Source organism: Hyla sarda, chromosome 3, assembly GCF_029499605.1.
Source record: "Hyla sarda isolate aHylSar1 chromosome 3, aHylSar1.hap1, whole genome shotgun sequence".
Lineage (NCBI taxonomy): Eukaryota > Metazoa > Chordata > Amphibia > Anura > Hylidae > Hyla > Hyla sarda.
In genome coordinates, this window is record NC_079191.1 from 88,856,331 (window position 1) to 89,000,509 (window position 144,179).

Sequence of the window (144,179 nt, forward strand, 5' to 3'; positions counted from 1 at the left end):
TTAAAGAAGTTTTCATCATTTAAATATACTGCTCCCAGAATTACTTAAAGGGGTACTCCACTGGAAAACATTTACTTTTATATCAACTGGTGCCAGAAAGTTAAACAGATTTTTAAATTACTTCTATTTAAAATCTTAATACTTACAGTATTTATAAGCTGGTGTATGCTCCACAGGAAGTTGTGTAGTTATTTCCAGTCTGACCACAGTGCTATTTGCTGACACCTCTGTCTATGTCAGGAACTGTCCAGAGCAGGAGAGGTTTGCTATGGGGATTTGCTCCTACTATGGACAGTTCTTGACATGGACAGAGGTGTCAGCACAGAGCACTGTGGTCAGACAGAAAATAAATTAAAAAAGAAAATAACTTCCTGTGAATCGCTTATACAGCAGCTAATAAGTACTGGAAGGATTACGTTTTTTAAATAGAAGTAATTTACAAATCTGTTTAACTTTGTAGCACCAGTTGATTAAAAAAAATGTTTTCCAGTAGAGTACCCCTTTAAGCAGTGGTGAGGTTATGCTGGGAGTTGTAGTTTCACTGACCTAACTGTAGAACTGACAAGGGACTACAGGTCTGATAGGACATAGAGAGGAGAATGAACAATGATATCAGTGACTACAGGTGACGTCTTCTCTATAGTCTTCCCTTATCTAATTCAGATGGTAGCCTGGTCCAGCTAAAACTTCTGTCTGTAGAATGTGACGCCCAGACGTCTCCTCAGTATGTCAGCACATTCTCATCCTCTATATGAAAACAATTATTATTATAAACCTGCCAGACACTGTATCCTCTAAATATAATACTACTATACCCTATACTCTTTGATTATAAACCTTCCATACACCATACCCACTGAATATAATACTACCACACACTGTACATTCTGAATATAATGCCAACAGATACTGTACCCTCTGAATATAAATCTGCCACATACTGTACCCCTGAATATAATACAGCCACACACTGTACCCACTGAATATAATACTACCACATACTGTACCCTCTGAATATAATACCAACACATACTGTACACTCTGAATATAATACTACCACCCCCTGCGCCCTCTGAATATAATACTTAGAGATGAGCGAACTACAGTAAATTCAACTCGTCACAAACTTCTCGGCTCGGCAGTTGATGCAGTTCCTGCATACATTAGTTCAGCTTTCAGGTGCTACGGTGGGCTGGAAAAGGTGGATACAGTCCTAGGAGACTCTTTCCTAGGACTGTATCCACCTTTTCCAGCCCACTGGAGCACCTGAAGGCTGAACTAATTTATGCAGGATAAACCATCAACTGCCGAGCCGAGAAGTTTGTGACGAATCGAATTTACTGTAAGTTCGCTCATCTCTAATAATACTACTACAAACTGCGCCCTCTGAATATAATACTACCACAAACTGTGCCCTCTGAATATAATACTACCACCCACTGCGCCCTCTGAATATAATACTACCACAAACTGCGCCCTCTGAATATAACGTTGCCATACAGTGCACCCCCTGAATATAATACCACAACCGCAGTAACACCCCTCAACATCCGTTAGCTGATGCTATTACCACGGGAGGGGGGTATTGGTGGTGTTGCTAGTGGATGATGGGGGTGCTACTACTGGAGGGGTGTTGTCTTTTATCAATTTTGTGCAGAAATTTAGGATAGAGGTTAACCATGTTGCGGTGGGAATTGCTAAACTAAAAATAAATAACAGAAATACAATTTGCCCCCGAGATTCCAAAGCACAGAATCCACTTCAGATCAACAGCCGAAGCATCGTAGGGGGACCCATTCTAATGGAGACAATGTCCTCCACCCGTTTCCAGAACATTGAGGGGCCACTCAAAGAAATGGGCAGTCGAGCTTGAGCCACAGACGGTTGTCTCCATTCTGTATTTCTGTTTTATAATCAACATAATGTATTTTTCATAGTTTTAAATGGCAATAATCAGTTATAGTATGTGATTTATTACATTAACTTATAGATTTTTCTTTACAGTACAGTTATGTCTTAAATCTGCGGTCTGTCTATTGAAAAAGGGATTACTACAAATAAAAAACAGATATTAGAAATCATAAATGTTCCCAATCTCTGTACCTGAGACACAGTTGTGTTATATAAGAAGCTGTCTATAGACGATATACTTATTAAAAACACATATATCTTCATGTATAAGGTAGAGACTATGACATCTCTGCAGGTCTAGATGTTATATCTAGCCTGATTGTTTTCAGTAATTAATATAAATATTAATTACCTGTCTCTTGGTTCCTTTCCTGCAGCTGACGGGGGTATAGGTCACTTTCACCTTCTCACCGGGCATCAATCACCTATAAAAAGACACAGGTATGATAACATGTCCCTTATACATGCTACAGACGCTAATATATAACACTCTAGGGCCAGAACTACTTGTCTCAGGGATTATAAAACCGCATTACAAAAAAGAACAAAAGAAAAGATGGAACCCATTGAGATATAGATGATAGGGATTTTTATTTCTATTGTCGTGCAGTGTATTATTCCTCCCAGGATGATGTTGACAGACACTATTGTTAGGATTTGGGGCTTTTGTGTTTGCAATGTTTGGGGTATGTGTTATTTTTTGTTTCTTTATTCATAAATTTTAAGGGTAATATATGTTTTTTTATTTTTGGGGAAGGGGGCAGGAGCAAAATATTTTATTAATTATTATTGTTTATTTGTTTTTTAATCAAAAACTGTTATTTTTCTTGTTATTATTATTCATCAACATCATCAATATTTTATATATTTTTATTTGGCAAAATGTTTCTTGGAATGTCTTTTATCAATTTTGTGCAGAAATTTAGGATAGAGGTTAACCATGTTGCGGTGGGAATTGCTAAACTAAAAATTAATAACAGAAATACAGTTTGCCCCCGAGATTCCAAAGCACAGAATGCACTTCAGATCAGCAGCCGAAGCATCGTAGGGGGACCCATTCTAATGGAGACAATGTCCTCCACCCGTTTCCAGAACATTGAGGGGCCACTCAAAGAAATGGGCAGTCGAGCTTGAGCCACAGACGGTTGTCTCCATTCTGTATTTCTGTTTTATAATCAACATAATGTATTTTTCATAGTTTTAAATGGCAATAATCAGTTATAGTATGTGATTTATTACATTAACTTACAGATTTTTCTTTACAGTACAGTTATGTCTTAAATCTGCGGTCAGTCTATTGAAAAAGGGATTACTACAAATAAAAAACAGATATTAGAAATCATAAGTGTTCCTAATCTCTGTACCTGAGACATGGTTGTGTTATATAAGAAGCTGTCTGTAGACGATGTACTTATTAAAAACACATATATCTTCATGTATAAGGTAGAGACTATGACATCTTTGCAGGTTTAGATGTTGTATCTAGCCTGATTGTTATCAGTAATTAATATAAATATTAATTACCTGTCTCTTTGTTCCTTTCCTGCAGCTGACGGGGGTATAGGTCCCTTTCACCCTCTCACCGGGCATTATTCACCTATAAAAAGACACAGGTATGATAACATGTCCCTTATACATGCTACAGACGCTAATATATAACACTCTAGGGCCAGAACTACTTGTCTCAGGGATTATAAAACCGCATTAGAAAAAAGAACAAAAGAAAAGATGGAACCCATTGAGATATAGATGATAGGGATTTTTATTTCTATTGTAGTGCAGTGTATTATCCCTCCCAGGATGATGTTGACACAGGGGCGGACATATCACTTGTTCAGCCGGTTCAGCTGCACAGGGGCCCAGCGTGATAGGGTGCCCACCTAGTGGCCCATGTCAGAGTCTGGGCCCCTGCAGGGCCCCCTGCCAGTACTTCATACTAAATGCTGCAGCAACAGGTCCCGGACCTGCCGCTGACAGCAGTAATTTACCTTTAAACCGGCCGGGCGAGACGGACAGGCCAGGGGCCGTCATCAGGGGGGTGCAACCAGTACCCCAGTAAGGGGTCCGGACCCTCAGGGAGGCCCGACTGGCCCCAACACTCTTTCTTGCGAGTCAGTGAGTGACTGTCACTCACTGACGGCTGGGGGGGGGGGAGTCATACTGTACACTGACTGACTACATCATATTCTTTTTTCTTATGTTCCAGCCCTGCCCTGTCTGTTGCCCAGACTGGCCAGCGAGGCTGGAGCGAGAGGGAGCGCCGTCCGGAGGGCAGCACTCTGTCACTTTATAATGTCAGGGGCTGCAGTTGGTATGAGACATGCCTGTGCGCGGCTCTCAGTTACCAGCAGGGCCTGTAGTAGCAGCTGGCCAGTGACGTCAGATCACATGTTCCTCCTCTTCCTGTCCACTGCCTGCAATAGAGGAGCGGAGCAGCAGACTACACTGCACACAGGTACTTACTTGTATGGGGGCAGTGTATGATGGCTGTGTGTGTGTGTGTGTGTGTGTGTGTGTGTATGGGGACAAAGTGTGTGTGTATGATGGCTGTCTATGTGTATATAGAAGCTGTGTATGTTTATAAAGAAGCTGTGTATGTGTATATAGAAGCTGTCTATGTGTATATAGAAGCTGTGTATGTGTATGATGTCCATGTGTGTGTATAATTGGGTAGTGTGTGTATATAGAAGCTGTATATGTGTATATAGAAGCTGTGTATGTTTATATAGAAGCTGTGTATGTGTATATAGAAGCTGTGTATGTGTATGATGGCCATGTGTGTATACAGGGGCAGTGTGTGTATATAGAGGCAGTGTATTTATTTATGGCCATGTGTGTATGATGGCAGTGTGTGTCTATATAGTGGCAGTGTATATGCATATAGAAGCTGTGTTTGTGTATGATGGCCATGTATGTATAAAGGGGCAGTGTGTGTCTATATAGTGGCAGTGTATGTGTATATAGTGGCTGTATATGTGTGTATGATGGCAGTGTGTGTCTATATAGTGGCAGTGTATGTGTATAGTGGCTGTATATGTGTGTATGATGGCAGTGTGTGTATATATAGTGGCAGTGTATGTGTATATAGTGGCTGTATATGTGTGTATGATGGCCGTGTGTGTCTATATAGTGGCAGTGTTTGTGTATAGTGGCTGATATGTGTGTATGATGGCAGTGTGTGTCTATATAGTGGCAGTGTATATGCATATAGAAGCTGTGTATGTGTATGATGGCCATGTGTGTATAAAGGGGCAGTGTGTGCATATAGCAGCTGTGTTTGTGTGTATGATGGCTGTGTGTGTATATAGAGGCAGTGTATATATTTATGATGCATGTGTTTATATAGAGGCAGTGTATGTGCATATAGAAGCTGTGTATGATGGCCATGTGTGTGTGTATATAGGGGTAGTGTGTGTGTATGTGTTATGGCCGCCATCAGAACAGTTATGTTGTATGCACTGTATGGGTTAAATGCCATTCATTTGATAGCATGCAGTAAGAGACTGAGAATGTAGTCTGCCAGAGAGAGGATTTATGCATTGATGTTTTGGAGTGTGCTAAAACTCTCAATAATATACTAATAATGAGTGTGACTACAAAACTAACACTACTAATTCTGAATACATGCAAATACATAAAATAACTGACAAGGATTCCTGCGATGGACATGGAACACATGATTGTATATAAGACTAACACATTGATGTTGAAAATTGGAAGTTCACTCAGGCAAGTGTGCATATATGGTCGGTGTGAACAGGCGGCAAGTATTAAAATGGCTACTAAGATGGTGGCCGGAAATAGATGCAGATATGTATAAATACAGTTCTATTCACTTTCTTTTTTGATATATGGTTTTTAGAAGAAGTATTAAAAGTGAGGTTTTAAAGTCTCAGATTATGTATTCAGTGCCATATACAGTCATAATGGTAAATGTTGGCACCCCTGAAATTTTTCAAGAAAAATAAGTATTTCTCACAGAAAAGGATTGCAGTAACACATGTTTTGCTATACACATGTTTATTCCCTTTGTGTGTATTAGAACTAAACCAAAAAAGGGAGGAAAAAAAGCAAATTGGACATAATGTCACACCAAACTCCAAAAATGGTCTGGACAAAATTATTGGCACCCTTAACTTAATATTTGGTCGCACACCCTTTGGAAAAAATAACTGAAATCAGTGTCTTCCTATAACCATCAATAAGCTTCTTACACCTCACAGCCGGAGTGTTGGACCACTCTTCCTTTGCAAACTGCTCCAGGTCTCTTATTGGAAGAGGCGCCTTTTCCCAACATTAATTTAAGGATCTCTCCACAGGTGTTCAATGATATTTAGATCTGGACTCATTGCTGGCCACTTCAGAACTCTCCAGCGCTGTGTTGCCTTCAATTTCTGGGGGCTTTTTGACGTATGTTTGGGGTCATTGTCCTGCTGGAAGACCCAAGATCTCGGACGCAAACCCAGCTTTCTGACACTGGGCTGTACAGTGCGACCCAAAATCCGTTGGTAATCCTCAGATTTCATGATGTCTTGTACACATTCAAGGCCCCCAGTGCCAGAGGCAGCAAAACAACCCCAAAACATCATTGACCTCCACCATATGTCACTGTAGGTACTGTGCTCTTTTCTTTGTAGGCCTCATTCCGTTTTTGGTAAACAGTAAAATGATGTGCTTTACCAAAAAGCTCTATCTTGGTCTCATCTGTCCACAAGACGTTTTCCCAGAAGGATTTTGGTTAATCAAGTTCATTTTGGCAAAATGTAGTCTTGCTTTTTTATGTCTCAGTGTCAGCAGTGGGGTCCTCCTGGGTCCCCTCCATAGCGTTTAATTTCATTTAAATGTCGACTGATAGTTCGCGCTGACTCTGATGCTCCCTGAGCCTGCAGGAGAGCTTGAATATCTTTGGAACTTGTTTGGGGCTGCTTATCCACCATCCGGACTATCCTGCGTTTACACCTTTAATAAATTTTTCTCTTCCATCCATGCCCAGGGAGATTATCTACAGTGCCATGGGTTGTAAACTTCTTGATAATGTTGCGCACTGTGGACAAAGGAAAATCTAGATCTCTGGAGATGGACTTGTAACCTTGAGATTGTTGATATTTTTCCACGATTTTGGTTCTCAAGTCCTCAGACAGTTCTCTTCTCCTCTTTCTGTTGTCCATGCTTAGTGTGGCACACACAGACACACAATGCCAAGACTAAGTGAACTTCTCTCCTTTTTATCTGCTTTCAGGTGTGATTTTGATATTGCCCACACCTGTTACTTGCCCCAGGTGAGTTTAAAGGAACATCACATGCTTGAAACAATCTTATTTATCCACAATTTTGAAAGGGTTCCAATAATTTGTGACATTAAAGTGTGACATTATTTCCAATTTGCTTTTTTCCTCCCTTTTTTGGGGGTTAGTTCCAATACACACAAAGGGAATAAACATGTGTATAGCAAAACATGTGTTACTGCAATCCTTTTCTGTGAGAATTTTATAGAAAAATTTCAGGGGTGCCAACATTTACGGCCATGACTATATGTGTGTATTGGCGCTATGTATGAGTATATAGAGGCTGTGTACGCATATGAGGCTGTATATGTGTATTTCTTTAAGGTTGCAGGGTGTAAATGTACGTCCTGCCCCCCTCCAGTTCTATGCTTCATAACCGGTTGGTTAGAGCTGGGACATGTGGCTAATGCCAGAGTTCACCAATCAGGGTGATGTCCAGCATTAACCACTTTAGATGCCACAATCAAAGTTCATTGCAGCATCTAAAAGTATGAAAATAGGTTGCCAGATAGCCCAGAGGAGCTGATCAGGACCACAGCAAAATTGTGGTGTCCCGATCAACTCAGCGGAGGGTACCTATCTGCCTCCGGCTCGTCTGATCTGTGCACCTTTTAGTGCAGAAAGCTTCAACAGCCTGTAGTAAGGTAGCGCCAATAACACTGATCAATTCTGTGCTATGGCACAGCATTGGTAAGTATATGCAATCTAAAAATTACTTGGGGGCGGGGAGGGGTTGAAGGGCGCCTTGACCTGTGTAAGGGGCCCCAAAATTTCTGACGGCAGCCCTGATGTGGGTGTGTCAGCTGTGTAATAATGATGAGGTGCTTAAGGTATATGGGGTGATGAGGAGACTGAGGATCGAGTGCGTGGGGTGTATGGGGGTGATGAGGAGACTGAGGATGGAGTGCATGGGGTGATGAGGAGACTGAGGATGGAGTGCATGGGGTGTATGGGGTGATGAGGAGACTGAGGATGGAGTGCATGGGGTGATGAGGAGACTGAGGATGGAGTGCATGGGGTGATGAGGAGACTGAGGATGGAGTGCATGGGGTGATGAGGAGACTGAGGATGGAATGCATGGGGTGTATGGGGTGATGAGGAAACTGAGGATGGAGTGCATGTGGTGATGATGAGACTGAGGATGGGGTGCGTGGGGTGATGAGGAGACTGAGGATGGAGTGCATGGGGTGATGAGGAGACTGAGGATGGGGTGCGTGGGGTGTATGGGGTGATGAGGAGACTGAGGATGTGGTGTGTGGGGTATATGGGGTGATGAGGAGACTGAGGATGGAGTGCGTGGGGTGTATGGGATGATTCAGTGGTTGGTACAGTATTTGGCAGTATTATATTCATGGAGTACAGTGGTTGGCAGTATTATATTAATGGAGTACAGTGGTTGGCAGTATTATATTAATGGAGTACAGTGGTTGGCAGTATTATATTCAGGGGTACAGTATTTGGCAGTATTATATTCAGGGGTACAGTGGTTAGCAGTATTATATTCAGGGGTACAGTGGTTGGCATTATTCAGGGGGTACAGTGGTTGGCAGTATTATATTCAGGGGGTACAGTATTTGGCAAGGTTATAATGATTATTGTCATCATACAGAGGATGAGGATCTACTGACAAATTAAGGAACCAATGATGTCCAGGTGTCAGACTCTGCAGAGAAGATGGAAGAAATCCTGGTGTCTGGACCAGATGAAGAAGAAAAATAAAGACAACAGAAAAGACGTCACTCAGGTCAGTGATATCATTGTGTATTTTCCTAACTGTCCCATCAGAGCTGTAGTCACTGATATCATTGTGTAGTCTCCTGACTGTTCCATCAGCTGTAGTCACTTCAGACATGATGGGAATTGCAGCTTTCCAACATCTGGGCAGCCACTTGAACCAAGGTGATTGGTGGGGGTCCCATGAGTCAGACCCCCACTATAAAAATGGGCTGTTTATTTTAAAATGCCTGGGCCTATTTTTGGTCCCAGTCTGGCCCTGCCTGTAAGTCACTTCTATTACTAAGGAGCCAAGGAACCAGGGGGTGCCAAGGGGTGTCGAGCTAAGTCAAGGGGTGCGAGTGTAAAGGGAGCACTGCCCTCTAACTCCCAGCTAGATAAGGGTCAGGCTGACTCAGGGTAGTACTCATGGGGCCTGGTCAGCACACTGAGAGGGACAGGGGCCACCCGGAGCCCACCTCAGGAGCCGTTCCATCCACCTGTGGTGGACAAGGCAAGTGGCGACACTACACGGGCGGGGTAAGTGGAGGCACTCCGGTGGGGTCTAGGTACATGAGGGGGCACAGTGCTGGTGGTGGTGGGGGGGGGGGGCAGGCACATTCTTTGCACAGGGGCCCTCTGCTGTCTGTGTCCGCCCCTGTGTTGACAAATACTATTGTTAGGTTTTTGGGGGTTTTGTGTTTGCAATGTTTGGGGTATGTGTTATTTTTTGTTAGAGACTATGACATCTTTGCAGGTTTAGATGTTGTATCTAGCCTGATTGTTATCAGTAATTAATATAAATATTAATTACCTGTCTCTTTGTTCCTTTCCTGCAGCTGACGGGGGTATAGGTCCCTTTCACCCTCTCACCGGGCATCAATCACCTATAAAAAGACACAGGTATGATAACATGTCCCTTATACATGCTACAGACGCTAATATATATAACACTCTAGGGCCAGAACTACATGTCTCAGGGATTATAAAACCGCATTAGAAAAAAGAACAAAAGAAAAGATGGAACCCATTGAGATATAGATGATAGGGATTTTTATTTCTATTGCAGTGCAGTGTATTATCCCTCCCAGGATGATGTTGACAGAGACTATTGTTAGGTTTTTGGGGTTTTTGTGTTTGTAATGTTTGGGGTATGTGTTATTTTTTGTTTCTTTATTCATAAATTTTAAGGGTAATATATGTTTTTTTATTTTTGGGGGAAGGGGGCAGGAGCAAAATATTTTATAAATTATTTTAGTTTTTTAGTTTTTTAATCAAAAACTGTTATTTTTGTTGTTATTATTATTCATCAATTTCATCAATATTTTATATATTTTTATTTGGTAAAATATTTCTTGGAATGTCTGTTATCAATTTTGTGCAGAAATTTCGGATAGAGGTTAACCATGTTGCGGTGGGAATTGCTAAACTAAAAATTAATAACAGAAATACAGTTTGCCCCCGAGGTTCCAAAGCACAGAATGCACTTCAGATCAACAGCCGAAGCATCGTAGGGGGACCCATTCTAATGGAGACAATGTCCTCCACCCGTTTCCACAACATTGAGGGGCCACTCAAAGAAAGGGGCAGTCGAGCTTGAGCCACAGACGGTTGTTTCCATTCTGTATTTCTGTTTTATAATCAACATAATGTATTTTTCATAGTTTTAAATGGCAATAATCAGTTATAGTATGTGATTTATTACATTAACTTATAGATTTTTCTTTACAGTACAGTTATGTCTTAAATCTGCAGTCAGTCTATTGAAAAAGGGATTACTACAAATAAAAAACAGATATTAGAAATCATAAATGTTCCCAATCTCTGTACCTGAGAAACAGTTGTGTTATATAAGAAGCTGTCTATAGACGATATACTTATTAAAAACACATATATCTTCATGTATAAGGTAGAGACTATGACATCTCTGCAGGTCTAGATGTTATATCTAGCCTGATTGTTATCAGTAATTAATATAAATATTAATTACCTGTCTCTTTGTTCCTTTCCTGCAGCTGACGGGGGTATAGGTCCCTTTCACCCTCTCACCGGGCATTAATCACCTATAAAAAGACACAGGTATGATAAAATGTTCCTTATACATGCTACAGACGCTAAAATATATATAACACTCTAGGGCCAGAACTACTTGTCTCAGGGATTATAAAACCGCATTAGAAAAAAGAACAAAAGAAAAGATGGAACCCATTGAGATATAGATGATAGGGATTTTTATTTCTATTGTAGTGCAGTGTATTATCCCTCCCAGGATGATGTTGACAGACACTATTGTTAGGTTTTTGGGGGTTTTGTGTTTGCAATGTTTGGGGTATGTGTTATTTTTTGTTTCTTTATTTATACATTTTAAGGGTAATATATGTTTTTTTTATTTTTGGGGAAGGGGGCAGGAGCAAAATATTTGATAAATTATTATTGTTTATTTGTTTTTTAATCAAAAACTGTTATTTTTGTTGTTATTATTATTCATCAACTTCATCAATATTTTATATATTTTTATTTGGCAAAATATTTCTTGGAATGTCTTTTATCAATTTTGTGCAGAAATTTAGGATAGAGGTTAACCATGTTGCGGTGGGAATTGCTAAACTAAAAATTAATAACAGAAATACAGTTTGCCCCCGAGATTCCAAAGCACAGAATGCACTTCAGATCAACAGCCGAAGCATCTTAGGGGGACCCATTCTAATGGAGACAATGTCCTCCACCCGTTTCCAGAACATTGAGGGGCCACTCAAAGAAATGGGCAGTCGAGCTTGAGCCACAGACGGTTGTCTCCATTCTGTATTTCTGTTTTATAATCAACATAATGTATTTTTCATAGTTTTAAATGGCAATAATCAGTTATAGTATGTGATTTATTACATTAACTTATAGATTTTTCTTTACAGTACAGTTATGTCTTAAATCTGCGGTCGGTCTATTGAAAAAGGGATTACTACAAATAAAAAACAGATATTAGAAATCATAAATGTTCCTAATCTCTGTACCTGAGACATGGTTGTGTTATATAAGAAGCTGTCTATAGATGATATACTTATTAAAAACACATATATCTTCATGTATAAGGTAGAGACTATGACATCTTTGCAGGTTTAGATGTTGTATCTAGCCTGATTGTTATCAGTAATTAATATAAATATTAATTACCTGTCTCTTTGTTCCTTTCCTGCAGCTGACGGGGGTATAGGTCCCTTTCACCCTCTCACCGGGCATCAATCACCTATAAAAAGACACAGGTATGATAACATGTCCCTTATACATGCTACAGACGCTAATATATCTAACACTCTAGGGCCAGAACTACTTGTCTCAGGGATTATAAAACCGCATTAGAAAAAAGAACAAAAGAAAAGATGGAACCCATTGAGATATAGATGATAGGGATTTATATTTCTATTGCAGTGCAGTGTATTATCCCTCCCAGGATGATGTTGACAGAGACTATTGTTAGGTTTTTGGGGGTTTTGTGTTTGTAATGTTTGGGGTATGTGTTATTTTTTGTTTCTTTATTCATAAATTTTAAGGGTAATATATGTTTTTTTATTTTTGGGGGAAGGGGGCAGGAGCAAAATATTTTATAAATTATTTAATTTTTTTTGTTTTTTAATCAAAAACTGTTATTTTTGTTGTTATTATTATTCATCAATTTCATCAATATTTTATATATTTTTATTTGGCAAAATATTTCTTGGAATGTCTGTTATCAATTTTGTGCAGAAATTTAGGATAGAGGTTAACCATGTTGCGGTGGGAATTGCTAAACTAAAAATTAATAACAGAAATACAGTTTTCCCCCGAGGTTCCAAAGCACAGAATGCACTTCAGATCAACAGCCGAAGCATCGTAGGGGGACCCATTCTAATGGAGACAATGTCCTCCACCCGTTTCCACAACATTGAGGGGCCACTCAAAGAAAGGGGCAGTCGAGCTTGAGCCACAGACGGTTGTTTCCATTCTGTATTTCTGTTTTATAATCAACATAATGTATTTTTCATAGTTTTAAATGGCAATAATCAGTTATAGTATGTGATTTATTACATTAACTTATAGATTTTTCTTTACAGTACAGTTATGTCTTAAATCTGCAGTCAGTCTATTGAAAAAGGGATTACTACAAATAAAAAACAGATATTAGAAATCATAAATGTTCCCAATCTCTGTACCTGAGAAACAGTTGTGTTATATAAGAAGCTGTCTATAGACGATATACTTATTAAAAACACATATATCTTCATGTATAAGGTAGAGACTATGACATCTCTGCAGGTCTAGATGTTATATCTAGCCTGATTGTTATCAGTAATTAATATAAATATTAATTACCTGTCTCTTTGTTCCTTTCCTGCAGCTGACGGGGGTATAGGTCCCTTTCACCCTCTCACCGGGCATTAATCACCTATAAAAAGACACAGGTATGATAAAATGTTCCTTATACATGCTACAGACGCTAAAATATATATAACACTCTAGGGCCAGAACTACTTGTCTCAGGGATTATAAAACCGCATTAGAAAAAAGAACAAAAGAAAAGATGGAACCCATTGAGATATAGATGATAGGGATTTTTATTTCTATTGTAGTGCAGTGTATTATCCCTCCCAGGATGATGTTGACAGACACTATTGTTAGGTTTTTGGGGGTTTTGTGTTTGCAATGTTTGCGGTATGTGTTATTTTTTGTTTCTTTATTTATAAATTTTAAGGGTAATATATGTTTTTTTTATTTTTGGGGAAGGGGGCAGGAGCAAAATATTTGATAAATTATTATTGTTTATTTGTTTTTTAATCAAAAACTGTTATTTTTGTTGTTATTATTATTCATCAACTTCATCAATATTTTATATATTTTTATTTGGCAAAATATTTCTTGGAATGTCTTTTATCAATTTTGTGCAGAAATTTAGGATAGAGGTTAACCATGTTGCGGTGGGAATTGCTAAACTAAAAATTAATAACAGAAATACAGTTTGCCCCCGAGATTCCAAAGCACAGAATGCACTTCAGATCAACAGCCGAAGCATCTTAGGGGGACCCATTCTAATAGAGACAATGTCCTCCACCCGTTTCCAGAACATTGAGGGGCCACTCAAAGAAATGGGCAGTCGAGCTTGAGCCACAGACGGTTGTCTCCATTCTGTATTTCTGTTTTATAATCAACATAATGTATTTTTCATAGTTTTAAATGGCAATAATCAGTTATAGTATGTGATTTATTACATTAACTTATAGATTTTTCTTTACAGTACAGTTATGTCTTAAATCTGCGGTCGGTCTATTGAAAAAGGGATTACTACAAATAAAAAACAGATATTAGAAATCATAAATGTTCCTAATCTCTGTACCTGAGACATGGTTGTGTTATATAAGAAGCTGTCTATAGATGATATACTTATTAAAAACACATATATCTTCATGTATAAGGTAGAGACTATGACATCTTTGCAGGTTTAGATGTTGTATCTAGCCTGATTGTTATCAGTAATTAATATAAATATTAATTACCTGTCTCTTTGTTCCTTTCCTGCAGCTGACGGGGGTATAGGTCCCTTTCACCCTCTCACCGGGCATCAATCACCTATAAAAAGACACAGGTATGATAACATGTCCCTTATACATGCTACAGACGCTAATATATCTAACACTCTAGGGCCAGAACTACTTGTCTCAGGGATTATAAAACCGCATTAGAAAAAAGAACAAAAGAAAAGATGGAACCCATTGAGATATAGATGATAGGGATTTATATTTCTATTGCAGTGCAGTGTATTATCCCTCCCAGGATGATGTTGACAGAGACTATTGTTAGGTTTTTGGGGGTTTTGTGTTTGTAATGTTTGGGGTATGTGTTATTTTTTGTTTCTTTATTCATAAATTTTAAGGGTAATATATGTTTTTTTATTTTTGGGGGAAGGGGGCAGGAGCAAAATATTTTATAAATTATTTAATTTTTTTTGTTTTTTAATCAAAAACTGTTATTTTTGTTGTTATTATTATTCATCAATTTCATCAATATTTTATATATTTTTATTTGGCAAAATATTTCTTGGAATGTCTGTTATCAATTTTGTGCAGAAATTTAGGATAGAGGTTAACCATGTTGCGGTGGGAATTGCTAAACTAAAAATTAATAACAGAAATACAGTTTTCCCCCGAGGTTCCAAAGCACAGAATGCACTTCAGATCAACAGTCGAAGCATCGTAGGGGGACCCATTCTAATGGAGACAATGTCCTCCACCCGTTTCCACAACATTGAGGGGCCACTCAAAGAAAGGGGCAGTCGAGCTTGAGCCACAAACGGTTGTTTCCATTCTGTATTTCTGTTTTATAATCAACATAATGTATTTTTCATAGTTTTAAATGGCAATAATCAGTTATAGTATGTGATTTATTACATTAACTTATAGATTTTTCTTTATAGTACAGTTATGTCTTAAATCTGCAGTCAGTCTATTGAAAAAGGGATTACTACAAATAAAAAACAGATATTAGAAATCATAAATGTTCCCAATCTCTGTACCTGAGAAACAGTTGTGTTATATAAGAAGCTGTCTATAGACGATATACTTATTAAAAACACATATATCTTCATGTATAAGGTAGAGACTATGACATCTCTGCAGGTCTAGATGTTATATCTAGCCTGATTGTTATCAGTAATTAATATAAATATTAATTACCTGTCTCTTTGTTCCTTTCCTGCAGCTGACGGGGGTATAGGTCCCTTTCACCCTCTCACCGGGCATTAATCACCTATAAAAAGACACAGGTATGATAAAATGTTCCTTATACATGCTACAGACGCTAAAATATATATAACACTCTAGGGCCAGAACTACTTGTCTCAGGGATTATAAAACCGCATTAGAAAAAAGAACAAAAGAAAAGATGGAACCCATTGAGATATAGTTGATAGGGATTTTTATTTCTATTGTAGTGCAGTGTATTATCCCTCCCAGGATGATGTTGACAGACACTATTGTTAGGTTTTTGGGGGTTTTGTGTTTGCAATGTTTGGGGTATGTGTTATTTTTTGTTTCTTTATTTATAAATTTTAAGGGTAATATATGTTTTTTTTATTTTTGGGGAAGGGGGCAGGAGCAAAATATTTGGTAAATTATTATTGTTTATTTGTTTTTAAATCAAAAACTGTTATTTTTGTTGTTATTATTATTCATCAACTTCATCAATATTTTATATATTTTTATTTGGCAAAATATTTCTTGGAATGTCTTTTATCAATTTTGTGCAGAAATTTAGGATAGAGGTTAACCATGTTGCGGTGGGAATTGCTAAACTAAAAATTAATAACAGAAATACAGTTTGCCCCCGAGATTCCAAAGCACAGAATGCACTTCAGATCAACAGCCGAAGCATCTTAGGGGGACCCATTCTAATGGAGACAATGTCCTCCACCCGTTTCCAGAACATTGAGGGGCCACTCAAAGAAATGGGCAGTCGAGCTTGAGCCACAGACGGTTGTCTCCATTCTGTATTTCTGTTTTATAATCAACATAATGTATTTTTCATAGTTTTAAATGGCAATAATCAGTTATAGTATGTGATTTATTACATTAACTTATAGATTTTTCTTTACAGTACAGTTATGTCTTAAATCTGCGGTCGGTCTATTGAAAAAGGGATTACTACAAATAAAAAACAGATATTAGAAATCATAAATGTTCCTAATCTCTGTACCTGAGACATGGTTGTGTTATATAAGAAGCTGTCTATAGATGATATACTTATTAAAAACACATATATCTTCATGTATAAGGTAGAGACTATGACATCTTTGCAGGTTTAGATGTTGTATCTAGCCTGATTGTTATCAGTAATTAATATAAATATTAATTACCTGTCTCTTTGTTCCTTTCCTGCAGCTGACGGGGGTATAGGTCCCTTTCACCCTCTCACCGGGCATCAATCACCTATAAAAAGACACAGGTATGATAACATGTCCCTTATACATGCTACAGACGCTAATATATCTAACACTCTAGGGCCAGAACTACTTGTCTCAGGGATTATAAAACCGCATTAGAAAAAAGAACAAAAGAAAAGATGGAACCCATTGAGATATAGATGATAGGGATTTATATTTCTATTGCAGTGCAGTGTATTATCCCTCCCAGGATGATGTTGACAGAGACTATTGTTAGGTTTTTGGGGGTTTTGTGTTTGTAATGTTTGGGGTATGTGTTATTTTTTGTTTCTTTATTCATAAATTTTAAGGGTAATATATGTTTTTTTATTTTTGGGGGAAGGGGGCAGGAGCAAAATATTTTATAAATTATTTAATTTTTTTTGTTTTTTAATCAAAAACTGTTATTTTTGTTGTTATTATTATTCATCAATTTCATCAATATTTTATATATTTTTATTTGGCAAAATATTTCTTGGAATGTCTGTTATCAATTTTGTGCAGAAATTTAGGATAGAGGTTAACCATGTTGCGGTGGGAATTGCTAAACTAAAAATTAATAACAGAAATACAGTTTTCCCCCGAGGTTCCAAAGCACAGAATGCACTTCAGATCAACAGCCGAAGCATCGTAGGGGGACCCATTCTAATGGAGACAATGTCCTCCACCCGTTTCCACAACATTGAGGGGCCACTCAAAGAAAGGGGCAGTCGAGCTTGAGCCACAGACGGTTGTTTCCATTCTGTATTTCTGTTTTATAATCAACATAATTGTCACGATGCCGGCTGGCAGGTGGTGGATCCTCTGTGCCAGAGAGGGATTGGCGTGGACCGTGCTAGAGGATCGGTTCTAAGTCACTACTGGTTTTCACCAGAGCCCGCCGCAAAGCGGGATGGTCTTGCTGCGGCGGTAGTGACCAGGTCGTATCCCCTAGCAACGGCTCAACCTCTCTGGCTGCTGAAGATAGGCGCGGTACAAGGGAGTAGACAGAAGCAAGGTCGGACGTAGCAGAAGGTCGGGGCAGGCAGCAAGGATCGTAGTCAGGGGCAACGGCAGAAGGTCTGGAATCACAGGCAAGGAACACACAAGGAACGCTTTCACTGGCACTAGGGCAACAAGATCCGGCGAGGGAGTGAAGGGGAAGTGAGGTGATATAGGGAAGTGCACAGGTGTAAACACTAATTGGAACCACTGCACCAATCAGCGGTGCAGTGGCCCTTTAAATCGCAAAGACCCGGCGCGCGCGCGCCCTAGGGAGCGGGGCCGCGCGCGCCGGGACAGAACTGACGGGGAGCGAGTCAGGTACGGGAGCCGGGGTGCGCATCGCGAGCGGGCGCTACCCGCATCGCGAATCGCATCCCGGCCGGAGGTGGTAACGCAGCGCCCCGGGTCCGTGGAACCGACCGGGGCGCTGCAGTGAGGGAAGTGTAGCGAGCGCTCCGGGGAGGAGCGGGGACCCGGAGCGCTCGGCGTAACAGTACCCCCCCCCTTGGGTCTCCCCCTCTTCTTGGGGCCTGAGAACCTGAGGATCAGACTTTTGTCCAGGATATTGTCCTCAGGTTCCCAGGACCTCTCTTCTGGACCACAACCCTCCCAATCCACTAAAAAAAAAGTTTTTCCTCTGACCTTTTTAGAGGCCAAGATCTCTTTGACAGAGAAGATGTCCGAGGAGCCGGAAACAGGAGTGGGAGGAACAGATTTAGGAGAAAAACGGTTGAGGATGAGAGGTTTAAGAAGAGAGACGTGAAAGGCATTAGGGATACGAAGAGAAGGAGGAAGAAGAAGTTTGTAAGAGACAGGATTAATTTGACACAAAACTTTAAAAGGACCAAGATAGCGTGGTCCCAACTTATAGCTCGGGACACGGAAACGGACATATTTAGCGGAGAGCCATACCTTGTCTCCAGGGGAAAAAATGGGAGGAGCTCTTCTTTTCTTATCTGCGAATCTCTTCATGCGAGAAGAAGCCTGTAAGAGAGAATTTTGGGTCTCTTTCCATATGGTGGAAAGATCACGAGAAATTTCATCCACAGCGGGCAGACCAGAGGGCAAGGGGGTAGGGAGGGGGGGAAGAGGGTGACGGCCGTACACCACGAAAAACGGAGATTTGGAGGAAGATTCAGAGATTCTGAAATTATACGAGAATTCGGCCCAAGGTAGAAGATCTGCCCAGTCATCCTGGCGGGAGGAAACAAAATGTCGTAAATAGTCACCCAAGATCTGGTTAATTCTCTCTACTTGTCCATTGGATTGAGGATGGTATGCAGAAGAAAAATTTAATTTAATCTTGAGTTGTTTACAGAGAGCCCTCCAGAATTTAGACACAAATTGGACGCCTCTATCCGAGACGATCTGTGTAGGCAACCCGTGAAGACGAAAAATGTGTACAAAAAATTGTTTAGCCAACTGAGGCGCTGAAGGAAGACCAGGAAGAGGGATGAAATGTGCCATTTTGGAGAATCGATCAACGACCACCCAAATAACAGTGTTGCCATGGGATGGGGGTAAGTCAGTAATAAAATCCATACCAATCAGAGACCAAGGTTGTTCGGGGACAGGTAGAGGATGAAGAAAACCAGCGGGCTTCTGGCGAGGAGTCTTATCCCGGGCACAGATAGTGCAGGCTCGCACAAAGTCCACCACATCAGTCTCTAGAGTCGGCCACCAATAGAAGCGAGAGATGAGTTGCACAGATTTCTTAATGCCCGCATGACCTGCGAGATGGGAGGAGTGACCCCATTTGAGGATCCCAAGGCGTTGGCGTGGAGAAACAAAGGTCTTTCCTGGAGGAGTTTGCCTGATGGAGGCTGGAGAAGTGGAAATCAGGCAGTCAGGAGGAATGATGTGTTGAGGAGAGAGTTCAATTTCAGAGGCATCTGAGGAACGAGAGAGAGCATCGGCCCTAATGTTCTTATCAGCAGGCCGAAAGTGAATTTCAAAATTAAATCGGGCAAAGAACAGAGACCACCTGGCCTGACGAGGATTCAGCCGTTGGGCAGACTGGAGGTAGGAGAGGTTCTTGTGATCGGTGTAAATAATAACTGGAAATCTTGATCCCTCCAGCAGATGCCTCCATTCCTCAAGTGCTAATTTAATGGCTAGAAGCTCTCGATCCCCGATGGAGTAGTTCCTCTCCGCCGGAGAGAAGGTCCTGGAAAAAAAACCACAAGTAACAGCATGCCCGGAAGAGTTTTTTTGTAGAAGGACAGCTCCAGCTCCCACTGAGGAGGCATCAACCTCCAATAGGAAGGGTTTAGATGGGTCAGGTCTGGAGAGCACGGGAGCCGAAGAAAAGGCAGACTTGAGTCGTTTAAAGGCGTCTTCCGCTTGAGGAGGCCAAGACTTGGGATCGGCATTTTTTTTTGTTAAAGCCACAATAGGAGCCACAATGGTAGAAAAATGTGGAATAAATTGCCTGTAATAATTGGCGAACCCCAAAAAACGTTGGATGGCACGGAGTCCGGAGGGGCGTGGCCAATCTAAGACGGCAGAGAGTTTATCTGGGTCCATTTGTAGTCCCTGGCCAGAGACCAAGTATCCTAGAAAAGGAAGAGATTGGCATTCAAACAGACATTTCTCTATTTTGGCATAGAGTTGATTATCACGAAGTCTCTGAAGAACCATACGGACATGCTGGCGGTGTTCTTCAAGATTGGCAGAAAAAATCAGGATATCATCCAGATATACAACAACACAGGAGTATAGGAGATCACGAAAAATTTCATTAACAAAGTCTTGGAAGACGGCAGGGGCGTTGCATAGACCAAAGGGCATGACCAGATACTCAAAGTGTCCATCTCTGGTGTTAAATGCCGTTTTCCATTCATCCCCCTCTCTGATGCGGATGAGATTATAAGCACCTCTTAAGTCCAGTTTGGTAAAAATATGGGCACCTTGGAGACGATCAAAGAGTTCAGAGATGAGGGGTAGGGGGTAGCGGTTCTTAACCGTGATTTTATTAAGACCGCGGTAGTCAATGCAAGGACGTAGAGAGCCATCTTTTTTGGACACAAAGAAAAATCCGGCTCCGGCAGGAGAGGAGGATTTACGGATAAAGCCCTTTTTTAAATTTTCTTGGACGTATTCAGACATGGCAAGAGTCTCTGGGACGGACAGAGGATAGATTCTGCCCCGGGGTGGAGTAGTGCCCGGGAGGAGGTCAATGGGACAATCATAAGGCCTGTGAGGAGGTAGAGTCTCAGCTTGTTTTTTGCAAAAAACGTCCGCAAAGTCCATATAGGCCTTAGGGAGACCGGTTACATGAGGAAGCACAGGGACACGGCAAGGTTTACTGGGAACCGGTTTTAAGCAGTCCTTGGAACAAGAGGGCCCCCAACTCTTGATCTCCCCAGTGGACCAATCCAGGATTGGGGAATGGAGTTGAAGCCAGGGAAGTCCAAGAAGGATTTCAGAAGTGCAATTGGGGAGGACCAACAGTTCAATCCTCTCGTGATGAGATCCGATGCGCATTAGAAGGGGCTCCGTGCGGAAACGTATAGTACAGTCCAATCTTTCATTGTTTACACAATTGATGTAGAGGGGTCTGGCGAGACTGGTCACCGGGATGTTGAACCTGTTGACGAGAGAGGCCAAGATAAAATTTCCTGCAGATCCAGAGTCCAAGAAGGCCACAGCAGAGAAGGAGAAGGCAGAGGCAGACATCCGCACAGGCACCGTAAGACGTGGAGAAGCAGAGTAGACATCAAGGACTGTCTCACCTTTGTGCGGAGTCAGCGAACGTCTTTCCAGGCGGGGAGGACGGATAGGACAATCCTTCAGGAAGTGTTCGGTACTAGCACAGTACAGGCAGAGATTCTCCATGCGGCGTCGTGTCCTCTCTTGGGGTGTCAGGCGAGACCGGTCGACCTGCATAGCCTCCACGGCGGGAGGCACAGGAACAGGTTGCAGGGGACCAGAGGAGAGAGGAGCCGGGGAGAAGAAACGCCTCATGCGAACAGAGTCCATATCCTGGCGGAGCTCCTGACGCCGTTCGGAAAAAACGCATGTCAATGCGAGTGGCAAGATGGATGAGTTCATGTAGGTTAGCAGGGATTTCTCGTGCGGCCAGAACATCTTTAATGTTGCTGGATAGGCCTTTTTTAAAGGTCGCGCAGAGTGCCTCATTATTCCAGGATAATTCTGAAGCAAGGGTACGGAACTGTACGGCATACTCGCCAACGGAAGAATTACCCTGGACCAGGTTCAACAGGACAGTCTCAGCAGAAGAGGCTCGGGCAGGTTCCTCAAAGACACTTCGAATTTCCGAGAAGAAGGAGTGTACAGAGGCAGTGACGGGGTCATTGCGGTCCCAGAGCGGTGTGGCCCAAGCCAGGGCTTTTCCAGACAGCAGGCTGACTACGAAAGCCACCTTAGACCTTTCAGTGGGGAACTGGTCCGACATCATCTCCAAGTGTAATGAACATTGGGAAAGAAAGCCACGGCAAAACTTAGAGTCCCCATCAAATTTATCCGGCAAGGATAGTCGTATTCCAGAAGCGGCCACTCGCTGCGGAGGAGGTACAGGAGCTGGCGGAGGAGATGATTGCTGGAGCTGTGGTAGTAACTGTTGTAGCATAACAGTCAGTTGAGACAGCTGTTGGCCTTGTTGCGCAATCTGTTGTGACTGCTGGGCGACCACCGTGGTGAGGTCAGCGACAACTGGCAGAGGAACTTCAGCGGGATCCATGGCCGGATCTACTGTCACGATGCCGGCTGGCAGGTGGTGGATCCTCTGTGCCAGAGAGGGATTGGCGTGGACCGTGCTAGAGGATCGGTTCTAAGTCACTACTGGTTTTCACCAGAGCCCGCCGCAAAGCGGGATGGTCTTGCTGCGGCGGTAGTGACCAGGTCGTATCCCCTAGCAACGGCTCAACCTCTCTGGCTGCTGAAGATAGGCGCGGTACAAGGGAGTAGACAGAAGCAAGGTCGGACGTAGCAGAAGGTCGGGGCAGGCAGCAAGGATCGTAGTCAGGGGCAACGGCAGAAGGTCTGGAATCACAGGCAAGGAACACACAAGGAACGCTTTCACTGGCACTAGGGCAACAAGATCCGGCGAGGGAGTGAAGGGGAAGTGAGGTGATATAGGGAAGTGCACAGGTGTAAACACTAATTGGAACCACTGCACCAATCAGCGGTGCAGTGGCCCTTTAAATCGCAAAGACCCGGCGCGCGCGCGCCCTAGGGAGCGGGGCCGCGCGCGCCGGGACAGAACTGACGGGGAGCGAGTCAGGTACGGGAGCCGGGGTGCGCATCGCGAGCGGGCGCTACCCGCATCGCGAATCGCATCCCGGCCGGAGGTGGTAACGCAGCGCCCCGGGTCCGTGGAACCGACCGGGGCGCTGCAGTGAGGGAAGTGTAGCGAGCGCTCCGGGGAGGAGCGGGGACCCGGAGCGCTCGGCGTAACAATAATGTATTTTTCATAGTTTTAAATGGCAATAATCAGTTATAGTATGTGATTTATTACATTAACTTATAGATTTTTCTTTACAGTACAGTTATGTCTTAAATCTGCAGTCAGTCTATTGAAAAAGGGATTACTACAAATAAAAAACAGATATTAGAAATCATAAATGTTCCCAATCTCTGTACCTGAGAAACAGTTGTGTTATATAAGAAGCTGTCTATAGACGATATACTTATTAAAAACACATATATCTTCATGTATAAGGTAGAGACTATGACATCTCTGCAGGTCTAGATGTTATATCTAGCCTGATTGTTATCAGTAATTAATATAAATATTAATTACCTGTCTCTTTGTTCCTTTCCTGCAGCTGACGGGGGTATAGGTCCCTTTCACCCTCTCACCGGGCATTAATCACCTATAAAAAGACACAGGTATGATAACATGTCCCTTATACATGCTACAGACGCTAAAATATATATAACACTCTAGGGCCAGAACTACTTGTCTCAGGGATTATAAAACCGCATTAGAAAAAAGAACAAAAGAAAAGATGGAACCCATTGAGATATAGATGATAGGGATTTTTATTTCTATTGTAGTGCAGTGTATTATCCCTCCCAGGATGATGTTGACAGACACTATTGTTAGGTTTTTGGTGGTTTTGTGTTTGCAATGTTTGGGGTATGTGTTATTTTTTGTTTCTTTATTTATAAATTTTAAGGGTAATATATGTTTTTTTTATTTTTGGGGAAGGGGGCAGGAGCAAAATATTTGATAAATTATTATTGTTTATTTGTTTTTTAATCAAAAACTGTTATTTTTGTTGTTATTATTATTCATCAACTTCATCAATATTTTATATATTTTTATTTGGCAAAATATTTCTTGGAATGTCTTTTATCAATTTTGTGCAGAAATTTCGGATAGAGGTTAACCATGTTGCGGTGGGAATTGCTAAACTAAAAATTAATAACAGAAATACAGTTTGCCCCCGAGATTCCAAAGCACAGAATGCACTTCAGATCAACAGCCGAAGCATCTTAGGGGGACCCATTCTAATGGAGACAATGTCCTCCACCCGTTTCCAGAACATTGAGGGGCCACTCAAAGAAATGGGCAGTCGAGCTTGAGCCACAGACGGTTGTCTCCATTCTGTATTTCTGTTTTATAATCAACATAATGTATTTTTCATAGTTTTAAATGGCAATAATCAGTTATAGTATGTGATTTATTACATTAACTTATAGATTTTTCTTTACAGTACAGTTATGTCTTAAATCTGCGGTCGGTCTATTGAAAAAGGGATTACTACAAATAAAAAACAGATATTAGAAATCATAAATGTTCCTAATCTCTGTACCTGAGTGTTACGCCGAGCGCTCCGGGTCCCCGCTCCTCCCCGGAGCGCTCGCTTCACTCTCCCCGCTGCAGCGCTCCGGTCTCATCCTCTGAGCCGGGGCGCTGCGATTCCGCTGCCTGCCGGGATGCGATTCGCGATGCGGGTAGCGCCCGCTCGCGATGCGCACCCCGGCTCCCGTACCTGACTCGCTCTCCGTCTGTCCTGTCCCGGCGCGCGCGGCCCCGCTCCCTAGGGCGCGCGCGCGCCGGGTCTCTGCGATTTAAAGGGCCACTGCGCCGCTGATTGGCGCAGTGGTTCCAATTAGTGTGTTCACCTGTGCACTTCCCTATATCACCTCACTTCCCCTGCACTCCCTTGCCGGATCTTGTTGCCATTGTGCCAGTGAAAGCGTTCCTTGTGTGTTCCTAGCCTGTGTTTCCAGACCTTCTGCCGTTGCCCCTGACTACGATCCTTGCTGCCTGCCCCGACCTTCTGCTACGTCCGACCTTGCTTCTGCCTACTCCCTTGTACCGCGCCTATCTTCAGCAGCCAGAGAGGTGAGCCGTTGCTAGTGGATACGACCTGGTCACTACCGCCGCAGCAAGACCATCCCGCTTTGCGGCGGGCTCTGGTGAAAACCAGTAGTGGCTTAGAACCGGTCCACTAGCACGGTCCACGCCAATCCCTCTCTGGCACAGAGGATCCACTACCTGCCAGCCGGCATCGTGACAGTAGATCCGGCCATGGATCCCGCTGAAGTTCCTCTGCCAGTTGTCGCTGACCTCACCACGGTGGTCGCCCAGCAGTCACAACAGATAGCGCAACAAGGCCAACAGCTGTCTCAACTGACCGTTATGCTACAACAGTTACTACCACAGCTACAGCAGTCATCTCCTCCGCCAGCTCCTGCACCTCCTCCGCAGCGAGTGGCCGCTCCTGGGCTACGCCTATCCTTGCCGGATAAATTTGATGGGGACTCTAAGTTTTGCCGTGGCTTTCTTTCCCAATGTTCCCTGCATCTGGAGATGATGTCGGACCTGTTTCCCACTGAAAGGTCTAAGGTGGCTTTCGTAGTCAGCCTTCTGTCCGGAAAAGCCCTGTCTTGGGCCACACGGCTCTGGGACCGCAATGACCCTGTCACTGCCTCTGTACACTCCTTCTTCTCGGAAATCCGAAGTGTCTTTGAGGAACCTGCCCGAGCCTCTTCTGCTGAGACTGCCCTGTTGAACCTGGTCCAGGGTAATTCTTCCGTTGGCGAGTATGCCGTACAATTCCGTACTCTTGCTTCAGAATTGTCCTGGAATAATGAGGCCCTCTGCGCGACCTTCAAAAAAGGCCTATCCAGCAACATTAAAGATGTTCTGGCCGCACGAGAAATTCCTGCTAATCTACATGAACTTATTCACCTCGCCACTCGCATTGACATGCGTTTTTCCGAAAGGCGTCAGGAACTCCGCCAAGATATGGACTCTGTTCGCACGAGGCGTTTCTTCTCCTCGGCTCCTCTCTCCTCTGGTCCCCTGCAATCTGTTCCTGTGCCTCCCGCCGTGGAGGCTATGCAGGTCGACCGGTCTCGCCTGACACCTCAAGAGAGGACACGACGCCGTATGGAGAACCTCTGCCTGTACTGTGCTAGTACCGAACACTTCCTGAGGGATTGTCCTATCCGTCCTCCCCGCCTGGAAAGACGTACGCTGACTCCGCACAAAGGTGAGACAGTCCTTGATGTCTACTCTGCTTCTCCACGTCTTACTGTGCCTGTGCGGATGTCTGCCTCGGCCTTCTCCTTCTCTACTGTGGCCTTCTTGGACTCTGGATCTGCAGGAAATTTTATTTTGGCCTCTCTCGTCAACAGGTTCAACATCCCGGTGACCAGTCTCGCCAGACCCCTCTACATCAATTGTGTAAATAATGAAAGATTGGACTGTACCATACGTTTCCGCACGGAGCCCCTTCTTATGAGCATCGGATCTCATCACGAGAGGATTGAACTTTTGGTCCTCCCCAATTGCACCTCGGAAATTCTCCTTGGACTTCCCTGGCTTCAACTTCATTCCCCAACCCTGGATTGGTCCACTGGGGAGATCAAGAGTTGGGGGTCCTCTTGTTCCAAGAACTGTCTAAAACCGGTTCCCAGTAACCCTTGCCGTAACTCTGTGGTTCCTCCAGTAACCGGTCTCCCTAAGGCCTATATGGACTTCGCGGATGTTTTCTGCAAAAAACAAGCTGAGACTCTACCTCCTCACAGGCCTTATGATTGTCCTATCGACCTCCTCCCGGGTACTACTCCACCCCGGGGCAGAATTTATCCTCTCTCTGCCCCAGAGACTCTTGCCATGTCTGAATACGTCCAGGAGAATCTAAAAAAGGGCTTTATCCGTAAATCCTCCTCTCCTGCCGGAGCCGGATTTTTCTTTGTGTCCAAAAAAGATGGCTCCCTACGTCCTTGCATTGACTACCGCGGTCTTAATAAAATCACGGTTAAGAACCGCTACCCCTTACCCCTCATCTCTGAACTCTTTGATCGCCTCCAAGGTGCCCACATCTTTACTAAATTGGACTTAAGAGGCGCCTATAACCTCATCCGCATCAGAGAGGGGGATGAGTGGAAAACGGCATTTAACACCAGGGATGGACACTTTGAGTATCTGGTCATGCCCTTTGGCCTGTGCAACGCCCCTGCCGTCTTCCAAGACTTTGTCAATGAAATTTTTCGTGATCTGTTATACTCCTGTGTTGTTGTATATCTAGACGATATCCTAATTTTTTCTGCCAATCTAGAAGAACACCGCCAGCATGTCCGTATGGTTCTTCAGAGACTTCGTGACAATCAACTCTATGCCAAAATTGAGAAATGTCTGTTTGAATGCCAATCTCTTCCTTTTCTAGGATATTTGGTCTCTGGCCAGGGACTACAGATGGATCCAGACAAACTCTCTGCCGTCTTAGATTGGCCACGCCCCTCCGGACTCCGTGCTATCCAACGCTTTTTGGGGTTCGCCAATTATTACAGGCAATTTATTCCACATTTTTCTACCATTGTGGCTCCTATCGTGGCTTTAACCAAAAAAAATGCTGATCCCAAGTCCTGGCCTCCTCAAGCAGAAGACGCCTTTAAACGACTCAAGTCTGCCTTTTCTTCGGCTCCCGTCCTCTCCAGACCTGACCCTTCCAAACCCTTCCTATTGGAGGTTGATGCCTCCTCCGTGGGAGCTGGAGCTGTTCTTCTACAAAAAAATTCTTCCGGGCATGCTGTCACTTGTGGTTTTTTCTCTAGGACCTTCTCTCCAGCGGAGAGGAACTACTCCATCGGGGATCGAGAGCTTCTAGCCATTAAATTAGCACTTGAGGAATGGAGGCATCTGCTGGAGGGATCAAGTTCTCCTGTTATTATCTACACCGACCACAAGAACCTCTCCTACCTCCAGTCTGCCCAACGGCTGAATCCTCGCCAGGCCCGGTGGTCTCTGTTCTTTGCCCGATTTAATTTTGAGATTCACTTTCGTCCTGCCGATAAGAACATTAGGGCCGATGCTCTCTCTCGTTCCTCGGATTCCTCAGAAGTTGAACTCTCTCCGCAACACATCATTCCACCTGACTGCCTGATCTCCACTTCTCCTGCCTCCATCAGGCAGACTCCTCCAGGAAAGACTTTTGTTTCTCCTCGCCAACGCCTCGGAATCCTCAAATGGGGTCACTCCTCCCATCTCGCAGGTCATGCGGGCATCAAGAAATCTGTGCAACTCATCTCCCGCTTCTATTGGTGGCCGACACTGGAGACGGATGTTGTGGACTTTGTGCGAGCCTGCACTATCTGTGCCCGGGATAAGACTCCTCGTCAGAAGCCCGCTGGTTTTCTTCATCCTCTGCCTGTCCCCGAACAGCCTTGGTCTCTGATTGGTATGGATTTTATTACTGATTTACCCCCTTCCCGTGGCAACACTGTTATTTGGGTGGTCGTTGATCGATTCTCCAAAATGGCACATTTCATCCCTCTTCCTGGTCTTCCTTCTGCGCCTCAGTTGGCTAAACAATTTTTTGTACACATTTTTCGTCTTCACGGGTTGCCTACGCAGATTGTCTCGGATAGAGGCGTCCAATTCGTGTCTAAATTCTGGAGGGCTCTCTGTAAACAACTCAAGATTAAATTAAATTTTTCTTCTGCATATCATCCCCAGTCCAATGGACAAGTAGAAAGAATTAACCAGATCTTGGGTGATTATTTGCGACATTTTGTTTCCTCCCGCCAGGATGACTGGGCAGATCTCCTCCCATGGGCCGAATTCTCGTATAACTTCAGGGTCTCTGAATCTTCCTCCAAATCCCCATTTTTTGTGGTGTACGGCCGTCACCCTCTTCCCCCCCTCCCTACTCCCTTGCCCTCTGGTCTGCCCGCTGTGGATGAAATTTCTCGTGACCTTTCCATCATATGGAGAGAGACCCAAAATTCTCTCTTACAGGCTTCATCACGCATGAAGAAGTTCGCGGATAAGAAAAGAAGAGCTCCTCCCGTTTTTTCCCCTGGAGACAAGGTATGGCTCTCCGCTAAATATGTCCGCTTCCGTGTCCCTAGCTACAAGTTGGGACCACGCTATCTTGGTCCTTTCAAAATTTTGTGTCAAATTAATCCTGTCTCTTATAAACTTCTTCTTCCTCCTTCTCTTCGTATCCCTAATGCCTTTCACGTCTCTCTTCTCAAACCACTCATCCTCAACCGTTTTTCTCCAGAATCTGTTCCTCCCACTCCTGTTTCCGGCTCCTCGGACATCTTCTCTGTCAAAGAAATCTTAGCTTCCAAGAAGGTCAGAGGGAAAACTTTTTTTTTAGTGGACTGGGAGGGTTGTGGTCCTGAAGAGAGATCCTGGGAACCTGAGGACAACATCCTAGACAAAAGTCTGCTCCTCAGGTTCTCAGGCTCTAAGAAGAGGGGGAGACCCAAGGGGGGGGGGTACTGTTACGCCGAGCGCTCCGGGTCCCCGCTCCTCCCCGGAGCGCTCGCTTCACTCTCCCCGCTGCAGCGCTCCGGTCTCATCCTCTGAGCCGGGGCGCTGCGATTCCGCTGCCTGCCGGGATGCGATTCGCGATGCGGGTAGCGCCCGCTCGCGATGCGCACCCCGGCTCCCGTACCTGACTCGCTCTCCGTCTGTCCTGTCCCGGCGCGCGCGGCCCCGCTCCCTAGGGCGCGCGCGCGCCGGGTCTCTGCGATTTAAAGGGCCACTGCGCCGCTGATTGGCGCAGTGGTTCCAATTAGTGTGTTCACCTGTGCACTTCCCTATATCACCTCACTTCCCCTGCACTCCCTTGCCGGATCTTGTTGCCATTGTGCCAGTGAAAGCGTTCCTTGTGTGTTCCTAGCCTGTGTTTCCAGACCTTCTGCCGTTGCCCCTGACTACGATCCTTGCTGCCTGCCCCGACCTTCTGCTACGTCCGACCTTGCTTCTGCCTACTCCCTTGTACCGCGCCTATCTTCAGCAGCCAGAGAGGTGAGCCGTTGCTAGTGGATACGACCTGGTCACTACCGCCGCAGCAAGACCATCCCGCTTTGCGGCGGGCTCTGGTGAAAACCAGTAGTGGCTTAGAACCGGTCCACTAGCACGGTCCACGCCAATCCCTCTCTGGCACAGAGGATCCTCTACCTGCCAGCCGGCATCGTGACACTGAGACATGGTTGTGTTATATAAGAAGCTGTCTATAGATGATATACTTATTAAAAACACATATATCTTCATGTATAAGGTAGAGACTATGACATCTTTGCAGGTTTAGATGTTGTATCTAGCCTGATTGTTATCAGTAATTAATATAAATATTAATTACCTGTCTCTTTGTTCCTTTCCTGCAGCTGACGGGGGTATAGGTCCCTTTCACCCTCTCACCGGGCATCAATCACCTATAAAAAGACACAGGTATGATAACATGTCCCTTATACATGCTACAGACGCTAATATATCTAACACTCAAGGGCCAGAACTACTTGTCTCAGGGATTATAAAACCGCATTAGAAAAAAGAATAAAAGAAAAGATGGAACCCATTGAGATATAGATGATAGGGATTTTTATTTCTATTGCAGTGCAGTGTATTATCCCTCCCAGGATGATGTTGACAGAGACTATTGTTAGGTTTTTGGGGGTTTTGTGTTTGTAATGTTTGGGGTATGTGTTATTTTTTGTTTCTTTATTCATAAATTTTAAGGGTAATATATGTTTTTTTATTTTTGGGGGAAGGGGGCAGGAGCAAAATATTTTATAAATTATTTTAGTTTTTTTGTTTTTTAATCAAAAACTGTTATTTTTGTTGTTATTATTATTCATCAATTTCATCAATATTTTATATATTTTTATTTGGCAAAATATTTCTTGGAATGTCTGTTATCAATTTTGTGCAGAAATTTAGGATAGAGGTTAACCATGTTGGGGTGGGAATTGCTAAACTAAAAATTAATAACAGAAATACAGTTTTCCCCCGAGGTTCCAAAGCACAGAATGCACTTCAGATCAACAGCCGAAGCATCGTAGGGGGACCCATTCTAATGGAGACAATGTCCTCCACCCGTTTCCACAACATTGAAGGGCCACTCAAAGAAAGGGGCAGTCGAGCTTGAGCCACAGACGGTTGTTTCCATTCTGTATTTCTGTTTTATAATCAACACAATGTATTTTTCATAGTTTTAAATGGCAATAATCAGTTATAGTATGTGATTTATTACATTAACTTATAGATTTTTCTTTACAGTACAGTTATGTCTTAAATCTGCGGTCAGTCTATTGAAAAAGGGATTACTACAAATAAAAAACAGATATTAGAAATCATAAATGTTCCCAATCTCTGTACCTGAGAAACAGTTGTGTTATATAAGAAGCTGTCTATAGATGATATACTTATTAAAAACACATATATCTTCATGTATAAGGTAGAGACTATGACATCTTTGCAGGTTTAGATGTTGTATCTAGCCTGATTTTTATCAGTAATTAATATAAATATTAATTACCTGTCTCTTTGTTTCTTCCCTGCAGCTGACGGGGGTATAGGTCCCTTTCACCCTCTCACCGGGCATCAATCACCTATAAAAAGACACAGGTATGATAACATGTCCCTTATACATGCTACAGACGCTAATATATCTAACACTCTAGGGCCAGAACTACTTGTCTCAGGGATTATAAAACCGCATTAGAAAAAAGAACAAAAGAAAAGATGGAACCCATTGAGATATAGATGATAGGGATTTTTATTTCTATTGTAGTGCAGTGTATTATCCCTCCCAGGATGATGTTGACAGACACTATTGTTAGGTTTTTGGGGGTTTTGTGTTTGCAATGTTTGGGGTATGTGTTATTTTTTGTTTCTTTATTTATAAATTTTAAGGGTAATATATGTTTTTTTATTTTTGGGGAAGGGGACAGGAGCAAAATATTTGATAAATTATTATTGTTTATTTGTTTTTTAATCAAAAACTGTTTTTTTTGTTGTTATTATTATTCATCAACTTCATCAATATTTTATATATTTTTATTTGGCAAAATATTTCTTGGAATGTCTTTTATCAATTTTGTGCAGAAATTTAGGATAGAGGTTAACCATGTTGCGGTGGGAATTGCTAAACTAAAAATTAATAACAGAAATACAGTTTGCCCCCGAGATTCCAAAGCACAGAATGCACTTCAGATCAACAGCCGAAGCATCTTAGGGGGACCCATTCTAATGGAGACAATGTCCTCCACCCGTTTCCAGAACATTGAGGGGCCACTCAAAGAAATGGGCAGTCGAGCTTGAGCCACAGACGGTTGTCTCCATTCTGTATTTCTGTTTTATAATCAACATAATGTATTTTTCATAGTTTTAAATGGCAATAATCAGTTATAGTATGTGATTTATTACATTAACTTCTAGATTTTTCTTTACAGTACAGTTATGTCTTAAATCTGCGGTCAGTCTATTTAAAAAGGGATTACTACAAATAAAAAACAGATATTAGAAATCATAAATGTTCCTAATCTCTGTACCTGAGACATGGTTGTGTTATATAAGAAGCTGTCTATAGACGATATACTTATTAAAAACACATATATCTTCATGTATAAGGTAGAGACTATGACATCTTTGCAGGTTTAGATGTTATATCTAGCCTGATTGTTATCAGTAATTAATATAAATATTAATTACCTGTCTCTTTGTTCCTTTCCTGCAGCTGACGGGGGTATAGGTCCCTTTCACCCTTTCACCGGGCATCAATCACCTATAAAAAGACACAGGTATGATAACATGTCCCTTATACATGCTACAGACGCTAATATATCTAACACTCTAGGGCCAGAACTACTTGTCTCAGGGATTATAAAACCGCATTAGAAAAAAGAACAAAAGAAAAGATGGAACCCATTGAGATATAGATGATAGGGATTTTTATTTCTATTGCAGTGCAGTGTATTATCCCTCCCAGGATGATGTTGACAGAGACTATTGTTAGGTTTTTGGGGGTTTTGTGTTTGTAATGTTTGGGGTATGTGTTATTTTTTGTTTCTTTATTCATAAATTTTAAGGGTAATATATGTTTTTTTATTTTTGGGGGAAGGGGGCAGGAGCAAAATATTTTATAAATTATTTTAGTTTTTTTGTTTTTTAATCAAAAACTGTTATTTTTGTTGTTATTATTATTCATCAATTTCATCAATATTTTATATATTTTTATTTGGTAAAATATTTCTTGGAATGTCTGTTATCAATTTTGTGCAGAAATTTAGGATAGAGGTTAACCATGTTGCGGTGGGAATTGCTAAACTTAAAATTAATAACAGAAATACAGTTTGCCCCCGAGGTTCCAAAGCACAGAATGCACTTCAGATCAACAGCCGAAGCATTGTAGAGGGACCCATTCTAATGGAGACAATGTCCTCCACCCGTTTCCACAACATTGAGGGGCCACTCAAAGAAAGGGGCAGTCGAGCTTGAGCCACAGACGGTTGTCTCCATTCTGTATTTCTGTTTTATAATCAACATAATGTATTTTTCATAGTTTTAAATGGCAATAATCAGTTATAGTATGTGATTTATTACATTAACTTATAGATTTTTCTTTACAGTACAGTTATGTCTTAAATCTGCGGTCTGTCTATTGAAAAAGGGATTACTACAAATAAAAAACAGATATTAGAAATCATAAATGTTCCCAATCTCTGTACCTGAGACACAGTTGTGTTATATAAGAAGCTGTCTATAGACGATATACTTATTAAAATCACATATATCTTCATGTATAAGGTAGAGACTATGACATCTCTGCAGGTCTAGATGTTATATCTAGCCTGATTGTTATCAGTAATTAATATAAATATTAATTACCTGTCTCTTGGTTCCTTTCCTGCAGCTGACGGGGGTATAGGTCACTTTCACCTTCTCACCGGGCATCAATCACCTATAAAAAGACACAGGTATGATAACATGTCCCTTATACATGCTACAGACGCTAATATATATAACACTCTAGGGCCAGAACTACTTGTCTCAGGGATTATAAAACCGCATTAGAAAAAAGAACAAAAGAAAAGATGGAACCCATTGAGATATAGATGATAGGGATTTTTATTTCTATTGTAGTGCAGTGTATTTTCCCTCCCAGGATCATGTTGACAGAGACTATTGACAGGTTTTTGGGGGTTTTGTGTTTGCAATGTTTGGGGTATGTGTTATTTTTTGTTTCTTTTAGCATGGCATTGATCAGTGTTATTGCCACTCAACTGCTCCTGCCTGGATCTCAGGCATGGAGCAGTCATTTGGCGATTGGACAGCGAGGAGGCAGGTAGGGATCCTCCTCGCGTCCTGCAAGCTGTTCGGGACGCCACGATTTTTTCGCGGAGGTCCCGATCAGCACCATTGAGCTAACCAGCAATGTTTACTTTCCTTCTATGGTCAGTGAATTAAACAAAAAAGGATCCCTGAAGGTTCCAGGGTAATAGTGCAATATCAACCTTTAAGGGGCTACCCCTTCTGGGGAAAACCCTTACTAGAAGCCCCCCTAAAACTTTTAAACTTTATTCAATTCACAAACTAAAAAGCTACCTTTATGAAACACACGGTTTAAAATTATCGGCGGTGTCACAGAATTTTTTATGGGAATGGAAAACCTCTCCTAGCTACTAAGTTTCTGTTAGTGCTCAACAATTAATATATATTGTGCACTATGATCTGTGCACTAGTAGGTGAGTATGCATGCTGCATTAACATTACTAACAGTGAACACACGCTGTATTAAAACATGGCTAGCCTCCTCGACGTTTCGCTGAATAAACCAGCTTGGTCAAGGGCTTTGAGGCTAATGGTGCCCCGGACGCAAGGTAGGCTTTATATAATCTCACATTGCGTTCATTTCCTGTGCCGTGCTATCGCCAATCAGATGGCCGCACATCACAATCTTGTGTCCCGCTATAGTTGTGTACCAATCCTGCGAAAAGTCGCAACCAATCATACAGTTTGTTATGGTCTGGCATGTGTTTATTTTCTGCACCTATCACCACCTTTGTTTACATGTGATGTCACAGTAGGTACGCATGTCCGCACATTGGTAATCAATGCGCAAGCCTCATGATGGATGATTCACTTCTCACAATATCTACATATTGCTGGACCTGTGCGCATGACTTCGGACTTTGTCTGTATTTCACTTCTAGAGTACTACTGCGCATGTTATGGGACTAAGACTGTGTAGGGTATGTTCCAAATTATCCATAGTGCAGACCATGGAGTGTGTAAAAGTGTGGTATTAACATGAGTAATTATATTCTCATGTAAATGATCTTGTAACTCATGCAATTTTATAGGAGAAAAAAATATTTTATTTATTTATATTCTGTGAATCGGTATAGACTGCTATTTATTCTGTTTGTTATGTAATAAGCTATGGTAGTCTGGGATATATGATGTCCTAAGATATGGATTTCTTGAGTAGCATGTAAGTTGCAAGGGAGGGGTGGGGGGAATAAGGAAGGGAGAAGGGAAGCAGAGGGAATTATATATATATATATATATATATATATATATACATATATATACATATATATACAGTAGATGGAAGTGAAAAAACGTTATCTTATTCAGAAAGTACTTGCTTGTATAATCTTAATCTATTTATTATTAGTGATTGGTGCTATATTTTATTTTTGTTATATTTATGTTATTATTTGTATTTTTTATGTATTTTGTGTATTTTATTTTTTAGTTAGTGACTTTAGATTTTTCTATACATATTTTTTATATATATTTTTTACATTTTATTAATTTTTATTGTTTTTATTTTTATTTTATATTGAGTTAAAGTATTTAACAGTAAGTATATTTTATGATGAATTTATTGCTAATATTTCTAATTTCTAATGTTATCCCAAATTTTTCATTTTCACAAGGGGTAATTGAGAAAAAGCCCCCCATAATTTGTATCACCATTTCTTCTGAATATATAAATAACCCCATGTGTGGACATAAAGTGCTCTGCTGGCTCACTACAGGGCTCAGAAGAGAAGGAGCGCCATTGGACTTTTGGAGAGAGAATTTGGCTGGAATTGAAGGCCATGTGCGTTTACAAAGCCCCCATGGTGCCAGAACAGCGGAACCCCCCCCAACATGTGACCGCATTTTGGAAACTACACCCCTCATGGAATGTAATAAGGGGTGCAGTGAGCATTTATGCCCTACTGGTGTCTGACAGATTTTTGGAACAGGGGTCCATGAAAATGAAAAATTTAAGTTTTCATTTGCACAGCCCACTGTTCCAAAAGTCTGTCAAACGTCAGTGGGGTGTAAATGCTCACTGCACCCATTGTTACATTCTGTGAGGGGTGTTGTTTCCAAAATAGAGTCACATGTGGGGGGGTCCACTGTTCTGGCACCATGGGGGCTTTGTAAACGCACATGTCCCCTGACTTGAATTCCAGACGAATTCTCTCTCCAAAAGCCCAATGGCGCTTCTTCTCTTCTGATCATTGTAGTTTGCTCGCAGAGCACTTTACATCCATACATGGGATACTTCCAAACCCAGAAGAAATGGGGTTACAAATTTTGAGGGGCATTTTCTCGTATTTCCTCCTATTTTTTTTTATTTACTCATCCAAATTTTACAAAAAGTCATCAAACACCTGTGGTGTGTTAAGGCTCACTGTACCCCTTGTTATGTTCCTTGAGGGGTGTGTTTCCTCTTTTTAATAACTATGAACATGTATTCCTTAGTTTAGTTGGGTCTGTTAGGGTTTATTTTAGGGTTCTGACAATTTTAATGGTAACAATAGCCCTACAACCTAAGGAAGGCAAAAAGCACCCATGATTGTCATAGACATGGTACAGAAAAATTTCTACATGACCCGCTAACTTTGAAGGGGGAAGTGCCTAAAGGCACTTCCCCTTCAAAGTTAGATTATATTCGCTGGGAACTACAATATAATACCTGGTCGGCACATAACCTTATCTTATATGTAATCTTGTGTCCATGGCCTGCTAGCAATTGGATAGATCCCTAAATCAACATTCCACATAGTTTAATCCAGTATTGTCTAATATTCAGGTGTAATACACAAATGTAGGGTGCAAGGAGGCTGATCTAAGCTGCTCAAGTGTCTCATCCCGGCACATCCACTTACTTGCTCTCCCCTCCAGCTCCTTCTTGATTGAAAAACCGGGCTCAGAACATCAATCAAGGAGGGCCTGGGAGGTGGGAGCAAGCGAGGAGGTGTGCCAAGCTTCGGCACTTCAGCAGATTAACCCCACCTCTTTGGAACTTGGCTGAAAAATTGAACACTGATTTTACAAATTAGGCAACTATTATCAGCTAAAAAAAAAAAAAAGGTACAATAGGGTCTGAAGTTCTTTGGAGCAAATAGAGTTGATAAATTCCCTTTAAAGTGGTACTCTGCCCCTGAACATCTTATCCGCTATAGAAAGGATAGGGAATAAGATGTCTGATGGCAGGTGTCTTGCCACTGGGAACCCCCGCGATCTCTGTGCCGTCACGCCCCCTCCCATAGACATGAATAGAGGGGGTGTGGTTTGGCGATATGGATTGCCACAGATTCCGCAGAGTCGGCCCAGATATCGTGGGGGGTCCCAGTGGCCAGACCCACTCCAGGATCAGACATCTCATCCACAATGTTTTGGATAGGGGATAAGATGTCTATGGGCGGAGTACACCTTTAGCCCCTTAAGGACCCAGGATGTACGGGGACGTCCCAGCACCCTGGGCTTTAAGGACCCAGGACGTCCCCGTACGTCCTGGCGTTTTCCGGGCCCTGCCGCGCGCCGGGCTGAGATCAGAAGCGGATGCCTGCTGAAATGCTTCAGCAGGCATCCAGGGCAAATGCCCTGGGCATGCTGGGAGTTGCAGTTTTGCAACATCTGGAGGTCCACAGTTTGGAGACCACTGTGCCCTTCCAGATGTTGCAAAACTACACATCCTCAGCATGCCATTACTGTCCAGGCATGCTGGGAGTTGTAGTTCTGTAACATCTGGCCCTTCAGATGTTGCAGAACTACAACTCCCAGCATGCCTGGACAGTTTTGGCATACTGGGAGTTGTAGTTTTGCAACATCTGGAAGGGCACAGATTGGGAACCACTGTATTAGTGGTCTACAAACTGTAGTCCTCCAGATGTTGCAAAACTACAACTCCAAGCATTCTGGGAGTTGTAGTTCGGCAACATCTGGCTCTCAAGATGTTGCAGAACATCTACTTCCAGCATGCCTGAGAATGTTTGGGAGTAGTGGTTTTGCAACAACTGGAGGCACACTGGTTGGAAAACATTGTCTGTTTCCTAACTCAGTGTTTCCCAACCCGTGTGCCTCCAGCTGTTGCAAAACTACACCTATCAGCATGCACTGATAGACAGTGCATGCTGGGAGTTGTAGTTTTGCAACAGCTGGAGGCCCCCCTGTGAATGTACAGGGTACATTCACATGGGCAGGGGGCTTACAGTGAGTATCAGGCTGCAAGTTTGCGATGCAGCAAATTTTGCGCGGCAGCTCAAACTCGCAGCGGGAAACTCGCTGTAATCCCTCGCCCATGTGACTGTACCCTAAAAACACTACACTACACTAAACTATCACAAAATAAAATAAAAAGTAAAAAACACTACATATACACATACCCCTACACAGCCCCCCTCCCCTCCCCAATAAAAATGAAAAACGTCTGGTGCGTCACTGTTTCCAAAATGGAGCCTCCAGCTGTTGCAAAACAACAACTCCCAGTATTGCCAGACAGCCGTTGACTGTCCAAGCATGCTGGGAGTTTTTCAACAGCTGGAGGCACCCTGTTTGGGAATCACTGGCGTAGAATACCCCTATGTCCACCCCTATGCGAATCCCTAATTCAGGCCTCAAATGCACATGGCGCTCTCTCACTTCGGAGCCCTGTCGTATTTCAAGGCAACAGTTTAGGGCCACATATGGGGTATCACCGTACTCGGGAGAAATTGCCTAACAAATTTTGGGGGGCTTTTTCTCCTTTCACCCCTTATGAAAAGGTGAAGCTGGGGTCTACACCAGCATGTTAGTGTAAAAAAATAAATTTTTTACACTAACATGCTGATGTTGCCCTATACTTTTCATTTTGACAAGAGGTAAAAGGGAAAAAAGCCCCCCAAAATTTGTAAAGCAATTTCTCCCGACTACGGAGATACCCCATATGTGGGCGCAAAGTGCTCTGGGGGCGCACAACAAGGCCCAGAAGGGAGAGTGCACCATGTACATTTGATGTGATTTGCACAGAGGTGGCTGATTGTTACAGCGGTTTTGACAAACGCAAAAACAATAAAACCCCACATGTGACCCCATTTCGGAAACTACACCCCTCACAGAATGTAATGAGGGGTGCAGTGAGAATTTACACCCCACTGGTGTCTGACAGATCTTTGGAACAGTGGGCTGTGCAAATAAAACATTTTGTACAGCCCACTGTTCCAAAGATCTGACACACACAGCAGTGTGGGGGGGGGGGGGGTAAATGCTCACTGTACCACTTGTTATGTTCCTCAAGGGGTCTAGTTTCCAAAATGGTATGCTATGTGGGGGTTATTTTGCTGTCCTTGCACCATAGGGGCTTCCCCTGTTAACCCTTGCAAAAATTTGAAATTTTGGGGGGGAAACACACACTTTAGTGAATTTTTTTTTTTTACGTATGCAAAAGTCGTGAAACCCCTGTGGGGTATTAAGGCTCACTTGATTCCTTGTTACATTCCTCAAGGGGTCTAGTTTCCAAAATGGTATGCCATGTGTTTTTTCTTTTGCTGTCCTGGCACCATAGGGGCTTCCTAAATGCGACATGCCCCCCGAGCTAAATTTGCTCTCAAAAAGCCAAATATGACTCCTTCTCTTCTCACCCGTAGTGCACTTCAGGTCAACTTATGGGGTACCTCCATACTCAGAAGAGATGGGATTACAAATTTTGGGGGTATTTTCTGCTATTAACCCTTGCAAAAATGTGAAATTTGGGGGGGAAACACACATTTTAGTGATTTTTTTATTTATTTTTTTACATATGCAAAAGTGGTGAAACACCTGTGGGGTATTAAGGCTCACTTAATTCCTTGTTACGCTCCTCAAGGGGTCTAGTTTCCAAAATGGTATGGTATGTGTTTTTTTTTTTTTTGCTGTTCTGGCACCATATGGGCTTCCTAAATGGACCCCTAGTGGGTAAATCAAAGTATCACACCCAGTACTCACAATAAAGTAACTAAGTGTTACAGAATTAAACCAAGATAAGATAAAGAGGTGTAGCATAATTGGGATGGTAATTAATATAAAGGGGCAGCATAATAAATATGAAGCAATATATGTGTATATATATGGACAGTCCTTCACATAAAATATGGAAAATGTAGAAAAAAAACATTATTTAAACATATATACTGTACCCATACAATATATATATACATATACATAAAAAAAGTATATAAAATATAAAATAAAATAAAATAAATGGATGTAGGGTGTAATGATGTGAGGAGAATAATAACATATATTGTGATGTGGATAGTAATTAATAAATACATTTTATAAGTGATGATAATATAAGTGGATAAAAAATTCATATATGTAAAAAAAAAAAAAATATATATATATATATATATATATATATATATATATATATATATAAAAAATATATTTGTGGTCAGGACTTATCAGTGTGCGTGGTCTTACTTGTTACCTGCTGCCAGGGAAACCTGAAAGAGACATGATTAATACAACACGAAGCTTAACAACTACCTGCCCCTTGAACAGTGGTTGAAGTGTGCCTGAAAACCGCGTCGAGGGTGTGCCTTTAGAGGGCATCCCTTTATGTATTTTATGTACATGATAAATGAAAGAAAGGGTGAGGCGGGTGGGTTTCGCCAACCCAGCATACGCCCCTAGGGAGGGGTTGCCGGGGATTAAATATCCTAAGCCCCTCCCACAAATGCAGCCTGATAGGCTTTCTACTTGTGGTCAGGACTTATCAGTGTGCGTGGTCTTACCTGTTACCTGCTGCCAGGGAAACCTGAAAGAGACATGATTAATACAACAAGAAGCTTAACAACTACCTGCCCCTTGAACAGCGGTTGAAGTGTGCCTGAAAACCGCGTCGAGGGTCTGCCTTTAGAGGGCAAAAAGACAACACTATTAGGGTAATTTGAAAGTGAACTTTATTATAAAGCTAAATGATGAAACGCATCAGCCATCTCCCTTGAGGGATCTGGGACATACGTGGCGTACGCATCAGAGCGCCACCTGCCCAACTTCTGAATCACATGTACTGGCACCTTATGCCTGGAGGCCGCTGATGCCGCTCCAATCCGAAAGGAGTGCCCTGAGTATTCCCTGGGGTTGTGGCCTAACGTACGAAGTAACGTGCGAATATGTGACATGAACGTGGAAGTAGTGAGCGCCCCTGCACCGAAGGGCAACAGAGGTGACTCCGGAGGTTTGTCGTGTAGCATGTTGGCCAGTTGTGACAACACCGCCACCGGGCACCATTTATTACCTGAAGGGAAATACCTCACCACTGCACCCCACCTGCATGTCTTAGTGACAGAAAGTGCAACCTCAAACCAAGAACCCTGCCACCTCAAGTGAGCTTTCTGTAAGTGTGTGGTGCCCCGCCTAGCACACGAGATTTCTCCCGGACGGAGGAAACCATAAAAAGCCAGATACACGGCAGACTTTAGAATCAAGCTGCGCTCGAAACCGAACGGGTTACTGTCCAAAGCATCGGACAACGCCCTGAACAGGTCACCGCTGATAGGTCTCCGGAGAGCCGGAACTCTGGAGCTACGGGCCAAGACCCCTCTGAGCAGTGGCGTTGCGACCGGGGTGCGGGTGGTGCGGACCGCACCGGGTGACACCATGCTGATGGGGTGACACCACACTCTGCCAGCACCCTTCCCCGGTCCTCAGCCGCTCACAGCACCTAGCCCCCCCCGCCGGTCCTCAGCCACTGACAGCAACCCCCCCCGGTCCTCAGCCATGCTGACAGCAACCCCCCCCCCCGGTCCACAGCCGCTGATAGCACAACCCCCCCCCCCCCCCCCGACCTCAGCCGCTGACAGCACCCCCGTCTGACAGGACCAAACTCCACCCCCACCCTAGCTCCGGCACACGTCCCGGCTTTTGTGACGGGACGTCAGCGGGCGGAGCTAGATGGACGGCGCTAACATGACGCGCCGCCGCCCACACTAGTGAGCCCGGGGACAGCTGGAGCAGCCGAGCCAGCAACCAGTCTGCACCAGTCAGCCAGGTAGAGAGAAAAAGGGGTGCTGTGGGAGTTCTGGGGGGTTGTTGCTAGTGGATTATGAGGCTGCACCCCATCATACACCAGCACCCCCTCCAGCAGTAGCACCACCATCAACCAGAAAGGGGGGGGGGTGCTGGTGGATGATTGGGGTGCTATTTCTGGGGGGAGGTGTTGCTGGTGGATGATGAGGCTGCACCCCATCATCCACTAGCACCCCCCAGTAGTAGCACCACCATCGTGCACCAGCAGTAGCACTCCTATCATCAACCAGCACCCCCCAGCAGTAGCACCCCCCAGAAGTAACACCCCCATCATCCACCAGCACCCTCCCCCAGCAGTAGCACCCCCATAATCCGGCAGCTGATTCTATTACCATAGGGGGAATGGGAGGGGGGGGGTTGCTGGTGGATGATGGGCGTGCTATTTCTGGGGGGGGGGAGTGTTGCTGGTGGATGATGAGGCTGCACCCCATCATACACCAGCACCCCCCCCCCCCAGCAGTAGCACCACCATCAACCAGAAGGGGGGGGGGGGTGCTGGTGGATGATGGGGGTGCTATTTCTGGGGGGGGGGGGTGTTGCTGGTGGATGATGAGGCTGCACCCCATCATCCACCAGCACCCCCCAGCAGTAGCACCACCATCATCCAGCAGGGGGGGTGCTGGTGGATGATGGGGGTGCTATTTCTGGGGGGAGGTGTTGCTGATCATGGTGGATGATGGGGGTGCTATTTCTGGGGGAGGAGGTGTTGCTGGTGGATGATGAGGCTGCACCCCATCATCAACCAGCACCCCCCCCCCATCAGTAGCACCACCATCATGCACCAGCACCCGCCCCCCCAGCAGTAACACCCCCATCATCCACCAGCACCCTCCCCCAGCAGTAGCACCCCCATAATCCAGCAGCTGATTCTATTACCATAGGGGGAATGGGGGGGTGTTGGTGGATGATGGGGTGCTACTGCTGGGGGGTGTTGCCAGGGCACCCCCCGCCCCCCATTCCCCATACCCCCCTGTTCTGTGGTAATAGCATCAGCTGGTGGATGATGGGGGTGCTACTGCTGGGGGCACGGTGTGTGAGGTTTATATTCATAGAGTGTAGTGTATACTAGGGCTGCATGATATGGGAAAAATGTGCGATTGCGATTATGGCGTAAATATTGTGATTTCGATATGTGATGCAATGTAATAAATAAATAGTGAAATCCCCTTATGTCATGTCCAATCTCCTCAATTTTACAACTATTCACCCATTTTATGCCCACCGCCCATTTCACATCTCCCCCCCCCTTGTCACATTCTGCTCCCCCTTGTTACATATTCCCCCTCCCCCCCCTTATCGCATATTCCCCCCCCTTGTCACATATTCCCCCTGCCCCCCTTGTCACATATTCACCCACCCCCCCTTGTCACATATTCCCCCCCCTTGTCACATTCTGCCCCCCTTGTTACATATCACCCCCCTTGTTACATATTCCCCCCCCTTGTCACATTCTGCTCCCCCTGTCACATATTCCCCCCCCCCTTGTCACATTCTGCTCCCCCCATCACAATCTGCCCCCGTCACATTCCCCCTTTCCCCCCCTTTAACATTCTGCCCCCTCCACCCCTTGTCACATATTCCCGTCACATTCCTCCTCCCCGGCAGCACACACGCTAGTTTTGTGTGTGTTTGCAGACCTTTGAGGACTTTTACCTTTCAGCCAATCACTGGCTTGACATGTGACACCACTGCGGCCAGTGATTGGCTGAAGGTAAAGGTCCTACAGCTTGTATAGAGACACCGAAACCGCACGGAGGTGTACAGATGCAGGGATCGGGAAGAGGTGAGCATAATGTTTTAAATATTTTTTATCCCTGCGCCCTTTACTTAGATCGGTGTTTCTCTACCAGGGTGCCTCCAGCTGTTGTGAAACTACAACTCCCAGCATGCCCGGATAGCTTTTGGCTGTCCGGGCATGCTGGGAGTTGTAGTTTCATAACAGCTGGAGGCACCCTGGTTGGGAAACACAGACTTTTAATATTTAAATTTGTTTTTATCTGCCCTGGCCGGCCCGCGCTGCAGCCACACACGGGATCCGCCCGGGCAGATAATCGCAAATTTTCCCGGGGGCCATATCGATATATGGCAAAAAAGCAAAAATTGCGATTCGATTGTTTTTGCGATATATCGTGCAGCCCTAGTGTATACTAGTTTATTATATTTAGAGGATACAGTGTCTGGCAGGTTTATAATAATAATAATAATTTTCATATAGAGGATCAGAATGCGCTGACATAGTGAGGAGACGTCTGGGCGTCACGTTCTGCAGAGAGAACATTTAGCTGAACCTGGTGGTATGTTACATCTGAATTAGATAAGGAAAGACTATAGAGAAGACGTCACCTGTAATCACTGATATCATTCTGTATTCTCCTCACTATAGAGAAGACATCACCTGTAGTCACTGATATCATTGTGTATTGTCCTCACTATAGAGAAGACGTCACCTGTAGTCACTGATATCATTGTGTATTCTCCTCACTATAGAGAAGACGTCACCTGTAGTCACTGATATCATTGTGTATTCTCCTCACTATAGAGAAGACGTCACCTGTAGTCACTGATATCATTCTGTATTCTCCTCACTATAGAGAAGACGTCACCTGTAGTCACTGATATCATTGTGTATTCTCCTCACTATAGAGAAGATGTCACCTGTAGTCACTGATATTATTGTGTATTCTCCTCACTATAGAGAAGACGTCACCTGTAGTCACTGATATCAGTGTATTCTCCTCACTATAGAGAAGACGTCACCTGTAGTCACTGATATCATTGTGTATTCTCCTCACTATAGAGAAGACGTCACCTGTAGTCACTGATATCATTGTGTATTCTCCTCACTATAGAGAAGATGTCACCTGTAGTCACTGATATCATTGTGTATTCTCCTCACTATAGAGAAGACGTCACCTGTAGTCACTGATATCAGTGTATTCTCCTCACTATAGAGAAGACGTCACCTGTAGTCACTGATATCATTGTGTATTCTCCTCACTATAGAGAAGACGTCACCTGTAATCACTGATATCATTGTGTATTCTCCTTACTATGTCCTATCAGAGCTGTAGTCACTTGTAAGTTCTGCAGTTAAGATGAGTGAAATTTAACTCCCAGCATAACCTCACCACTGCTTAAAGGGGTACTCAGCTGCAAAACATTTTCTTTTGAATCAACTGGTGCCAGAAAGTTAAACAGGTTTGTAAATTACTTACTTGAAGGATTCAGATTTTAACTTCCTGGCACCAGTTGATTCAAAAGAAAATCATTTCCAGTGGAGTACCCATTTAAGTAATTCTGGGAGTTGAAGTTTTAAATGGTGAAAACCTCTTTAGCGCTTTTCCATTCTGTGGCAATTGGTATATTTAATTATTATACTGGAATTTTTCACAATGCGCTACACTAGTGGTATCCGTCACAACAGGCTAAAAACTTTATTATGTGGAGGGGGGGGGGGGGGGGGGTAGGTATGGGGTGACACCATTTTCTACCGCATCGGGTGACACCAACCCTAGCAACGCCACTGCCTCTGAGCACAGCCTTGACCGCCTGAGATGAAAGAATAGAGAGGCTGTCCGGGTGAGCTAAAGAAATGAAGTGCTGGATGCCTGACAGATAAGATTTGATGGTGCTATGAGATAAGTGCAGAGAAGAGTGGCAAAAACCGATGAAAGATAGAATGACCTTAGTGTCGAAAGAGAAAGGAATATTGTGATGCGATAGATAAGACCTAAAAGTGTTGTAAGCCGCGTGGTATGCCTTCTTAGTGTTGGGTGCCATGGCGTCAGACATTAAGTCCCGGGCCACTTTCGTGTAATAGGCTAATCCATGACTAGCTGGGCCAAACCTGGGGCCTGAGCTCCGACCAGCTCTGCCTGTGGGACCACCTGTGAAAAAAGACGGAAAACTTGAACTGCAGGGACACCCAGACTAACTTACAAACGAACCTCATGACTGTGGTGTGATTGGAACTGCCTTTGTTTACTATGGCTACTGTCGCCTGATTGTCGCATAGGAATTGCACCGTCTGCCCTGCCCATTTGTCACCCCACAATACTGCCGCTGCTACAATAGGCAATATCTCAAATAGAGCAGAAGTGCTGCCAAAACCCCCCAGCGTCAACATCTGTTCGGACCATTGCCCCGCCATCCACCTGTTGCCCCACACTGCACCATATCCGGTGGAAGATGACGCATCAGTGCAGACTTTGGGGGACCACTCGGAGGCTGGTGGAACAAACATTGCTGTGCCATTCCAATGCTCCATGTAGCTGTCCCACATCCCAAGATCAGCCAGGGCTTGCCGATCCAGGGATACCCTACTGTGCTGGTGTGGGACATCGTGTAGGAGGGACAAGATCCTGGACACAAATGCCCTACCCTGCGGAATGACCCTCATGGCAAAAGCGAGCATACCTAGCAAGCTTTGTAATTCAACCTTGGTCGTGATGCGAGAGATCGTGAACTTGTGGATGGTCTGTCTGATTCTATTGAGTTTGTCGGTAGGCAGGCTAACTTGCATGGTAACTGAGTCTAGGACTACTCCCAGAAAGGTGAGGCATCTGGCTGGACCAACTGTCTTCTTGGGAGATACCGGCACCCCAATGTCAGCAAACAGCCCGAGTAATCTGGCCAACTGGTCTGGCTCTTCCCTCGGACCACTGAGCAGAAGAAAGTCATCCAGGTAATGGATGACTTGGCTGCATCCAGAGACATTGACCAGCAGCCAGTGCAATGCCTGGGCCAGTTGGTCAAACAACCACGGGCTGCTTTTACAACCGAAGGTCAGCTTGGTAGCGAAATAATAAGAACCCTGCCACTTAAGACCGAACCATTGCCACTGATCCCTGCGTAACGGAAGCAACTTAAACGCATCTCTGATGTCTGCTTTAGCCATCCAGGCCCCTGGACCAAGTTTCAGGATGAGCTGAGAGGCCTCGTCTATCGATGAGTACTGCATGCTAAATTCGTCTGATGGTATGAGTGAATTGATGCTGGGAATTACTGAACCGTGGGGAGCCGACAAGTCAAAAATCATCCTTTTCTTCCCACTGAACTTCCCCGTCACCACCCCTACCGGGCTGACTCTCCATGAAGTGAAGGGAGAAACTGCAAAGGGCCCAATCATGTAACCTTTCAATAACTCAGTGTTTATTAAATCGGTGATGACTACGGGATCATGCAGAGCCGTCAACAAATTATCACATTCATGAGTGGATTGTGGAATCGTGACCATGCCAACGTGGAAACCCTCTGTCAACCCGGTGACCAACCACTGCACCCAGGCCGGGTCTGGGTGATCTACGAGTAAGGCAGCTAGGACTGCGGTGCGAGCCCCGCCTAGTCATGCTGGCCCCTTTTGCCTGCAAGCCGAGCCTGGGTGTGCCCTAAAACAGTAAAAACAGACATGCAACAACCTGCAGTTGCTGTAGTTGCAGGAAGAGATGTTGTAATTGTTGCATATCTGCGAGCCACCGAGGTAATGCACTGGACGGCCCAACTTATCCACTGATGGAGCGGGCCTTCGAGAAGGTATCTGAGGATGTGGATGGTCTGGCCGCCCCATGCTCCCCATGCTGCCCAAGCCCTGCACACCATGCGGTGGCGTGAGTGATGGCCTGACAGTGAGCGCACGCTGGGAACTTCAGATTCGTAAAATGACTGCAAAACATCTGCGAATCCTCTAGGCTCCAGTCAGTCACGTAACCATCCTGGCTGAAAGCGGCCGCTGCCATAGCCGAGAAACTTCTATGATAGTCGTAGAAGTGGGTACCACCATACTTGTACGCATACTCAGTGACCCTCAGCAAGTACAGGTCGAGCTCCTCCCTTCTCTCCGGCCTGACAGAGCATATCACTTCCCTGTACTTGCTGAAGGCAATAACATACTCATGAATGTTCAATTTCCTTTTCAACCTAGCGTCCTTACTTTTGAGGACCACTGATAACTGCACAAGCTACCGTCTTAGTGTCCTCCACATCAAAAGCAGATATCAGAAGTGAAGCCAAGTTAATGTCCTTCCCTTCCAGTATGTCCTTCCTCAGGGCTGCCGGGACAAAATGCATCGGTAACACCCTTGGTGGCCCTGGACGCCTACCTGGGTTGACCTCCACTACTGGGGCAGTCGCTACCGCAGGGGCAGGCCCCTGTGGGGCTACTGGGGCTGCCGCCTCCTGAGTACCCCTCTTCTCAAGAGACTCCAGTCTGCCCATCATGGATATCATCATGGCATGTAGTTCATTTAGTGTAGCCTGGCTCGAGGTACCTGATCCACCAAGAGGAGCTTATATAAGTCCGCTTTACGAGCGGTGGCCGGGAAAGGAATTGCCCTCTTGCGCAATTCCTCCATTAGCTTGGGAATCGTCCACGCTCTGTATGCCGCAGAGGAGGACGTCCCTCGCATTGAGCTCCTGCCTGGAGTTTCGGGGATGGACATTGGGTCCTCGATGTCTGAAACGTGAGACATGACCTGTCCGGGCCGAAACGGGTGCCGGGGAAAAAGCGATAATAGTGAGTATCTTGACAAAACTGAAAAACGTGTCCCCCTCAATGACAGCTACTGACCTGACCCCTAACGAAACCACAACAAATCGAAATATCCGATGGACACCTGTAACGCCTGTGGATAACCAAATGAGAACACTTATTACCTCGTACCCCTGACCGTGCCTGAAGTGTGCAAAGGTGTGGACCCTGAAACGAGTGATGACCGTAAGTCGAGTGTACCCCTTGGTACCCCTGATGCCACGTGCAAGGTGACTGACAGTATGTAGGAGAGCGCTATGAAATGCATGACGCGTGAAGCCATGATGTGTATTATGACAGTGAATACCTCCTGACGGCGGGCCAAGATTACAGTACGCACCATCCCTGACTAACTAGCAACGGTCCTGAAGACGTGTCAGCAACCATAGCAGGTAAACGGTCACCCTTGAAGAAGAGTCAAGATAACAGCAACCGTTACCCATGTACCTGGAAATGCTCTGAACGCGTGCCAGACCAACGAATGCACTGTAACCCCTCTGACGGATTGGAGTCAGACTACTCTTGATAACAGCGTCTATGTGAGACTGCTACTGTATGTACTATTTAAGTTGGTGTAGACCAATGTTATGTGAACTGAAAACGGAAGGTGCGAACTGGCCCCACTATCAGGAAAGTGACAACCACAGTGTGACATAAGAACAGAAAAAAAAAAAAAAACGAAATTGCCGTGCGGCTAGTACTAACCGAAGCCCCTAGGCGTAGATGCAATGTACAACACAGGAACGTAGCGACCACCTAACCGAAATACACCCAATCTGAAACAAAATAATAACCAGTGTTTCTGAGCTGAAACTAACCACAGAATTACCTAGCTAACAAACCTGAAAATGACCCAACTAAACCCCCGCTAGCCCCCCTACTGCCCCACTCCCTGTTGATGTGAACCATAAACGTGTGTGTGAGTTACTGGGTATCTATATGTATGAGTACATATGCGGGGGGAGGGGCATCAACCTTATCTTTTTCTTTAATGTATATATGCACATATATATATATATACACTTTTATTTTTATTTTTTCACTGGTGCATGTATCCGAGGCCTGTGCCCCCCGAACACCGGTGCACCTGCCAGGAACTATACTTCTTATACCAACACTGCATGTACCCCACTACAAATGCTCTCTCTTTTTTTTTCTCTTTTTTTTTAATATGTGCATTTGTTTGAGGCCTAAGCCCCCCCAAACACCGGTGCACCTGCCAGAATAACACCACCTCCAATACCAACACAGTGTATGCATGAATATACCACTATACATGTCCCCCCCTCTTTTTTTTCCGTACCGCAGCACCACCTGCGGTCCGCAGGCGGAACTGCAGCCCGAACCAGCTACTCCCCTGGCCTGCTGACTCCCCTCAACCAGAGACCCAGCGCGTCACGTGAGACGCTGAAGCTGTGCGCCCACGTGGGACGCTTCTCCCGTCGCCGGCTGCGTGAGAGCGACCGTGCCCAGCCGGTGAGGCCTGCCCCAGCACCCGCTGACCTACGTGAGGTTATACCGTCCCCCTCGAGTGCAACGGCACTCCAACCACGTGTGGATGAGGAGGCGCAGGGAGACTCCGGGTGTCGCGTCTCCCCGTCCACCCCCGCTGCAGCCACGCACCACATAATATCTCTGCATGACCGGCCAGCCTGGCTAAGCTGTCGGTGCCCCCTGAAGGATACTGCCGCCTTGCGGACCTTGGGTGCCGGAGACCGCCCGCCAGAGGTGAGAAAAGCTGCGGCCCAGGGCACCCAAGTGAGTGAACAACCCGCCGGTACTCCGGCACTTACCTGTATTACCAGTCCCACCTGCCTAGCGTACGCAACGAAAATCCCAGCCGATTTCGCCAACACAGCATACGCCCCTAGGGAGGGGTTGCCGGGGATTAAATATCCTAAGCCCCTCCCACAAATGCAGCCTGATAGGCTTTCTACATATATGTATGTGTGTGAGGAAGTGAGAAAAAAATGTATTTGAGAGTGGAGATATGTGGTATAAAATATAAAATTTAACCATGCATAAATAAAAATAATGAATAAATATCAAATGAAAAGGTGTATATAATTAGAATCATATTGACACATTGATGTACAATAATTGTTGGGCGACCTCCGCTTATCGCATGGATGTAGTGCACATACAAAACATGCGTGGAGGCTAACCAACAACGTAATAAAGTGACATAAAAACCATGCAGAAAACGTGAAAAAACTTGAAAGTGCAGCACACGTGAAGTGAAGTGACAAATTGTGAAAGAAATTTATATATTGGCATGCTCCAATGAACATTTAGAGAGCCCCTATGCCGCTCCATCCCAAAAAGAATGAACAAAGTCAATATATCAAATGGTTGGCTAAACGTATGTCTAGAGATCCAAGGAGTACGATTCCATATTCATAAACACTCTCATGAGGAGAAAACAAAGCTCTGTGACATAATCTGGAAAGACATAAAAAAGAAAAAGACAATTATTAATACCAAATAAAATTGGACAGAACCTGTCCATACAATAGGGATTAAAACCACTAGTTACAAGGAAACCATCTAAGAAGGGGGTCAGTCAGAGAAAGACTACTAATCACAAGAAGGGAGCAAAGCTTAGAACTTCATTTAGACCACATGGTTGAGTCGTGTTGAGGCGTCAGATCCACCGGCTCTCACATTGGGCCAGTCTTTTCCCAATATCCCCACCACGCATACCTAGGTCTATGTGGTCGATTCCACGGATCTTCAATAGAGAAGGGTCACAGTTGTGCATTTGCTTGAAATGTTTCGCTATCGGTTTCAAATCTTCTAAAGCCTCTGTTGCCCGGGCCAGATTAATGTCCCGCACATGCTCCCTTACACGAACTTTCATGGCCCGAGTGGTAAGTCCCACATATATCTTGGTACAGGGGCAAGTTGCATAATAGATGACTGTTTTTGTTGAGCAGGTAATGAAGTGTCGGATAGAGAATTGTCTTGAGCCTGAAGAATCTAAAAAAACAGAGGTTCGCTCAATGTTTGGACAGGCCACACACCGTCCACATGGTACGCACCCCAACCGCTGATTGACTATCCCAAATGGATGTGATGGTATAGGGGTACTTCCTGAAGTTCCAAGAGGTGGTCAACAAGGCCGTACTATTTGGGAACCAGTAAGGAGAAGTGTGGTAGCCCTTGGGGGGTGTACGGTAGGGATGGTATGGTGTTGGTATATGAGGGGTTAATATTAACCCAGTCACTCGTGACGCCAGGGTGAGGGCTGGTATGCTGAATCTATGTTCCGGCCTATCGCCGCCCTTCCCAGAAGCGATAGGTGCAATGAAATGACTGAAGGTCCACAAGTAGATTTAACCTAAACTTGAATAACTTTACTGCAGTGCTTGCAATATCCAATGCGTAGTAACAGTCTCATATAACAGTTCTTAGGTTGCTTAGCGACTGGCAGAAGTTGCGGACCTTGCATGAAACTTATAGTCTCTGAATTTAGGGAATGATGTGCAGATCCGTCCGGATTTAGGGGAAATATTGAGTCCGGTGATACTGCAGAGTGCTTAGGGGATGCACACTCTATAATTTTGATCATTCAGCCGTTGCTGCAAGGCTCAGGCCAATCTCACTGCGATTACTGCAATATAGGTCTTCTCTCATCAAGAGCCAGGAGAAAGAGTGCGAGAAGATGGCCGCCGCTCCCTTACATGGGCAGGGGGCGTGGTGATTTTGATTGGTCCGAACGTCTGCCCCTCACTCTACATGGTATCATGGGATTGCCTACATCACAGGATCTTTATACATTGTAAAACCCAAAATGAGGCTAGAGATACCAAAGTGAGACCTGGAACGCATCCAGAATGAGGCTTGGAACGCATCACATGACCCGAAGGCCCTGGGACACCATGGAAACAAGTAATCAACCATTTATATACTGAAATAATACTATATACGTTATTCTATGGACAAATTAGAAATCCATACACTATAATAGAGGCGACTAGGGGCGGACTGACTAACAGAGATTTCTAAGTCCTAGGGACTCTGGCTACGGGGACCCATAGATAAATATGTGTGAAATGCGGTACTGGGACACCACAAACCCCCTTACTAAACATATGTCAGCCTCGACGTCTGTCCCCTGAGACAGAGGGACTAGGATGAGAATTAGAACAGGATGCTATAGAACAGAATGATTTACATTTAAGCTAGACATCCTACCTAGACATTTGAATACTATCTAGACATTTGAATGCTATCTAGACATTTGAATGCTATCTAGGCACTTGAATGCTATCTAGACATTTAAAGGAGCTATCTATACTTTAGTTTCTGGCTTCCTATATAACTTTATAAAACTTATAAAAAAAAATTAAGCTTACTAGACATTAGTTCAGCTCTCTATACTTTTAGCTTCAAGCTGACTAGACATTTTGTTATCTCACACATTTTATGCCAACAATAAGTTACCTGTTAGTTAATACACGAAAGGTATACTTGCTAGCCCTAAGCTAGGTCACAGTAAGGGTGGCTGCTAGGGTCTATCGACTACACGCTACTTACCCCTAGAGCACTTTCTAAACAACCTATACAGGTTAATCTGAAAATTACATGTTTACTTTTGTACTAGCAAGAGCATCTATTGGCCAGGCAGAGCATCTCCCACACGCAATGAATAAAGAAAGGAAGTGTACCTACCAGTGGCAGGAATTGGGTATCAGTATGCTACAATTCCTTAAGTGTTACTTAAGTGAGATGTTTATTTATTTTTGTGTATGTACTAGAGAAATTTTGAGATAGTTTATTAAGTGAGTAATGTAGGGTGCTGATATGTAATTGGCAGAGCATTGAAGTGTGTTATCAGAGGTACCATGTGTGCAGGTACTAAATGTGGAGTACTGGTACCTGATGGGTAGTTTGCCCTGTGTAGTCCTTTGAGACCGCCGCAACACCACCTCCAAGTCATCAGGAGTTCCTTCACTTGAGGATTCTTGAGGAGCTTCAGTCCCCGAGGGACCAGCTGGAGGGCTGGAAACGGGAGCAACTTCTTCGGTAGAACTGAGGGGCTCTCTCAAGACAGATGGACTGGTGGCTTCAATGTCCAGAGCAGTCACTGGAACAGGACTGAGATTGGGTGTAGCAATCAATGGTGGTTGACATGGGGCAACAGCTACTGGCAACTGATTGGTTGGTGCGACCAGGGTCGGCTGACTGGAAGGAGCTGGGAACGGTATGCCCCAATACATGGTAGGCTGCTGAGATGGGAACAAAGGAATGTCCATAGTGGGATGAATTCCTTCTCCCGGCACATACTCTCTCACAGGCCTTGTCGGAGGTGGAGTAGAAATAGCAGGTGGATCAGGAGGATTAGGAGGCGATGGGATAAGTGTATCTTCTTTCCGGCACACTTTTATCCTATTCCGGTGAACCACCTGTGGCTCGAACCCATCTGTATCTCATATACCTCCGTTTCGGGGTAAGGAACTGCAGTGATGGTATATGGCTCAGTTTCCCACAAAGAGTCCAATTTATGGGTTCTAGGAAATTTTCTGAGCCACACTTTATCTCCAAGCTGCAAGGGCTGAGCCGAAGCATGTCGATTATAGTCTTTCTGCTGGCGCTCATGAACTTCACCCATTTTCTTCTCAACGATATCCTTGGCTTCCTCAATTCTTCGTCGATGCTCTGACACCCAACCTTGGGAAGCCTGAGGAGAATTGTTGAAAGGTGCCTGTAGCCCAAAGGTTCGATCCTTTGGCAATTGGCCGTGTCGGCCCATCATCAAGAAGAAGGGCGTATACCCCGCAGAGCAGTGAACAGTGTTGTTGTAGATTTCCAGGAGTTCTGGCAGCAGCTGAGGCCACTCTTTGTGTTTCAAGACAGAGGCTGCTCTGAGCATCTGGATGAACACTTGATTGATCCTCTCACAGAGTCCGTTCCATTGGAGATGGTAGGCTGTTGTCCAGAGCTCCTTACAATCATGCAGCCGGCAAAGTTCCTGGAACAACTGAGCTTCAAAGGCGGTTCCCCGATCCGTCAGGACCGATTCAGGACACCCCAAAGGTTGGATCCTATGCCGATAGAAGAGTTGAGCAGCAGTCTTGGCGGTAAGATCCTTGACGGGAACCACAACCACCCACTTGGAGTAATGATCCACCATTGTTAGGGCATGACAATAGCCAGATCGAGTGGGGGCTAGCTTCACATGGTCCAAGGCAACAATTTGATTCGGTCTTTCTGTACAGATGGGATGCAAAGGGGTTCTTGCGTCCCTCCGGGGGTTCTTTATCACGTTGCACACGGAGCACTCAGCACACCATTTCTCCCCGCATCCCGATCCAATAGAATCTCCTTCTGACTGTGAGCTCTGTCTTATGGACCCCGAAGTGTCCGGATTGGTCATGATAAGCATTCAGAACCATGGCTGCATCCCTCCTGGGAACCACAATCTGGTGTATGTGGTCTCCAGAGACTGGGTCCAGGGAATTTCGGTAGACCAACCCCTTGTGCCGGAACAGGGGGTTTCTCTGCCGCCACAGCCGCTTCAATTCGAAATCTCCATGGGCCTTACGCACCCGAGTAGGCACTTTCTTGTGGAGGCAATAGTCAAGGAGGTCCCTGATAACTCTGCTCTCATCCTGAAGTGTCTTCCAGGTAGACAGATCTTCAGAGACCTTGGGAGATTCAGGTCCGTCACCCGCCTGGGTAGTTAGAGCATTCTGGCTCACGAACCTTCGGTAGAAGGGAGGCATTTCTACATCTTCCCACACATCTTCAGCAGGAGGTGCTTCTCCCGGGGCCATGCGAGAAAGTACATCCGCATTGACATTGGTTTGTCCGCTGCGTTACTTGATTTTAAAGTCATAGTTGGCCAACCGAGAGGCCCAACGCTGTTAAAGAGCTCCCAACTTAGCAGTGTTCAAATGGGCCAAGGGGTTGTTATCAGTGTAGACCGTGAAGGGGGTAGCAGCCAGATAGTATTTAAACTTCTCAGTAATAGCCCAAACTAGGGCCAGGAGTTCCAGCTTGACGAAGCTGTAGTTAGCATCATTCTTCTCAGCACCTTGAAGATGCCGGCTGGCATAGGCAATCACCCTCTCCTTGCCATCTTGCACTTGAGATAAGACCGCCTGCAGACCTTCAAAGCTAGTGTCTGTGTATAAACGGAACGGCAGGCTGTAGTCAGGGTACGCCAATATGGGGGGTTCCGTGAGGAGATACTTCAAAAGGCATCCTCTTGTTCTTCGGCCCACTGGATGGGAAGCCTCCCATTGTAATTATCCCGGGCAGTCTCTCTCAGTAATTCGGTCAAGGGTCCGGCAATTTGAGCAAAATGAGGGATGAAACGCCGGTAATATCCAGCAAACCCCAGGAAACTTCGGACGTCTCGCACCGTCCTGGGTGTAGGCCACTCTTTCACAGCACTCACTTTGTCTGGATCAGGCTGGACTCCTTGAGCACTGACGACATGTCCTAAGTAGTGCACTTGAGGCTTTAGCAAGTGCATTTAGAAGGCTTAACCTTGAGTCCATGTCGGATAAGTACTTGGAAAACTTCTTTCAGATGATCCAGGTGTTCCTGATATGTTGGAGAGTAGACTATGACGTCATCTAGATACAATAGAACAATCTGAAAGTCAAGGTGCCCTAAGCATCGCTACATGAGGCGCTGGAAAGTAGCTGGTGCATTGCACAGTCCAAAGGGCATACTTTTGAACTCGAAGAGGCCCATAGGGGTCACAAATGCGGTCTTCTCTCTGTCCTCTTCTGCCATTGGCACTTGCCAGTAGCCGTTTGTCAGATCCAGTGTGGAAAAGTAGGCGGCAGACCCCAACGCCGTCAAGGATTCTTCAATGCGTGAGAGAGGATGGGCATCCTTATTAGTTATGTTGTTTAGCTTCCGGTAGTCTACGCAGAAGCGGATGGTGCCATCTTTCTTTTTCACCAAGACCAAAGGTGCAGCCTACGGACTCTGGTTTCTTGGATGACATCAGCCTCTTTCATCTCTACCAACATTTTCTTTATGGTCTGATACATCCCAGGAGCCACAGGGCGATGCCTCTCTTTAATGGGTGGATTGTCTCCGGTGAGGATCCTATGTTTGATCATAGCGGTCCTGCCAAAGTCTGTGGGAAATTTCCTGAAAGCCTCTTGATGTTTCTTAGCCACCTGGATGACTCCTTCCACCTGTTCCTTGGGGGTGTCTTCGTCCCCTATCTGCAGCTGGTTTCACCAAGGTTCTGCAGGGCTCTGGTCAGGTCCAGATTGGACCACCTGTGACTTCGAGACTACATCTCTGACGTCTAGATGGTGTAACATAGCCACCGGGGTGTATTTGGGTAGCTGGACAGCAACTTGAGAGAGGTTGATAAGTCTCACTGGGACCTATCCATTCCGTACGGTCACAAGGCTTCGAGCAGCTCGCACAAAAGGACAGTCTTCCAGCAGAAGGGGCTCCAAGAGCGCTTGGTAATCTTGATTTTTCACCCCGGGTCGGGCACGGAACCAAATAACTGTCTCTGTCTGTGGATGTAGGCTAATGGCTCGGATATCTTGAGTCCTTACTCGTCAGATTTCTCCATGATGATTCACTAACTTCTGTTCTACTTGAAGGGTTTTGAGGTGGTGCTGGGCAGCTCGCCAGCCTGGGGGTGACAAGTGAGGGAGAGATGCATGCAGTGCACAGACAATATCATCAAAACAGTGCCTCATAATATTCATGCCTAAAATGAAATCGGCTGCTCCCTCATCTCTTACATTTGTGACAATCACCCCTTGCGTTCCTAACATATGTCTTCCCACCTGCACCGTGGGCTCCCAGTAGCCATGTCTGGGTACTGGTTTCCCGTTCCCTGCAATCACTCTGAAGTCCGCTTCCTGAGGGTCACACAACCTTTCTGGGCCCCAGTATTTATAGAAAACCCCCTGTGGGATAGTGGATACCTGAGACCCCGTATCTATCAGAGCTTGTAACGGGACACCTTCAATCATCACCTGTACATAGGGACAAGCAGCTACATACATAGATAGTCCTTTCTTGTCGCTGGTTGATTCTGGACCTTCAGTCTCTACTCCCGGGGTGCAGTCCTCGACCCCAGGGGACGCCCGTTTAAAGCCCAGCATGGGCTCTTCCAGTGTCCATTCTTTTTACAATAACTGCAAATGGGTCTTTGGCTTCCAGGTGGTCTCACAGGAGGAACACTAGGTGGAGTGACAGGACGAGGGTCAGCCTTCTTAGGTGGTGGTGTTGCAGATCTGGAAGGGTTTGGCCGTACTGCCTTTTCTTTGAAAGCCTTGGCTAACTGTTCAATGTCCTGTTTAATGTCTTGTAAGTCAGCTGTCCAAGGGTTAGGATTAGATGTTGGTGGGGCAGATTGAGAAGGGACAGTCGGTTGGGGCGAAGGACCCTGAGAGTCTGTAGTAGGGACACTAATTTCTTCTGTCGGAGGCCCCGATTCTATTACTTTAACTGCTAGTCTCTTAAAGGCTGGAAAGGCCATGTCGGGATTCTGTACAGCCAGCATCCTAAGTTGGGCCTTGTCCCATTTATTTAGTGCCCCCTCTATAAAACGGTCCATCAGTACTCGATTGCCCTGATCAGGCGTGATGCCGTCCAACTTCTGTATCGCCTCTAATGCGCTCTGCAAAGCCACTGCATATGCTCGGAGGGTCTCACCTAGCTTCTGACGTCGTTCATAGAGTCGGAGGCGTACCTCCGAGGGGGAGTTAGATTCAAACACTTGAGAATGTCCTTCAAAAATCTGTCCTACTGTGGCCTTATCGGCCACTGGCCAGGTACGAAGTTCTTCCAAGGCGGGTCCCTGGAGTTGTCCCAGAAGCAGTTATACCTGTTGATGAGGGGGAAGTGCATAAAATGCAAAGAGGTTGAAGAATTCTTTAAAGTCTCTTAGTGTCAAAGGGTCCCCATTATAGGTGGGAAGTACAGGATTCCCCAAAAAGACAGGTGCAGCAACTGGAGCTCCCAACACATAGGGAGAGACTGAGTGTGGACTGATTGGATCCTGTTCTGTCGGTGTTGGAGGTCTTGCCGGCATCACAGGCAGGGCACGCCCTTGGGAGGTCGAGAGTGCTGGTGAGGGCGGCAATATTCTTCTAGCTGAGGGTGGAGACCCTGTTGGCTGGGCCACTGGAGCATCGCCCCCTTGCTGTTCAGGTGGGGACTGTGGGACTGCAGGATCCGACATTTTCGTATTTGTTGTACTGGTCCTTTAAATAGACCTCGGATTCCTAGGTCCCAGGGAAATACGCAATTGTTCTTTAATCCGGAACATGAGAGCGTAGATTTCAAACTTGAGAGCGGTGACCTGAAACTCAACAGCTTTTTTTATTGGAATTTGAGTGCGTTGATCGGCAGCTGGAGCGATTCCATGCAGGACTTCAATTCGGTAATCTGATATCTCAGAGTCCCGTTCTGCTCCGGTTCTTCGCAGCTTCTAGCCTGTTGGCACACTCTGCACCTTTTCCCGCGCTGAATTGTCCCCCTTTGCTGGTTTCTGGCCTTAGGCTCCGACAAAATGGCCACCGCGGCACTGAGGGCTTCGGTGGGCAGGGTCTCTGGATCACGTGCGCTGGTATGTCCCGCGCTGACTTGTAACTCTGCAGCACTGTTCGCCTCCCCTCTTAATTTACATGCGCACTTCCTCCACACAGCACCGTGCGCGCAACCCCTTACTCCGGAGTATAAGTCACAGTACATTAATAAAGTTCACTTCTTAGCGGGGAGTACACTTTCACTAGTGGCAATGGTAGACACACACCCGAATCCTGTTTGTGCAATGCCAAAATGGCTTTGTGGTAGCCCTTGGGGGGTGTATGGTAGGGATGGTATGGTGTTGGTATATGAGGGGTTAATATTAACCCAGTCACTCGTGACGCAAGGGTGAGGGCTGGTATGCTGAATCTATGTTCCGGCCTATCGTCGCTCTTCCCAGAAGCGATAGGTGCAATGAAATGACTAAAGGTCCACAAGTAGATTTAACTTGAACTTGAATAACTTTACTGCAGTGCTTGCAATATCCAATACGTAGTGACAGTCTCATATAACAGTTCTTAGGTTGCTTAGCGACTGGCAGAAGTTGCGGACCTTTCATGAAACTTATAGTCTCTGAATTTAGGGAATGATGTGCAGATCCGTCCAGATTTAGGGGAAATATTGAGTCCTGTGATACTGCAGAGTGCTGAAGAGATGACACACTCTATAATTTAGATCATTCAGCCGTTGCCGCAAGGCTCAGGCCTAACTCACTGCGATTACTGCAATATAGGTCTTCTCTCATCAAGAACCAGGAGAAAGAGAGCGAGAAGATGGCTGCCGCTCCCTTACTGTCTTCCCCTCACTTTACATGGTATCATGGGATTGCCTACATCACAGGATCTATATACATTGTAAAACCCAAAATGAGGCTAGAGATACCGAAGTGAGGCCTGGAACTCATCCAGAATGAGGCTTGGAACGCATCACATGACCCGAAGGTCCTGCGACACCATGGAAACAAGTAATTAACCCTTTATATACTGAAATAATACTATATACATTATTCTATGGACAAATTAGAAATCCATACACTATAATAGAGGCGACTGGGGGGCGGACTGACTAACAGAGATTATTAAGTCCTAGGGACTCTGGCTACGGGGACCCATAGATAAATAAGTATCGTATGAAATGCGGTACTGGGACACCACAGAAGGCTACAGTACTTCTGCAAGCAAGCCTTCCGCACGCATCGTACCAGGGCAGCATTTCCCCAGTGAAATCCTCCATACTGGAAAGAAGAGAAGGACTCCAAATATGGCAGTCAGAATATATCCCTGGATAAACTTTCTGTTCCTATAGATCTAGTATACATAACCAGCGATGTTATCATTCTCCAAAAATGCATCCAGACCCCATTTGAACTCTTTTACAGAGTTCACCATGACCACCTCCTCTGGCAGAGAATTCCATAGTCTCACTGCTCTTACAGTAAATAACCTCTGTCTGTGTTGCTGTAGAAACCTTCTTTCCTCTAAACATAGAGAATACCCCCTTGTTATAGATACAGTCCTGGGTATGAATAGATCATGGGAGAGATCTCTGTACGGTCCCCTGATATATTTATGCATAGTTATTAGGTCTCCCCTAAGCCTTCCTTTTTCTAAACTAAATAACCTCAATTCTGATAATTTTTTTGGGGTACTGTAGTCCTCCCATTCTTACTGTGAGAAATTAAAATATTCTTAAAAGTCTCCCATTTAGTGTCAGTATTCTTGTTTTTGAGGACATTATCCCATTTTATATTGTTAACGGCTTCTCTGAGTTGATCAAACTTTGCCTTCCTAAAGTTCATTGTTTTTGTGGCCCCTCACGAGGGTCCCTTATTGCAGAACAAGTTATAATGTATTATATTATGATCACTATTCCCTAGGTGTCCTTCTACTTGCACATTAGTTACCCTGTCAGGTCTGTTGGTTAATATTAAATCTAGGAGGGCACACCTCTGGTCGGGCCCTGCAACATTTGGGACAGATAATTGTCTAGCTATAGTCAGAAACCTGTTTCATTTATGAGGTTCACATGTCTGTCTCCCAGTTTATATCAGGACAGTTAAAGTCCCCCATTATTATCATGTCATTTTGATTTGCTGCCTTGTTTATTTGCCTCAGTAATTCATCTTCTGCTTCTTCCATTATGTTTGGTGGCTTACAGCAAACCCCTGTCAGAATATTTTTTTTTTTATCTCCATATAATTCTACCCATAATGACTCCATATTTTTGTTTCCCTCCCGTACATATCCCCCCGCAGTGCGGCCTTCAGACTGGACTTTACATACAGACAAACTCTTACCTCTTTCCATTATGTCTGATCCTTCCTGAATAGACTATAACCTTGTATGTTGACTGCCCAATCATAGCTATCGTCCAACCAAGTCTCTGTTATACCCACTATGTCACTGTCATTTCTTTTAACTCTCTGTAAGCAGATATAGTACAAACAGTATTGTAGAAGCACTGAAATCTGACTGCCAAAACTGTATATTTCTGAAAAAGCAGGATTCACATTGCAGGGAACTACAAGTAGTTTGGTATAACAAAAGTTGTAATGTGTCCCAATTTGGGAGATGAAAGAAGAGTTTGCAAGCTAAAATTGTAACTCTATTTTACTGTATAGAATGTAGAACAGTACTACTCTGTTATTCTAATGACCTCCTACCAGGTATTCATTTTTCTTTAAAGGGGTACTCTACTGGCCAGAATTTGGAACTAAATGTTCTGAATGCTGTTTTTGCGCTGCAGAAGTCGCTCCTCATGACATCATGACCACGCCCTTTCATTGCAAGTCAATGGGAGGGGGTGTAGCGGCTATCACGCCCCTCTTATAGACTTGCTTGAAGGGGGCGTGGGCGTGATGTAACGAGTGGCATGGCAGACCCCGCAGCACAAAAACAACGTTCGTAACATTTCGTTCCGAACGCTGGCCAGTGGAGTACCCCTTTAAGAGGTACAGTTGTGTTCTCTTTCATATTTAATGCATTTTTTACTATCAAACATCTAGGCATATTGTGTAGCTGGTTCAGTACGAATTGGTTCAAAAAGTTGGTTCAGTACAAATTTATCTGCGGTGAATCGCTATTAAAAACGGCTATTTCTGGGCTACAGAGAGCCTCAATAAGGGTGTAGACCACTTTGCCTTGTTGTAACACACATAGGGAGTGTGCTGTGCTATTGAAATAATACTGTTATTCAGCATGACATGCAGATTGTTTTGGAAATGTCCTTCATGCCATGAGAATGTGGTTACAAGAGTTACCTTGCATTCAGTACTTGTTATCTGGCTTTTATGTATCAAAATGATTTATTTAAATTCTATTAAATTTTATTTAAAATTTGACAAGTCACTTTTTATCAATTATAAAACGAAAATGTCTTTTAACCCTTAAGGACTCAGCCCATTTTGGTCTAAGGACTTAGCAAATTTTATTTTTACATTTTCTTTTTTTATCTCGTCGCCTTCTAAAAATCCTAATATTTTCAACTGGACAACTGGCTTGTTTTTTGCGCGGCCAGTTGTCCATTGTAATGAAATCCCTAATTTTACCATAAAATGTATGGCACAACTCAAAAAATAGTTTTTGTCATGGGAAATTGAGAAGACCATACAGTGGCTGAATGACACAGTGTGGAGGTGGCAACAGCATGAGGAGACCATATAGTGGCTAAATGACACAGCCTGGAGGTGGCAGAAATATGAGGAGACCATAAAGTGTCGGAATGAGACAGCCTGGAAGTGGCAGCAGCATGAGGAGACCATACAGTGGCGGAATGACACAGCCTGGAGGTGGCGGCAGCATGAGACCATATAGTGGCTGAATGACAGCCTGGAGGTGGCAGAAATATGAAGAGACCATATAGTGTCTGAATGACACAGCCTGGAGATGGCGACAGCATGAGGAGACCATATAGTGGCTGAATGACACAGCCCGGAGGTGGTGGAAGCATGAAGAGACCATATAGTGGCTGAATGACACAGCGTGGAGGTGGTGGCAGCATGAGGAGACCATATTGTTGCTGAATGACACAGCGTCGAAGTGGTGAAAGCATGAGGAGACCATGTAGTGGCAGAATGACACAGCCTGGAGATGGCGGATACATGAGGAGACCATAGAGTGGCTGAATGACACAGCGTGGAGGTGATGAAAGTATGAGGAGACCATATAGTGGCAGAATGACACAGCCTGGAGGTGGTGGCAGCATGAGGAGACCATATAGTAGTTGAATGACACAGCCTGGAGGTGGAGGAAGCATGAGGAGACCATATAGTGGCTGAATGACACAGCGTGGAGGTGATGAAAGTATGAGGAGACCATAGAGTGGCTGAATGACACAGCGTGGAGGTGATGAAAGTATGAGGAGACCATATAGTGGCAGAATGACACAGCCTGGAGGTGGTGGAAGCATGAGGAGACCATATAGTGGCTGAATAACACAGCCTGGAGGTGGTGAAAGCATGAGGAGACCCTATAGTGGCTGAATGACACAGCCTGGAAGTTCTGGCAGCATGAGGAGGCCATATAGTGGCTGAATGGCAGCGTCAAAAGTTTGGGCACCCCTGGTAAAAATTTGTATTAATGTGCATAAAGAAGCCAAGGGAGGATGGAAAAATCTCCAAAAGGCATCAGATTACAGATTAGACATTCATATAATACGTCAACAAAAGTTAGATTTTATTTCCATCATTTACACTTTCAAAATAACAGGAAACAAAAAAAAATGGCGTTTGCAAAAGTATTGGCACCCTGCAAAGGAAATATCTTGTACTGCCCCCTTTGGCAAGTATCACAGCTTGTAAACGCTTTTTGTAGCCAGCCAAGAGTCTTTCAATTCTTGTTTGAGATATCTTTGCCCATTCTTCCTTACCAAAGACTTCCAGTTCTTTGAGATTTCTGGGCTGTCTGTCACACACTGCTCTTTTAAGGTCTATCCATAGATTTTCAGTTATGTTGAGGTCAGGAGATTGTGAAGGCCATGGCAAAACCTTCAGTTTATGCCTCTTGATGTAATCCCCCTTGGATTTTGAGGTGTGTTTAGGATCATTATCCATTTGTAGAAGCCATCCTCTCTTTAACTTCCGCTTTTTCACAGATGGCATCAAGTTAGCATCCAAAATGTGCTGACATTTTATTGAATCCATTTTTCCTTCTACTTGTGAGATGTTCCCTGTGCAACTGGCTGTAATACAACCCCAAAGCTGATCCACCCCCATGCTTAACAGTTGGACAGAGATTCTTTACATTAAATTCTGTTCCCCTTCTTCTCCAAACGTACCTTTGCTCATTCCGGCCAAAAAGTTACTTTTTAACCTCATCGGTCCACAGAAATAGTTTCCTAAATGCATCAGGCTTGTCTATTTGTTCATTTGCAAAGTTCAAATGCTGATTTTTGTGGTGAGGACGTAGAAGAGGTTTTCTTCTGATGACTCTTCCATGAAGACCATATTTGTACAAGTATCTCTTTATAGTGGAATAGTGTACCACAGAGTTGTGTCAGTGTCTGCCATATCTTTCTGGAGGGATTGTGCAGTCAAACGTGGGGTGAATTGTTTTTCTCATAATCCTGCAAGCTGTTCTGTCTGATATTTTTCTTGGTCTTCCAGATCTTGCTTTAACTTCCACTGTTCCCGATGACTGCCATTTCTTAATTACATTCCGAACAGAGGATATTGACATCTGAAAACGTTTTTCTATCTTCTTATAGCCTTCTCCAGCTTTGTGAGCGTCTACTATTTTCAGTTTCAAATTTCTAGACAACTGCTTAGAAGAACCCATGGTGCTGATTGTTCGGACAAGGTCAAATGAGTCTGGGCATTTAAAACCTTTGAGATTGACATCACCTGGTCTTCCCAGATGATGAATGAGAACAATCCATGAAAAGGGGGCAGTGCATGCTATAAATTCTGCAGGGTGCCCAAACTTTTGCAGATGCCATTTTTTTTGTTTTCTGTTATTTTGAAAGTGTAAATGATGGAAATAAAATCTAACTTTTGTTGACATATTATAAGAATGTCTAATCTGTAATTTGATGCCCTTTGGAGATTTTGCCATCTTTCCTTGGCTTCTTTATGCACATTAATACAAATTTTACCTGGGGTGCCCAAACTTTTGATCCCCACTGTTGTGTCTGAATGACACAGCCTGGAGGTGGCATCAGCATGAGGAGAACATATGGTGGCAGAATTAAACAGCCTGGAGGTGGCATCAGCATGAGGAGAACATATGGTGGTAGAATGAGACAGCCTGGAGGTGGCAACAGCATGATTAGAACATATTGTGGCAGAATGAGATAGCCTGGAGGTGGCAGCAGCCTTTTGAGACCATAGGGCCTCACAATTGTAAAGAATAAATATATTTTTTTTAAATTTTAAATGAAAGATTTTAAATAGATTAACATTTTAAAAGTTTAATTTAATGTGCCAACAGCATGAGGAGACCATATGGTGGCAGAATAACACAGCCTGGAGGTGGCAGCAGCATGAGGAGACCCTAGAGTGGCAGAAGGACCCAGTCTGGAGGTGGCCGCAGCCTGACAAGACCATAGAGCCTCACAATTTTAAAGATTAAAGATATTTTTTTAAATAAAAAATTTAAGATTTTAAAGGGGTATTCCAGGAAAAAAAACTTTTTTTTATATGTCAACTGGCTCCAGAAAGTTAAACATATTTTTAAATTACTTCTATTAAAAAATCTTAATCCCTTCAATAATTATGAGCTGCTGAAGTTGAGTTGTTGTTTTGTGTCTGGCAACAGTGCTCTCTGCTGACATCTCTTCTTGTCTCGGGAAGTGCACAGAGTAGAAGAGGTTTTCTATGGGGATTTGCTTCTACTCTGGACAGCTCCCGAGACAGGTGTCATCAGTGAGCACTTAGAGAGAAAAGAACAACTCAAATTCAGAAGCTCATAAGTACTGAAAGGATTAAGATTTTTTTTAATAGAAGTAATTTACAAATGTGTTCAACTTTCTGGAGCCAGTTGATATATAAAAAAAAAGTTTTTCCCTGGATAACCCCTTTAAATAGATTAACATTTTAACCCCTTAAGGACTCAGGGTTTTTCAGTTTTTGCACTTTCGTTTTTTTCTCCTTACCTTTTAAAAATCATAACCCTTTAAATTTTCCACCTAAAAATCCATATTATGGCTTATTTTTTGCGTCACTAATTCTAATTTGCAGTGACATTAGTAATTTTACCCAAAAATTCACGACGAAACAGAAAAAAAAATCATTGTGCGACAAAATCGAAGAAAAAAAGCAATTTTGTAACTTTTGGGGGATTCCGTTTCTACGCAGTGCATATTTCGGTAAAAATGACACCTTATCATTATTCTGTGGGTCCATACGGTTAAAATGATACCCTACTTATATAGGTTTGATTTTGTCGTACTTCTGGAATAAATCATAACTACATGCAGGAAAATTTATATGTTTAAAAAAGATAATCTTCTGACCCCTATAACTTTTTAATTTTTACACGTACAGGCTGGTATGAGGACTCATTTTTTTGCACCGTGATCTGAAGTTTATATCGGTATGAATTTTGTTTTTATCGGACTTTTTGATCACTTTTTATTAATTTTTTAATGGTATAAAAAGTGACCAAAAATACGCTTTTTTGGACTTTGGAATTTTTTTGCGCATACGCCATTGACTGTGCGGTTTAATTAATGATATATATTTTTATACTTTGGACATTTATTCACGCGGCGATACCACATATGTTTATTTTTTATTTACACTGTTTTATTTTTTTTTATGGGAAAAGGGGGGTGATTCAAACTTTTATTAGGGAAGGGGTTAAATGACCTTTATTAACACTTTTTTTTACTTTTTTTGCAGTGTTATAGGTCCCATAGGGACCTACAACAATGCACACACTGATCTCTCATGCTGATCACTGGCGTGTATTAACATGCCTGTGATCAGTGTTATCGGCACTTGACTGCTCCTGCCTGGATCTCAGGCACGGAGCAGTCATTCATCGATCGGACACGAGGAGGCAGGTAAGGGCCCTCCCGGTGTCCTGTAAGCTGTTCGGGATGCCGTGGCAGTCCCGAACAGCCCGACTGATTAGCTGGGATAGTTTCACTTTGACTTTAGAAGCGGCGGTCAGCTTTGACCACCGCTTCTGAAGGGTTAACACCGCACATTGCCGTGATTGGCGATGTGTGGTATTAGCCGCGGGTCCCCGCCATTGATTAGCGCCGGGACCGACGCGGTGTGATGCGGGATCGCGCCGCGACCCCGCTTCATATCGCAGGAGCCGGCGCAGGACGTAAATATACGTACAGCGTTGTTAAGGGGTTAAAATTTTAATATAATGTGCCAACAGCATGAGGAGACCACATGGTGGCAGAATGACACAGCCTTGAGGTGGCAGCAGCATGAGGAGACCATATAGTGACAGAATGACCCAGCCTGGAGATGGCAGCAGCCTGACAAGACCATAGGGCCTCACAATTGAAAAGATTAAATATATATTTTAAAATTTTAAATTGAAGATTTTAAATAGATTACATAGTTACATAGTTACATAGTTAGTACGGTCGAAAAAAGACATATGTCCATCAAGTTCAACCAGGGAATTAAGGGGTAGGGGTGTGAATTAACATTTTAAAAGTTTAATTTAATATGCCAACAGCATGATGAGACCATATAGTGGCTGAATTACACAGTCTGGAGGTGGCATCAGCATGAGGAGAACATATGGTGGCAGAATTAGACAGCCTGGAGGTAGCATCAGCAGGATGAGAACACATAGTGGCAGAATAAGACAAACTGGAGGTGGCATTAGCATGAGGAGAACATATGGAGGCAGAATTAGACAGCCTGGAGGTGGCATCAGCAGGAGGAGAACATATGGTGGCAGAATGAGACTGCCTGGAGGTGGCATCAGCATGAGTAGAACATATGGTGGAAGAATGAAACAACCTGGAGGTGGCATCAGCATGAGGGGAACATATGTTGGCAAAATGAGACAGCCTGGAGGTGGCATCAGCATGAGGAGAACATATGGAGCCAGAATGACACAGCCTGGAGGTGGCATAAGCATGAAGAGAACATATGGTGGCAGAATGAGACAGCCTGGAGGTGGCATCAGCATGAGGAGAACAAATGGTGGCAGAATGAGACAGCCTGGAGGTGGCATCAGCATGAGGAGAAGATATAGTGGCTGAATGACACAGCCTGGAGGTGGCATCAGCATGAGGAGAACATATGGTAACAGAATGAGACAGCAAGGAGGTGGCATCAGCAGCATCAGGAGTCCTGAAAGTTACCCGGTGACAGAGTGGGTCAATGGGTGGCAAAACCAGTACCTGATGATGAAGGTGGGTAAAAGAAGGAGAACTTGGCATCAGATGTGTGGCATCAGGTGGATGGCAGGATCAGAATAGTAGCAGAGGCTGGTACGTAAAATTTTACTTTTAATATTATTCTTACGATAAAATATATGGACTCCAAATTTTTTCTTAATCTAACAAAAAGAAAGGTGTGCAAAAAAGCACCATGTGCCACTTACACCACCAAGTATTGATGCGATGCAAAGACCTCTAAAAGGTAGAAGGGAACAACGTATGGTTCATTGTAACCGGTGGGGGTATAAACTTCCCCTGTAAGGCCCTACTCTCACACTATTAATTCCTTTCTTGGCAAATGTTACTCGCCCTAAAAAGGGTGGATCAACACAAGAACCTCTCCTTATTTCCACCTATAAACACTGCCATTTCCCAGGGTTTTTAGTTGGAAATAAGGAGAGGTTCCTGTGTGGGGCCGCCCTTTTTAGGACTAGTAACACTTGCCTCCAAAAGGTGGAAGGGAACAACGTATTATCCATTGTAGCAGGTGGGGGTAAAAACTTCTCCTGTAAGGCCCTACTCTCGCCCTATTAATTCCCTTCTTGGCAAGTGTTACTTGCCCTAAAAAAGAGCGGCCCCACACAGGAACCTCTCCCTATTTCCAACTAAAAACCCTGGGAAATGGCGGTGTTTTTAGGTTGAAATAGGGAGAGGTTCCTGTGTGGGGCCGTCCTTTTTAGGGCGAGTAACACTTGCCAAGAAGGGAATTAATAGTGCAAGGGTAGGGCCTTACAGGGAAGGTTTCCCCCCCCCACCACCACCTGTTACAATGGACCATACATTGTTCCATTCCACCTTTTAGATGTCTTTGCATCACATCAATACTTGGTGTAGGTGGCACATGGTGTTTTTTGCATACCTTTCCTTTTCTTAGATAAAAAAAAAATGTTTGGGTCCATACATTTTATCCTGAGAAAAGTTAAGTTTTAGCTAATGCATATCCTCAATACTTACTTGTGGTCTGATGCAGAGGAATTTCTGTAACTCGGGAGCAGCACCTTAAATATGTTTTGCACTATCCATATTTGTGAACTGTTGGTGTGGCACCATGCTTAAAGGGGTACTCCGCCCCTAGACATCTTATCCCCTATTCAAAGGATAGGGGATAAGATGTCAGATCACTGCGGTGCCGCTGCTGGGGAGCCCCAGGATCCCCGCTGCGGCACTGCGCTATCATTACAGCACAGAGCTAGTTCGCTCTGCACGTAATGACACGCAATACAGGGGCCGGAGCATCGCTACGTCATGGCTCCGCCTCTCGTGACGTCATGGCCAGCCCCTTTCAATAAAAGTCTATGGGAGGGGGCGCGGCGGTCATCACGCCCCCTGCCATAGACTTGCATTAAGGGGACGGGCCGTGATGTCACGAGGGGCGGAGCCATGACGTCACACGGCTTCGTCCCCTATATCGCCCGTCATTATGCACAGAGCGAAATCGCTCTGTGCTGTAATGATAGCGCAGTGCATCAGCGGGGATCCCGGGGATCCCCAGCAGCGGCACCGCGGTGATCTGACATCTTATCCCCTATCCTTTGGATTGGGGATAAGATGTCTAGGGGCGGAGTACCCCTTTAATCTACTCTGATGCATCAGTCATTGCCAGATCCATGCCTGATTCATATTGACAAAGGTCAGTCTCTCCACATTTTTAGTGGATAGACGAGTTCTCCTTGGGGTTACTATGGCCCCCTCTGCATTAAACACCCGCTCTGATGGCACACTACTTTGCGGCAAGAACAGCTTTTCCAGGGCAAACTCTGCTAGTTGCGGCCACAAATCAAGTTTGGCTGCCCAGAAGTCCAGCGGATCTTCAAAGTGTGTTGGCAGGGTCATGTCAAGGTATGCCACCACCTGCTGGTTCAGGTCCTTCTCCAGGTCTACCTGCTGCTGATGAGTTGCTTCACTATGCAGGTGAAGAAAGCTACTCATCAGCGACTGTAGACTCAGGCTGCTGCTGATGGAGCTGGTACTGTTCCTGCCACCCCACCCCTCCCCAGCAGCCATGGCAGTGGGAGGTGAGTGAAGAGAGCCCCCCGAGTCAGACCTGCAAGAGGATGGACGGTGGTGCAGATAGGCATTGGCCAACTGACTATGTAGGATGTCTCTGTAGTAGGTTAGTTTGTCCTCCCTCTCAGTGGGTGTAAAAAAGGCCCCCATTTTGTGCTGGTAGCAGGGGTCCAACAAGGTGGAGACCCAGAAGTAATTTCACTGCCAAATGGTGACAATTCGGCGGTCACTACGCAAGCATTTGTGCCATTTGTGCAAGTGACTCGGTGGGACTACCTGCCTCCATCTCCACTGCATACTGCCACAGTTTGTCTGGGTCCTCTGTCTCTTCCTCCTCATCACCCAGTAGCTCCACAGCCTGCTCCTGCTCCTCCTCTACTGTTCTCTCCTGTACGAGGGGCTGAAGTGCATGCAAAGTTTCCTTCCCATTGTTAGGATGTCTTGCAGATGGGGGGAACACTTCAGGAACCACTTGACAAACAGATGGAACATGTGTGCCATGCAGGGTGTGTGGCTCAGGCATCCTTGTCGCAGCGCATACAAGATGTTCTTCCTGTGTCGGTCACCATGGTTACCATTTCCAGTTTTCGTGGAGTAAGCCATGATTCGATTACTTGATGAATGACTTATCAGTTCCTCCCCTGTTTGACTATGTTCGCCAAGGCAAACCATGTGAAGAACAGCATGACACCGCCGTGCCCTGCACACATGGTATGCTGCAGGGGCACTGAGGCTTGTCCATGCAGTGGAGGCTGAGGACACAGTGGAGGATGAGGAGGAGAAGTCACACACTGTCACAAGACCAACCGCCTGAGAGCATGGAGGCGGAAGCGGGGTGACCTGTCCTAGTTGCTGTTGTGGAGTACATTCAGCTTCTGCGCTGTTGGATGAGTGGGCGCATACTGTTGTCTCTTGGACATGACTCGAAGTAGGAGAAGCAGGAGCATCTGGACCGGCAGAAGATGGGTATGACAGACAGCTCCCTTCGGCTGAAGTGGTGGAGCCTTGGCTGGCTGAAACAGGGAGCGGCGTGCCTCTGGATGATGCAGCAGGCTGGACCACCGCATCGGAGCCACAGTTCTCCCAGGCTGCTTTATGGTGATGCTGCATATGTTGACGCAGGGCTGTCGTGCCAACATTGGGACCCTGCCCACGCTTCAACTTCTGCCTACACATCTTACATATGGCCAGGTTAACATCTTCCGGATGCTTATGAAAAACTGCCACACTGCCGAGTAGCTGATTTTCCCCCCAACAGTCCGCACTGATTGACTGCTACTGCTGCCGACTCCAGGAACCCCTGTTCTACTACTTGCCGGGAAGGTAGGCTGCCGGAAAAGCAGGTATTCTACCCCGGGCACGTTTGGCTCCATACTTCCCACTTCTGCCATCATGCTGACTGCCAACCATGCTACCACCTTCTCCTGATGATGAAGAAGCCCCTTCTGCACCTGGCTCCCAAGTGGCGGATGTCTCCTCCACCTCTTGGCTGGGCAGTAGCTGCTGACTGTCCTCTAGTAGATCACCCTTACTAAATAGTGGAGCTGAACCCACAGCATACGATACTTCTGTGGGGGAGGGAACAGGACAGAGGCAATGGGAGGACAGACACTGCTCCCGGGCCATGCCAACTGAGGGTTGTGTCTGCAACTCCTCTGTGCATGTCCTGGCACTTCTCCGCCTGACATACTTATTAGAACAGCTGAGTGTGTATATGTTACACTTATGAGAGGAGGACAAAACGTTCCACTACAATTAAAACTGTTTTTGGCTACAAAAGAGGTGTGTAGTTTTAGCTGGCCTTTTAGAGTAACTAGGCCCTTATGACTTAAACAGGAACAAAATCGTACACCACGTAGGTGTACGTACAGTATACACTTATGAGAGGAGGACAATACGCTCCACTACCTTTAAAACCGTATTAGACTAAAGAAACAATTGTGTATCTTTGGATGGCCTTTCACAGTAACTAGGCCCAAATTAGTTTAACAGGAAAAATATAAAGGACACCACGTGGGTGTATGTACAGTTTACAATTATGAGAGGAGGACTATGCGCTTCACTACGCTTAAAACTGTATTACACTACAGAAACAAGTGTGTAGCTTTGCCTGGCCTTACACAGTAACTAGGCCCAAATTAGTTTAACAGGAAAAATATAAAGGACACCACGTAGGTATACATACAGTTTACACTTATGAGAGGATGACTATACGCTTTGCTACAAACTGTATAAGGCTACAAAAATAAGTGTGTAGCTTTGGCTGGCCTTTCACAGCAAATAGGCCCAAATTAGTTTAACAGGAAAAATATAAAGGACACAACATAGGTGTACGCACAGTTTACACTTATGAGAGGATGACTATACGCTCTGCTACAAACTGTATTAGGCTACAAAAACAAGTGTGTAGTTTTGGCTGGCATTTCACAGTAAGTAGGTCCAAATTAGTTTGAGAGGAAAAAAAAAACATTCACCACCTATGTACGCACAGGTTACACTTATGAGAGGACAACATGCTCCGCTACGCAACCTGTATTAGGCACTGAAATCAGGTGACTATGGCTTTTCGTGCTCACCCTCCTGTTAGCTTTAGAGTTGTAGTACACACTAGTGCAGCAGCACAGTGTCGCTGTGTAGTACAGCCTAGTACAGTATTATTATGCACTAATATCAAGTATTTGCTTAAGGGTGGGTTTACACTACGTTTTTACCATACAGGAACTGGATACGGCGCCCGTATCTAATTCATCTGAATGAGCCTACCAGAATCAAACGGTGACTCCGGTCAGCTCACTTTTGCTCCATATTCGGTTTTCTGACCGAACCTAAAACCGTGGTATGCCCCGGTTTTAGGTCCAGTCAGAAAAACGGATATGGGGCAAAAATGAGCCGACCGGAGTTACCGTTTGATTCTGGTAGGCTCAATCAGATGAATTAGATATGGGCGCCGTTATTGAAATTAATTAGATATGGACTGGATCCGGCTGAGATACGGGAGTGCCCGGTTTTCACTTCCCCCAGCTGGAACCGGTTCCCGTCCAGTAAATACATAGTGTGAACCCAGCCTTAGAGTTGTTGTACACCCCCTGCCCAGTACAAAATTATTGTGCACTAATAGCAGGTGACAATGGCTTTTAGTGCTCAGCCTAACTGGCCCTTATAAGCTTTAGAGTTGCTGTACACCCCACTGCAGCAGTACAGAGTTGCTGTGTAGTACAGCCCAGTACAGTATTATTATGCACTAATAGCAGGTGACAATGGCTTTTAGTGCTCAGCCTAACTGGCTCCTATAAGCTTTAGAGTTGCTGTACACCACACTGCAGCAGTACAGAGTCTCTGTGTAGTAAACCCAAGAGTGTACTTTCTCTCTCTCTGTCTCCCTCCTTGTCAGTGCTTTTCTGCAGTGATTTGGGCTTGTGGTGAATCGCTGCTGTGAAGCAATTTTTCTGTGCAACACACACACTGCTCTATCTGTCTCTGCAATAAAACACTCTCTCTGACGTAAAATGCTGGAATGTCTGGCCGCCAGATGGCTGCCGATTATTTAGGGCTGTGACATCATAGGCGTGGCTGGTTGCTGATAGGCTACATGCTGCATGTGATTCAGGGTCATCACACCTACCCGCCTTCCCAGAGTTCCTTGCCCCATGTCTTCACATGTGGATCTGCCATTTTAGATGCCCTGGAGCCTGGACCGCACTAAATGGAGTTTAATGAAGCGATTTGTTCAATCGAATAGCGATATTCAGATTCGTTGCGAATCAAATTTTTCCTGAAATTTGTAACGAATTCGGATTCGTCAGATTCGATTCCCTCATGTCTCATTATCAACAATGTTTATATTAGTTTTCAACATTTATAACGAACAATAACAATTGAGTAAGTGAGAGGTATCACAGATGAGCATGAGGTACAAAATAACAGAGTCCTGACAAAAGCAGGGATCCAAATACAAGTAATTACAGAATAGGTCATAAAAGGACACAAATAAGGCTCTAAATGTGGTGTAGCATTATGTATTATGTACTGTTATGTATATCTGTGTGTATATGTATTTTGAAGAAAGAAAACATGTTTTTCTAACCCTGGACAATCTCTTTAAGCTGAGTGTATTATCTGATATAAATTGACAGAACACAGATGCATTTCTACTGTGGTTTTAATGGTCACAACACTCAGTCACAACACTCAGACTCCCACTGGTTCTACTGAAACAAACTATAATCAATGGTATTTTATAATTATTATCCTAGTTTGGTTCAGTAGAAGTGTATGGAACCCTTGAGTTGTGACACTAAAATTCAATGTAATAAAAGTGACAGAAAACCGACCTTAGGCTACATTGCTTTGGCTCTATACATGGTCTGTCTGATGGCCTTCATTGGCTTTGTGCCATTAGATACAGGTAGATGGTGTGGCACACCTTGACAACAACTGTCCATAGGGTATATTAAACCATAAGAACCTCATGTTGGGGTCCTCTACTTTGTTCTAGGACAGAACAGATTCCACTCTGTAGTGAATTGGCTATTCACTACAAGAAAGTCCATTTAATTGAACAGATGGCTGAGGAGACTAATATATAGTGTTATGGGAAAATATCTGGTATAAGTTGTATTTTATTCATTTAAACCTCTGGTCAATCTAGGCTTAGGAGTCCAGTGGGTGGAGTCATTTAATGAATGACAGCCTATATGAGCATGCATGCAGAGACAATTGTCAGTCCTTGATAAGGCCCGCTCACTGGAGTTTGAATCTAGAATAAGCAGAGGTTTAAATGAATAAAATACAAGTTATATTGAATCTTTTCCCACAAAGCTATATATTAATCTGCTCTGCTCTTAGAGCTTTTTGCTCTACAACATGCTGCAGGCAGATCAGATCGCTCATTTAAATTGACACACTCCCTGTATGGAAAGTAGAAGGACCTTTCCTTTTGGAAAATGTTTCATTCTTTCCTTTAATAATATTCAGACTTATTTCTAAAATACACAAAACACACTGCAAATATTACCATATGACTGCAGCATAATTTACATTCATTACTTTTCATTAGTGATATAAACTGTCATGGAATAATAACTGGAAAGTCCACTGCCATTTCATATTTAAGCAGATGCCCACTATTCCTAGTCAACATACCATGCTATGCAGTCAAGTAGGGCATACAGATCTTATTGGACTCCTTAGCATGGTGTTTTAACTCTGTCCTTTCCAAAGCTTACAGCTATAGGCCTCATACATGCAGTAAAATATAGGTACAGGAGATCGCTATAGAATCCTAAGGGAGTCTTTTTAGTTTGTGCTTAATAAGCTGTAATGTACTGTAGCTGTGTGCAGGAGGCTAAACATAACACTTCTCGTGCCAATTATAAACTGGCGTCTTTGAAGCAAAAATGCATTGCTCATAAAATAATGTATATCTTCATATTTGTATTCACACAATGTCTTATTTACTTTTTCTTTATTTATACAATGCTTATTTACTTTTCAGAACAAGAATACATCTGGTAAAGGGTTACGGCATTGGATTGAAAAATTAGATAGTTGCTGTCTTATGACTGAATGGTTCAAGAAATCAAGAGAAAAAGTTTCCAACCACTGCTCTTCTTTCACTGTTAGACTAATACCTAAAAGCTGGTGATATCTATCTAATCGAATGGCATTCGAGGAAAATAATTGCTCCTTTACAAAGCAAAAGATTCCATTTCAGACTTTCAGCCTAGTTACATATATACCACTTTTTATGTTTGGTATTATATGCAATGTTCTGGCCCTTTGGGTTTTTTGTTGCAAAATGCAAAAATGGACAGAAACTACTCTTTTCATGGTAAACCTGGTGGTTGCCGATATTTTGGTTGTTTTGACCTTTCCATTCAGACTATATGCTTCCTTATATGAATGGGACCATGGAAGTGGATTGTGCAAAGCCCTGATGTCTTCCTACTTTCTAAATATGTACATGAGTATTTTCACTATCACAACTATTGCTTCTGACCGATATTTGGCTGTCAGACATCCAATGAAATACAAAAGCTGGATGTCGCTGAAAAAAGCTTCTGTCATTTGTTGCGTCTTTTGGATTCTTTTCATCACAGTTGGAGTACTGAAGAATTTAGAAAGCAGAGACCACACATTTACCACCTGTTTTCAGAAGGACAACATTGATCCCTTTAATTTATCCCCAGTCTTTGTTGTGGTTGGATTTGCCCTTCCTTTGTTAGGAATAAGCTTTTGCTCAGGAAAGGTCATCATGTCGCTCAAAGTCAAAACAACAAGGGACAAATATAAACAGTGTTCTGTCCAGAAAGCTGTAAAGATAGTTATTGCCAATTTAGTGAGTTTCGTTATTTGTTTTTCACCTATCCACATAGGATATGCAATCCGTTTTGTAGCCGAAAGCCTCAGGGCATCTTGTTACATACTTGAAAAAGTCAATGACTTTATACATGTGGCAAACTTCATGGCAAACCTAAACTGTATTCTGGATTCAGTAGGCTACTACTTTGCTGCCAATGAATTTTGGGATGTTCTTTCCAAGCGAAAGTTTACTTTACCTAAATGCAAATCTTCATGTGTGTCATAAACCTATATACAATCAATTCATGCTACAGAATAGCTTGCAGAAAAGAATACCATCACAGATAGACAGACTTGGCCATATGAGGAGCTGTGATCCTCTTCTTTACTACTTCTGCTGATGTTTTAAATGGACAGTAAATTCCCTCCACGCGTAAGTGGCATTTTCCTGTCCACATGGAATGTTAGTGGAAGTACTGAAGAAGAGGACTCTGGCAGAGAGCGGGCATTCAGGTACCTGGCAGTAGCATGGTAGTGGGCTAGGTATGTCTATCGGGCAGGATATTTAAAGGGGTACTCCAGCCCTCCACGCCGGGACATCAGCTGCGGCACCCCGCTGTCATGACTGCAAAGAGCAAACTCACTCTGTAATGATGGGCGATACAGGGGCTGGAGCATTGTGACATCACCTGCTCTGCCCCCTCTTGACATCACGGTCCGCTCTCTTAATGCAATCTATGGGAGGAGGTATGACGGCCGCCATGCCCCCTCCCATAGACCTGTATTGAGGGGGCGGCCCATGACATCACAAGGGGCAGAGCCATGACATCACGATGCTCCGGCCCCTGTATTGCCCTTCATTACGCAAAGAGCGAGTTTGCTCTGTGCATTCATGACAGCGGGGTGCCGCAGCTGAGATCCCGGGGATCCCCAGCGGCGGGACCCCATGATCAGACATCTTATCCTGTATGCTTTGTATAGGGGATAAGATGTCTAGGGGCGGAGTACCCCTTAAATACAAAACCAGACAAGATTACTCCTTATGGGGCCAAAAAAATAAGGTATTTGTTGGGCCGGGTTCACATATGTCCATCGTCCGTCTGCATTATCCGTGTCCAACTATCCGGCGACCAAACTGAGACACCTGATGATTGTGAACTGTCCCATTCAAATGAATGGGAGGAGTTCTAGCATCAGTTTACCTAGCACCAGTTTACCATTGCACGCCGGAGGGAAACACTGCCAGACAATATATGTATGTGAAGGGGGCCTAATTGGTTCTCTTTCCAAATTCATCTAAATTCAGCAGTGGGGTACCACAAGGATCGGGGTCGGCAACATGAGCAAAATATTTGGTAAAAGAAAGTAAAAGCAACTTAACAAAGCAATAAAAAGGGGTCATAATATACAATGTTTGCAGCAGGAAATGGGTATGTATCTGGTACTGAGCCACAAGACTGTTTGAGTACTTGAGAAATGAATGCTTATCTGAATGCAAAGTTCACATGTTTCAGGAAGTAACAGATTAAGACCTTTGTGGTGAAGAAGAAAGCACAGAGATGTGGTGTGATAACAATCTGCCAAGAAAAAGTGTGTATAGAGTATGTCTAGAGTAGATGGACTAAATATTTTCTATATGTTGTAATATATTACTTTTTGCTTTACATTTGTTCTGATGTAGTATAAAGCTGTTTGTTAACCCCTTGAGGACCAAGCGGTTTTCAGTTTTTGCACTTTCGTTTTTTCCTCCTTACATTTAAAAAATCCTAACCCTTTCAATTTTGCAACTAAAAATCCAGATGATGGTTTTTTTTTTTTGGCCACCAATTCTACTTTGTAATGACAGTCATTTTACCAAAAAATCTATGGCAAGACGGAAAGAAAATCATTGTGCAACAAAAATGAAGAAAAAACACAATTTTGTAACTTTTGAGGGCTTCCGTTTCTACACAGTACATTTTTCTGTAAAAATTTCACTTTATCTTTATTCTGTAGGTCCATACAATTAAAATGATACCCTACTAATATAGGTTTGATTTTGTTTTCCTTCTGGAAAAAATCATAACTACATGCACAAAAATTAATACGTTTAAAATTGTCACCTTCTGACCCCTATAACTTTTTTATTTTTCCACAAACGGGGCGGTATGAGGGATCTTTTTTTGCGCCGTGATCAGTGCCATTTTTGTTTTGATAGGACTTTTTGATAGCTTTTTATTCATTTTTTCATGGTATAAAAAGTGACCAAAAATACGCTATTTTGGACTTTGGAATTTCTGTGGCGCATACGCCATTGACCGTGCGGTTTAATTAACAATATATTTTTATAGTTCAGACATTTATGCACGCCGCAATACCACATATGTTTGTTTTTATTTTTATTTACACACTTTTTTTTTTTTAATGGGAATAGGGGGTTATTCTGATTTGTATTAGGGAAGGGGAAAAATCACATTTATAACTTTTTAAAACTTTTTTTATGAAGTGTTATAGCCCCCTCTATGGGCTATAATACTACATACACTGATTGCAGGCACTGTTCAATGCATTGACATAGGAATGCATTGATCAGTGTTTTCTGCGCTTTATTGCTCAAGCCTGGATTTCAGGCTTGGAGCAATCAAACACCGATCGGACAGCCGGGAAGAAGGTAAGACATCTCGTGCTCTCCTCTCAGCTGTTCGGGAGACCGCGATTTCACCGTGGTGGTCTGGAACAGCTCCGCTGAGCTATCCGGCAGGGTATTCTCCCGTTTTAGCCATTTTAGAAAGTTGATCGTGGCCTCTAAAGGGTTGATATCAGACATCAGCCCGATCGGCGATGTCTGTTATCAGCTGCGGGTCCTGGTTTCCACCGGGACCCCACAGATACGAAGTAAATATACGTCTGTGGTCATTAAGGGGATAAAGTTTATTTTCATATAAAGGATTAAAAAAAACATAAGGAAGTCATAATCACATTACTGATCCTGCGCTCCTCCCGTTCCAGTACTTCCCAAGCCTGCTGGTCTAAGCATCTCCTGTAATAAAAGAGAAATACAGCACTCCTGTCAAATACCAAGGATGATATTTTCAATATGGTAACTGCTCACCGATGTGGGTTGTACCAACCAAGTACAACATTGGAAATAGCGTGTAAGCCGTAGCTGGGACCCTGCAGCCACTCCAAGCCTCATTTGCAGCATACAAACAAAGAACCTCCAGTGAAAAGGGCTGGACTTCAAAGGGCGCTGGGAACCAGGTAAGAGTATTGCACATTTATTACCCACAATGAAAAGCGTTTTGCGGTAATACCACTTCATCAGGTGCCTGATGAAGCGGTATTACCGCGAAACACATTGCATTGTGGGTAATAAGTGTGCAATACTCTTACCTGGCTCCCAGCGCCCTTTGTAATTCAGCCCTTTTCTCCGGAGGTTGTTTGTAAGCATCTCCTGGTCCCTCTTTACAGACATGTGACTTCTGCAGACAACCAATGGCTGTAGCTGGTCACCGTTGAGACTAGTGATGGGTGGCAGCGGTCCCTTTGTCACTGCAGAGGGATCAGCTAGTACAGAAATTGGTGCAATCTGAGAATCATCAGAACGGGAGCAATGAGAGATCCATAAGGTGAGTGCAGCTTCTTATTTCACACTATAGTGAGCCTTTTTGTAAATGGAAGTTTTTTTTTTTTGGGGGGGGGGGGGGCAGTGGATGTTGTTGTTGGGGGGGATGTTCTGTATTTATGTGTTTTATTTAAAAAAAAAATTAAAATGCTATAACAATTATCTGATTAAAAAAATTAAAAAATAACTTTAAAAAAGGGACGGTTTAAACAGCAAATGTCCGTCCTCAACGTATTAAAAAAAATTCTAAAAACTTACTTTGCAACATTACTTTACAGTGTTACTTGATTTCTTGAAACACCTCTTTTGTGTTTTCCCTCCTACAGTCTGGAACAAACATGTATTTATGTTAAATCCAAGTAGAAATACTATTTGTTTGATTAAACCCACAAACTCTCAACTTGATTAAACTCTCAATGCTTTTAAATCAGTATTTATGGTAAACTGAGGTAGAAATACTATATCATTGATTAAACCCAGCAAATACATGTAACTTGGCCTAGATGGCTTTTCAGTGTTCACTCTCAACACTTTTAACTGCGTATTTATGTTAAATCCAGGTAGACATCCTATATGTTTGATTAATCCCAGAAAATACATGAAATGTGGCCTTAGATGGATATTCTTTGCTCACTCTCATTGAGGGACATTTATCAATGTTTGCTTATGTATTCTTTTTTTTAGTAATTTTTTCCTTACTTTTTTTTTTGCTTATGTGCAACGTATTTATCAACTGCTTTCAGCCTGTTGATAATTTTCTTTCACGTAAGCAATTTTTCCTTTTTTACTTTGGTAGTAGCTTTTTCTGCTCCATGTTTGAGCTGGAGTAAATTTAGTCAAATTTTAACGCTGTTGCGACTTTTTTTTGCGCAGTTGCGACTGTCGCAGTTAATAAATACCTGACTACCCGTAGTCCATTTTAAAATTATTACTACATAGTAAATTTTAGGAAAACTTGCTTTTCTCGCTTTCCAGTCAAAATGTCGCACGAAAAATCGTGTAGTCGCAGTTGCGACAATTTTGCAACAATTATAGTAAAGAAAACCTGACTAAACCCGTTGATAAATGTCCATAAATGCTTTCAAAAGCATATTTCTGTTAAACACAGGTAGAAACACTATGGCCCTTATTTACTAAGAGTGGAATGCAGTTAGTTTTCTTTGTGGGTTTTAATTACCTACAATTTTTTTTCATGGTATTTACTAATGTTTTCCTACATTTTGCACTTTTCCCTACATTTTGCTTTTTTTTTTTTTTTTTTTACACATGCTCTGATCAGTTGGGTTTTCCTCAGCTTAAATTCACTACATATTCTGTGGCAACTTTAGTAAATATGTGTGGTTTTTGTAAAAATGTCGGGGACACACCCCTTTTATTGGCGACCACACCCACTTTCCCCACCAGCCACGCCTCTTTTTTCGGGTTCTCTAAGTAAAATGGAGAGTTGGTCGAGTTTTTTTGCAATTCTGGCGCACATCCCGACAAAACATGTTGGGTTTGCAATAGTAAATCAGGGTCTCTATCTTTGATTATCTTTGAAAATACACCTAATTTTGCATTAGATGGCTATTTTGTATTCATTCTCAATGCTTTTAAATGCATATTTATGTTCAACCCAGATTGAATGTAACTTGGCATTAGATGATATTTCATGTTCAGTCTCTTCGCTTTTAAATGCGTATCTATGTTAAATCCGGGTAGAAATGCTTTATGTTTGATTATACCCAGAAAACACACATAAGTTGCCCTAAAATGTGTATTCCACATTCACAACGTTATTAAATGCCTATATATGTTAAAATGCAGGTCAGCCCATTGCTTTGCTCAGATTGCTAGGTAATGTAATGTGATAGATATTATGGGCTTGCTCTGTAGTTAGACTGCTGAAATTTGAAGTGCACCAACTGGACACAGTAATGCAGGTGACAGGAGGTCACTGTCTGAGGTCAGCCCACTGATCAATGTTTTGATAAGCTTGATTTTAAATTCTATTAGATGGTAGATGGCAGCTGGAATGCAGAGCATGGGGCTTTATCAGCCTCTTAAACTAACCCCTATACTGTCTTCTCATACAAGCAATGATTAGATAACCAGGGGTCATGTGATCTTACTGATAGCTGCAAGGTATGCTGGGATACCCAGTCATCACCTCAGTGTTCCTAATACTTCCTCCTTTCATTCAGTTGCCGAAACACTGTATGTTCCTCTGCTACTATTTGATAACTTGTTGAGCTACTGTCACCCAAAGTTCTTAGTGAAGCGGGGTTCGGCTTTTCCCCGTCAACTCTAATGCTCATGTTAAACTTAGCTGAAGTGGAAGCTCAAAAAAATGGGATTCAGATGAATGCTTCCCATGTAATCTTATTATCTTGGAATAGATCATCAGACACATAGTGTAGCGCAACCAGGTTGCCAAGTAGAATAAAAGGATTCTTAATATATTTACAAAAATGTAAAAGATAGAAAGCATTTCACCATCATAATCATGAGAATTACCTTGTTTGCCTTTTTCCAGGGCATCACAGGCGTGGCGGCTCTCTATCTTATAGCCCCATAAATGATGCCTTGATTTAACACATAATTAACAAGTGATTGTAAAAGAGATTTACATTTTTTTTTTAAATCCTCAAGAGAAATAATATTTTATAGATACTCTATGTATTTTAATGTAACTATACTAGTAACTGGTCAATCTTTCCTCCGCACAGGTATTAATAAATCTCCCCATAGGACACTACAATACACATACAATTAAAATACCTAAGGATTGATTGCACACTCGGGTCTTGGGCCTGACACTGCCTTACACATTTGCCAGGCATGGTGCAGAGCTGCTGAAACACCCATTTTATTTATTTATTTAAAAAATATCCAGTAACTGACCCTTATGTGTTTAATGGGTCTTCCCTTATGGTAAAAGGTGTCCTTTTTATAGGACAAGGATGTTTTTGAAACAGGGTAGACAAAAGGCAACAATTGCACCTGGTCAGATTTGCATGCTGCACTCTGGTCAGTAAGGAGTTACATACAGACCCAGAGTAATCAGCAGCTGAGGCAGAGTATTTATATTCTTAGCCTTTTGGCTTTACTTTTGATTTGCCTGATTTTAATCCTGTCTATTTCCGTTCTGACTTGATTTTGCCATTGCTTTGCAGATCTGTTTATCTAGTTTTTAACCTTTTCCTGTTAGCAATATCTTCTGTTTGTACAGAAATTTCTGTGTATGCATTTCTTTTTATGAATCAGAGTTATAGGGAACCAAGAATCAGATTTTACCTTATACAATGCTTGGCAACGCATTATATGAGAAAACATCTTTATCCTCACCATGCCTGGGAGACGTTTTTTTATCCCCAGGGATGGAGAGGATATGAAGTTACTAAGTCTCCATCATCGCTTTGCTCACTAAGCAGACAAAGCAGAGTGGTGACATGAGACGTCAATGAAGCTGAAGGGGCGGTAGCACAGCCAGAGTGGTAAGTATTACTCCAAACCCAGGTGACTACTTATGGGGCAGCCGAGAGGGACTTTATAACTTCATATCCTTACCATCCCTGGGGGCAAAAACATCTTCCGGGGATGGTGAGGATAAAGATTTTAACCAATATAACATATTTACCAAGCCTTAGATATGGTAAAATCTACTGCTTGGGTCCCTTTAATAGACATACATTAGATCCAATATTATAATGGTTAAATATACATAATGTGAACATAAATTCTTGTTTTATGTTATAACAGGAGGCGCGTGTCTCCGCTGGAAGTGTCATGTTGAAAGTTTAGAGATCTCTGATATTACTGTCGTATCACCCCGTTACTATGTCACATACACTGAAGATATTTAGACATTTAAGTGCCTTTGCCTTAACATGTATTGCAACACTACAAATACGAATATACAATTGGAATATACATTATGAATGAAGAAGCAAGAAGGGCCGGCACAGCTTCAGCAAAGGTTCAGCTTGCACACACAGTTTATAGGCAGGTATCAGCTGGCATAGTAAACTTGGACCTCGTACACGTCCCGGTTTTTGGGTGCTCAATCCTTAAGGCAAAGTTCAAGTGGAAATATGTAAGGCAGATACAGGAGGCACTCACCACCGGATTACGTGATGCATAAAATTCTTCTTTATTTTAGGAAATGCAGCAGCAGACAGGACATGTGTGGACACAGCACACTACAAACAGGTAACAGCTATTTCACGCCCCCTATGGGCGCTTCATCAGACCACGCCTTTGCTCTTCCGTTCAGGTGCTTAAATCCAAACACCTAAGTGACGTCAGAGCAAAGGGCGTTTAAATAATAGATAAAACCACAATGAGTGCAAGGGTTAAAAACAAAACGTAGTGTAAATAATTTTACTATATAAAAATACTAGCTTTATGATGCACAAATTTCATACTGAAAAGGTATTAAATAAATGGAGAAAAGAAAATGACCATAAAGTATGGGAATTTAAATATGAATGGACAAATATTAGACAAACAGACTCGAGTCTGTCATTGAGTCCTAGGTTTCCCTGCGCATTAGTTTTAAGGATCCATTTAGCTTCACATTGAAGCAACATTTTAGGTCTATCGCATCCTTGCGCAGTGTGAACACGTTCTAAGCCGAAAAAGGTAAGTACTTTAATCTCTCCTCCATGTTCCTCTCGGACATGTTGTTTAAGCCTTGGAGAACCTTTTTGTGTCTTTCCTGAATGCACATGTTCTCGAAAGCGTATATTGAGCGCTCGAATCGTGCAACCAATGTAGAATCTGGCACAAGTGCATTGAATAGCGTACACTACAAAATTGGTCCTACAGAAGATACAATCTTTAATGGTTGCTTCTATTCCTCCCAGGGATACACATTTATTAGCATAGAAAAATGGGCAATTCCCACAGCGAAAGTTTCCCATGGGGGTCGCATTCTTTAACCAGTTATTACCAACAATTGGTGATTTAAATCTGCTGTGGACCAAGATGTCACTAATGTTTTTATCTCTTTTGAAAGTAACAATCTGTTTATTTTTAGTGTAATCTGACAAATCAGGGTCGCTTTTCAGGATAACCAAATTGTCAAAAACTTATTTTCTTATAGTAGAGGCCATTGGGCTATAATGGAAGGAGAAGCAAAAGTGATGCAGGTTTAGGTTAGGTCCCGCATCACTTGAGAAACCTTGGCGTTGGTATGCGGGCTCAGGTATGTCCTTCATATAAGGATCTACTGGCTAATGTCTCAATTTTACATCAGTTTTGAGGGTTAGCTAATGTCATTGTTACATCCACCACACCAGTGCATTTATGTTTATGTTGTGTTTCTGTTCTCCTCAAAGTAAATCAGATTTAAGGTACCCAGTTACAAGTTGGGTCCTCGCTACTTGGGTCCCTTCAAAGTCAAGAACCGCATTAATCCGGTATCCTACCAGCTCCATCTTCCTCCCTTCCTCAAAATTCATAACTCTTTCCATGTCTCCCTTCTCAAACCTGCTATCTTTAATCGTTTCTCTCCCAAACTTCTTTCTCCCACCCCTGTCACTGGTACCTCAGACATTTTTACAGTTAAAGAAATCCTAGCCACCAAGCTCCTTCGGGGGAAAAGATTATTTTTGGTCGACTGGGAGGGCTGCAGTCCTGGGGAGAGGTCTTGGGAGCCTGAGAATAACATCTTGGACCGCAGTCTTATCCTCAACTTTCTTGGTGCCAAAAAGAGAGGGAGACCTAAGGGGGGGGGGGGGGGTACTGTCACAGCGAGCGCTCTGGTCATTACCTCCGGACTGGAGCGCCCGCTGCTTCTGCCCGCTGTTACTGGGTCCAAGCATCTCCCGGTCAGATGCACTGACCGGGAGCGCAGGTCCCACAGTAGCAGAGACGCGGCTAGCGTGGTGGCTGGCTCCCGCTCACGCGCCGCGTCCCTGTCCTCCTTACCCGCTCCTCGCGTGGTGCTCTGTCCTCCCGTGTCCCGGCGCATGCGGCTCCGCTCTCTAGGGCACGCGCGCCGGCTTCAGTAAATTTAAAGGGCCAGCGCACCGATAATTGGTGCACTGGTTCCACACCTTCCACTGGTCCTTCCTTATAAAATGCACCTGCCCCTTCCTGCCCTTGCCGGATCTTTGTGCCCTAGTTCCTTTGAGAAAGCGTTCCACACTGTGTAATCTGCCTTGCCTGTTGCCGTACCCTTGCTACCGTCTACTCGCCTTTGAATCCTTGCCACCTGCCCTGACCTCTGCTACCGACTACGCTCCTGCCTGCTCCCTGTGTACCACGCAATATCAGCCACCAGTGAGGTTGAGTTGCTACTGGGGGATACGACCTGGTGGTTACCGCCGCATCAAGTCCATCCCACCTTGCGGCGGGCTCTGGTGAAAACCAGTAACCACTTAGAACCGGTCCCTTGGTGCAACCCGCGTCATCGCCTCACTGGCTTAGAGGATCCACTACCAGTCCTGCCGGTTCCTGACACTTACGGCTGTCCTTTCAAAGTATATAGGCCCTAGAAAGAATAACAGTTACTAAATAGTACACTCCTTTGTTGTATGTATGCCCTTTGCAATGATGAGCGCACTGGTATGCGTATTTCTACGCAGAAAAAACACTTTTTTCTTTTTTTTTAAATACACCAGCAGGTGTATACTAATGTGTGGAATAGCACTGAATTTAGCACAGAGACAGAAATACAGGTACTAAATAGTACACTACTTGGTTGTATGTATGCTCTTTGCAATGATGAGTGCACTGTTAAGCGTATTTGTATGCAGGAAAAACTTTTTTTTTCTTTAATACACTGGCAGGTGTATAACGTGTGGTATAACACTGAATTTAGCACAGAGACAGAAAAAAAGGTAGTATATGGTACACTATTTGCTTGTATGTAGGCCCTTTGCAATGATAAGGCAACTGTTAAGCGTATTTGTATGCAGGAAAAACTTTTTTTTTTTCTTTCATACACCGGCAGGTGTATAACGTGTGGTATAACACTGAATTTAGCACAGAGACAGAAAAAAAAGGTAGTATATGGCACGCTATTTGCTTGTATGTAGGCCCTTTGCAATGATAAGGCAACTGTTAAGCGTATTTGTATGCAGGAAAAACTTTTTTTTTTCTTTCATACACTGGCAGGTGTATAACGTGTGGTATAACACAGAATTTAGCACAGAGACAGAGTAACAGGTGAAAAATGGTAAAAAGGCACTAAAGTCCACACTAATATGACTTATTTGTGAACAGCAGCAGGACCCAACAGTGCAGCACCACAAAAAAATAAAATCCAGGGATTAAACCCTAAATTGCACTCTGTCACACAATTCTGAGCAGCAGAAGATTTGTGGAGCAAAAAAAAATAAACTCAATAGAGCTGAAAAATGAGGACATGAGATGCTTTAGAAAGTTCAGGCAGCTTGTTGATCTGTATGAGGCAGCTAACAGCTATCTGCCCCTCTCTGCTGCAATGCTCAATAACGTGAATAGGAGGTTTAGCTATCAATGATCCTTCTCAGAGTAACAGCAAAGCACTCTGCACTCCTGCCTTTCCCTAATGCTGATGTGACTAGCAGTTGAAGTGTAACGCTGTGGTATGAGCTATTCACACACACACAGTCCCGTCCTCTCCATCTGAGTGCATAGATGAAATGAAGAGAGGCAAGATGGCCGCCGATTATATAGGGGCTGTGACATCACAGGGGTCAGTGAACACTGATAGGCTGCATCTCACATGTGATTCAGGGTCAGCCCGCCTACCTTCATTCCCGCCGCTGTTTCCTGCCCTCCCATAATCCCCTGCCCCATGTACTCACATGTGGATCTGCCATCTTAGGTCTCCAATAGCCACGAACGCTGTAAAATGGAGTTTAATTAAGCGATTCGCGCGATAGAATCGTGGCGATATTCGTATTTGTTGTGAATCAAATTTTTCATGAAATTCGTAACGAATTTGGGTTCGTCAACTTCGATTCGCTCATCTCTAGTTAACATCATCAGGCTCACACAATAAACTAGCATCCCAATGCTGATAGAAAACACTTTTAGGCATGATAGACACTTGTGACCCTGTATCTATCAATGCCTTCAACGGTACACCTTCTACAATAACTTTTACATAGGGGTAGGATACGACATAAAGTGAGAGTCCTGACTTAGGTCGTTCAGGGATTGGACCTGATGACTGTTTTTCTGTTCACGACCTCAGGGGAAATCTGTTTAAATCCCAGCACTGCATTTTCCAATGTCCTGACTTATTACAGTAAGTGCAAAAGGGTCTTTGAGTCCCTGGGGGTCTATTTGGCGGAGGATTGCAGTAATTGAAATTGCAGGGAGCAGGAGCACGGGCAGGTTTCCTAGGCTGGGGTGGTTCCTGGTCAGATGGAGCAGACCGGGTGGCATGCTCCTTCACAGCCTTAGTCAGTTGTTCAATGTCCTGCCTAACACTCCGTAAATTTGAGGCTGCGGTGACTGGCAAAGCAGGTGACACTGGGGCAAGGGCAGGTGATGGTGGTATAGGTCTGGCTACCGCCCCTAGTGGCTCTTGGACAGGTGGACAAACTTCCTCTAACTCAGTCCCAGACTCAATAACTTGGACAGCCAGTCTCTTCAAAGCGGGGAATGACACGTTGGGGTTTTGGACCCCTAAAATTCTCAGCTGGGCTTTGTCCCACTTATTATGAGCCCCATCACCTGGCTTCTGTCTCCTTTCATACAGCCGGAGATGTTCCTCCAATGGAGAATGTGACTCGAACAACTGGCATAGTCCTTCTAAGATCTGCTCTACAGTTACCTTCTCGGAGGCTGGTCAGGTGCAGACTTTATTTAACGCTGGTCCCTGGAGTTGTCCTGTGAGTAATTGCACCTGTTAGTTAGAAGGAAAAGTGTAAAAGACAAACAAACTCTGGATCCTCTCTTGGAAATCCTTCAAGGTGAAGGGGTCTCCATTGTAGGTAGGGAGGACCGGGTTCCACATGAATACTGGTGCAGACACTGGAACACCAGGATTGTTGATGCTGACTGCAGGCAGGACTGGCAAGATCCTGGCTGCCGGGGCAGGTGATGACCTCGCTGCTGGAGATGAAGGGGCACTGTCGCCTGGTTGATGTGGAGAGCTGGTTTCTGACATCCTGTGGAATTTTGAGTGCGCTGTCACTTTAAGGGAAATAAGGTAACATAGTAACATAGTTCATAAGGTTGAAAAAAGACCAGAGTCCATCTAGTTCAACCTATATCCCTAATGAGTCCCTACTGAGTTGATCCAGGTGCTTTCCCCTTTAAGATGATTGCTGAAGTGCTGCAGCTGCTTGGACTTGGCTAATGGGGGTACAGTAATGGATGCTCCCCCTCTATTTTGCAAGCACCCTGTTGTAAATAATCTTGCGACCAGACTTGCAGGTACTTATGGGTTAATGCTAACAGGTACTGACACCAGAGACGTAATATTGACAATCGTTGGTGTTTGCAGAGTCTGTGCTGCAGCGGGTAATTGACAGATAACAGCAGAGGCGGACGCAGCAGCCGGAACCTCCAATATGGCTGCGTCCAGGGAACTTCCTGTTTTGGTCCGGTCAGCAAAGCCTTCCCCTGTGCAACACAGGGAAGCTATTTGGTTTCTCCTCTCTGTGCTGAAGAGGTGTCACTGCTGGGGACTGACGGGGCGGAGCTTGCTTGCGTGTGTGGGAAACACTGGACCACATTAACCCTTTCAGGTACTGACTCTCTACAATCCACAGTTTTTTCTTCACCTCCCCCTCTATTTCATAAGCGCCACAAGTAAAACACTTTCCTCTGACAAAGTCCCATAAACTTTTTGGCGCAAACCTTATTCGCATCGGCATGCGATTCTTACAGACTATACTGGACACAGTTCAGACTAGGGGGGAGGACTTGTGGCATAAGGCGCACACCCGTATCCTGTTCTTGATGCCAAAAGTTGTGGTAACGGGGTGTGATGAGGGCAGATGTTGTTACCCTAGGAACAGATGTAATTAACCCCTTTTATTCGTGATGCCAGGGCGTGGTTTATCCTCGATATCACCTGAAGGTATAACGCTGGATCCTGGGCTAGGCATGGGGGCAATAATGACTCTGACGCCAAGTTACGGACAACGGTAGCTTTACTGAGGGTAGACATATGGTAAAGTCTATATAGTTCAGCCAGGGCCCACGGAGGTGACAAGTGACTCAGAGACCTTAAAGGCTTGCTGGGACTTGTAGTAGGACTGGACAATTTAATGCAGGCCACGCTGACTTGACAGTTGCTGACAGGGACTGACTTGACTGATGACTTACAAAGCTCTGACTGTAGCTTACTTGCTATTGACTGTGGCTGCAGACTGGACTTGAGGCCTTCAATGTCTCTGGACACACACACTAGGACTTGACTTGATCTCAGCAATGACACAGGAATTAAAAGTGCGAGCGAGCTCCACCCAGGGATTATATGGGGGAGACTAGCAGGGAGCTCAGTCGCTGCCTGGCACTGATTGCTAAATTCGAGTTTACTGTCCACCAGTACCCCAATTTTTTTTTGGTAGAAGTTTGACCTAATGTCTTATTATTTAGCACATAATTGTACATTTTGTTTTTACGGCCCAAGTGCATAACCTTACATTTATTCACATTAAACTTAATTTGCCATGTCTGTGCCCAAGCCTCCAGCTCCCCCAGTTCCCTCTGTAATATTATGTTATCACAGTAATCACTGTGGTGACCCACAGTGATGGTGGGACCACGGGGTGTAGCAGTGTAGGTGGATGGGGCAAGTTGGTATTAACCTCAAGGGCAAGGTGTTATTAACCTCTAATGTTCATGACACCAGAGTGGCTTTTGGGTACTGGAAACACCCAAACGGTATCTCTACTAGAGGTGGCCAGGAACAAAGAAGGACCTCACAGTTTGCTGGGACCGATTAAACTTGTAATAGACTTGAGATAATTGACTTTAGGCTTGACTGGACTATAGGTAGCGACAGCAGACACAGAATTGACTTACTGGAAGTGACTGTAGATTTGAGGCCTTCCAGGTGCTGGACACTAGCACTAAGATCTCTGGTCTTGACTGTTCCTCAGCAAAATCATGAGAGCATAAGAGCAAAAAAGAAACAGAATTGTAATGGCCGCCCCCTTATGTAGAGAGGGGCTGTGGCAAAGCCTATAGGTGAAGCTGTGAGTCATGTGTTAAGCTGGCGCCCTCTGGGTAACATGTGATAACATAAACATAACATGAGACATTTCGCAGGTCCTTTAGACATTTACTGGAATCCTCCAAAGGTCCTTCATACTGACTATAATCCTAATATATTAAATAATACTATAATAACAGCAGGGGAGACACTGCAGGAGAGCCCCCAGGTCACTGAGGGACTCAACCTGACAGGGTCTAAGGGTAGTGAAGGACCATGTCCTGCACAAACCCCTCTACTTAACACAAGTCGCCCTCGACGCAGGTTCTGTTAGAGTTAAGAGACGTGGGGGCCCTGGGACCGGATGCAGTCCTGAGGCAATTTCTGCAAACAAACGTTCTTCTCAGGCTGGTAAAACTGGTAACAGAAAGAGTCTCTGTAATATTGTCCATACATGCTCTGATTTTTGGTTGCTCAACTGAGAACAGAATTAGTGAAGACTATGGCTAGTACTGACAACTTGATTTTAAGGACCTATAATTATCCATTTGATGACTTGACTATGCATAACAGTTGATGTCACGATTCGGCTTACAGGTAGTGGATCCTCTGTGTCAGCGAGGGGTTGGCGTGGACCGTGCTGGTGGACCGGTTCTAGGAGGCTACTGGTGTTTACCAGAGCCTGCCGCAAAGCGGGATGGTCTTGCTGCGGCAGTAGCAACCAGGTCGTATCCACTAGCAACGGCTCAACCTCGCTGACTGCTGAGAAGGCGTGGGACAGAAGGACTAGGCAGAGGCAAGGTCAGACGTAGCAGAAGGTCGGGGCAGGCGGCAAGGTTCGTAGTCAAGATGGATAGCAGGAGTTCAGGTAACACAGGCTTTGGACAACACTAAACGCTTTCACTGGCACAAGGCAACAAGATCCGGCAAGGGAGTGCAGGGGCAGTGAGCAGATATAGCCAGGGAGCAGGTGGAAGCCAATTAAGCAAATTGGGCCAGGCACCAATCATTGGTGCACTGGCCCTTTAAGTCTCAGAGAGCTGGCGCGCGCGCGCCCTAGAGAGCGGAGCCGCGCGCGCCAGCACATGACAGCAGGGGACCGGGACGGGTAAGTGACTTGGGATGCGATTCGCGAGCGGGCGCGTCCCGCTTTGCGAATCGCATCCCCGACGGCCATGTCAGTGCAGCGCTCCCGGTCAGCGGGGCCGACCGGGGCGCTGCAGGGAGAGAGACGCCGTGAGCGCTCCGGGGAGGAGCAGGGACCCGGAGCGCTCGGCGTAACAGTTGACTAGCCATAACATCACATTTTTGGACTATGCAGGTAATATTCCATACATTTGGTACAAAACATTTGTGGATAGGGTTTCCTGAGGCTTTCTGCCCAAAGCCTTGGCTACTGGGGTCCCTTGGCATTTAAAACACTTTTCCCCAGAACATTATATTTAAGTTTAAGCTAGACGTTTTATGCTAGACATTTTATGTTGATAACAGTTGACATTTATGTTACCTTACACTTGATTACGTGCGTTACTTAGTATCAGGAATACCTTCTGGCCAGGAAGGCATCCTGTGCACGAACACAAGAACATATGACACAAGACATTTGACATATGACATTAAAGTAGACTGTGTAATTTTGAGTGATACAGTATTACTGTTTGTGACTTGAGGTGTACATTATTTATGGTGTACATTGTGTGTACATGACTGTGTACTTTTTATGTGTACATTATGTGTACTGTATACGGTACATTGTATAAGATGCTTAGTCTTTATATTTGGCTGGTAACTGCCCTTGCATGGACCGTTGGGACCTACGCAGCACCATCTCTTGGGACTCAGGAGCTCTTGACTCAGCTGGACTTACAACAGGTTCCTACCTTTCAGCAACCGAAGTAGGTTGTAACTCTGGACTGGCAGAACGTAGGGGTTCGGTCATGGGTGAAGCAGGTGGTCTGGAGACTGGAGTATACTCTTGCACCAACGGTGAAAGAACTTGAGCCAATGTGGTGACTAGAGTTGGTTGCACAGGCCCACAGGTTGGAATGAAACCGAAGATTGCAGCTCGGCCAGGAGGGAACATGGGTGCATCCATGGACGGGTGAATTCCCTCTCCGGGCCCATACGCCCTTGCAGGTCTGACTGGTGGTGAGGGAGGCACAGGGAGCACAGGCAGATCTTCCTTGTGACAAAGCTTGATTAGATTACGATGAACGACTTGTGGTTCGTGCCCTGACTTCTAGATTGCATACACGACTGAGTCTGGATTAGGTACGGTGGTATGGCTATGCTCTGGGTCATCATTCTGGGAACATAGCCTGTTTTATAATTTTATCTCCCACTGTACCCCTTGTTAGTAATTTACCCCATGGAATGCTCCTTGAGGGGGGTCCCGCTGTTCTGGCTCCATAGGCAGCTATGTAGATCCTGCTCTTCCGAGACCTGGTGTGCACCTGCAGAGCTGTTAACGCCCAGATATGAGGTATGTCCTTACTCCAAAGAAATGTATTTACAAATTTACGGTGACATTTTCTCCTAATACCACTTGTGAAAATGAAAAATTTGGGGTAACTCCAGCATTTTAGCGTACAAAATCAAATTTTTCCTTTTCAGATCCCAATTTAATGAACATTTATTAAACACCTGTGGGGTGTTAAGACTCACTGTACCCCTTGTTACATTCCTTGAGGGGTGTAGTTTCCAAAATAGTATGCCATGTGTTTTTTTTTTTTTTGCTGTTCTGGCACCATAGGGGCTTCCTAAATGGGACATGCCCCCTGATTTCAGCAAAATTTGCAAATGTGACACCTTTTCTTCTGAGCAGTGTAGTGCGCCCGCAGTGCGCTTGATGCCCACACATGGGGTATTTCCATATTCAGAAGAGATGGGGTTACAAATTTTTGGGGGGGCATTTTCCCCTTTTACCCCTTGTAAAAAAGTAACATTTTGGGGAAAACCAGCAATTTTAGTGAAAAAAAATTAATTTACACATCCAACTTTAACGAAAAGTTGTCAAACACCTGTGGGGTGTTAAGGCTCACTGTACCCCTTGTTACGTTCCTTGAGGGGTGTAGTTTCCTAAATAGTAGGCCATTTGTTTGTTTGTTTTTTGCTGTCCTGGCACCATAGAGGCTTCTTAAATGTGACATGCCCACCAAAAACCATTTCAGAAAAACTCACTCTCCAAAATCCCATTGTCGCTACTTCCCTTCTGAGCCCTCTACTGCGCCCGCCAAACACTTGAGATACACATATGAGGTATTTCCTTACTCAAGAGAAATTGGGTTACAAATTTTGAGAGGATTTTTCTCCTTTTACCCCTTGTAAAAATTCAAAAACTGGGTCTACAAGAACATTCGAGTGTAAGAAATGAAGATTTTGAATTTTCTCCTTCACTTTGCTGCTATTCCTGTGAAACAACTAAAGGGTTAACACACTTACTGAATGCCATTTTAAATACTTTGAGGGGTGCAGTTTTCATAATGGGGTCATTTATGGAGTCTTTCTAATAAGAAAGTGGTCTATGAAAAACTCAGATTTTGAATATTTTGTGAAAAATTGCTGCTGAACTTTGAAGTCCTCTGATGTCTTCCAAAAGTAAAAACATGGCAACTTTATCATGCAAACATAAAGTAGACATATTGTTTTGTGATTCAAAATAAAGTTACAATTAAAATTTTCAATTTTTTAATCAAATTTTGGAATTTTTCACCAACAAATGATGCAAGTATCGACAAAAATGTACCACTAACATAAAGTAGTATATGTCACGAAAAAACATTCTTGGAATCAGAATGAAAAGTAAAAGCAACCCAAAGTTATTAATGCTTAAAGTAACAGTGTCAGATGTGCAAAAAACGCTCTGGTCCTACAATGAAAATTGGCTTGATCCTTAAGGGGTTAAGGTGGTAGTCCGTGTTGTAACATTTGAAACTCTATCCAGGGGCTAAACTGTCTGATCGAGGGTGGCCAGTAACTGACAACCCCCCCCCCCCCCCGCCTCGCTCACAATCTCCCTGCTATAACATTGTATGCAGGGCTGCGTCTTCATTCTCGGAAATTTGCGTTTTTCCGAGACTGGATAAGTGACGTAACGTCACGCCCTCCTAGTGACGTCACGCCACCTCCATTCACGTCTATGAGAGGGGCGGAACGTCCGTCATGCCCCCTCACATAGACATGAATGGAGAGGACATGGCGTTACGTCACAAGGGTGTTGTGAGGTTACATCACATATCCAGTCTCAGAAAACCGCAAGTTTTCCGAGACTGGAGACACAGCCCCTGTATAGGGGATGAAATGTCAGATCCCAGAATACACCTTTAACATCCATTAACGGACAACACGGCCACTCCATACAGTTCTATGGCAGAGAGACTAAAGGGCGATAGACTCTCTCATACAGCTATAATGGTGGCGGTGTAGTGAAGAAAAATGTTCCCTGTAGAGAAATGTTCACAAGCAGCTAATGATAAATGCTGAGTCAGCAAAGCCACTGTGATTGGCTGAGAAGTGCATCCTTGCTCAGCTCACTATTTGGCACCAGCTCCCTGGATACATTTTACTACACCACAATCTATGCGCTCTCACAGCAGGGTAAAGCAACTATATCATCACTATGAGAGCAGAGAGATAGGCACAGAAGCGGAGAAGAGGATGTAGAAGACTGGGTCCCTGCTGCTGCGGATCACTCTCGCCGCTGCTGTAAAACTGTGAAACTGTGAACCCGATTCCCACGGCTTGGTAATCAGAGGCAAGGGAGATAGTGGTCTCCCCTGCCTCTGCACCCCAAGACACACATTTCTACATCCCCACTGCAGGGATCGGGGATGGAGAGAGCCAGCAGTGGGGACACACATTTCTAAATCCCCCAGGCGGATGAGAGCCTTGGGGATCGGGTTCACAGTTTGACAGCAGCGGCGAGAGCGAGCTGCAGCAGTGGGGATACAGTTTTCAACATCCCTGTTCTCCGCTTCTCTGGCCCGATCTCTATGCTCTCATAGCGAGGATACATTTTTCTATATTCCGCTGTGAGAGCTCAGCATTTATCATCAGCAGCTTGGGAACATTTCTCTACAGGGTTCAGTTTGCTTCACTACAATGGAACACCACCAGAAAGAATATCACAGGGGGCCGAAATGGGAAACTCACCATTGAAAAAAAAATAACAATTGTGAAATGTCAAAACTTGACAAAGGTTTTTAACCCAATAAAAGGAATAAAAGGGTAATCTAACTTGGCCACTATGACAGCAGACCCCCCCCCCCCCCCATGAATCCCATAGAGATACATGGAGGGGCTGTGTCTGACGCTGCATCATGCGGGGACTAAATTCCCACGGTCGGAACCACCACTCAACTATAACTTATCCCTTATCCTTCATATAGGGGATAAGTTGAGACCATTACAGTTTGCATTAAACTACGTAACACCATTGGGAACACCAAAACAAAAAAATAGGACCACTATAAAAAACACATGGAGCGCTAATAAACCTCAGGAATTAGGCCTAAAAACATGTCAGGGTCTAAAAAGTGGCTACGTACCTCAACCTCGAAAAGAGGTTTTTCCTCACCTGTAAAACGCTTCTTCTTTGATGATAACCCCTCATCCTCTCCTTCCTCATCGTCCGAGTCAGCTTCTATAAGACCAACCTCATCCTCGACAAGGGCTTGAGAATATTTACCTTCGACCGATAAAGGTTGACTGGGCATGACCGACTGTGAGTAGGTGACGGGCCGTGACTGAGGGAGCTCATCATCCTGGGGAAAATGTGTTTGTAAAAAAGCAAGGAATAACTTAGATATCTCTTCTTTGGGGAGTGACATTGCACTTCTCTATTGGTCTAATGATCCTCCTTCTCGGTCGCTTGGCGTGCAACTGTCCGGAAAGTTCACACGTTGGGTTCTTTAATGACGTCATGCATCAGGAATGTCCGATGCAACTAGTTAGATGTCACTATAGTAAATACAGACGGGAAGCATAAGGTGGAAAAAAGCAACCGACCGTTAACATAGCCCGACATATTCAGTAAATGAGGCCCTATGTCTGGTCCATCTCACTTATGGACATGTAGCGGTTTACATTTAATTAAGTTTTTAATGGTTTCCAAATATATATAGGTGGTGGAGCCCCAAAAAATCATGTGAATTGGGCCAAAGGAAAAAGTACAAAATAACCGCACCCCCCCCCCCCCTCTTGTTTTAAGCCAAAAAGATAGCATGTCATTTTATGGCACAATTAAATTCACGCAAAATATGCAGGTCATACATCCACTGCTGGATGTGTATTCACTGAGAACTTGCTATATATTTTCCCCTTTGCAATGCACAATGTGAAACTTGCAACAAATATGCATCCAGCACTGCATGCACCACCTGCAGATATTGTGTGACAGTAAACTACTGCTCTTTTTCCCCATATTTTTTTTTTTGTGGAATTATTTTTCCTTGAAAAAATACTGGATTATATAAAATAGTATGGGGCTGTGTTCCTGCTAGCAGAATACAAATACAATTTTGTGTTTAGAGTACTGCTGTTAGTCTTGGCCTGGCTGAGGGTCTGAAGGTCAAAATGTAACACAGAGGGCCCGTGCCCCGGATGTTTGAGGTTCCTAGCAATGTCCCTGATCTGAGGTTTCTATTGTATAAGATGAACAGGGTTTAAACTCAGCTTGCTTGCACTAGCTGCCACCTTCTTGTATCAAAAGCAAAAGTATAGGGTTTTTACACAGGATATGGAATTTTCACACTTACAAAAGACCCACAAATGACATGTTGTGTATTAAACAAGAGAGTTTTGCAAACATTGAAGACACTGCTGTTACTACTACATGTATACACAGAATGTGATGGAGTGTAGGATGACAAAAATATTTCCTAGAAGAAAATAAAAAAGCTTACACCAATCTCTTTTCAGCTTCACTAGACGGCACTATAGACTTATACTAAAGCAATCTAGTGAAACTAGAAGATCATTGCAAGCAGAGCATGCTTTTCCCTGCTTGTTCTAATAATTGGTGAGGGCTGAGACCCTGACGGATCACGACTTTTTTACATGTCTCTTTTTGACATGTCAAAAGTTTTTCTAAATGACAGGAACAAAGTCACAAACACAGACTCTACTCTTCACTTCGGAATCCTGGATTAGGGCTTATCTCCAGACTGGACCTAATGGGACCTGAGTTGCCTGGGGCTTTCTATCTCACTTTATCCTTTCAGAGCTTGACTTGACTTGGACATTGCAAGGTCTGGTTGGTGGGATCCTGTGAAGATTGTGGTAGCTCTCGAACAGATTAATGCAGCAACTGGATTTCCTAGGCCTGTAACTATGTGGTGAGTAGTGTTGAGCGGCATAGGCCATATTCGAATTCGCGAATATTCGCGAATATATGGACGAATATTCGTCATATATTCGCGAATATTCGCATATTCGTTATATTCTCGTTTTATTTTCGCATATGCTAATTTTCGCATATGCGAAAATTAGCATATCCTAATTTTCGCATATGCGAATTTTCGCACGCCAGTCTCACACAGTAGTATTACAGCCTTCTTTACACCACACAAACTGGAAGCAAAGAGGGGTGATCACTGTGATGTGTACTGTGAAGAAAAAAAATAAATAAAAAACGAATATTCGTAATTACGAATATATAGCGCTATATTCGCGAAATTCGCGAATTCGCGAATATGCGATATTCGCGAATAATATTCGAATTGCGAATATTCGCGAGCAACACTAGTGGTGAGGTACAGGTCAATAGCAGAGGTCTGAAGGGGACCTCCACTCTTATCTCTTCTATCTACTACACAATTAATTGGCCCATCCTCATCTAGCAAGACTTGGGGGAGCCGGGCAGAAGCCCTGATTGGCTGAAGCAGTCATGTGATCCCCTAAACATCCTCCCGCACAGACAAGTTAACTCTTAAAGACACCATGAGCATAAAAGTGCATTAGACAATACCTATCATAGTACAATGCATAACACATTTAAACCTGAGTAGTGGGCCTGGAGCAGACTCATTAAGTAACATAAACCTGACAGATCAGGAAGACGTGTGTTCAGCACTGGGACACCCAATTAATACCACACACAACCTGAGTACAGGTGTGGTGCTGTTTTTGGAAGAAATCACCTTTGTTTTTCTGTTCCTGGACAACCCATTTAACCTTTTAGGTGCTGGGTTAATGCTGATCACAGCTTGATAAACAAATCCAAGAAGAGACAATATCAGGTACTGCCTATGTATAGATACGGCAAATGGTGTCAATGTAGCTGACTGGGGGTAAGTATAAAAGCAATGTCCGCTAGGTGTGTTACACAATATACATACAGGTGATCTGTTACCACAAATCCACAAGAAGAAAAAAATAAACTTGGAGCACCACCACAGAATCTAGCTGTGAAGATTTATTGAAAGTCCATAAGCATGGCCATACACAACATCCCCCCCATGCAACAAGCAGAGCTAGGATGGCAGGAGCATGCCCCCGGATGACAGCCGCTGTTTCACACTGCTAGGCGTTTCCTCAGGCCCTAGTGACCGGCCACCTAGGCCTGAGGAAATGCCTAGAGGCGTGAAACATTGGCTGTCATCTGGTAAAAATAATGTTATTTTTATTCTGTAGGTCCATACGATTAAAATTATACTTAATTTATATAGGTTTTCTTTTATTTTACTACTTTAAAAAATTATATCTTTTTGTAAGAAAATGAGTATGATTGTTACGGCTGAGGAAGTGGATCCGCTGTACCTGAGTGGATGATGATGTTGGCCGTACCAGGGAGGGGAGTCTAAGGTGCTGTTGGTTTTCACCAGAGCCTGCCGCAAAGCAAGATGGCAATTGGGGAAGTGCTGACATTTATAAGATCACTAATTAGCAATAGCCAATTAACCCCTTAACGACGCAGGACGTATATTTACGTCCTGCGCCGGCTCCCGCGATATGAAGCGGGATCGCGCCGCGATCCCGCATCATATCGCGTGGGTCCCGGCGCTAATCAACGGCCGGGACCCGCGGCTAATACCACACATCGCCGATCGCGGCGATGTGCGGTATTAACCCTTTAGAAGCGGCGGTCAAAGCTGACCGCCGCTTCTAAAGTGAAACTGAAAGTATCCCGGCTGCTCAGTCGGGCTGTTCGGGACCGCCGCGGTGAAATCGCGGCGTCCCGAACAGCTGATCGGACACCGGGAGGGCTCTTACCTGCCTCCTCGGTGTCCGATCGACATATGACTGCTCCGTGCCTGAGATCCAGGCAGGAGCAGTCAAGCGCCGATAAAGCTGATCACAGGCGTGTTAATACACGCCTGTGATCAGGATGAGAGATCACTGTGTGCAGTGTTATAGGTCCCTATGTGGTAACATATGTGGTATCGCCGCGTGCGTAAATGTCCGAACTATAAAAATATATCATTAATTAAGCCGTACGGTCAATGGCGTACGCGCAAAAAAATTACAAAGTCCAAAAAAGCGTATTTTGGTAACTTTTTATAACATTAAAAAATGAATAAAAAGTGATCAAAAAGTCAGATCAAAACAAAAATCATACCAATAGAAACTTCAGATCACGGCGCAAAAAATGAGCCCTCATACCGCCCCGTACGTGGAAAAATAAAAAAGTTATAGGGGTCAGAAGATGACATTTTTAAACGTATAAATTTTCCTGCATGTAGTTATGATTTTTTCCAGAAGTGCGACAAAATCAAACCTATACAAGTAGGGTATCATTTTAACCGTATGGACCTACAGAATAATGATAAGGTGTAATTTTTACCGAAATATGCACTGGGTAGAAACGGAAGCCCCCAAAAGTTACAAAATGGCGTTTTTTTTCCGATTTTGTCGCACAATTATTTTTTTTTCCGTTTTTCCGTTTCGCCGACGTTTCACGACGCAAAAAATAAGCCATAATATGGATTTTTAGGTGGAAAATTGAAAGGGTTATGATTTTTAAAAGGTAAGGAGGAAAAAACGAAAGTGCAAAAACGGAAAAACCCTGAGTCCTTAAGGGGTTAAGGGCATACTGGCCCTTTAAATTTCTGAGAGCCGCCATGTGCACGCTGTAGGAAGCGGCCATGCGCGGGCCAGCAGACAGAGGGAGCAGGAGCGAGGCCAGGCAAGTTACAGGCCGGCGGATGCCTGGGACCGCATCCCAACATGCTGCTGCCGGCATGGGGGGACAGGACATGGGTGCGCGTTTGCGAGCAGCATGTCTAGCCGCAGCATAACCCCTAACAATGATAGAAGTTGTCCTCTTCTGACCAATAGAACACCATGATCTATAGTTATCAGTACCATTTTTGTTTTGATGAGACTTTTCATTAAAAAAAAATTCTGGTATATGAAGTGACCAAAAATCAGCAGTTTTGGACTTTGCTATTTTTTTTACATTCATGCAATTTACTGCATGGTCTCAATAAAATTATAGGCTGCTGAAGATGCCTGCAAAGATGGAGTGCAATCTGACAGAATGGAGCTGGTGATGGGGCTCATGTGCAATGTACCTCAATGTCTAGCTAAATTCTTCTTTCCTCTTTATCCTCCTTGCTATCCCCTTAGTACAGGGGTCAAGTCCTAGGGAAAAAAAAGTTGTGTATTTTTGTCGATACTTGCATAATTTCTTGGTGAAAAATTCCAAAATTTAATGAAAAATTTGAAAATTTTGCATTTTTTTTAACTTTGAAACTCTCTGCTTATAAGGAAAATGGACATCAGAAATTAATTATATATTGATTCACATATACAATATGTCTACTTTATGTTGGCATCATGAAGTTGACATGTTTTTACTTTTGGAAGACATCAGAGGGCTTCAAAGTATAGCAGCAATTTTCCAATTTTTCACAACATTTTCAAAGTCTGAATTTTTCAGGGACCAGTTCATTTTTGAAGTGGATTTGAGGGGCCTTTATATTAGAAATACCCCACAATTGACCCCATTATAAAAACTGTACCCCTCAAAGTATTCAAAATGGCATTTAGTAAGTGTGTTAAACCTTTAGGTGTTTCACAGGAATAGCAGCAAAGTGAAGGAGAAAATTCAAAATCTTCATTTTTTACACTCTCATGTTCTTGTAGACCCAGTTTTTGAATTTTTACAAGGGGTAAATGGAGAAAAATCTTCCTAAAATTTGTAAACAATTTCTTTTGAGTAAGGAAATACCTCATATGTGTATGTGAAGTGTTCTGTGGGTGCACTAGAGGGCTCAGAAGGAAAGGAGCGACAATGGGATTTGGGAGAGTGAGTTTTTCTGAAATGGTTTTTGGCGGGCATGTCACATTTAGGAAGCCCCTATGGTGCCAGAACAGCAAGAAAACCCCCACATGGCATACTATTTTGGAAACTACACCCCTCAGGGAACATAACAAGGGGTCCAGTGAGCCTTAACACCCCACAGGTGTTTGACGACTTTTTGTTAAATTTGGATATATAAATTAATTAGTTTTTCACTAAAATGCAGTTTTCCCCCCAAATTTTACATTTTTACAAGGAGTAATAGGAGAAAATGTCCCCAAAATTTGTAACCCCATCCCTTCTGAGTTTGGAAATACCCCATGTGTGGATGTCAAGTACACTGCGGGCGCACTACAATGCTCAGAAGAGAAGGAGTCACTTTTGGCTTTTGGAAAGCAAATTTTTCTGAAATGATTTTTGGGGGCATGTCACATTTAGGAAGCCCCTATGGTGCCAGAACAGCAAAAAAAAACACATGGCAATCTATTTTGGAAATTTTACATTTCTACAAGGGTAATAGGAGAAAATGCCCCCCCCCCCAAATTTGTAACCTCATTTCGTCTGAGTATGGAAATACCCCATGTGTGGACGTCAAGTGCTCTGTTGGTGCACTACAATGCTCAGAAGAGAAGGAGCACCATTGAGATTATGGAGAGAGAATTTGGTTGAAATAGAAGTCGGGGGCCTTGTGCATTTACAAAGCCCCCCCCCCGTGGTGCCAGAACAGTGGACCCGCCCACATGTGACCCCATTTTGGAAACTACACCCCCCACAGAATTTAATAAGGCATGCATTGAGTATTTACACCCCACTGACATTTGACAGATCTTTGGAACAATGGGCTGTGTAAATGAAAAATTTAATTTTTCATTTTCACAGACCACTATTCCAAAAATCTGTCAGACACCAGTGTGTGTGTGTGTGTGTGTGGGGGGGGGGGGTAAATGCTCACTGTACAACTTATTACATTCCGTGAGGGGTGTAGTTTCCAAAATGGGGTCACATGTGGGGGGGGTCCATTGTTCTTGTACTATGGGGGCTTTGTAAACAAACTTTCTCTTCAAAATCCCAATGGCGCTTCTTCTCTTCTGAGCATTGTAGTTCGCCCGCAGAGCACTTTACATCCACATATGGGGTACTCAGAAGAAATCGGGTTACAAATTTTGGGGGGCTTTTTTCCTATTTTCCTTGTGAAAATGAAAAATTTTGGGTAACAACAGCATTTTAGTAAAAAAAAAAAAAAACCTGTGCAAATCACCAATTTAGGCCTCAAATGTACATAGTGTGCTCTCACTCCTGAGCCTTGTTGTGCGCTCGCAGAGCATTTTACGCCCACATATGGGGTATTTCCGTACTCAGGAGAAATTGTGTTACAAATTATTTTTGGGGGGGTCTTTTTTTCCTTTTGCCTCTTGTGAAAATAAAAAGTATGGGGCAACACCAGCATGTTAGTGTAAAAAAAAATTTTTTTTTACACTAACCGGCTGATGTAGACCCCAACTTTTCCTTTTCATAAGGGGTAAAAGGAGAAAAAGCCCCCCAAAATTTGTAGTGCAATTTCTCCCGAGTACGGAGATACCCCATATGTGACCCTAATCTGTTTCCTTGAAATACGACAGGGCTCTGAAGTGAGAGAGCGCTATGCACATTTGAGGACTAAAATAGGGATTGCATATGGGTGGACATAGGGGTATTCTATGACAGTGATTCCCAATCAGGGTGCCTCCAGCTATTGCTAAACTCCCAGCATGCCTGGACAGTCAGTGGCTGTCCAGAAATGCCGGGAGTTGTTGTTTTGCAACAGCTGGAGGCTCCATTTTGGAAACACTGCCGTACAATGTTTTTTATTTTTACGGTGGGGGGAAAGTGTTAAGGTGTTGTATATGTAGTGTTTTACCCTTCATTATGTGTTAGTGTAGTGTTTTTAGGGTACATTCGCACTAGGAGTTTGCTCTGCGGCAGAAAATTTGCCGCAGCTCAAACTTGAAGCAGGAAACTTACTGTAAACCTGCCTGTGTGAATGTACCCTGTACATATTCACATGGGGGGGGGGGGGGGGGTGGCAAACCTCCAGCTGTTGCAAAACTACTTTTGCAACAGCTGGAGGCACACTGGTTGGGAAACCTTCAGTTAGGTTCTATTACCTAACTCAGCATTTTCCAACCAGTGTGCCTCCAGTTGTTGCAAAACTACAAATCCCAGCATGTACTGATCACCTAAGTGCATGCTGGGAGATGTAGTTATGCAACAGCTGGAGGTATGCAACTACAACTCCCAGCATGGTGAGACAGCTGTTTGTTGTTTGGGCATGCTGGGATTTGCAGTTTTGCAACATCTGGAGGGCTACAGTTCAGAGACCACTGCACAGTGATCTGCAAACTGTGGCCCTCCAGATGTTGCAAAACTACAAATCACAGCATGCCTGCTGGGAGTTGTAGTTTTGCAACAACTGGTGGGGGGCTACAGTTTAGAGAGCACTGTATAGAGACAACTACACAACAAAAACAGATAACAGCAAGACAAAACCAAAGAAGGACACGTGCTGTTTTTAAGTAAAGTAACTTACATGCCTGTACTGTTCTTCTCCTCCATGGATCTCATCACTTCCTGGTTTCCTCTATGAGCTCTGACCCTGCTGTTGCCAGACAGCAGAGCGCACGCATTCCCACAATTCCCCTTGCTTATATGAACAGTGGAGACCTACTATCATTGTGTTCAGAAGACTGCAGCTGTACTGAGCATGTGTGACCTACCTTAGATGGTCAGAACCAAGGGCAACACTCATGAAAACAAGGCAGGCACATGGGGTATTAGGAAGTCTATATTACACAAATTTCTGTAATGCTTGTATATTTAACCCCTTGGGGACCGAGCCCATTTTGACCCTAAGGACCATAGCATTTTTTGCAATTCTGACCACTGTCACTTTAAGCATTAATCATTTTGGGAGGCTTGTACTTATGAATTTGATTCTGAGACAGTTTTTTCATGGAATATTCTACTTTATGTTGGTGGTACATTTTCGTTGATACTTGCATCATTTCTTGGTGAAAAATTCCAAAATTTCATGAAAATTTTGAAAATGTAGCATTTTTATAACTTTGAAACACTCTGCTTGTAAGGAAAATAGACATACCAAATAAATTATATATATATATATATATATATATATATATATATATATATATATATATATATATATATGTATATATATATATATATATATATATATATATATATATTCACATATGCAATATGTCTACTTTATGTTGACATCATAAAGTTGACATGTTTTTACTTTTTGAAGACATCAAAGGGCTTCAAAGTATAGCAGCAATTTTCCAATTTTCAAGTAAATTTCAAAATCAGAATTTTTCAGGGACCAATTCAGTTTTGAAGTGAATTTGAGGGTCTTTATGTTAAGAATACCCCATAATGGACCCCATAATGAAAACTGCACCCCTCAATGTATTCAAATGACATTCAAAAAGTTTGTTTACCCTTTAGGTGTTTCACAGGAATAGCAGCAAATTAGAGGCGAAAATTCAAAATCTTCATTTTTTATACTAACATGTTCTTGTAGACCCATATTTTTTATTTTTTCAAGTTGTAAAAGGAGAAAAAGCCCCCCAAAATATTTAACCCAATTTCTCTCGAGTAAGGAAATAGCTCATATGTGGATGTAAAGTGCTCTGTGGGTGCACCAGAGGGCTCAGAAGAGAAGGAGCGACAATGGGATTTTGGAGAGCGAATTTTGCTGAAATGGTTTTTGGGGGCATGTCGCATTTAGGAAGCCCCTATGGTGCCAGAACAGTGAAAAAAATGCCCCAAGTGGTATGCTATTTGGGAAACTGCACCCCTCAAGGAACGTAACAAGTGGTACAGTGAGCATCAAAACCCCACAGGTGTTTGCCACATATTCAATAAAGTTGGACGTGAAAATTTAAAATTGCATTTTTTTCATTAAAATGCTGATGTTACCCCAAATTTTTTATTTTCACAAGGGGTAATAGGTGAAAATATCCCCCAAATTTTAAACCCCATTTATCTCGAGTAAGGAAAAACCTCATCTGTAGATATAAAGTGATCTGCGGGTGCACTAGAGGGCTCAGAAGGGAAGTAGCAACATTGGGCTTCTGGAAAGCGAATTTTGCTGAAATGGTTTTTGGGGGGCATGTCACATTTAGGAAGCCCCTATTGTTCCAGAACAGCAAAAAACACCCCACACAGCATTTAACAGATCTTTGTAACAGTGGGCTGGGCAAATGAAAAATAAAATTTTTCATTTTCATGGACCACTGTTCCAAAAATCTGTCAGTCACCTGAAGGGTGTTAAAGGGGTACTCCGCCCCTAGACATCTTATCCTCTATCCAAAGGATAGGGGATAAGATGTCAGATCGCCGCGGTACTGCTGCTAGGGACCCCTGGGATCATTACTGCACAGAGCCAGTTTGCTCTGCGCATAATGACGGGCAATACAGGGGCCGGAGCATCGTTATGTCATGGCCCTGCCCTTTGTGATGTCACGGCCCGCCCCCTCAATACAAGTCTATGGGAGGGGGCGTGGCAGTCATCACGCCCCCTGCCATAGACTTGCATTAAGGGGGGTGGCCGTGATGTCATGAGGTGCGGAGCCATGACATCACGCTGCTCCATCCCCTATATCGCCCGTCATTACGCGCAGAGCGAACTCGCTCTGTGCAGTAATGATAGCGGGGTGCCGCAGCGGGGATCCCGGGGGTCCCCAGCAGCGGGACTGCGGCGATCGGACATCTTATCCTCTATCCTTTGGATAGGGGATAAGATGTCTAGGGGCGGAGTACTCCTTTAAGGCTTACTATACCCCTTGTTATGTTCCGTGAGAAATGTAGTTTCCAAAATGGGGTCACATGTAGGTATTTCATTTTTTTTTGCGTTTATGTCAGATCTGCTGTAAAATCAGCAACCCCTGTGCAAATAACCAGTTCAGGCCTCAAATGCACATAGTGCGCTCTCACTCCTGAGCCCTGTTGTGCACCCGCAGAGTATTTTACTCCCAGATATGGGGTATTTCCGTACTGGGGAGAAATTGTGTTACAAATTTTGGGGGTCTTTATATTCTTTTACCTCTTGTATGGGGCAACGCAGCACGTTAGTGTAAAAAAATTATTTTTTTACACTAACATGCTGGTGTAGACCCCAAACTGTTGCCTTGAAAAACAACAGGGTTCTGAAGTGAGAGAGCGCCATGCGCATTTGAGGCCTAATTTAGGGATTTTCATAGGGGTGTACCCGGATGCATGTGTTTCACTTGCCTTCTCCACCAAAAATACTGTACGTCAGTTTTCACCAAACAAGATGCCTCCAGCTGTTGCAAAACTCCCAACATGCCTGGACAGTCAATGGCTGTACGGCGATACTGGGAGATGTTATTTTGCAACAGCTGGAGGCTCCGTTTTGGAAAAACTGACGTACAAGGCATTTTTAATTTTTATTGGGGGGGGGGGGGGGGGCGGCGACAGTGTAAGGGTGTAGTGTATATGTAGTGTTTTACTCTTTATTTAGGGTTAGTGTAGTGTTTTCAGGGTGCATTCACACGGGCGGGGGTTTACAGTGAGTTTCCCGATGCAGCAGAAAATTTGCCGCATCTCAAACTTGAAGCAGGAAACTTGCTGTAAACCCCCGCCCATGTGAATGTACCCTGTACATTCACGTGGGGAGGGGGGGGGGGGAGGGCAAAACTACAACTCCCAGCATGCACTGATAGACTGTGCATGCTGGGAGTTGTAGTTCTGCAACAGCTAGAGGCCCAATGGTTGAGAAATACTGAGTTGGGTGACAGACTTCTTCTCTGATCAGCCTTCTAGAGAAGCAGATCGCAGATAATACTGATCAGTACTACGTCTATGCATAGCCCTGTTCAATATTTGCACTCAAGAGATTGCAATAAATAGTTCCCTGTGGGGATTAAAAGGTGTAAAAAAAAAGTTTTAATTAAAGTTAATAAAAAGTTCAAACTTTGGGAGAGGCGGAGCATGTGAGCGGACGTGCGTATGAAAGCGCTGCTCTAACAGCCACAGCCAGTTAGAGAAAATATCCCCTGTGCCTGCAATGTTGCGTGTGCCGTTGCTGTCGGGAGTGGAGGGCACGAGACCGGAGTAGGAGACACTGAGCAAGTGTGAGTCGAAGTGGGGGAACAAGGCGACAGCACAGACGTGAAGCGGTCCTTGAAAGTGCAGCCCACATGGGATGCCGACACCGGGATTCCTGGAGGACAGGGGAGCAGAGGAGAGGAGTCCATGGAGGAGAGTGGTGAGAGGAGCTGTGCTTCAGGCCATGGCTGGTATAAAACTTGTTTATACTCAGTACAGTCAAATTGATGGTGATGACCTGATTATGATTTGGAGCGGTGAGGAAGATCGGGCTGTCGATTTAATTTAAAGAAGTGTGGGGCTTCAGCGCTTATAGTAAAAACTGGAGCTTGTTTCATTCATCGAGAGTCTCAGTTGATTGCTGGACCTGGGTGTTTGTGCCCATGGGGAGATTCTGCTATATAACTTCACAAGACGGATATTCCTAGTTATAATAAGTTGCTGGTGGTAATGTATAGATTAACCATTGAATCCCTGATTTAGGGGGGAGGGGGGTTTAAGGACTGGGGGGGGGGCGGGCTGAGTAAATATTTGTTTCATATATCCAACCTATATGGGAACTAGTGTGTTTGGAGGCCGGCTGTGACTGTTTTCACACCAGGGTGTATGGAGTTTGTGTGGGCAAATGGATCTCCCTACTAATAATTAACAAATAACAAAATATTTTGTTATCTCAGACTCTACCTACAGTAGTTTTGTACTTTAATATTAATATCTGACTTCTTTGCTTTTTCATCTGAATCTGCGGTTTAAGCACCGAACTTTGTGGACATAACATCTAACAATTATATTGGACTCCCTGGACGCATACAAAAAATTTACTACACTTAATGAGAGTGCAGTAAAAATTGGGGGCCAAGAAAATTTGTATAAACTGGGAAACAAGATGTTATTCAGGAAGCTTTAGGTTTTTGGTAATTATAACAGCAGTGCTATGAGGGTCATGTTAACTGACTGTTAAATATTTATAATAACTGTGGGGCTCATTGATTTCAAGGTAACCCAGGGCAAAGTGAGGGTGAGGAGAGAGTATAGGTGATTGTTAAGTAACGGCTAGTTTCTGGAAAGTACAATAATGGGGGGTAAGAAGAATGCAGAAAAAGAAGACTCGGCACCCAACCGCATGTCGCGAAGTTGGACATCGACTCGACAAAAGGAGAAAGGAGAGGGAGCGGAGGGCGGAAGTACAATGGAAAAATTTCTCAGATCTCCAGTGACAAAAGGTGGAAAGACGGGACAACAAGAGCAAGAAAAAAAAAAAAAAGAAAATAGTAGTGGAAAATTCTGAGGAGGAGATAGAAGAGGAAAATCAGATAGAAGAAGGGACAAAAGCAATGCTGAACAAAATATTTGATGGTGTAGAAAAAACAAATGTAGCAATAAGGGAGGTCCAAAGTCAGATAGGAGAAGTAAGACAGAATACTGCAATACTAAGACAGGATTTTCAAAAAATCAGAGAACGGTTGATTGAGGTTGAAGAAAAATTTAAAGGGGTGGAACAAAAAGGGGATGAGACAGAGAAAGAGGTGGGTAAACTCTCAAGGATGTGTCAAGAACTGTGTGCTAAAGTGAGGGACCTAGAAGACAGAGGGCGATGTTCAAACCTAAGAGTAGTTGGGGTTCCAGAAAAACGGAAGGAAATGATTGTAGGGGATTTGCTAAGAAATGGATATTAGAAAAGTTTGAGAAACAATGGCCCTCATTTACTATTCTAAACCCAACTTGTTTTGTAGGGTTTTTTTGGGCGCATCTTTGTCTGCGACATGTCGCAGACATCGTGCGCCAGTCTGCGACACGATGCAACATTTTTTCCCCACGGACCCGATGTGGATTCTCCCAAACCCGAAAAAGGGGCGTAACCCGACATTTCTGAGCTTTCCCACATATTTATAAAGGTTTCCAACCCGAATTTGTTGAATTGTTGTGGATTTTTTCCCGACAACTCAGAGGAGTTGGAAACCAAAACCAACAAAGCGACAAACAGGATGCGACATAATAATAAATACCAGGGGAAAAAAGCAGTCGGGTAAGAAAGCAAGATAGACTTACAACCCGATTTTCTAAGTAAATGAGGGCCAATGTTTCTCCAGTGTATTCGAAGTAGAGAGGGCACATAGGGTACCTTCAAAATCTACCCTCCAGATTTCTATCCAAGAACAATTCTGGTTAGATTAATGGCGTCAGCAGATAGAGATTCGATTCTGAGGGCAGCAAGAAGAGGAGTGGATAAAGAGATTGATGGCAATAAAATAATGATCTATCCGGACTATTCCAAGGCAACACAGCAGGCTAGGTAAACATTTTTTACAAGAGAAGCAAATCTTAGGTAATCATTATTATTTCCAGCCAAACTTAGAGTGATACACAAAGGAAGGTCATGGTTCTTCTCCTCGGTGGAAGAGGTAGATGAATGGCTGGAAAAAGAGGGGATCAAGTAAATTAAATAGGTTTTAATATAAATAATGAACATGTAGTTATGTTGCAGAGGTGGCGAGAGAGTTCTTTTTTTTTTCTCTCTCTCTCTCTCTCTCTCTCTGTCCTACAGAAGGTTCCACTTGAATGAAGATACTGATATGGATTGTGAGGGGGTTGGTGGAAAGGACGAGACGGACGGCAGTCTATAAATGTGATAGATAAACATTTGCCAGGAATTACAGTGGTCCCTCAAGTTACAATATTAATTGGTTCCAGGACGACCATTGTATGTTGAAACCATTGTATGTTGAGACCAGAACTCTATGGAAACCTGGTAATTGGTTCTAAAGGCACCAAAATGTCATCCAAAAATAGGAAAAAGTGAGGATTAAAGAAAAATAAGTAGATAGCTAATACAGATAAAGCAAATCCTTACATATAAACGTAAGAAAGAGCTGCTGGGAGCTGTAAATCACTGTCTATGTCAGTGTTTCCCAATCATGGAGCCTCCAGCTGTTGCAAAACGACAACTCCCAGCATGCCCGGAAAGCCAAAGGCTGTCCGGGCATGCTGGGAGTTGTAGTTTTGCAACAGCTGGGAGCACCCTGCTTGGGAAAGACTGGTCTATGTAGAGGACAGGAGCTTCTTCAGGGTCCTGTACAGTACACGCAATGTACTAAAAAAGTAACATGGGGTCACCCTTACCTGGTGTCCAAAGGAGCAGCTAACCCTGGCACAGGTAAAGTGTACAGAACATGTAATACCTCCCTGTACTGTAGGGGGCGCTACCAGACACCATTCAGTGCATACGCTTCAGTAATGCAGGTGTTTTACCAGTGAATGCCCATTCTGATTGGACAGTTCTTCCAGCCATTGACATGTATCACAGATCTGGACTGTCTGTACATTGTATGTTGAGTCTGGTTTCAACTTACAATGGTCCAGAAAAGACCATTGTTTGTTGAAACTATTGTATGTTGAGGCCATTGTAAGTTGAGGGATCACTGTATCTGCTTACTAGAGACACATTTAACTGCTGAAGAAAATCAAATTCTATAGAGAAAATGGATTGCTAAGCAATTTCATTCAATACATACCTACTACTCTAGTATCAGGACCTTGTATGCAGCCGTGGCCACCATTAGGGGGGGTACAGCCAGTACTCCAGTAAGGGCCCCGGGCCCCCGCTGCACCCCCCAGCAGATGCCGCAGCACAGAAGCAGGGGACCGCTGTATACACAGCAGTCTCCTGCTTTCATGGCCGGTCCAGGACGCAGTGAACTACAAGCGCGTCTTACAGACGCACCTATAGTTCAATGCGGCGCTTGGGCTCAGCTGATTGACAGAGCGAAGAACATTGGAACATTATAGGTGCAGGAAAAGTGTGGAGCGTAAATGTTTGTCTGGCAGGTTCTGTGGAGACGAATTGTGAAAGGAAGAAGTCGTCATGATGGTCTGGGCCGGAAGGAGAAGAAAACAGAAAATGAATGCCTCCAATCAGAGAAGACGTCACCTGATGTAACTGTAAGTAATCCCTTATATAGTCTGCAGAGCCTGTGTAGAGCTAATATCTACCACTATATGGTCACTGTATGGGGGGAATATTTCCTCCTTGTATACTGGTAATATTGGTCTAAGTATACAGGATTTGGTCAGTAACAGTATGATGGTAATATGTATAGTGGTAATATTCCTCCTTGTATACTGGTATTGGTAATATTGATCTTAGTATACAGGATTTGGTGAGTAACAATATGATGGTAATATGTATGCTGATAATATTCCTCCTTGTATACTGGTTGTCACGATTCGGCTGGCAGGAGGTGGATCCTCTGTGCCAGAGAGGGATTGGCGTGGACCGTGCTAGTGGACCGGTTCTAAGTTACTACTGGTATTCACCAGAGCCCGCCGCAAAGCGGGATGGTCTTGCAGCGGCGGTAGTAACCAGGTCGTATCCACTAGCAACGGCTCAACCTCTCTGACTGCTGAAGATAGGCGCGGTACAAGAGAGTAGACAAGAGCAAGGTCGGACGTAGCAGAAGGTCGGGGCAGGCAGCAAGGATCGTAGTCAGGGGCAACGGCAGGAGGTCTGGAACACAGGCTAGGAACACACAAGGAACGCTTTCACTGGCACAATGGCAACAAGATCCGGCGAGGGAGTGCAGGGGAAGTGAGGTATAAATAGGGAGTGCACAGGTGAACACACTGATTAAGCCAACTGCGCCAATCAACGGCGCAGTGGCCCTTTAAATCGCAGAGACCCGGCGCGCGCGCGCCCTAACGAGCGGGGCCGCGCGTGCCGGGACAGGACCGACGGAGAGCGAGTCAGGTACGGGAGCCGGGGTGCGCATCGCGAGCGGGCGCCACCCGCATCGCGAATTGCATCCCGGCTGGGAGAGGTATCGCAGCGCACCCGGTCAGCAGATCTGACCGGGGCGCTGCAGTTGCGAGGATGTTGCGAGCGCTCCGGGGAGGAGCGAGGACCCGGAGCGCTCGGCGTAACAGTACCCCCCCCTTGGGTCTCCCCCTCTTCTTGGAGCCTGAGAACCTGAGGACCAGACTTTTGTCTAGGATGTTGTCCTCAGGTTCCCAGGATCTCTCTTCTGGACCACAGCCCTCCCAATCAACCCAAAATTTTTTTTTCCCTCTGACCGTCTTGGAGGCCAGTATCTCCTTCACGGAGAAGATGTCAGAAGAGCCGGAAACAGGAGTGGGAGAAACAAGTTTGGGAGAGAAACGGTTGATGATGAGAAGTTTAAGGAGAGAGACATGGAAGGCATTGGGAATACGAAGAGAAGGAGGAAGAAGGAGTTTGTAAGAGACAGGATTAATCTGGCACAAGACTTTGAAAGGACCAAGATAGCGTGGTCCCAGTTTGTAACTGGGGACACGAAAGCGGACATATTTAGCGGAGAGCCATACCTTGTCTCCGGGAGCAAAGATGGGGGGAGTTCTTCTTTTCTTATCGGCAAACCTTTTCATGCGAGATGAAGCCTGTAACAGAGAATTTTGGGTCTCTTTCCATATGGTGGAAAGATCACGAGTCACTTCATCCACAGCGGGCAAACCAGAGGGCAAGGGAGTAGGGAGGGGGGGAAGAGGGTGACGGCCGTACACCACGAAAAATGGGGATTTAGCAGAAGATTCAGAGACTCTGAAGTTGTATGAGAATTCGGCCCATGGTAGAAGATCTGCCCAGTCATCCTGGCGGGAGGAAACAAAATGCCGTAAATAGTCACCCAGAACCTGGTTAATTCTTTCTACTTGCCCATTGGATTGAGGATGATAAGCAGAAGAGAAGTTTAATTTAATCTTGAGTTGTTTACAGAGAGCCCTCCAGAATTTTGACACGAATTGGACGCCTCTATCCGAGACGATCTGCGTGGGCAAACCGTGAAGACGAAAAATGTGTACAAAAAATTGTTTTGCCAACTGAGGTGCTGAAGGAAGACCAGGAAGAGGAATAAAATGTGCCATCTTGGAAAATCGATCAACGACCACCCAAACAACAGTGTTGCCACGGGATGGGGGTAGGTCAGTAATAAAGTCCATACCAATCAGAGACCAAGGCTGTTCAGGGACAGGCAGAGGATGAAGGAGACCAGCAGGCTTCTGGCGAGGAGTCTTATCCCGGGCACAGACAGTACAGGCCCGCACAAAATCAACAACATCCGTCTCCAGAGTCGGCCACCAATAGAAACGAGAGATGAGTTGCAAGGACTTTTTGATGCCCGCATGGCCTGCGAGGTGGGAGGAGTGACCCCATTTGAGAATCCCGAGACCTTGGCGTGGAGAAACGAAGGTCTTCCCTGGAGGAGTTTGCCTGATGGAGGCTGGAGAAGTGGAGATCAGACAGTCAGGAGGAATGATGTGTTGCGGAGAGACCTCTACTTCAGAGGCATCCGAGGAACGAGAGAGAGCATTGGCCCTAATGTTCTTGTCGGCAGGGCGAAAATGAATTTCAAAGTTAAAACGGGCAAAGAACAACGACCACCTGGCCTGGCGAGGATTCAGCCGTTGGGCAGACTGGAGATAGGAGAGATTCTTGTGATCGGTGTAAATGATAACTGGAAATTTTGATCCCTCCAGCAGATGCCTCCATTCCTCAAGTGCCAATTTAATGGCCAGTAGTTCTCGATCCCCGATGGAGTAGTTCCTCTCCGCCGGAGAGAAGGTCCTAGAAAAAAAACCACAAGTAACAGCATGCCCGGAAGAATTTTTTTGTAGAAGGACCGCTCCAGCTCCCACTGAGGAGGCATCAACCTCCAATAGGAAGGGTTTAGATGGGTCAGGTCTGGAGAGCACGGGAGCAGAAGAAAAGGCAGACTTGAGCCGTTTAAATGCGTCTTCCGCTTGGGGAGACCAGGATTTAGGATTGGCATTCTTCTTGGTTAAAGCCACGATAGGAGCCACAATAGTGGAAAAATGTGGAATAAATTGTCTGTAATAATTGTCGAACCCCAAAAAACGTTGGATAGCACGGAGTCCGGAGGGGCGTGGCCAATCTAAGACGGCAGAGAGTTTATCTGGGTCCATTTGTAGTCCCTGGCCAGAGACCAAGTATCCTAGGAAAGGAAGAGATTGACATTCAAACAGACATTTCTCCATTTTGGCATAAAGTTGATTGTCTCGAAGTCTCTGAAGAACCATGCGGACATGCTGGCGGTGTTCTTCTAAGTTGGCAGAAAAAATCAGAATATCGTCCAGATACACAACAACACAGGAATATAAGAGATCACGAAAAATTTCATTAACAAAGCCTTGGAAGACGGCAGGGGCGTTGCACAGGCCAAAGGGCATGACCAGATACTCAAAGTGTCCATCTCTGGTGTTAAATGCGGTTTTCCATTCGTCCCCCTCCCTGATGCGGATGAGATTATAAGCACCTCTTAAGTCCAGTTTGGTAAAGATGTGGGCACCTTGAAGGCGATCAAAGAGTTCTGAGATAAGAGGTAGGGGGTAGCGGTTCTTTACCGTGATTTTATTAAGTCCGCGGTAGTCAATGCAAGGACGTAGGGAGCCATCTTTTTTGGACACAAAGAAAAATCCAGCTCCGGCAGGAGAGGAGGATTTGCGGATAAACCCCTTTTTTAAATTTTCCTGGATGTATTCAGACATAGCAAGAGTCTCTGGGGCGGACAGAGGATAAATTCTGCCCCGGGGTGGAGTAGTGCCCGGGAGGAGGTCAATAGGACAGTCATAAGGCCTGTGAGGAGGTAAAGTCTCAGCTTGCTTTTTGCAAAATACGTCAGCATAGTCCATATAAGCCTTAGGGAGACCGGTTACAGGGGGAACCACAGGGTCACGGCAGGGAGTACTGGGAACCGGTTTAAGACAGTCCTTGAAACAAGAAGTACCCCAGCTCTTGATCTCTCCTGTGGACCTATCAAGGGTTGGGGAATGGCGTTGAAGCCACGGTAGTCCAAGGAGAATTTCGGAAGTGCAATTGGAGAGGACCAAAAACTCAATTTGTTCGTGATGAGGTCCGATGCACATTAGGAGGGGTTCCGTGCGGTAACGCACTGTACAGTCCAATCTTTCATTGTTAACACAATTGATGTAGAGGGGTCTGGCGAGACTGGTCACCGGGATGTTGAACCTGTTGATGAGAGAGGCCAAAATAAAATTTCCTGCAGATCCGGAATCCAAGAAGGCCATAGTAGAGAAGGAGAAGGTAGAGGCAGATATCCGCACAGGCACAGTAAGGCGTGGAGAAGCAGAGTTGACATCAAGAACTGTCTCACCTTTGTGCGGAGTCAGCGTACGTCTTTCCAGGCGGGGAGGACGGATAGGACAATCCTTCAGGAAGTGTTCGGTACCGGCACAGTACAGGCAAAGATTCTCCATGCGGCGTTGTGTCCTCTCTTGAGGTGTCAAGCGAGACCGGTCAACTTGCATAGCCTCCACGGCGGGAGGCACAGGAACGGATTGCAGAGGACCAGAGGAGAGAGGAGCCGGGGAGAAAAAACGCCTCGTGCGAACAAAGTCCATATCCTGGCGGAGCTCCTGACGCCTTTCGGAAAAACGCATGTCAATGCGAGGGGCTAGATGAATGAGTTCATGCAGGTTAGCAGGAATTTCTCGTGCGGCCAGAACATCTTTAATGTTGCTGGATAGGCCTTTTTTAAAGGTCGCGCAGAGGGCCTCATTATTCCAGGATAATTCGGAAGCAAGAGTACGGAATAGGACGGCGTACTCGCCAACGGAAGAATTACCCTGGACCAGGTTCAGCAGGGCAGTCTCAGCAGAAGAGGCTCGGGCAGGTTCCTCAAAGACACTTCGAATTTCCGAGAAGAAGGAGTGTACAGAGGCAGTGACGGGGTCATTGCGGTCCCAGAGCGGTGTGGCCCATGACAGAGCTTTCCCAGACAGAAGGCTGACTACGAATGCCACCTTAGACCATTCAGTAGGAAACTGGTCCGACATCATTTCCAAGTGCAGGGAACATTGTGAAAGAAAGCCACGGCAAAACTTAGAGTCCCCATCAAATTTATCCGGCAAGGATAGTCGTAGGCCGGAAGCGGCCACTCGCTGCGGAGGAGGTGCAGGAGCTGGCGGAGGAGATGATTGCTGAAGCTGTGGTAGTAGCTGCTGTAGCATCACGGTCAGTTGAGACAGCTGGTGGCCTTGTTGCGCTATCTGTTGCGACTGCTGGGCAACCACCATGGTGAGGTCGGCGACAGCTGGCAGTGGAACTTCAGCGGGATCCATGGCCGGATCTACTGTCACGATTCGGCTGGCAGGAGGTGGATCCTCTGTGCCAGAGAGGGATTGGCGTGGACCGTGCTAGTGGACCGGTTCTAAGTTACTACTGGTATTCACCAGAGCCCGCCGCAAAGCGGGATGGTCTTGCAGCGGCGGTAGTAACCAGGTCGTATCCACCAGCAACGGCTCAACCTCTCTGACTGCTGAAGATAGGCGTGGTACAAGGGAGTAGACAAGAGCAAGGTCGGACGTAGCAGAAGGTCGGGGCAGGCAGCAAGGATCGTAGTCAGGGGCAACGGCAGGAGGTCTGGAACACAGGCTAGGAACACACAAGGAACGCTTTCACTGGCACAATGGCAACAAGATCCGGCGAGGGAGTGCAGGGGAAGTGAGGTATAAATAGGGAGTGCACAGGTGAACACACTGATTAAGCCAACTGCGCCAATCAACGGCGCAGTGGCCCTTTAAATCGCAGAGACCCGGCGCGCGCGCGCCCTAAGGAGCGGGGCCGCGCGCGCCGGGACAGGACCGATGGAGAGCGAGTCAGGTACGGGAGCCGGGGTGCGCATCGCGAGCGGGCGCCACCCGCATCGCGAATCGCATCCCGGCTGGGAGAGGTATCGCAGCGCACCCGGTCAGCAGATCTGACCGGGGCGCTGCAGTTGCGAGGATGTTGCGAGCGCTCCGGGGAGGAGCGGGGACCCGGAGCGCTCGGCGTAACACTGGTATTATTGGTAATATTGGTCTCAGTATACAGGATTTGGTTAGTAACAATATGATGGTAATATGTATGGTGATAATATTTCCTCCGTCTTTCTCCATTTTCTCCATTGAACAAAATAGCGGGCAAGCCCTTGGGGGGGGGGGGGGGAGTCAAGTGGAGGGCCTTAAGCTGTGTAAGGGGCCCCGAAACTTCTGATGGCAGCCCTGGCGGTGGCAGCTGCCACAGTGCCGCAATGCCGCAATGCTGTGGGGCTGGTAGGAGATTATTTCCAGGGCTGCTTTTTATCCCTAGTCCAGCCCTGTCTAGAGGTGTATGTGTGCTAATACACAAAGGGTAAGAAATAGAAGTGTTGAGTTCAAAAGTAGATAAAGAAGGTAGATATGTGTTTTTGGTATTAAATTGGGAAGGAAGAAGATTGCTGTTCGCTTTTGTCTATGTGCCACCCCTCTTCTCATCTGGAATATTTAATGAATTATGTGATGATGACATCAATGAAGTAGTTAATGAAGAAAAAGATAGGTTAAGGTTAGGAAAACAGATTCATATGACAACCAACGGATTAAACCTTAGAGTGCACTCGGGTATAAGTGTGTTAAAGGCGGAGGCTCCACTCCATCTCCAATAGCAACCAATAATAGAAACAAATCCCACTTGACAATAGAATACATTTTCTTAATGCTTTTTCTTTTAGCATTCCATTTTCACAGTACAAAAGATCGATCCACAGATCTCCGAGTTCATAAATGTAAATAAATACAAAAGCTTATTCACCCAGAATGCTCACTAGATACACTGACAGTCCTCGTTCAGCAACTGGATTAACTTCACCCTTTCTCAGGAACACCGACAGTCCTCATTCAGCAACCAGATTAACTTCACCTTTTCTCGGGCATCCCGGAGCTGTCCTTCCTCTCACGAAGGGGGAGACCAGGTAAGTAGTTGCCAGACACTTCCGACGTTTCGGAGGACACACCCCCTATCCCAAGTGACCCTATCATGCACCCACCACCATATACATAGTCATTCACATCTCAGTTCTGAAATGAGAAATTTCGTATTAAAACAGAAGCATATCACGCTTCACAATTAAAAACAAATATTTTTCTTAGCAGCAATAATATGATGTTGTTTTACAAGAATACCAGATAAGTAACAGATTTCATTGCCTGATACTACGATGTAATTTCACAGGAATACCAAAAAATTACAGATTTCATTGAACCCATCCGGGTTCAATGAATTCAATGTTTCAATCCAAAAAACTTCTCTTTGTGGCAACCTTCTTTTTATGTTTTCTTCTGAGCTCCCTTCAACTTCTTCGATAACCATTCAGCATAATTCGTTGGCTTGGTGCCCAAATTTGAATTTTTTTAGCTACCCCTGTTTCTCCAAACCTATTAGCTGTTTCAGTTTGACTCTGGGACAATATAGTTTTCATGTTCCGGATTGCAGAACGATGTTCGCTAATTTCACATTTCTCATTCTCTGGCCTACATACACACGGCCACATGGACATTTTAGCATATAGACAACATGTTTGGAATTGCAATTGAACCAACCCTTGAGGGGGATTTTAGTACCCCTCAATGGATGGTAGATGTATTCTGTTTTAATAATGCGATTGCAATTCTGGCAACCCAAACGTCCCTTTCTTTTTAGCCTTCAAAAATGATTGTTTGGATTCACTATGAAAATGGAATACTAAAAGAAAAAGCATTAAGAAAATGTATTCTATTGTCAAGTGTTATTTGTTTCTATCATTGGGAAAACAGAGCCCCAAAAGCGGTAAAACAGCTCTAAAGAAAATTATGGAGGTACTAGGATGGGTTGATTATTGGAGAGAGAGAAACCCAGAACTCAAAGCATATTCTTGTTATAATAAATCTAAGAAAACATTGTCCCGTATAGATATGGTAATGGGAGAGAAAACGATTGTGCCCTGGATAAAATACATCAAATATGAATACATCAAAAATGGTATAAAAAAAGATAAGGCAGACAAGTATGAGAGTGGACCCCTTTTGGGTAGAGGTATGGGGAGAAGACAGTGAAATAATTGGAAAAATGCATGCATATTTTGAAACTAATGATGGATCAGCTTCAGAGGGTATTATCTGGGATGCTTTTTAGGCGGTATTGTGAGGTATTTGGAAAGAAAAAATTGTGAGGATGAAGAAAAAGGTAAAAAAAGAAGAGGTTAGAAGGGAAGTGGAGAACAGCATTTTATAGAAACAAGATTGGAAAAACATAGAAGGAAATGGAGGAGGCAATACTGAGATATATAGCGTTATTGGCAGCTAAGGCTAAAAAAGAAATATTCCAGTCCAAGCAAAAAAGATATTTAGAAGGAGGAAAGCGGGGAAGATGGTTAGCCAATTTGACGAAAGAAATGAAAGATAAAACGATGATTGTAGCTGTCAAAAATAAAGACGGATTGATGGTTAAAAAACAGGAGGAAATTGTTAAAGGGGTACTCCGCCCCTAGACATCTTATCCCCTATGCAAAGGATAGGGGATAAGATGTCAGATCGCGGGGGTCCCGACACAGCGGACCCCCGGGATCTCGGCTGCAGCACCCACCTGTTGCGGCTTCCGGCAGCGCTGGAGGCTCTCATCCTAACGCCTCATGACCACGGTGATGTGAGATCGTAATGTCACGACTCCACCCCCGTGTGACGTCACGCCCCGCCCCCTCAATGCAAGTTTATGGGAAGGGGCGTGACCCCTTTGGATAGGGGATAAGATGTCTAGGGGCGGAGAATCCCTTTAAGGTCTTCTTTGACTTTTTAAAAAATGTATATACCTCACAATCGGTAATAGGAGTTAAGAAAAGAGGAGTTGTGAGCTGCCAAAATTAACAAAGGAAGCTGTAGAAGTATTAGAAATGATGGAAAGCGAGGTGTGGAAGGTGGTCAGAGAACCACCCGTCCCAAGAGTCCCAGGCCCAGATGGGCTGCCATGTGAAATGTATAAAAAATATGGTGACATTCTTGTTCCAAGACTAATGAGATTATTCAGATATATTTTTAGGAAATATGAGAGAGGCAGTAATAACGCTTATTTTGAAGCCGGGGAAAGATGAACATGAACCTGATGCATACAGGCCAATCTCGCTGCTAAAAACAGATATGAAGATACTGGCAACGATCTTGGCGGTAACATTGGCGAAGGTAATACCATTATTAATATCAAATGATCAGTGTGGATTCATGAGTGATAGAACTTCGCTGGATAATGGGAGGAGATTGTTTGGGAATTTGCAGTTAGAGGGGGAGGGGGTGGAACTGCTCCATCCTGTCACTGAATGCAGTTAAGGCCTTTGACAGGGTGGAGTGGTCCTTCCTTTGGACTCTTATGAGGGGATATGGGTTTGGAGAGGGGTTTATGAAGTGGTTGGGAATACTATATGGTTTGCCAAGGGCAGCGGTTTTGAGAAATGGGGTTCAGTCCAACTAACAAGGGGAGCTAGGCAGGGCTGTCCTCTGTGCCCCCACATCTTTGCCCGCTATATAGAGCCATTGGCAATAAGAATTAGAAATATGGAATCAATTGATGGGTTTGGATGTCAGGGGACAGAGGACAGAATATCATTATTTGCAGATGAGGAGTTGTGTGAAAAATCAGGATTAAGCATAAACTGGAATAAAACTGTATTGATGCCACTAGATATCTCATAAGAAACTAAAAATAATAAAGGAGGAAGAAACATTTAAGAATTTGGGGATAGTCGTAGGACGGGACATTAAGAAATATCTGGAATTAAATGTATGGCCTGCTTGGCCATACAAGTAGAGAAATGGAAGGAAACTGATTCCTTTGTGAATATATGATAAAGGAATACTGTTTTTCCTTTATCATATATTCACAAAGGAATCAGTTTCCTTCCATTTCTCTACTTGTGTGATAATATGGAAGAATTTCTAGAATCAGAGTTGAACGGTAAGGAGTCTTTAGCAGAAATGGTAGGTAAAGTTTGGACACAAATGAAAAAAGTTATGAAGGTGGAAGGCTCATTAGAGTGCACAAGATAATTTAATAATAGGAGATTTAAAGAATTAGATGTACAAGAGTGGATGTTTTGGGATAAATGTAATCTTATTTATAAAAAGAGAAGACCTCACTCACTGACTCATCAACGCTCAGCCTAAACCCTCCTTTTAAGATGGAGACAAAGAATAAGGATTTTTTGAAATTCCACCCTTAAGGGGGTGAAAAAGTTTTTTTTTTTTTTTTATGTCCCATACAAGTCTATGGGAAATATATGTTACTGCATAACTTCCAAACGGCTGGAGATATTTCGATAATACTTGGTCACATGTCACTTATATGTCCACTTAAAATATAGTATAGTTAATTTAATCCTTAACTACCCCCATTTGGGTCGGGGCTTTTGTTTAAAGTCCCATGCAAATCAATGGGAAATGTATGTTCCCACATAACTTCCGTACGGCTGGAGATATTTCAATACCTGGTACACATATTACGGGTCGGGATAGAAGGTGCGGATATGAGGTCGGGATAGGAGGTCGAGATAGCAGGTCGAAATAGGAGGCCGAGATAGGAGGACGGGATGATCGGGATAGGAGGTCGTGATAGGAGGTCGGGATAGGTCAAGATGGAAGGTTGAGATAGGAGGTCGAGTTAGGAGGATGGGATATGAGGTCGGGATAGGAGGTCGGGATAGGAGGTAGAGATAGGAGGTCAGGATAGAAGGTTGGGATAGGAGGTCAGGATTGGAGGTCTAGATAGGAGATCGACATAGGAGGACAGGATAGGAGGATGGGATAGGAGGTCAGGATAGGAGGTCGAGATAGGAGGACGGGATGGTGGGGGTAGGAGGTCAAGATAGGACGGGATAGGAGGATGGCATAGGAGGACTGTATATGAGGACGATATATGAGGACGGGATAGGAGGTCGGGATAGGAGGTTGAGATAGGAGGAAGGGATAGGATAGGAGGACGGGATAGGAGGTCAGGATAGGAGGTCAGGATAGGAGGTCGGTATAGGAGGTCAAGATAGGAGGTCGACATAGGAGGTTGGGATAGGAGGACGGTATAGGAGGTCGGGATAGGAGGTCAGGAAGGTCGGGTTAGGATATTGAGATAGGAGGAAGAGATAGGAGGACAGGATATGAGGACAGGTTTGGAGGTCAATATAGGGGGACGGGATAGGTGGTCGGGATAGGAGGTCGAGATAGGAGGTCAAGATAGGAGGACGGGATGGTCGGGATAGGAGATCGAGATAGGACGGGATAGGAGGACGGGATAGGAGGATGGGATGGGAGGACTGTATATGAGGACGGGATAGGAACACGGGATAGGAGGACAGGATAGGAGGTTGGGATAGGAGGTCGGGATAGGAGGTTGAGATAGGAGGAAGGGAAAGGAGGTTGGGATAGGATGTCGGGATAGGAGGTCGAGATAGGAGGAAGGGATAGGAGGTCGGGATGGGAGGTCGGGATAGGAGGACTGGATATGAGGACAGGATAGGAGGTCGGGATAGGAGGTTGAGATAGGAGGTCGAAATAGGGGGTCAAGATAGGAGGTCGGGATAGGAGGACGGGATAGGAGGTCAGGAAAGTCGGGTTAGGAGATCGAGATAGGAGGACGGGATAGGAGGTCAGGATAGGAGGTCGGGAAAGGAGGTAAAGATAGGAGGTCGAGATAGGAGGTTGAGATAGGAGGAAGGGATAGGAGGACGGGATAGGAGGATGGGATAGGAGGACGGAATAGGAGGTCGGGATAGGAGGACGGGATATGAGGTCAACATAGGAGGTCGAGATATGAGGACGGGATAGGAGATCGGAATAGGAGGTCGGGAAGGTTGGGATAGGAGGTCGAGTTAGGAGGTCGGGATAAGAGGTCGGGATAGGAGGTCAGGATAGGAGGTAGAGATAGGAGATCGAGATAGGAGGACGGCATAGGAGGTCGGGTTAGGAGGTCGGGTTAGGAGGTCGAGATAGGAGGTCGGGAATACTGTGAGAAAAAAGACCAATGGATCCAGGCGCTGCTCTATCCAGGTATACACAGGATGCAGGTAAGTGTTCTTAATCAAGCAATTTTATTGAACACAAAACAACAAAAGGATCATGACGCGTTTCGTGGTAAATTCCCCTTCCTCAGATGATCTTGAGATAGGAGGTCGAGATAGGAGGACGGGATAGGTTGAGATAGGAGGATGGGATAGTAGGACGGGATAAGAGGTCGAGATAGGAGGATGGGATAGGAGGTCAGGATAGGCAGGATAGGAGGACGGGATATGAGGTCGGGATGGGAGGTCGGGATAGGAGGTCGGGATAGGAGGTCGGGATAGGAGTTCGGAATAGGAGGTCAAGATAGGAGGTCGAGATAGGAGGATGGGATAGGAGGACGGGATATGAGGAAGGGATATAAGGACTGTTGGCAGAATATAAGCAGCACGAGAAGGCAGGTTCCCCTGCGCGCATACTCGGTAAAAGTCCACAAAGGATTTCGATCTTCAATTCCATGAAACAGCAGATGTTATGTTTCGGGTTGTTTGGATGCCTGTAGACTTTACCCAGAGCGACCTTATTACTATAGGATTGTAAAAAGTAAACTATGTTACCCTAAATTTAACGCGAGCAAAGCCGCGGGCAAAAGCAGTTTAAAATATATTACACTATTTTTTTTAGGGTGGAGCACTCCGATCATTTGATGATTTGAGTGCACAATATAAAATTCCAAATAATATGATGTCTTTATTTAGATATACACAATTAAGGGAAGCAGTTAAAAAAAATAGATAAGAAGGAAGTGTGGCCTGGACGCCGGTGTGAGCAGTCGTAGGACTTGAGAGCTCCCGCTACCCCACCACTATATACCCTGATAACTTACCCTTCCTGGACGGTCTCCTTGGCTCCTACCAGGGTTCGAGGAAGTGGGGTGAGGCTGTGGGATGGCTGCGGCGGAGCTGAGGCGGGCTGCTGACGGAGGTTCCCTGGGGCCGGGCTGTACGGCGGTGGGCTGCTGCGAGGTTCCTCCTGGCTCCTAACTGCTCCGGTACCCTCGGGCTTCCTGAAAGGATGGGCGCCATTTTCAGCCTTCGTTGGCGGGGCCTGTGAGTAGCGTCTCCCACCGGAGGGAGAACGGGCTGACGTCACCTGGGGGAGCTGGGCCGGAGCCCTCTGCATCATCCGGCTCTCTGCTGCTGGCTCCTGCTGCACTGCGGGGGCTTCTGAGTGAGTACCTCCATCCCCTGGCTGGCCCTGCTGGACCTTGGGGTGCTGTCCCTCTCTGCTATTGTCTGCCTGTGAGCTGAGGTGCCCTTCACTGCATACTATCTCCTGTCCTGCTGGAACTTGTGGTGCTCCTCCTGCCCTCTGAGGACTGCCTGACCCTCTGGATGACACCTATTGCCTGCCATACCTCACTGGTGTATCTCTACCTACAATCTCTGTGGCCCTGACTTGCTGGGACTTGTGGTGCCTAACCCGCCTTCTGAGGACTGCCTCACACCTGTGGTTAATATCTGCTGGGAGCCTGCTGGGGCTTGTGGTTCTCCTCCTTTCTCATGTGGACTTCCTGGCCCTCTGACCTGCACTCACTGCCTGCTATATATATCTGGTACTTTTCTACCTGCTCTCCGTGGACTGTGTTTCTAGTGCCTCTCTACCTGCTCACTGTGTGGCCCTGATAACAATGGGTGGCCCACATGGCAGTCAGAGGAACAAAAAGTACAAACAATATGCTGATGCCTTGCATCCTGCCTCGGATGAGGAGGCATCTTCTGATCAGGGGTCCTCCCGGTCCTGTGGCTCCTCACAGCGAGATCCTGGAGTTCAGACCCTGCTTGCTATTACAGTCTCTGGGCAAGAGGCGAAAGTGCTGAGTCAATTTGCCAGACCTCAGGATCTCTCCGGGGTTGACTCTCCTGACTCGCCTCTGTCATTGCCTGGGGGGTCTCCGGCCTCTCTGCAGCAACTTTCCTCTGAAAGGTCGGTCTACGACGCTACAGCTATGGACCATGGACTGCTGGCTGCCTTTACCTCCTGTCAATCCGTAATAGTGACCAAAGTTAATGAACTGCGGCAGGAGTTTGTTATTTTGCGACATGAGACCCAAAAGTTGCGTGAATGCACAGATGAGGTGGAGCAGGGTTTCTACGCTGAAGGACACTGTTCCTCCCTTACCGGACAGGGTGGACTCTCTACAATGCCAGGTTACTGGAGTAATGAGCCATATGGATGACATGGAGAACCGCTTGAGACTTAATAATATTCACCTTGTAGGCCTTCCTGAAAAGGTGGAATGGACTAACCCTGTGTTGTTCCTTGAAACTTGGCTGAAAGAGATCCTTCCAGTGGACACCTTCTCTCCTTACTTCTCCGTGGAGCGAGCTCACATGGTCCCGGCTAGACCTCCTCCCCCTGGGGTCCTCCTAGTCCTTTCCTACAATTTAAGGACAGGGATGCCATTCTACGTGTAGTACGCCTCAAGGGAGAAGTTATTTGCGAGGGGAGCAGAGTGTCCTTCTACCCTGACTTCTCAGTGGAACTCCGTAAGTAGCTGGTGAAGTTCACTGAAGTTCGCTCAAAGCTGTGTGCCAAGGGCTACCACTACTCGATGCTGTATCCTGCCCATCTCAGAGTGGTGGATGGGGCCTCTACTAAGTTCTTCACCTCTCCAACTGAGGCACTTCATTGGGTGGATGCAGCCCCGCCTGTCCGACCCCCGGATTGAACTGTCCTGGACTGTCCTGTTCAAGGCTGCTCTCCCGTTTTTTTTTTTTAGATAGCTGATAGGGAGATAGTTTTAGGGGCCTCCGTAGGTTCTGGCTTCCCTAGGGACTCTGGGTTATACTTTTAGCTACCGGACAATTTAGGTGGTGTTGGGATGGCGGGAGTATTCTTGTAGCTTTCACTCAGGTTACTTGTTATTTTTTTATGCCCGTGGTAGTTGTATTCGGGGTATAGGTCTGCACTGTGTTAGGGAGTAGATGTTGTGCTATGTCCCGTTTAGTGTTAGACAGGGATTTGTTGGGAATGTTATTGTTCTGCTCTGTTGCATTTGTTTTGTGTCTGTGCCCTGTCTATCTTTATGTGGGTTGTGTGTGGTGTGTGTGGTCCCAGGTCCTGGTCTTCCCCTGCTCCTTCCTGTTTGTCTTCATGATTATCTTTAGTGATGGGGATCCTGAAGGTTGTTAGTTGGAATGTCCTGGGGCTTAATTCCAAATTTAAGAGGGCATTATGTTTAGACTTTGTGAAACGTTAATCTCCTCATGTTATCAGTTTGCAGGAAACCCACATCACAGGTCAGAAGGTTCTTGCCCTAAAGAGGGCATGGATAGCACGTGGCTACCACTCCCCCTTTTCTAATTACGCTAGGGGTGTTTCTGTTCTAATTACTCAGTCCTTGCTGTTGGTTGTTTCTCAAATAGCTTGGGATCACTTTGGCAGGTTTGTCATATTACATTGTTCTCTGGGTTCCTTCTCCTTTGTCCTTGTCTCTGTTTATATGCCCCCTTCATTTCAGGTCTTTCTGTTGAAGCTGATTACTAACAAACTGTTGTCTTTTCACTCTCACCCTTTCCTTTTGGAAGGAGATTTCAATGTGGTTCCTGATCCTTTGCTCAACCGCACCGATGCTATGACCCTGGCTCCTTCTCATTTAATACCTGGCGTATGGTGTTGGGCCTGACCAACCTCTAGAGATAGAAGTATCCGGCTGCATCTTCCTTTTCCTTTGCGGATCTTAAGTCTTTCTCTCGCATTGACCTTGCTCTGGCATCTGAGGACCGCCTCCAGGCAGTAAGAGATATTTCCTACACCAGTATGGGGATCTCAGACCACTCTGCGGTACAGGTATTGCTTAATTTGGGCTCTAGTCCCCCTTTCCATATTTGGCGCATGCACCCTGGTTGGTTACAGGCTGACGCTGTTGTTGAGACTCTGGGGGTTGCCCATACTGAATACTGGGAGCCCAATGGGATGCTTATAAGGCCGTGGTTAGAGGTGCTTTCATAGCTCGAGTGGCGGGACAGCGGAAGATTAAGTCAGCTAGCGAGCGTGAGCTGCAGAGGGAGGTGGGTGTTCTGGAGGCAGCATTTATTAGGGATCCCTTTCCTGATACTGAAAGGGAGTGGGCCAAGGCTCTGAGGTCCTTGTTGGGGGTTCAAAAGGATAGAGTTCAGCTGAGGTTGGCGGATAGGGAGGCTGCCCTTTTTGAGTTTGGGGATAAGAATGGAAAATGGTTGGCCTATTTAGCGAGGGTGAGACGTCCGGCTGCCTCTATCCCTTGTATTAGGGCTGGGGATGGATCTGTGGTATCTGACCCTCAGTTGATCAATTCTGTCTTCAGGGACTTTTACTCCTCCTTGTATACTGCCCCTCCTAGACCCTGTCAGGGAGAAATTGTGTGTTTTTTGCAGGAACTATCCCTCCCCAAGCTCAGTAGTTGTCACGATTCGGCTGGCTGGAGGTGGATCCTCTGTGCCAGAGAGGGATTGGCGTGGACCGTGTTGGTGGACCGGTTCTAAGTTGCTACTGGTATTCACCAGAGCCCGCCGCAAAGCGGGATGGTCTTGCAGCGGCGGTAGCAACCAGGTCGTATCCACCAGCAACGGCTCAACCTCTCTGACTGCTGAAGATAGGCGCGGTACAAGGGAGTAGACAAGAGCAAGGTCGGACGTAGCAGAAGGTCAGGGCAGGCAGCAAGGATCGTAGTCAGGGGCAACGGCAGGAGGTCTGGAACAGAGGCTAGGAACACACAAGGAAACGCTTTCACTGGCACAATGGCAACAAGATCCGGCAAGGGAGTGCAGGGGAAGTGATGTATAAATAGGGAGTGCACAGGTGAACACACTAATTAAGCCTGCTGCGTCAATCAGTGGCGCAGTGGCCCTTTAAATTGCAGAGACCCGGCGCGCGCGCGCCCTAAGGAGCGGGGCCGCGCGCGCCGGGACAAGACCGACGGGGAGCGAGTCAGGTACGGGAGCCGGGATGCGCATCACGAGCGGGCGCCTACCGCATCGCGAATCGCATCCCGGCTGAGAGAGACATTGCAGCGCACCCGGTCAGCAGGTCTGACCGGGGCGCTGCAAATGCGAGGAAGTTGCGAGCGCTCCGGGGAGGAGCGGGGACCCGGAGCGCTCGGCGTAACAGTACCCCCCCCCTTGGGTCTCCCCCTCTTCTTGGAGCCTGAGAATAAGACTTTTGTCTAGGATGTTGTCCTCAGGTTCCCAGGATCTCTCTTCTGGACCACAGCCTTCCCAATCCACCCCAAAAAAATTTTTTCCTCTGACCGTCTTGGAGGCCAGAATCTCCTTCACGGAGAAGACGTCAGAAGAACCGGATACAGGAGTGGGAGAAACAAGTTTGGGAGAGAAGCGGTTAATGATGAGTGGTTTAAGGAGAGAGACATGGAAGGCATTGGGAATACGAAGAGAAGGAGGAAGGAGGAGTTTGTAAGAGACAGGGTTGATCTGGCACAAGACTTTGAAAGGACCAAGATAGCGTGGTCCCAGTTTGTAACTGGGGACACGAAAGCGGACATATTTAGCAGAGAGCCATACCTTGTCTCCGGGAGCAAAAATGGGGGGAGTTCTTCTTTTCTTATCGGCAAATCTTTTCATCCGGGATGAAGCCTGTAAAAGAGAATTTTGGGTCTCTTTCCATATGGTGGAGAGATCACGAGTCACTTCATCCACAGCGGGCAAACCAGAGGGCAAGGGAGTAGGGAGGGGGGGAAGAGGGTGACGGCCGTACACCACGAAAAATGGGGACTTAGCAGAAGATTCGGAGACTCTGAAGTTGTATGAGAATTCGGCCCATGGTAGAAGATCTGCCCAGTCATCCTGGCGGGAGGAAACAAAATGCCGTAAATAGTCACCCAGGACCTGATTAATTCTTTCTACTTGCCCATTGGATTGTGGATGATAAGAAGAAGAGAAGTTTAATTTAATCTTGAGCTGTTTACAGAGGGCCCTCCAGAATTTAGACACGAATTGGACGCCTCTATCCGAGACGATATGCGTGGGCAATCCATGAAGGTGAAAAATGTGTACAAAAAATTGCTTTGCCAACTGAGGCGCTGAAGGAAGACCAGGAAGAGGAATAAAATGTGCCATCTTGGAAAATCGATCAACGACCACCCAAACAACTGTGTTGCCACGGGATGAGGGCAAGTCTGTAATAAAGTCCATACCAATCTGTGACCAAGGCTGTTCGGGAACGGGCAGAGGATGAAGGAGGCCAGCAGGCTTCTGGCGAGGAGTCTTATCCCGGGCACAGACAGTACAGGCCCGCACAAAATCAACAACATCCGTCTCCAGAGTCGGCCACCAATAAAAACGAGAGATGAGTTGCAAGGATTTTTTGATGCCCGCATGGCCTGCGAGATGGGAGGAGTGTCCCCATTTGAGAATCCCGAGACGCTGGCGTGGAGAAACGAAGGTCTTTCCTGGAGGAGTTTGCCTGATGGAGGCTGGAGAAGTGGAGATCAGACAGTCCGGAGGAATGATGTGTTGCGGAGAGACCTCTACTTCAGAGGCATCAGAAGAACGAGAGAGGGCATCGGCCCTAATGTTCTTGTCAGCAGGGCGAAAATGAATTTCAAAGTTAAAACGGGCAAAGAACAACGACCACCTGGCCTGGCGAGGGTTCAGTCGTTGGGCAGACTGGAGATAGGAGAGATTCTTGTGATCAGTGTACATGATAACTGGAAATTTTGATCCCTCCAGCAGATGCCTCCATTCCTCAAGCGCCAATTTAATGGCCAGTAGTTCTCGATCCCCGATGGAGTAATTTCTCTCCGCTGGAGAGAAGGTCCTAGAAAAAAACCCACAAGTAACAGCATGCCCGGAAGAATTTTTTTGTAGAAGGACAGCTCCAGCTCCCACTGAGGAGGCATCTACCTCAAATAGGAAGGGTTTAGATGGGTCAGGTCTGGAGAGCACGGGAGCAGAAGAAAAGGCAGACTTGAGATGTTTAAATGCATCTTCCGCTTGTGGAGACCAGGACTTGGGATTGGCATTTTTTTTGGTTAAAGCCACGATAGGAGCCACAATAGTGGAAAAGTGTGGAATAAATTGTCTGTAATAATTGGCAAACCCCAAAAAACGTTGGATAGCACGGAGTCCGGAGGGGCGTGGCCAGTCTAAGACGGCAGAGAGTTTATCTGGGTCCATTTGTGTTACGCCGAGCGCTCCGGGTCCCCGCTCCTCCCCGGAGCGCTCGCTACACTCTCTCCGCTGCAGCGCTCCGGTCAGATCCACTGACCCGGGGCGCTGCGATTCTGCTGCCAGCCGGGATGCGATTCGCGATGCGGGTAGCGCCCGCTCGCGATGCGCACCCCGGCTCCCGTACCTGACTCGCTCTCCCTCGGTCCTGTCCCGGCGCGCGCGGCCCCGCTCCCTAGGGCGCGCGCGCGCCGGGTCTTTGCGATTTAAAGGGCCACTGCGCCGCTGATTGGCGCAGTGATTCCAATTAGTGTCTTCACCTGTGCACTTCCCTATATCACCTCACTTCCCCTGCACTTCCCTGCCGGATCTTGTTGCCATTGTGCCAGTGAAAGCGTTCCTTGTATGTTCCTAGCCTGTGTTCCAGACCTCCTGCCGTTGCCCCTGACTACGATCCTTGCTGCCTGCCCCGACCTTCTGCTACGTCCGACCTTGCTTCTGTCTACTCCCTTGTACCGCGCCTATCTTCAGCAGCCAGAGAGGTTGAGCCGTTGCTAGTGGATACGACCTGGTCACTACCGCCGCAGCAAGACCATCCCGCTTTGCGGCGGGCTCTGGTGAAAACCAGTAGTGACTTAGAACCGATCCACTAGCACGGTCCACGCCAATCCCTCTCTGGCACAGAGGATCCACTACCCGCCAGCCGGCATCGTGACAGTAGATCCGGCCATGGATCCCGCTGAAGTTCCTCTGCCAGTTGTCGCTGACCTCACCACGGTGGTCGCCCAGCAGTCACAACAGATAGCGCAACAAGGCCAACAGCTGTCTCAACTGACCGTTATGCTACAACAGTTACTACCACAGCTTCAGCAGTCATCTCCTCCGCCAGCTCCTGCACCTCCTCCGCAGCGAGTGGCCGCTCCTGGGCTACGCCTATCCTTGCCGGATAAATTTGATGGGGACTCTAAGTTTTGCCGTGGCTTTCTTTCCCAATGTTCCCTGCATCTGGAGATGATGTCGGACCTGTTTCCCACTGAAAGGTCTAAGGTGGCTTTCGTAGTCAGCCTTCTGTCCGGAAAAGCCCTGTCATGGGCCACACCGCTCTGGGACCGCAATGACCCTGTCACTGCCTCTGTACACTCCTTCTTCTCGGAAGTCCGAAGTGTCTTTGAGGAACCTGCCCGAGCCTCTTCTGCTGAGACTGCCCTGTTGAACCTGGTCCAGGGTAATTCTTCCGTTGGCGAGTATGCCGTACAATTCCGTACTCTTGCTTCAGAATTGTCCTGGAATAATGAGGCCCTCTGCGCGACCTTTAAAAAAGGCCTATCCAGCAACATTAAAGATGTTCTGGCCGCACGAGAAATTCCTGCTAATCTACATGAACTTATTCACCTAGCCACTCGCATTGACATGCGTTTTTCCGAAAGGCGTCAGGAGCTCCGCCAAGATATGGACTCTGTTCGCACGAGGCGTTTCTTCTCCTCGGCTCCCCTCTCCTCTGGTCCCCTGCAATCTGTTCCTGTGCCTCCCGCCGTGGAGGCTATGCAGGTCGACCGGTCTCGCCTGACACCTCAAGAGAGGACACGACGCCGCATGGAGAACCTCTGCCTGTACTGTGCTAGTACCGAACACTTCCTGAGGGATTGTCCTATCCGTCCTCCCCGCCTGGAAAGACGTCCGCTGACTCCGCACAAAGGAGAGACAGTCCTTGATGTCTACTCTGCTTCTCCACGTCTTACTGTGCCTGTGCGGATGTCTGCCTCTGCCTTCTCCTTCTCTACCGTGGCCTTCTTGGACTCTGGATCTGCAGGAAATTTTATTTTGGCCTCTCTCGTCAACAGGTTCAACATCCCAGTGACCAGTCTCGCCAGACCCCTTTACCTCAATTGTGTAAACAATGAAAGATTGGACTGTACCATACGCTTCCGCACGGAGCCCCTTCTAATGAGCATCGGATCTCATCACGAGAGGATTGAACTTTTGGTCCTCCCCAATTGCACCTCGGAAATTCTCCTTGGACTTCCCTGGCTTCAACTTCATTCCCCAACCCTGGATTGGTCCACTGGGGAGATCAAGAGTTGGGGGCCCTCTTGTTCCAAGGACTGTCTAAGACCGGTTCACAGTAACCCTTGCCGTGACTCTGTGGTTCCCTCAGTAACCGGTCTCCCTAAGGCCTATATGGACTTCGCGGATGTTTTCTGCAAAAAACAAGCTGAGACTCTACCTCCTCACAGGCCTTATGATTGCCCTATCGACCTCCTCCCGGGTACTACTCCACCCCGGGGCAGAATTTATCCTCTCTCTGCCCCAGAGACTCTTGCCATGTCTGAGTATGTCCAGGAAAATTTAAAAAAAGGCTTTATCCGTAAATCCTCCTCTCCTGCCGGAGCTGGATTTTTCTTTGTATCCAAAAAAGATGGCTCCCTACGTCCTTGCATTGACTACCGCGGTCTTAATAAAATCACGGTTAAGAACCGCTACCCCCTACCCCTCATCTCTGAACTCTTTGATCGCCTCCAAGGTGCCCACATCTTTACTAAATTGGACTTAAGAGGCGCCTATAACCTCATCCGCATCAGAGAGGGGGATGAGTGGAAAACGGCGTTTAACACCAGAGATGGACACTTTGAGTATCTGGTCATGCCCTTTGGCCTGTGCAACGCCCCTGCTGTCTTCCAAGACTTTGTCAATGAAATTTTTCATGATCTGTTATACTCCTGTGTTGTTGTATATCTGGACGATATCCTAATTTTTTCTGCCAATCTAGAAGAACACCGCCAGCATGTCCGTATGGTTCTTCAGAGACTTCGTGACAATCAACTCTATGCCAAAATTGAGAAATGTCTGTTTGAATGCCAATCTCTTCCTTTTCTAGGATATTTGGTCTCTGGCCAGGGACTACAAATGGATCCAGACAAACTCTCTGCCGTCTTAGATTGGCCACGCCCCTCCGGACTCCGTGCTATCCAACGCTTTTTGGGGTTCGCCAATTATTACAGGCAATTTATTCCACATTTTTCTACCGTTGTGGCCCCTATCGTGGCTTTAACCAAAAAAAATGCCGATCCCAAGTCGTGGCCTCCTCAAGCGGAAGACGCCTTTAAACGACTCAAGTCTGCCTTTTCTTCGGCTCCCGTGCTCTCCAGACCTGACCCTTCCAAACCCTTCCTATTGGAGGTTGATGCCTCCTCAGTGGGAGCTGGAGCTGTTCTTTTACAAAAAAATTCTTCCGGGCATGCTGTCACTTGTGGTTTTTTTTCTAGGACCTTCTCTCCGGCGGAGAGGAACTACTCCATCGGGGATCGAGAGCTTCTAGCCATCAAATTAGCACTTGAGGAATGGAGGCATCTGCTGGAGGGATCAAGATTTCCAGTTATTATTTACACCGACCACAAGAACCTCTCCTACCTCCAGTCTGCCCAACGACTGAATCCTCGCCAGGCCCGGTGGTCTCTGTTCTTTGCCCGATTTAATTTTGAGATTCACTTTCGTCCTGCCGATAAGAACATTAGGGCCGATGCTCTCTCTCGTTCCTCGGATGCCTCAGAAGTTGAACTCTCTCCGCAACACATCATTCCACCTGACTGCCTGATCTCCACTTCTCCAGCCTCCATCAGGCAAACTCCTCCAGGAAAGACCTTTGTTTCTCCACGCCAACGCCTCGGAATCCTCAAATGGGGTCACTCCTCCCATCTCGCTGGTCATGGGGGCATCAAGAAATCTGTGCAACTCATCTCCCGCTTCTATTGGTGGCCGACTCTGGAGACGGATGTTGTGGACTTTGTGCGAGCCTGCACTATCTGTGCCCGGGATAAGACTCCTCGCCAGAAGCCCGCTGGTTTTCTTCATCCCCTGCCTGTCCCCGAACAGCCTTGGTCTCTGATTGGTATGGATTTTATTACTGATTTACCCCCTTCCCGTGGCAACACTGTTATTTGGGTGGTCGTTGATCGATTCTCCAAAATGGCACATTTCATCCCTCTTCCTGGTCTTCCTTCAGCGCCTCAGTTGGCTAAACAATTTTTTGTACACATTTTTCGTCTTCACGGGTTGCCTACGCAGATCGTCTCGGATAGAGGCGTCCAATTCGTGTCTAAATTCTGGAGGGCTCTCTGTAAACAACTCAAGATTAAATTAAATTTTTCTTCTGCATATCATCCCCAGTCCAATGGACAAGTAGAAAGAATTAACCAAGTCTTGGGTGATTATTTGCGACATTTTGTTTCCTCCCGCCAGGATGACTGGGCAGATCTCCTTCCATGGGCCGAATTCTCGTATAACTTCAGAGTCTCTGAATCTTCCTCCAAATCCCCATTTTTCGTGGTGTACGGCCGTCACCCTCTTCCCCCCCTCCCTACCCCCTTGCCCTCTGGTCTGCCCGCTGTGGATGAAATTTCTCGTGACCTTTCCATTATATGGAGAGAGACCCAAAATTCTCTCTTACAGGCTTCTTCACGCATGAAGAGGTTCGCGGATAAGAAAAGAAGAGCTCCTCCCGTTTTTTCCCCTGGAGACAAGGTATGGCTCTCCGCTAAATATGTCCGCTTCCGTGTCCCTAGCTACAAGTTGGGACCACGCTATCTTGGTCCTTTCAAAATTTTGTGTCAAATTAATCCTGTCTCTTACAAACTTCTTCTTCCTCCTTCTCTTCGTATCCCTAATGCCTTTCACGTCTCTCTTCTTAAACCACTCATCCTCAACCGTTTTTCTCCCAAATCTGTTCCTCCCACTCCTGTTTCCGGCTCCTCGGACATCTTCTCTGTCAAAGAGATCTTAGCCTCTAAAAAGGTCAGAGGGAAAACTTTTTTTTTAGTGGACTGGGAGGGTTGTGGTCCTGAAGAGAGATCCTGGGAACCTGAGGACAACATCCTAGATAAAAGTCTGCTCCTCAGGTTCTCAGGCCCTAAAAAGAGGGGGAGACCCAAGGGGGGGGGTACTGTTACGCCGAGCGCTCCGGGTCCCCGCTCCTCCCCGGAGCGCTCGCTACACTCTCTCCGCTGCAGCGCTCCGGTCAGATCCACTGACCCGGGGCGCTGCGATTCTGCTGCCAGCCGGGATGCGATTCGCGATGCGGGTAGCGCCCGCTCGCGATGCGCACCCCGGCTCCCGTACCTGACTCGCTCTCCCTCGGTCCTGTCCCGGCGCGCGCGGCCCCGCTCCCTAGGGCGCGCGCGCGCCGGGTCTTTGCGATTTAAAGGGCCACTGCGCCGCTGATTGGCGCAGTGATTCCAATTAGTGTCTTCACCTGTGCACTTCCCTATATCACCTCACTTCCCCTGCACTTCCCTGCCGGATCTTGTTGCCATTGTGCCAGTGAAAGCGTTCCTTGTATGTTCCTAGCCTGTGTTCCAGACCTCCTGCCGTTGCCCCTGACTACGATCCTTGCTGCCTGCCCCGACCTTCTGCTACGTCCGACCTTGCTTCTGTCTACTCCCTTGTACCGCGCCTATCTTCAGCAGCCAGAGAGGTTGAGCCGTTGCTAGTGGATACGACCTGGTCACTACCGCCGCAGCAAGACCATCCCGCTTTGCGGCGGGCTCTGGTGAAAACCAGTAGTGACTTAGAACCGATCCACTAGCACGGTCCACGCCAATCCCTCTCTGGCACAGAGGATCCACTACCCGCCAGCCGGCATCGTGACAATTTGTAGTCCCTGGCCAGAGACCAAGTATCCTAGGAAAGGAAGAGATTGACATTCAAAGAGACATTTCTCCATCTTGGCATAAAGTTGATTGTCCCGAAGTCTCTGAAGAACCATGCGGACATGCTGGCGGTGTTCTTCTAAGTTGGCAGAAAAAATCTGAATATCGTCCAGATAAACCACAACACAGGAATATAAGAGATCACGAAAAATTTAATTAACAAAGTCTTGGAAGACGGCAGGGGCGTTGCACAGGCCAAAGGGCATGACCAGATACTCAAAGTGTCCATCTCTGGTGTTAAATGCAGTCTTCCATTCGTCCCCCTCCCTGATGCGGATGAGATTATAAGCCCCCTTAAGTCCAGTTTGGTAAAGATGTAGGCACCTTGTAGGCGATCAAAGAGTTCCGAGATAAGAGGTAAGGGGTAGCGGTTTTTTACCGTGATTTTATTAATTCCGCGGTAGTCAATGCAAGGGCGTAGGGAGCCATCTTTTTTGGACACAAAAAAAAATCCAGCTCCGGCAGGAGAGGAGGATTTGCGGATAAAGCCCTTTTTTTAATTTTCCTGGATGTACTCTGACATGGCAAGAGTCTCTGGAGCAGACAGAGGATAGATTCTGCCCCGGGGTGGAGTAGTACCCGGGAGGAGGTCAATAGGACAGTCATAAGGCCTGTGAGGGGGTAAAGTCTCAGCTTGCTTCTTGCAAAAGACGTCAGCATAGTCCATATAAGCCTTAGGAAGACCGGATACAGGGAGAACCACAGGGTCACGGCAGGGAGTACTGGGAACCGGTTTAAGACAGTCCTTGAGACAAGAAGTATCCCAGTTCTTGATTTCTCCTGTGGACCAATCAAGGGTTGTGGAATGGCGTTGAAGCCACGGTAATCCAAGAAGAATTTCAGAAGTGCAGTTGGAGAGGACCAAAAATTCAATTTTTTCGTGATGAGGTCCGATGCACATTAGGAGAGGTTCCGTGCGGTAACGCACGGTACAGTCCAATCTTTCATTGTTAACAGAATTGATGTAGAGGGGTCTGGCGAGACTGGTCACCGGGATGTTGAACCTGTTGATGAGCGAGGCCAAAATAAAATTTCCTGCAGATCCGGAATCCAGGAAGGCCATAGCAGATATCCGCACAGGCACAGTAAGGCGTGGAGAAGCAGAGTTGACATCAAAAACTGTCTCACCTTTGTGCGGAATCAGCGGACGTCTTTCCAGGCGGGGAGGACGGATAGGACAATCCGTCAAGAAGTGTTCGGTACTGGCACAGTACAGGCACAGATTCTCCATGCGGCGTCGTGTCCTCTCTTGAGGTGTCAAGCGAGACCGGTCAACTTGCATAGCCTCCACGGCGGGAGGCACAGGAACGGATTGCAGAGGACCAGAGGAGAGAGGAGCCGGGGAGAGAAACCGCCTCGTGCGAACAAAGTCCATATCCTGGCGGAGCTCCTGACGCCTTTCGGAAAAACGCATGTCAATGCGGGTGGCCAGATGAATAAGTTCATGCAGGTTAGCAGGAATTTCTCTTGCGGCCAGCACATCTTTAATGTTGCTGGATAGGCCTTTTTTAAAGGTCGCGCAGAGGGCCTCATTATTCCAGGATAATTCGGAGGCAAGAGTACGGAATTGGATGGCGTACTCGCCAACAGAAGAATTACCCTGGACCAGGTTCAGCAGGGCAGTCTCAGCAGAAGAGGCTCGGGCAGGTTCCTCAAAGACACTTCGAATCTCCGTGAAGAAGGAGTGTACAGAGGCAGTGACAGGGTCATTGCGGTCCCAGAGCGGTGTGGCCCATGACAGAGCTTTCCCAGACAGAAGGCTGACTACGAAAGCCACCTTAGACCATTCAATAGGAAACTGGTCCGACATCATCTCCAAGTGCAGGGAACATTGTGAAAGAAAGCCACGGCAAAACTTAGAGTCCCCATCAAATTTATCCGGCAAGGATAATCGTAGGCCGGAAGCGGCCACTCGCTGCGGAGGAGGTGCAGGAGCTGGCGTAGGAGATTGTTGCTGGAGTTGTGGTAATAGCTGCTGTAGCATCACGGTCAGTTGAGACAGCTGGTGGCCTTGTTGCGCTATCTGTTGCGACTGCTGGGCGACCACCGTGGTGAGGTCGGCGACAACTGGCAGTGGGACTTCAGCGGGATCCATGGCCGGATCTACTGTCACGATTCGGCTGGCTGGAGGTGGATCCTCTGTGCCAGAGAGGGATTGGCGTGGACCGTGTTGGTGGACCGGTTCTAAGTTGCTACTGGTATTCACCAGAGCCCGCCGCAAAGCGGGATGGTCTTGCAGCGGCGGTAGCAACCAGGTCGTATCCACCAGCAACGGCTCAACCTCTCTGACTGCTGAAGATAGGCGCGGTACAAGGGAGTAGACAAGAGCAAGGTCAGACGTAGCAGAAGGTCAGGGCAGGCAGCAAGGATCGTAGTCAGGGGCAACGGCAGGAGGTCTGGAACACAGGCTAGGAACACACAAGGAAACGCTTTCACTGGCACAATGGCAACAAGATCCGGCAAGGGAGTGCAGGGGAAGTGATGTATAAATAGGGAGTACACAGGTGAACACACTAATTAAGCCTGCTGCGTCAATCAGTGGCGCAGTGGCCCTTTAAATTGCAGAGACCCGGCGCGCGCGCGCCCCGGGACAAGACCGACGGGGAGCGAGTCAGGTACGGGAGCCGGGATGCGCATCGCGAGCGGGCGCCTCCCGCATCGCGGATCGCATCCCGGCTGAGAGAGACATTGCAGCGCACCCGGTCAGCAGGTCTGACCGGGGCGCTGCAAATGCGAGGAAGTTGCGAGCGCTCCGGGGAGGAGCGGGGACCCGGAGCGCTCGGCGTAACAGTAGTGCTCAGGCAGAGGCGTTGGATGGCCCATTTGGAGTTGAGGTGGGACAGGCTATTCGTGATCTTCCCCATGGGAAGACCCTATGTCTGGATGGAATGGTAGGTGATTGGTATGGGATGAATGAGGAGCGTTTGGCCCCTATACTCATTAAATTGTTCTATTCAATGTTGATGTGGAATATTTGCCAGATTCTATGAGGGAGGCATTGATAGTAGTGCTTCCTAAGCCTGGGAAGGATCCATTGCTTCCTGATTCCTATAGGCCTATCTCCCTTTGAATATTGATATAAAAATTCTGGCTAGAGTCTTGGCAACTCGCCTGCGTGGTGTCATATCCTCCATCATTCATCCTGACCAAACAGGCTTTTTGCCGGGTAGAGCTACTGATGTGAATGTGAAGCGCCTTCAGCTTAATATTGCAGCGGTGGGGGAGGGTTTTCCTACTGGAGTGGTAGTTGGTCTAGATGTTTATAAGGCCTTTGACTCGGTGGGGTAGTCCTTTTTATGAGAGGTTCCTTCCTTCTGGGTCGTGGGACTAGGCAGGGTTGCCCGCTTTCTCCATTTCTCTTTGCCCTCATGGAGGAGCCTTTGGTGGCGGCCATCCGTAATCATCCTACTATCTGTGGCATCTCCAGGGGGTCTATTTTAGAGAAGGTTTCCCTTTATGCGGATGACACACTAGTATATTTGGCAGATGCGGGTAGTTCTCTCCTATCTTTAATTGACCTGTTGGACTGGTTTGGGTCGATCTCGGGCTTACAGGTTAACTGGGCTAAGTCCTTGTTAATGGTGCTTTCACCTGGGGTCCCACTCCTTTCGGCTCTCCCATCTGGGGTACAGCTAGTCTCTCAGTTTAGATACCTGGGGGTGGAGGTCACTGCTTCCTTGACGGATTATCTCTCCCTGAATTTGGATCCGCTCTTATGTTCTACTAGGGCGCGATTAACTGCCTGGTCCTCGCTCCCTTTGTCACTAGCTAGCAGGATTAATATTTTCAAGATGATTTACCTTCCTAAATTTTTATACCTTTTTCATTTAGCCCCTATGGTTCCCCCCGAGAAATATTTTAGTGTGCTATGCAGTGCTCTGGTATCCTTCTATTGGCAGGGTACACCTCCCAGACTTGGTCAGGCTTAGTGATGAGCGGCATATGCCATATTCGAATTTGCGATATTTCGCGAATGTGAGGACAAATATTCGTCCCATATTCGTGAAATTCAAATTATTCGTTATATTCATGACATTTTTTGAATTGCGAAATTTCGCTATTGCGAATGCGAAATTAATAGCAAAATTTCGCTCGTCTGCGCATGCGCGCTATAACTTCATGCGAGGGATGTTGCTAGGGACATTGCTAAGCTCTGACAACTGTGCTTGCTGAACTCTCATTGGCTCACAGGCATAAGTAGGGCAGAATTTCCACGAATATTCGCATGCATAAACCTTTTGCCTCACAGTCTCATCCCTGGGTCTTTAATGAAATGATACAAGCATTGAAGGAGATCCCTACAATGTGCTCAGTTTTTAAAACAGTTTGAAAAAATGACGAACATTCGTAATAGCCAATTTTTATTGCGAAATTCGTAATATTCGCAAATTCGCAAATATGCGATATTCGCAACGAATATTCGAATTGCGAATATTCGTGAGCAACACTAGTCAGGCTCTTCTCCTCTTCTAAAAAGCATGACGGCTTAGCTTCCCCGGATGTATATAACTATTTTCTAGCCTCTCAACTGGTCTATGCAGCATGGTGGATCGACCTGGATCTGTCGAACTCGGCAACTGCCTTGGCTGGAGCGGTTATGGGTTCGTAGGAATTTCTTACTAACTCACTCTACAGGTATCACTCTCAAACCTCTTTTCTTCTTCCCCTCTTAGCTATAGCTAAAGTGTGGTCCGTTGTGTCGAGTAAATTTCCGCAACCTCTGGTATCTCCTAGTGCACCCTTGTGGGAGAATGTACATTTACCTCACCTACATGGGTTACAGGAGGCTGGCTTCTGGGGTTCTCATGGAGTCAAGTTTGTGATTCACTTGTTTTTTGGAGGATCAGGTTTTTTTTGTCCTTTTCGGACATGAAGGAACGCTATGGCATCCCTGGACATGCCTTCTATAGGTATCTTAAGCTGAGGTACGCGGTCCAAGCGCAGTTTGGCTCCCTGACATTTACTACCGCATTCTCTGATGTGGAGCTTCTCCTGGGCACCTATCTAAACCCCTTACTCAGTCTTATGTTCTCCTTCAATCGCTGGGGCCTTGCCCTTTCTCATAGGCCTTTCATAAATGGGAGACTGATGTCCCGGGTTTGGCGGAGCGTCAGTGGAAGGAGGTTGAGGGCTCATATTACTCCACTGTTGTTAGTAGTAGATATATGTTGATTCAATCTACAGGGTGGGCCATTTATAAGGATACACCTTAATAAAATGAGAATGGTTGGTGATATTAACTTCCTGTTTGTGGCACATTAGTATATGTGAAGGGGGGAAACTTTTCAAGATGAGTGGTGACCATGGTGGCCATTTTGAAGTCGGCCATTTCGAATCCAACTTTTGTTTTTTCAATAGGAAGAGGGTCATGTGACACATCAAACTTATTGGGAATTTCACAAGAAAAACAATGATGTGCTTGCTTTTAACGTAACTTTATTCTTTTATGAGTTATTTACAAAATTCTAACCACTTAGAAAATGTGTTAAATGTGCTGCCCATTGTGTTGGATTGTTAATGCAACCCTTTTCTCCCACTCTTCCCACACTGATAGCAACACAGCAGGAGAAATGCTAGAACAGGCTTCCAGTATCCGTAGTTTTAGGTGCTGCACATCTCGTCTCGTATAAGACAATTGCCTTCAGATGACCCCAAAGTTAAAAGTCTAAGGGGGTCAGATCGGGAGACCTTGGGGGCCATTCAACTGGCCCACGACGACCAATCCACTTTCTAGGAAACTGTTCATCTAGGAATGCTCGGTCCTGACACCCATAATGTGGTGGTGCACCATCTTGTTGGAAAAACTCAGGGAACGTTCCAGCTTCAGTGCATAAAGAGGGAAACATACCATCATGTAGCAATTTTGCATATCCAGTGGCCTTGAGGTTTCCATTGATGAAGAATGGCCCCACTATCTTTGTACCCCATATACCACACCATACCATCAATCTTTGTGTTCCAACAGTCTTGGAGGGATCAATCCAATGTGGGTTAGTGTCAGACCAATAGCGGTGGTTTTCTTTGTTAACTTCACCATTCACATAAAAGTTTGCCTCATCACTGAACAAAACTTCTTCGTAAACTGAGGGTCCTGTTCCAATTTTTGTTTTGCCCATTCTGCAAATTCAGTGCGCCGATTTGGGTCATCCTCGTTGAGATGCTGCAGTAGCTGGAGTTTGTAAGGGTGCCATTTGTGAGTAGCTAATATCCGCCGAAGGGATGTTCGACTAATGCCACTCTCCAGTGACATGCGGCGAGTGCTACGCTGTGGGCCCTTGCTGAATAAAGCTAGGACAACCACTGATGTTTCTTCATTAGTGACAGATTTC

The 144,179-nt window shown here is 45.2% G+C and overlaps 1 protein-coding gene across 2 annotated transcripts; it reads left to right on the top strand.

Annotated features, from left to right (window-relative positions):
- Nucleotides 1–32,759: 32,759 nt before the first annotated feature.
- LOC130360588 (G-protein coupled receptor 35-like) lies at nt 32,760–77,745 on the top strand. 2 transcript variants are annotated; one of them, XM_056563119.1, is made up of 2 exons: nt 32,760–32,853; nt 76,297–77,745. In XM_056563119.1, exon 2 carries the CDS (start codon nt 76,462–76,464, stop codon nt 77,386–77,388), a length of 927 nt encoding a protein of 308 aa, XP_056419094.1. In that variant the 5' UTR covers nt 32,760–32,853; nt 76,297–76,461; the 3' UTR covers nt 77,389–77,745. The 2 variants fall into 2 exon arrangements, with proteins under 2 accessions (XP_056419094.1, XP_056419093.1); XM_056563118.1 differs by lacking the exon at nt 32,760–32,853 and adding an exon at nt 33,989–34,029.
- The last annotated feature ends 66,434 nt before the right edge of the window (nt 77,746–144,179 follow it).

Excerpts from the sequence above, each read along its gene's own strand:
- LOC130360588 (XM_056563119.1), top strand. The coding sequence starts at position 76,462 with ATGGCATTCGAGGAAAATAATTGCTCCTTTACAAAGCAAAAGATTCCA.